We start from the raw sequence: 140,884 nt of genomic DNA, 5'->3' as shown, positions 1-140,884 counted from the left end.
TTAGGGCTTTTGCATTAGCTGTTCCCTCTGACTGGAATGCTCTTTACCCAGATTCTTTGCATGGTTGACTCTTTGTCATTCAGGTCTGCATGTACACAGCACTTCCTTATAGGGACCTTTCTTGACAGCCTACCTAGGTTTCTCCCCCAGCCACCTCCTATCCATCCTGGGTTCTAATTGTCATCATAGCACTTATAATCAACTATCTTCTCATCTATTCTTTTTTTTTTTTCTTTCGAGATGGAGTCTTGCTCTGTCACCCAGGCTGGAGTGCAGTGGTGGGATTTCAGCTCACTGCAACCTCCGCCTCCCGGGTTCAAGCAATTATCCTGCCTCAGCCTGCTGAGTAGCTGGGATTACACACACCAGGCTAATTTTCATATTTTTAGTAGAGATAGGGTTTTACCATGTTGGCCAGGCTGGTCTCGAACTCCTGACCTTGTGATCCACCTGCCTCGGCCTCCCAGAGTGCTGGGATTACAGGCATGAGCCACCATGCCCAACATATTCTTTTTTTTTTTTTTGAGACAGTGTCTCAGTCTGTCACCCAGGCTGGAGTGCAGTGGTGCAATCATGGCTCACTGCAACCTTGCCCTCCTGGGCTCAAGTGATCCTCCTGCCTCAGCCTCCTGAGTAAGCTGGAACCACAAGTGGACAGCACCACGCTTGGCTAATTTTTAAAATTTTTAGTTGAGATGAGGTCTCACTATGTTGACCAGGCTGGTGTCAAACTCCTGAACTCAAGCAATCCTCCTGCCTCAGCCTTCCAAAGCACTGGGATTATAGGCACCTGGCTCATCATTTTTTCAGGTTTTTAAATAATTTTATTTGTAGAGATGGGGTCTCACCATGTTGCCCAGGTTGGTCTCAAACTCTTGGGCTCAAGTGATCCTTGTGCTTCAGCCTCCCAAAGTGTTGGGATTACAGGTGTAAGCTGCCACAACCAGCCTCATCTATTCATTTATTTATTGTTTCCTCCCACTAGAAGGTAAACTTAATGAGACGAGGAACTCTGTCTGCTGAGTTCAATTACTGTATCCTCAGCACCTATTACTAGAAGAGTGCCTAATACACAGCGAGAGAGACAGGGTAAGACTCCATCTCATAAATAAATAAATATTTATGGGATGAATGAATAATAGATCTAAGGGGATGGGGAAGGGATTTTGTATACCCCTGGAGTTAAGCCCATTCCCAAGGGTGGTGGTGGTGGTGGTGGCGGTGGAAATGGAGTTGGCCAGAGCCTATTCCAACCCTGGGACTAGAAGGGGTTGCGAGTCTCTGGAGTGGTGATGGTGGTGGTGGTGGTAGCAGCAGTGATGTTAGGGGTAGTGAAATGGACAAGGCATATTTGCTAGATTGAATGAATGTGATTTTTTTTTTTTTTTCTTTTTGAGACGGAGTCTCACTCTGTCCCCCAGGCTGGAGTGCAGTGGCACAATCTCGGCTCACTGCAACTTCTGCCTCCTGAGTTCAAGCGATTCTCCTGCGTCAGCCTCCCAAGTAGCTGGGACTACAGGTGCGTGTCACTATACCTGGCTAATTTTTGTATTTTTAGGAGAGACGGGGTTTCACCTTGCTGGGCAGGCTGGTCTCAAACTCCTGACTCAGGTGATCTGCCCACCTTGGCCTCCCAAAGTGTTGGGATTACAGGCGTGAGCCACCGCACCCAACCGTGTATTTTTTTTATATGTCTTTCTTACTTTCAGAAAATAAATTGTGCAGAGTTTTGATCTTTAAGACAGAAAAGTTAGGGAATGGTTGTTTGCATTGTAAAAGGAATCTTTGCTTTGTAAAAGGGCGTAGGCGGAGGCTAGTTTAGCTGTAACCCAAACAACCCAAGGAAGGCTCAGGGCACTCAAGCCTATCTATTAGTTACATTGCAGAGTGTTTTCAACACTGCTTATTTATAGAGTGTTGTCCAGATACACTTTTGGCTGTGTGAAACTTGCATTTACATATAATACATTCTGCTTGTAAGAGTTTCCTCTTCCTGAAAATGAGAGATTGAAAATACATCACTCGTGTGACTGTGGTCTGTATTATTAAAAAAAAAAAAAAAAAGGTCATTGAGATCAAGCAAGCTAGACGTGGAGAAATACAGTTCCTGCTGACTGCCTCTCTCTCTTTTTCTTCTCTTTGTTAGAGTTAAAACCTTCCAATTGGCCAGGCGCGGTGGCTCATGCCTGTAATTCCAACACTTTGGGAGGCCACAATAGGTGCGTTTCTTGAGCTCGAGTTCAAGACCAGCCTGGGCAACATGGTGAAACCCTGTCTCTATTAAAAATACAAAAATTAGCTGGGCATGGTGGCACGCACCTGTAGTTTCAGCTACTCGGGAGGCTGACGTAGAATCGCTTGAACTCAGGAGGCAGAGGTTACAGTGAGCTGAGATTGTGCCATTGCACTCCAGCCTGGGTAACAGAGCGAGACCTTGTCTCAAAAAAAAAAAAAAAGTCCTAACATTCTATAGTGCTAGCAATAGGTATTTGATGGTGGCCGTGCCCTCTAGGAACTTAAGACTCTAATATTCATGTCCGGCAGGCGCCTGTAATCCCAGCTACTCAGGAGGCTAAGGCAGGAGAATCACTTGAACCCAGGTGGCAGAAGCTGCAGTAAGCAGAGATTGTGCCACTGCACTCTAGCCTGGGCAACAGAATGAAACTTGGTCTCAAGAAAAAAAAATGATTCTAAGGCTGGGCACGGTGGCTTCACGCCTGTAATTCCAGCACTTTCGGAGGCGGAGGCAGGCAGATCACCTGAGGTCAGGAGTTTGAGACCAGCCTGGCCAACATGGAGAAACCCTGTCTCTACTACAAATACAAAAATTAGCTAGGCGTGGTGGTGGGCGCCTGTAATCCCAGCTGCTACTCGGAAGGCTGCCACAGGAGAATCACTTGAGCCTGGGAGGTGGAGGTTGCAGTGAGCCTGGGCAATAGAGGGAGACCTTGTCTCACAAAAAAAAGAAAAAAGAAAAAGAAAAATCCTAATATTCTATAGTGCTAGAAATAGATATGATGGTGGCCCTGCCCTTTAGGAACTGAAAATGGAATGTAGGAGGCCAGACTAACACACCACTCACACTCTAGGGTAGGGATGGCCAGTGGGATTTACAGTGCCCAGAGAAGGACCCCTAGCATATTTCTCCAGCTTACTTGGATGGTGTCCAGTTTTTTTTCTCATTTTAAAATAAAATGAAGGACAAGGCCTTCCATTCCAAAATATAAATTTCTGTTTTTTTCCGAGACAGAGTCTCGTTCTGTTGACCAGGCTGGAGTGCAGGGGTGTGATCTCTGCTCACTGCAACCTCCGCCTCCCGGGTTCAAGCAATTCTCCTGCCTCAGCCTCCTGAGTAGCTGGGACTACAGGCACCTATCATCACACCCCGCTAATTTTTTTTTTTTTTTTTGAGACAGAGTCCTACTCTGTCACCCAGGCTGGAGTGCAGTGGCACAATCTCAGCTCACTGCAACCTCCACCTCCCAGGTTCAAGCGATTCTCCTGCCTCAGCCTCCTTAGTAACTGGGATTACAGGAGCGTGCCACCACATCCTGCTAATTTTTGTATGTTTAGTAGAGACGGGGTTTCACCATGTTGGTCAGGCTGATCTTGAACTCCTGACCTCGTGATCTGCCCGCCTTGGCCTCCCAAAGTGCTGAGATTACAGGCGTGAGCCACCGCGCCCGGCTAAAATTTCGTTTTTTAACGCTATTTATCTCAATTGTTTTTTGCATTTTCCCCATGGGACTCATGAGCACATTATTATTATTATTAATATTATTATTATTATTATTATTATTATTTTGAGGCGGAGTCTTGCTCTGTCGCCCAGGCTGGAGTGCAGTGTCCCAATCTAGGCTCACTGCAAGAGCCACCTCCCGGGTTCACGCCATTCTCCTGCCTCAGCCTCCCGAGTAGCTGGGACTATAGGCGCTCGCCACTACGCCCGGCTAAGTTTTTGTATTCTTTAGTAGAGACGGGGTTTCACTGTGTTAGCCAGGATGGTCTCCATCTCCTGACCTCGTAATCCGCCCGCCTCAGCCTCCCAAAGTGCTGGGATTACAGGCGTGAGCCACCGCGCCCGGCCATGAGCACATTATTCTAAGCGTAAGTGGTAGATAACCTGATCCAGGTGTTTTGAAGAGGAAATTTTGATACCAAAAACAATTTTTAAGGAAATTTTGAAGTCAGGCAAAAAGGCTCCAAAGATCTAATTACAGGCCAGGCCTGCACAATTGAGAAAATGAGAGAGTATCACTTTCCCATTTTCAAACATTATAACCAACATTTCTCTATCTGATTCTGAAAATCCTATAAGAAAGACAAGGCAGATGGTTTTGCTCCCATTTCAAGAGAGTGATGATTTACCCAAGGTATATAGTTTGCAGGTACACGTGACTGATAAATGTTGGAAACTGGCTTTCCCAACTCTTCTCTTTTCCTCGCCTGAAGCTCTGTCCTGGACTTAGGAATCCCAGTGGTGATTTGGAATAGACAAGCCTTGAGCCGTGAAGGACAAGACTGCAGGGAGGGCTGGTCCTGAGGAGGAAGCATCTTCAGATATCTAGGTCTTGGGATCTTGGGTGGGGAATGGGCTGCCTGGGAAAGTGCTGAATTGGAAGGAGGAGCCAGAGGTCTGACTGAAGGAATGGAGAGGGGGCCTCAAAAAGAAGCCAGGTAGGCTGCCTTCCTCCCAGCTCCAGAATGGCACCCCCTCTAAAGTCAGACTCACCTACGTACATCCTGGGAGTGAACCCCCTTCTCCTTCCTGCTTCCACCATTATTCTAATCCTCAAAGGGTTAACCAGCTTTCACACGATTTTCCCATCTCCCAGGTAACTTGGGCAGCTGCTCCGTGCTGGAAATAAAAGTCCCAATTCCTCAGTTCGTTCACTTAGCAATGCACTCCAGCAGCCCCTCCAACCCCCAGCAGAGAAGCACAGCCCTTTGGGTAAAAGGTGCCTGGAGGCGAGGTTGCAAATTGGCAGGTGCGGGGAGGGGCTCCTAGAGAATGCGGCGGGGGGGTTACGGGGGGCGGCAGGGAGAGTGCCCCTTCCCTGGATCTCTCCACTGGGTCCAGCAGGTTTGCCTCGGGGCCGCTGCCCCAGAGGCTGGGGGAAGAGGAAAGAAGTGGTGTGCGGGCAAGCAGGCCGCACACACCTGGCGCCTTGTGGAATGAGATCTTAATTAATTATTAAACTGAGTTCCCGCGGGAGGGCGCAGGGCCGTGACAGGCAGGGCAGGAATGGCTAGGTGGGGGCTGGGGCTGGGGCTGGGGCTGGGGCTGGGACAGGGGCCGGGGCAGTGAGGAAGTGGGGATGAAGAGTGGGCGCGGGGCGCGGGCCCAACCCCTGCGACCCTTACAGGAAGGAAGGCGACCCTTGGTGGGCGGGGCGGGGGATGTAGCCGCGAGAGGTGGGTTTGCGGGCGCGCTTGGGGACCCCCGGGGTGAGGGCGGGAGAGGAATGAAGGAGGAGGCGGCCGGGGTGAAGGGAAGGGGACCGGACTGCGAGGTCCCCTCCCCCCGGGGTCTTGATCCCAGAACAGTAGCCGCTTGTGTTCTCAGGACTGGGGGAGGAAGCGGCCGGAGGAGAGGAGGGGGCGCGCGGAGGGAGGGGTCCCATTATCTGGCCTCCTGCGCCCCTACCCCGCTGCTAGGAAGGGGAGTGGGCGACTCGGCCCCCGCTTCTGGGGAGGGGGAGGGGGGTGCCCAGACAAAAGGAGCTTGTGCCTTTAAGGCGGGGAGTCCGGGAGCCAGCGGGGAGGGGACTTCTGGATCCGGGGTAGAGGGCGGCTGCGCTGGACAGCTCGGGAGGGGGCGAGGGCCGGGCGGACGGCGGACGGCGGGCGGGACGGCCAGGACGCGCGGGCTCGGAGAAGGACCGCGGGACGGCCGGCCGGCCGGCCGGAGCCCGCGGGGGCGGCGGGGCGGGGGCCCGGGGCAGGCGCGGAGACTGGCCGGCAGGTGAGCGCGCGGAGGGCTAGGGAAGTGACCGCCCGGGCTCCCGGGGCTCCAGGATTGGAACGCTCCCGAGCGGCTCCCAATAGGAGTTTGTGGGTGGGGGCGCCGAAGCCTGGGACGGGTCGTCTCGGCAGTGTTTGGCGGGTTGCCCGAGGGAGTTGGGGTTGGCAAAGGGAAGTCATGGAGGCAGTGGGATCGAGGTCTCATAGGTCCGGCGCTCGCCACCCGCGTCGCCCGCCGCCGGCCTCCCTCCACGGGGCGAGTTCCAGGCTTGCCAGGAGGCCAGGAGGACCTGGCACGTACTGGGGGAGGGGCTGGCCTGAGTTTTTTGCTGCGGGGCTGTGGGGTGAGTCTCTGAGTTTGGGGGAGATTCCATTTAGGGGAGAGGAACCGGCCTGGGCAGAGGGAGGGATGCCCTCTGTCTGCGGGAGCCCCTCTCCTTGCCTCACCCCAAACCTTGGGAATGAAAGGGGTGGGTTCGGCTCCCCACATCCCCCAAGGCCTGCCGCAGGGTGGGCAGGGGAGCTGACTTATTCAAAGCAGACTCTTGGGCTCGACTGAAAGGCTAGAGGTGGAATCAGGCGTGGGAGCCTCTTTGCCCATATCCTCCCCTTACCAGACTACCCCTGTGAGCTGGAGGGACCTGGTGGGGGTTGCACAGTAAGGCTTGATGTGGGAGCCCTCTGTAATCTTTAGGAAGAGCGAGGACTAGGGATGGGAGGAGGCGGCAGCAGGCACTGGACCAACAATACAGGCCCTGGGTAGTCTCCTCTACATCTGGAAAGGCCCAGAATTGAAGAATTGAGGCCCATGTCCCAGTATGGTGGGTGGTGCTGGCACTGCTGGGCCCTGCCTGGGCAGTGCCTCTTGCCATGAACTTTCTGAAGTCGTTTTAAATCCCCTGGAGCCTCCTTTTGCCAAGGAGGGCAGGGGCAGATGGGCCCTGGGGATGGGATAGACAGGAGGTGGCCAGGAAGGCTTGGCAAGGCAGTAGGCAGAGCCATCCTTAGGGCTGGGCCTTGGCCTTGGCGGGTTCCAAACTCTGGTCTCAGCCTGATCAGGGTTTGGGAGGGACTTGAGGTCTGGGACTGAGCCTGGGCCTGCCAGGCTGAATGGGACATGGCTCCGGCTGTGGGAGCCGGTGGTGTGAAGAGCAGCAGATCTGTGAGAGAGCAAATGGACCAACACTCAGGGAAGGAGGAGGTCAGAGGCACAAGGCTTAGGAGCCTGACTCCGGGGAGGAGGGAGGTGGTCTGTGCTCCCAGGGCTCTCATAGTGATGGGTTGCTGGACAAAGTGGGTTGGGGGACCATATAGAGTTTTGTGGCTTGGAACAGTGCTCTCCCCTGTTCCCTGCCATACTAGTCTGGCATGGGGTGCCAGAAATGCTGGGAGGCCGGCAAGTTCTCAGGGATGGGCAGTGCCTGGAGTGGAGCCCAGAGTGGGACGGTTGCAGTTGGTTGGACAATTACACAGCTCTGAAGCTATCCCCTTAGGGAGTCAGAGTGTTCCTGGGAGGGTCATGCATTCTCCTGGATAGTGTCTGCCCCTTTCTCTGTGGGTATGAGCCAGATGCTAGGATGTGTTTCCAGGGGGCTGGGAACCTGGCCAGAAACGAGTCCTTTGGAAAGAGGTCTGGGCCAGTGGTGGGGGTGGGGGGTTGTGTGGGGGGAGATAAGAACAGGGAAGGGGACTGGTGAATGAGGGGAGGCTGAAGCAAAATGTTGTGGGTGCTAGATGGTGGTGGGAAACCTGCTCACTCTGGGCTCTGTCTCCAGCAGCTCTGGGGACTAACAGCCAAGGACACAGGGACTGATAGAACCAGGCATCTGACTGGCTAGAAAGATGTGTGTTCTTGCTCATGATTTTCTCATCTTTCCATCTCTTGACGCTGACAGAGATTTGGGTTTAAAGTGTTGTAGAGTGAGAAGAACTAATATTTTTCAAGTGTGTACTTCATGACAGGCATTATTATATTCTTTCCAGAGGACAATTATTATTTCCATTTTACAGATGAAGGTACTGACACAGAGAAGTTAAATAACTTGCCCAAGGCAGTGCGGCTAGTAAATAATCACGCTAAGGTTTGGAACCTGGTCTCATGCCAAAGATCATGCTTCTAATGAAGTATTTTGAAGAGCCAGGCTTTCTTTGGTGACCTTTTCCAAATGCCAGCCTGACCAAAAGTCTTGTATTCCTGATCTGTCCTTCCAGATGGTGCTATTGGTGATGTTAAGAGGTTGAAGGGGCCAGGCATGGTGACTCATGCCTGTAATCCCAGCACTTTGGGAGGCCAAGGCAGGCGGATCACCTGAGGTTAGGAGTTCGAAACCAGCCTGGCCAACATGGTGAAACCCTATCTCTACTGAAAATACAAAAATTAGCCGGGCGTGGTGGCAGGTACCTGTAATCTCAGCTACTGGGGAGGCTGAGGCAGGAGAATTGCTTGAACCTGGGAGTCAGAGGTTGCAGTGAGCCAAGATTGTGCCACTGTACTCCAGCCTGGGTGGGGCAGGGTGAGACTCCATCTTAAACAAAAAAACAAAAGGAGGTCAAAGGACATACTGCTGTGGGATATAGGAGAAGGGATGCCGACAGAACTTGGCTGAGGGTGACCCAGGGATGGGAGTTCTGGGGTATGCGGAGAATTCCCCAGCCTGCCTTCTGCTTGTGGGTCCCTGGGTGTCTGCTTTGAGTGCTGCGCATCTGGCTTGAGCTCTCATTCTGTGGCCACCTGTGGCAAGTGCTGGGTATTCCTCCATCCTGTCCCCTACTGAGTACAAATGTCAGTGCTGCTAGCTCAGCAGGTTTGAGTACAAGGGACCCCTCAGGATACTGTGTGAGCATAGAGGTATATGGCCCTGGTGGGGACACAGGCATGCATGGATGACAGTGCTTTCAGCCTCATCTTATTCTGACCTGGGCTCAGCCAGGAGTCACACTAAAGGTATCATCATGGAGTCCTCCCACCTCGGTTAATGACATTTCCTCCAGGAAATGTGGGATCTGGGACTGATTTGGTTACCATGATCTCTATAACTTGGGCCAGCCGTATAAAACTGCCATGGACATCAGTTTTTGTTTATATATATTTTTCCTTTCAAATCTGTCTTGTGCCCCAGGGGGCCACAGGACTAGTTTCTCAGGGTTTTGGTGAAGATCAGATGGAATTAGGGATGTGAAAAGATCTTGAACAGTTTAAAGCATGGAGAAAGTGCATGGAATATCATTCATCCATCCATCTAGTCATCCATCTACTCAATGAACATTTAATATTATTTTATTTTTTGAGATGGAGTTTCGCTCTTATTGCCCAAGTTGGAGTGCAATGGCGTGATCTTAGCTCACTGCATCTGCCACCTCCCAGATTCAAGCAATTCTCTCACCTCAGCCTCCCAAGTAGTTGGGATTACAGGCGCCCGCCACCACTCCTGGCTAATTTTGTATTTTTAGTAGAGATGAGTTTTCACCATGTTGGTCAGGCTGGTCTCGAACTCCTGACCTCAGGTGATCCACTCGCCTCAGCCTCCCAAAATGCTAGGATTACAGGTGTGAGCCACCACATCCAGCCTCAATAAACACTTGTTTAGGTCCTTCTAAGGGTTGTGGATATGGCAGTGAGAACAGCAGGTCAAAATCCTTGCCATCATAGAGCTGACATTCCAGTCAGGAGAGACAGAAAATGAACACATAAGAAAAATATATAGAATGGCAGTTGCTGATTAGAGTTATGGAGAAAAAGCATAAAGCTGGGAAAAAGATAGAGAGCTCCAGGCAAGGGGGTTGCTATTTTAATAGGGTGGTCAGAGAGAGCCTCACTGATAAGGGGACATTTGGGATGTGACCTGGAGGAGCTCTTGTTCCAGACAGAGGGAACAGCAGGCACTGAGGTCCCAGGCTGGCCTGTGCGGGGTGTGTTGGGAAACAGCAAAGAGGTTCATATGACTGTGGTGCAATGAGGAAGCTGAAGAGCCTTAGGATTATCACTGTTAGCTGGTTCACGAGGTCAGGAGATCGAGACCATCCTGGCAAACATGGTGAAACCCCGTCTCTACAAAAAATAGAAAAAATTAGCCAGGCGTGGTGACGGGCGCCTGTAGTCCCAGCTACTCAGGAGACTGAGGCAGGAGAATGGTGTGAACCCAGGAGGTGGAGCTTGCAGTGAGCCGAGATCTTGCCACTGCACTCCAGCCTGTACGACAGAGCGAGACTCCGTCTCAAAAAACAAACAAACAAAAAACCAGCGTATTTTTTCTTCTGCTTCTGTTGAGAAAAATCAGATCGGGACCCACTGGCAACAGTCTACAGCTGCTGGGTGATGCTTGCCCAGTGCACAGGGTATGAACTCTTTTCCTCCTAGTTCTGAAGCATAAGCTGCATCACTCATTGACTTGGGCACTTGAGTTTGTGACACCAACAAATCAGTGCCTTTTAGGGAAATTTTCAAGTATACTGGCTTTGGGGTCAGACAAATCTGGTTTAGAATCTTGGTTCTCTCACTTATGTGGCTGCTAGATCTTTGGGCAAGTCTTTCTTCTTTTCTTTTCTTTCCCTCCCTTCCCTCCTTCTTTCCCTCTCTCCCTCCCTCCCTCCTTGTTTCTTTCCTTCCTTCCTTCCTTTTTTTTTTTTTTTTTTCAGACTATGGCTGTTGCCCAGGCTAGAGTTCAGTGGCGCACAATCCTGGCTTACTGCAGCCTCCACTGCCTGGGCCCAAGCAATCCTCCTGCCTTAGCCTCCTGAATGGCCTGGTCTGTAAGTGTACACCACCACACCAGGCTAATTTTTATTTATTTATTCTTTGAGATGGAGTCTCACTCTGTCACCCAGGCTGGAGTGCAGCGGCGCGATCTCAGCTCACTGCAACCTCTGCCACCCGGGTTCAAGCAATTCTCCTGCCTTAGCTCCCGAGTTGCTTGTTTAGGTCCTTCTAAGGGTTGTGGATATGGCAGTGGCGGATATGGCCCGCCACTGCGCCTGGCTAATTTTTGTACTTTTAGTAGAGACGAGGTTTCACCATCTTGGCCAGGCTGGTCTTGAACTCCTGACGTTGAGATCCACCTGCCAGGGCCTCCCAAAGTGCTGGGATTACAGATGTGAGCCACCGTGCCTGGCCCAGGCTAATTTTTTAAAGTTTTAATAGAGGCAAGGTCTTGCTGTATTGCCCAGGTTGCTCTCACATTCCTGGCCTTAAGCCATCCTCCTGTCTCGGCCTCACAAAGTGCTGGGATTACAGGTGTAAGCCACTGTGCCTGGCCTTGGAAAAGTTTCTTTTCCTCACTGTGTCTCGATTTCTCACATGTTGAATGGGGATGAACCCTTGTTGCCTACATCCAAGTAATTGTATGACGATGAAACTCATAGCTTGTCAGTGGAAAGTGCTTAGGTAATGAGCTACTAGTGGTGGCAGTGGCCATGACGGTGGTATTAATACCGCTCCTATTGGATGGTCTCTAATACTATCTCCTTCCTTCCCTACCAGCAACATGTCATGGTTTAGTGGCCTCCTGGTCCCTAAAGTGGATGAACGGAAAACAGCCTGGGGTGAACGCAATGGGCAGAAGCGTTCACGACGCTGTGGCACTCGGGCAGGTGGCTTCTGCACGCCCCGCTATATGAGCTGCCTCCGGGATGCAGAGCCACCCAGCCCCACCCCTGCGGGCCCCCCTCGGTGCCCCTGGCAGGATGACGCCTTCATCCGGAGGGGCGGCCCTGGCAAGGGCAAGGAGCTGGGGCTGCGGGCAGTGGCCCTGGGCTTCGAGGACACCGAGGTGACAACGACAGTGGGCGGGACAGCTGAGGTGGCGCCCGACGCGGTGCCCAGGAGTGGGCGATCCTGCTGGCGCCGTCTGGTGCAGGTGTTCCAGTCGAAACAGTTCCGTTCGGCCAAGCTGGAGCGCCTGTACCAGCGGTACTTCTTCCAGATGAACCAGAGCAGCCTGACGCTGCTGATGGCGGTGCTGGTGCTGCTCACGGCGGTGCTGCTGGCTTTCCACGCGGCGCCCGCCCGCCCTCAGCCTGCCTATGTGGCCCTGCTGGCCTGCGCCGCCGCCCTGTTCCTGGGGCTCATGGTGGTGTGTAACCGGCATAGCTTCCACCAGGACTCCATGTGGGTGGTGAGCTACGTGGTGCTGGGCATCCTGGCGGCAGTGCAGGTCGGGGGCGCCCTCGCAGCAGACCCACGCAGCCCCTCTGCGGGCCTCTGGTGCCCTGTGTTCTTCGTCTATATCGCCTACACGCTCCTCCCCATCCGCATGCGGGCTGCGGTCCTCAGCGGCCTGGGCCTCTCCACCCTGCATTTGATCTTGGCCTGGCGACTTAACCGTGGTGATGCCTTCCTCTGGAAGCAGGTAGGTGGCCAGGGAGGTAAGGATGGAGCGCAGCAAGTGGGGAATTTCTCACCTCATAAGCAGGTGGGGGCTTAGTGAGGAAGGGCGGGTGAGTCATGGGTGGAAGCTGGGTGCAGGGATGTCTGGCTGTATCTGGGAAGAGGAGCAGGAGGTGGGAGGCCACGGTTCAGGGGTCCACCTCCACGTGGGATCTGGGGTAGAAGGCACTGCTGGGGGGAGGGAGGGCCCCAGGACCCAAGCCTGAACTCTGTCACCATGGGCCCCAGTCTCCGGCTCTTTAGCGGTCTGAAATAGTGGTCTGTAGAGACAGAATGTGGGGCTGGAGGCAGGAGTGTGGTATATAGCCCCAGGGCTGTGGTAGGGCTGAAAAGGCAGTGCAGGCTGTGTCCAGGCTTTAGCATCTCTGTTAGCAAGGTGACACCGGAGGATCAGGTGCTGGTGCCATCCATGGAGAGCAGCTCTAGGTGGTGATCTGGAGGTATAGAGCAGGTTTTGGATGTTGTCAGCAAGGGAGGAATCCCCTCTTTTCCTGGACCAAGGCCACTTCTGGGAGGACAGGGAAGGTGAAGAGCTGGGGTCAGTTCTCTCTGGGCTGGATGTAGTTTGAAGGGGGTTGGACTGTTGAAGAGAGGAACATTAAGTCTGATTGTATCCCACCTTCCCCATTCTGGGCACCAGGGGCCTGGCCGCCTTTCCTTGAGGTTCTCAGTCCACGCCTGTTGCTGCCTCCAGGCTCCAAGTGTGTGTGAGGTGGGACTCCATGGCTCCATGTGGAGTGGCTGTAGGCTGACCTGCTTATCCAATGGGCTGTATTCTTCTCTGTGGGATCTTAGACAACTAGCCTCACCTCTCCCAGCCTTAGTTTCCCAGTCTGCAAAGCTGGGATAAAAATAGCATCTAGCTCATGTTGCTGTTGGGGCCCCACCCTTTCCTAGAGTGGAGTAGAACCCGACTGGGCAGTGTTCACACCTGGGGGCAGGGAGGTGTGGGGAGTGCTGGAAGGCATGGTACCCAGTGAAGGGGTTTCTGGGAAGTCTCTTTAAGAGAGATGTTAGTTTGTGGATCTGCCATCTCATGTTACCCCCCACCCAGGGAGCAGAGGCCAGGTCCTTCAGGTGCTGCAGTAGGCACAGCCCCGCCATCAGCACACCACCCGGATCCTCCACTGGACCCTATCTAGAGAGTGCTATCTTACTCAAGGTTTTGAGGGCTTGTGGCCTGTTGCCCACCGTGCCTCACCCACAGAGAGGAAGTTGCCTGGGGAACCCAGGGTGAGAAGCTAGGTTCTCTGGCATGATGCCCTTCTCCACTCAGCCTGTGCTACAGAACAGAACGTACCTGTTTTTTGTGTGTTTTGTTTTTGAGACGGAGTCTTGCTCTGTCATTAGGCTGGAGTGGGGCAGTGGCGCGATCTCAGCTTACTTCAGCCTCCACCTCCCGGGTTCAAGCAATTCTCCTGCCTCAGCCTCCTGAGTAGCGGGGACTACAGGAGCACGCCATCACGCCCAGCTACTTTTTGTATTTTTAGTAGAGACAGGTTTCACCACGTTGGCCAGGATGGTCTCGATCTCTTGACCTCGTGATCCGCCCTCCTTGGCCTCCCAAAGTGCTGGGATTACAGGAGTGAGCCACCTCACATGGCCAGAATGCCAGAACACATGCCAGAATGTACCTTTTTAAAAGTAACCTTATAGCCTGTTTGTTTGTGGAGCACGTGCCCTTAGGGCACCGTCGGACATCTTAAAGGGCCAGGTTCTTCCACCCCAGAGCTTCTCTTCCAGGCTGGCTCTCAACCAGGGCTTTATGGCTGGATTGCCCTCCTGGGGAAGGAGCTTAGAGGTGGTGTCTCCTTTCCCCCTTCCTCTCTGGCCAGGCATGGGCTGGGTGGGCATCTCTTCCCTACTCTCAACTGGCATGGTGCCCAGAGTCAGGCCCAGTGCCTGACTGGGGAGGTGCAGTCCCAGGGAGGCCAGGACTGTGCCCATCTCCCCAGGAGTGTGTGGCTACAGCCTCACCTAGTGGGTCTCGACAGGCACATTCTTGGGGCAGTAGCGAAAGTCACTGCTGTCCCTGTGCCAGTCCTTGGGGTCAGGGCTGCCCTTAAAACTTCCTCTGGGCCGAGAAACATTCCCTGTGCCCGTTTGGGTCTGAGGGTTTCTAGACGGGTGGGGTTTGTGGCCTCCTTCCTCGTCTACTTGGGCAGCCCCTTCCCAGATCCACCCTGCTCACAGTCACAGGAAGGAGGCTGTGTCCCCACCAACCCACTCACTTAAACACATCGAACAGTGTCGCCCAGTGACCCAGGCCCAGCGTGGAGTCTCCTCCGGTCCCCTGGCATCCATTTTTTCTCACAGTCAGATAGGGACGTGTGTGTACAGAGTTATTTCAGTCTCGTCCCCCTTCCCCTTCCCTCCACCGTGACTCACATTTTCCTCTTGGGCTCCTGGGGCCAGGAAGGGAAGTTGCCTGGTTTGCCCCCCTTCCCTTCTCCCCCACTGGGGGCTATTCTTAGAAACCCCCAAGGGAGATAGTGTGCCCCTCTCTTCACCCCTGCTGCTGGGAGGGGGAGCTCAGCCTAGTTGATCCTGGGCCTGTGAGCTGGACTGGGAAGGGAAGCTAGGAGGCCCATCCCAGAGGCTGGCGCTGGGAATGGCTAGGGGTGAGCCAAGCCTCCCCCTCAGTTTTACCCAAGAGGAAACTGAGGTCCTAAAGATTAAGTGACCTGCCCAATTTTGCAGGACTAGTTCTAGTTCAAGGCAGAGCCCAGAACCTCTGGCTTCCAGGAAGTGCTTCTGCTGTTTCCCTCCCTTCTCCTTAAACCAGAGCCCTGCCCCATCCAACTCTGGGGTGGAGCCAAAAGCTCCAGGTTAATTCCTGAGTTTCCAGAAACACTGAGGCCAGCTTCCCTTAGACTTGCTTTGTAGCCAATGCCACTGATGATGATTGGGGACTGAATATTCCTAGGGTGGAGGCCCTAGGCCTAGGGCCTGGCAGGGCCGAGTGTCAGAGGGAGTTAGACCTTGAGGGGTGGCCAGTCATGGTGGACCCCATCTCCAGTTAGAGGACATCCTTTGTATCAGTAGAATTGATGACTCTCAAGCCAGGGCTCTGAGGTTGGGCTTGAGAGCTTGACTCAGTAGAGTGAGTAGGAATCTTGGAAACCTGGAATGTACTACACAGTGTGGAATGCACTAGATAGATAGTAGGATTAGGACACAGAATTTGGAGTCTGATTGTCCTGGGTTCAAGTCTCACACTGGCCACTAACAGCTGTGTGATCTTGGGGAAGTTACTTGGCTTCTCTGTGCCTGAGTCCCTTACCTTTAAAATGGGATATTGTTACCTATTTCATAGAGTTTTAAGAAATGTGTTAGGGGCCAGGCGCGGTCGATGACGCCTGTAATCCACACCCATAAGCACTTTGGGAGGCCGAGGCGGGTGGATCACTTGAGGTCAGGAGTTCAAGACCAGCCTGACCAACATGGTGAAACCCCTTCTCTACTAAAAAAATATACAAAAATTAGCCGGTCATGGTGGCAGTTGGCTGTAATCCCAGCTATTCCTGAGGCAGGAGAATCGCTTGAACTGGGAGGCGGAGGTTGCAGTGAGCTGAGATCAGGCCACTGCACTCCAGTCTGGGTGATAGAGCAAGGCTCTGTCAAAAAAAAAAAAAAAAAAAAAAAAGAAATGTTAGTCAGTATATAGAAGGCACCTACAGAATCCTGGCACATGGTAGGCAGCCAACGAACTAGCTACCATAATAATAATGACAATGGTGATTATTGTTACTAAGTTATGTCAAGTCAGGGAGAGGCTTTAGAGATCTTCTTCTTCTTCCTCTTTGGGTTATAGATGAGCAAACCCAAGAGAGAGGAGGTGACTTGTCCTGGGTCACTCACAGGAGGATGTAGAGCTCAGGTCTCCTGGGTGCTGTCCTTAAGGAGGAGCACCTGCAAAAGGAGCAGCATTTGTCTTTCGTGTGGGGTGTTTGAGGAGCAGGAGATACAGGGTGCTGGAGCTGGGCCCCCTGACTTACCTGGCCCTAGTTGGTCTTCTGCTTCCAGAAGCTTTGAAAAGATCTCATTTCTAGTCATGGAGGATTCAGGCAGTTGGCTGGGATCTGGGGTCCTGTGGGTCATGCGAGAGAGATATTGCAGGGGTGGCAGTAGCTTGGGGACAGAGAGGGTGCAGGACCCTGGCTTCCTTCCTCAGAGAACCTAGCAAGTTGTGTGAATGTGTGTGTGTGTATTTGGGGGGGTAGGCAGAGGAGATGGTCACTATCTGCCTCTACCACCTCCTGCAGCTCGGTGCCAATGTGCTGCTGTTCCTCTGCACCAACGTCATTGGCATCTGCACACACTATCCAGCAGAGGTGTCTCAGCGCCAGGCCTTTCAGGAGACCCGTGGTTACATCCAGGCCCGGCTCCACCTGCAGCATGAGAATCGGCAGCAGGTGGGACTGCTCCCCTGGCCAGGGCCTGCCCCCACCTCACCCCCACATAACTTGCAGATTGGATTTGCTGCCTTGTCCGGTTCCGTGGAGCACAGTGTGATGGTTCCCCTGGGTTGTGTGTCACAGAGGCCCTATGATACTGGGGTTTTGTCCTGTCCAAGGGAAGGAGGGCGTGGACAGGAGCACATCTGGGGGCTTAATGGAGGGTGGTCAGAGGGGGCTCTGACGGGGGAAGGTCAGGCCACAGTCCAGAAGGGAAGGTCTTCAGAGAAGTCTGGGAGGACTCTGGTGATGTGGAGAGACCAGGAGGGGTTGAAATGTGAGGCCAAGAGTATAGTGATGCCTATGGGAACCACTGGGCTAGGAGCGGCTGCTGCTGTCGGTGTTGCCCCAGCATGTTGCCATGGAGATGAAAGAAGACATCAACACAAAAAAAGAAGACATGATGTTCCACAAAATCTACATACAGAAGCATGACAATGTCAGGTAAGGTGAAGGTAGGAAGGTGCCAAGCAGGGCGGGGGGTCTGGAAGTCTTTGAGGGCTATGTGGTCTGTTCATTCTCTGCTGTCATCTACAGCATCCTGTTTGCAGACATTGAGGGCTTCACCAGCCTGGCATCCCAGTGCACTGCACAGGAGCTGGTCATGACCCTGAATGAGCTCTTTGCCCGGTTTGACAAGCTGGCTGCGGTGAGGGTGCTGGGCCTTGGGATTGGGCCTGGGTGTTGACCGTGGTGAGAGCATAGCTTTGCTGGCAGCAGCTGGGGATTTGGGAGCAGATAGAGTGTGCGTCGAGGGTGGTGGGCCATGCAGGCTGGGTGGGCAAGAGAGTAAAGGTTACCCTTCCCTCCAACTCTTTCCGATTCAGGAGAATCACTGCCTGAGGATCAAGATCTTGGGGGACTGTTACTACTGTGTGTCAGGGCTGCCGGAGGCCCGGGCCGACCATGCCCACTGCTGTGTGGAGATGGGGGTAGACATGATTGAGGCCATCTCGTAAGCAGTACCCCATTCCCAGGCTTCCTGGAATTACGGGTTCCCCAGACTGCTCCTACTTTTTGATGAGACCTCAGGAGATTTCCTCAGTTTTGGCTGTTTCTCTGTCTTTGAAGTCTGTCTGTCACTGGGAAGGGGAATCTTTCTCCAACCTGTGCAAAGACCCATGTGGACCCTTAGACTCCCAGCCAGCTGAGATGGGGCGGGGACAGCCTGTGCAGTAGGGGAGTTGGGCTAGAGGGAACGCCATCTGTGCAGGCCAGAGGGGATAACAGTGATTCCTCTTCTCGTAGCTCAGGTCCACAAGATGCTGCTGGGCCCCTGCTGGTGAACACAGCCCTAACATTTGTCCTTGAGCCCCATGCAGCCTTCTGCTCATGTCCAACCAAGGCTGTGCTCCTGTCCCCTGCATCTGGGTCTGTCCTTGCCCACTGGGCCCTGAGGGGAGTGAAGGGCCTGGGCTGTGGGCTGGGGGAGGAGAAGACTGCCAGGAGCTGATCTGGGGCTGCATCCTCCCAGGCTGGTACGTGAGGTGACAGGTGTGAATGTGAACATGCGCGTGGGCATCCACAGCGGGCGCGTGCACTGCGGCGTCCTTGGCTTGCGGAAATGGCAGTTCGATGTGTGGTCCAATGATGTGACCCTGGCCAACCACATGGAGGCAGGAGGCCGGGCTGGGTGAGTAGGGGGGCCCAGGTGGTGGGGGATGGGAGCAAGGTGGGAGAGCCAGGGTCTCACCCTCTTGGCCACGTACAGCCGCATCCACATCACTCGGGCAACACTGCAGTACCTGAATGGGGACTACGAGGTGGAGCCAGGCCGTGGTGGCGAGCGCAACGCATACCTCAAGGAGCAGCACATTGAGACTTTCCTCATCCTGGGCGCCAGCCAGAAACGGGTCAGGGCCAGGGCAGGGCTGGGGGCAGGGGAGCAGGAAGAGGGACAAATGGGGAGGAGCAGGCCAAGGCCTCCTCTGGGCCCCTCTTCTGAGCCTATACCCCTCTTCTGAGCCTGTACCCATGCTGCCCACACAGAAAGAGGAGAAGGCCATGCTGGCCAAGCTGCAGCGGACTCGGGCCAACTCCATGGAAGGGCTGATGCCGCGCTGGGTGCCTGATCGTGCCTTCTCCCGGACCAAGGACTCCAAGGCCTTCCGCCAGATGGTGAGGGGCCCTCAGCACCAGACCTAGGGCCTCTTTTTCATGGCTCCCTCAGTGTCCCTGACCCTGTCCTTTCTTCTTGTGACTGTCATTTCCATGTATGCTTTCTGGTATTGGGGCAGTGGGAAGATTTCATCTCAGGGGTCCCAGTGCCCCCAGAAGATATGGTGGGGACACCCTCAGCACAGTGTTGGGGTGGGAGAAGGGGCTGCAGAGATGAAGGTTGTTGGCCTTTCACCTCACTCCACACTCTGTCCCTTTCTCCAGGGCATTGATGATTCCAGCAAAGACAAGTAAGTCAGGTTATTGAGGGAGAAGGTACCTGCACCCTAGGATGGGGCTGGGGGGAGCCACAATCCTCCTTTTCCCTGACTTTAGATGTGTTGTATGTGAGCAGGAGCCACACCCCAGCTCTCCCTCCCTCCCTTGGGTGCTGCCCATACCTTTCCTGTCATTGTTTCTCACGTGGCCATGCCCATGCATCTGGTGAAGCCATGTCTCCTGCCCTCAGCCGGGGCACCCAAGATGCCCTGAACCCTGAGGATGAGGTGGATGAGTTCCTGAGCCGTGCCATCGATGCCCGCAGCATTGATCAGCTGCGGAAGGACCATGTGCGCCGGTTTCTGCTCACCTTCCAGAGAGAGGATCTTGAGAAGAAGGTTTCAGGGATACAGGGCAGAAGGACAAGGGCTGGGGGAGGGGCAGGTCGCAGCAGGGAAGGCCAAGCACAGGTGAGGGCACAGGTATTTCTGGAGGATGGAGAAGGGACCACAGAGCAGGGTGGGGATTTCATCAGTTGGGCCAACTGCATCTCCTCCCTGTTGAGACGCCTAGTAGTGCCCTGTCCTTGCTGTCCCTGCCTTCCTTAGGGAGGGCCCAGCACCCAGCTCAGCCTCCTCTCCTTCAGTACTCCCGGAAGGTGGATCCCCGCTTCGGAGCCTACGTTGCCTGTGCCCTGTTGGTCTTCTGCTTCATCTGCTTCATCCAGCTTCTCATCTTCCCACAGTGAGAGTCCTGCCCTTCCTCTCTTAGCTTCTCTCTTCTCCACCGCTTCCCAGAAGCTTCCTACATACCCACACGGGCCCACAATTCCTGGAGCCTGCATCCCTGCTTGTTCCAGAGGGTGGGACAAGAATGCCCAGATCTTCCAGAATTAAATGATTTTTCTGGCCCTGTTCTGCCCCAGCTCCATCCTGATGCTTGGGATCTATGCCAGCATCTTCCTGCTGCTGCTGGTCACCGTGCTGATCTGTGCCGTGTACTCCTGTGGTTCTGTACGTAGGGGGACTTCTGAGGCTGTTGGGAGGGCAGACTGGACTCCAGACAGGGAGGAGGTCACATGGGGAGAGGGAGGAGAAGGCCATGCCTGTTCCACTGGGCCCCATCCCTGGTTGGCCTTCCTCCTTGGCTGATGCAACCTTCAACTCTTCATCTCTTGATTCCTCTAGCTGTTCCCTAAGGCCCTGCAACGTCTGTCCCGCAGCATCGTTCGCTCACGGGCACATAGCACCGCAGTTGGCATCTTTTCCGTCCTGCTTGTGTTTACTTCTGCCATTGCCAACATGGTAAGGGTCCAGTAGGAATTCTCCCACCTCCACTCTGTGCCAAGCACTGTCCTGGACACTGGGAGTACAGAGGGGAACAGGACATATTTTCTGCCCTCAGGGAGCCCCCTCCCAGAATAGGGCAAAGTTAACTCCAGTTCTCCCTCCTTGTTCTCCCAACCTCTTGTCATCCCTGAGTGAGTACTAAGGCCCATGGGGTATAAGGTACCTGGGCATAGCCCAGGGCAGGGTACATGGCTTCACCAGGTACCCAGAAACCCTTCCCCTCCTTGGCTATCCTGATATACCCCTCTACTTTTGCAGTTCACCTGTAATCACACCCCTATACGGACCTGTGCAGCCCAGATGCTGAATTTAACACCTGCTGACATCACTGCCTGCCACCTGCAGCAGCTCAATTACTCTCTGGGCCTGGATGCTCCCCTGTGTGAGGGCACCACGCCCACCTGCAGCTTCCCTGAGGTGTTCAAGCAGTGCTCAGGCGGTGGTGGGGGGGCTGTCCTGGCACAGACATTGGCCCTTCTGTGCCAGACCTAGTGATGGGCGCTGGGGACCCAGGAACTCACCAGAGTCTCCCTCACTAGGAGCAACCAGGGGCCCTGGTGTGGTGTAGGGGCTGGACATGGAAGGTGGGGGATATGGGGGCTTGAGGGGTGTGGCAGAAAGGTTAGGTGAGGCAGGAGAGTGCAGGGCTCTCCCTGCCCAAGGGTGCTGTGGCCTCTGCCTTCACCCAGTGCTGCCTCTGCCCCCCGCAGTACTTCATCGGGAGCGTGCTGCTGAGTCTCTTGGCCAGCTCTGTCTTCCTGCACATCAGCAGCATCGGGAAGTTGGCCATGGTCTTTGTCTTGGGGCTCATCTATTTGGTGCTGCTTCTGCTGGGTCCCCCAGCCACCATCTTTGACAACTATGACCTACTGCTTGGCGTCCATGGCTTGTGAGTTTATTCTCAGGTCCTTTAATACCCCAGGAGCTTCCCTGACCTTGCTGGGTCACTGTGAGCCTCTCTGGTGCCCAGGCCCCTTGTGCTCTTGGAATGCCACAACTCCCCTGTGGGGGAAAGGGAGGAGATGGAGGAGTTCCCAGCATGTGACCCCAAATAGTTACTCCAAGGAAACCCTAGTCCTGGGAAATCCTTGTGTCTTTAGGCTAGACATTAAAAAAAAAAAAAATTCCCTCTTGTATTTGCATGGTGCTTTCACATCCACCATCTTAACCACCCATAGGACATACAGCTGCTTGGTGGCAGGGCTCTGGCTAGGAACCAAAGCTTCTGACTCCTGCTTGGGGGCTTTGCCTGGGACATCATACTGGCTTTTCCTCTGCAAAACCCCATTCCTTTGATATGTGGCCGTGGCTTGTTGTAGTAGAAAAAGCCTCTGGTGTCTTCTGGGTTTGAATCCCTGCTCTGCTGCTCATTAGCTGTGTGACCTTAGACAGGTGAGTTAGCTTCTCTGAGCCTCAATTTGCTCATCTGTAAAATGACACGGTCACCTAAATCACAGAGTCATTGTAAAGATTATAGTAACTGACATTTATGGAAGGCTTACTATATGGCAGGAACTGTGCTAAGCCTTTTACATACATTATTTAAATCTGATCCCTGTTGTACTGATGGGGAAGGAGGCGTAGAGAGTTAAGCGACTTGTCTCAGGTCACATAGCTGGTAAGTAGAGGAGTCTCTAAGAGTAGAGGTTTTCTTAACCTCTACTCTTAATGAGTTAATTAATGTAAGTAAAAGCCCTGGCCCAATGCCTGATTTCTAGTATGTGCTTAGTAAATGCAGTCTGTATCTCCCCTTCCATGTGCCCATCCAGCAACCCAGGAAGCACTGATGACTTTGTCTCTTCTCTCCTCTTGCCAGGGCTTCTTCCAATGAGACCTTTGATGGGCTGGACTGGTAAGTGAGGGCTCCGAGGCAGCAAAGGGTAGGGCCATTAGATGTCTCCTTCAGACACCAAGCATGTCTCTGCTTATCCTTAGTCCAGCTGCAGGGAGGGTGGCCCTCAAATATATGACCCCTGTGATTCTGCTGGTGTTTGCGCTGGCGCTGTATCTGCATGCTCAGCAGGTGGAGTCGACTGCCCGCCTAGACTTCCTCTGGAAACTACAGGTGACCGGGTGGGCCTTTGGGGGAAGAGGAGGAACCTAGGGGTGGAGCCTGGGCCAGGCCAGAAACGTATCTCCTGCTAGCTGGCTAAGCCGAAGGCCGCCCCTAGGCCCACCCTGGTTCCATGCCTTCTCTGTGCCCATCCCTTACTCCTTGCCCCATCCTGTACCTGCCCCCTTTACCCCTTTGCCTGTTCTTTAGGCCTCATCTGTCCGTGCCTTTCTTCCTCTATGTGATTCCCTCTGACTCCCACTTCCAAGCCTTGGCCACCACACCCACCCCTTGTGAATGTCAGGCAGTGGGTGATGGGTGTGGTGTCCACAGGCAACAGGGGAGAAGGAGGAGATGGAGGAGCTACAGGCATACAACCGGAGGCTGCTGCATAACATTCTGCCCAAGGACGTGGCCGCCCACTTCCTGGCCCGGGAGCGCCGCAATGATGAACTCTACTATCAGTCGTGTGAGTGTGTGGCTGTTATGTTTGCCTCCATTGCCAACTTCTCTGAGTTCTATGTGGAGCTGGAGGCAAACAATGAGGGTGTCGAGTGCCTGCGGCTGCTCAACGAGATCATCGCTGACTTTGATGAGGTACTTGTCCAGTTGGCTGGTGCTGGCAGAGAATCGGGGGGACTTGGAGACCAGGGATTGGAAGGGGCGAGTGGCACTGGGAAGAGAAAGAGAGATTTGATGGGACTCAGAGGCATCAGGGGTAGGGGTAAGGGCAGGCATAGTGGAGGTAGAGGTAAGAACCCATGAAGGGGCGAGGTGCGGTGGCTCACGCCTGTAATCCCAGCACTTTAGGAGGCCGAGGTGGGCGGATTATGAGGTCAGGAGATCGAGACCATCCTGGCTAACACAGTGAAACCCCAGCTCTACTAAAAATACAAAAAATTAGCTGGGCGTGGTGCGGGCGCCTGTAGTCCCAGCTACTCTGGAGGCTGAGGCGGGAGAATGGCATGAACCTGGGAGGCGGAGCTTGCAGTGAGCCGAGATCGCGCCACTGCACTCCAGCCTGGGCAACAGAGTGAGATTCCGTCTCAAAAAAAAAAAAAAAAAGGAACCCATGAAGGTGTCAAAGGCATCAAGGGGGTCAGCCCTAGTGGGGCAGGGTCATCATTGTTGGGGAGCAGGGGAGGACTTGATCTGTAGGGGGATAAGATGGGTACCAGGTGGATGTCACTGAAGAAGAAGGCAATGGTCTGTGGACAGAACCTCATGAGACCAACCAAGCAAGATGGTCCTCTGAATAGAGAAAATTGAAGCAAAATGTGAGGTAGTGTCCTGAACATCCAGGTCAGGAATGGGCTGTTCACTGTTCTGGAGGGAGGTCACTTGCTCACCCTGGGACTCAGTATCCCAGAAGGTGAGGATTGGAGAAATTGCTTAATATCCCACCTGTGTGTCTGTGTTCTGTGAGTGAGCTACGGGAGAGACCTTCTTAAGCTGTATACCCAAGTCCTGCCTGGAGTCCTAGGGGGCTTGTTTTCCCAGCTTGCCAGTCTTACACTGGTAGCAGCAGCTGGAAGGGGGCTGTTGAGACAGGAAAGTGGGCAAGGGAGGCAAGGCGTGGCAAGAAATGAGTGTTGGGGCAGGGCTGGGTTTGGGGTCTTTGCCTTGACAGCCAGGTCCCCTTGTGTTGTTCAGATCATCAGCGAGGAGCGGTTCCGGCAGCTGGAAAAGATCAAGACAATTGGTAGCACCTACATGGCTGCCTCAGGGCTGAACGCCAGCACCTACGATCAGGTGGGCCGTTCCCACATCACTGCCCTGGCTGACTATGCCATGCGGCTCATGGAGCAGATGAAGCACATCAATGAGCACTCCTTCAACAATTTCCAGATGAAGATTGGTAAGAGGGCTTGGTTGCTTGGCAGGTTTTCCCAGGACTGTTTCTGGCTGAAGCTGGGATTATAGGCTGGGGATGGGATCACAGATTTCCCATCAGGGCTCCTGTGGGGTTTTCTTCCCTCTGACCTCCTATATCAAGTCTGATATTAAGAACAGAGATCATTAGGCACTGTCCTAGAAATTTTTGAGCATACTTTAATACTGATATTATTATCCCCTTTCATTGGATAGATTAAATAACTTGCCCAAGGTCAAATAACTAGTAAGTGGCAGAGCTGGGATTAAAAATCACGTTTATCTAAACTTGAATACTTCTGCCCTTATATGTGACCAGTCCGATAAGAGGTACTTCCTCTCAAATGAACTGGTGGATGGGAGTCAGACTATCTGGTTTGAATTCTGGCTGCTCCATTTACTGGCTTATTTGAGAAGTCTTCTAACTTCTCTAAGCTTCAATTACCTTATCTATAAAATGGGGATAAAAATACCTACCTTTTAGAGGTATTAAAAGGATGGGCCAGGCGCGGTGGCTCAAGCCTGTAATCGCAGCACTTTGGGAGGCTGAGACGGGCGGATCACTAGGTCAGGAGATCGAGACCATCCTGGCTAACACGGTGAAACCCCATCTCTACTAAAAAAATACAGAAAACTAGCCGGGCGAGGTGGCGGGCGCCTGTAGTCCCAGCTACTCAGGAGGCTGAGGCAGGAGAATGGCGTAAACCCAGGAGGCGGAGCTTGCAGTGAGCTGAGATCCGGCCACTGCACTCCAGCCTGGGAGACAGAGCCAGACTCCATCTCAAAAAAAATAAAAATAAAAATAAAAAGATGAAGCCAGGCAGGGCGCGGTGGCTCATGCCTGTAATCCCAGCACTTTGGGAGGCTGAGATGGGCAGATCATGAGGTCAGGAGTTCAAGACTAGCTTGGCCAACATAGTGAAACCCTGTCTCTACTAAAAAAAAAAAATATGGCTGGGCGCGGTGGCTCACACCTGTAATCCCAGCACTTTGGAAGACCGAGGTGGGCGGATCATAAGGTCAGGAGATCAAGACCATCCTGGCTAACATGGTGAAACCCCGTCTCTACTAAAAATACAAAAAATTATCTGGGCATGGTGGCGGGCGCCTGCAGTCCCAGCTACTTGGGAGGCTGAGACAGAAGAATGGCGTGAACCTGGGATGCAGAGCTTGCAGTGAGCGGAGATTGCAGCATTGTACTCTAGCCTGGGCGGCGAGACTCCGTCTCAAAAAACAAACAAACCAAACAAATTAGCTGGGTGTGGTGGTACGTGTCTGTAATCCCAGCTACTCAGGAGGCTGAGGCAGGAGAATCTCTTGATTCTGGGAGACAGAGGTTGCGGTGAGCCGAGATCGTGCCACTGTACTCCATCCTGGGCAACAGAGCAAGACTCCATCTCAAAAAGAAAAAAAAGAAAGGATAAAGCCATGTAAAATGCTTTAGAGTGGTTGACATGGAACAGGCATTCAGGAGATTACTGTTATAGCATGGCTGCCTTGACTCAGGGGAGCTCCTAAACTGAGGTCTCAGGTCTTCAGGTGTTTTTGTTTGTTTTTTGGGTTTTTTTTTTGAGATGGGGATTTCCTCTGTCACCAGGCTAGAGTGCTGTGGCACAATCACAGCTCCCTGCAGCATCAACTCCCAGGCTCAATCAATCAATCTGTTCTCTCACCTCAGCCTCCTCAGTAGCTGGGACTACAGGCGTGTACCACCATGCCCAGCTAATTTTTGTATTTTTTTTTGTAGAGATGGGGTTTCACCATGTTGGCCAGGCTGGTCTTGAACTAGATCGTTCTTTACAACCAGGAGACTTGTCCTTTTTCCATTTTTTTCTCTGGGTCCTTCTACCTGTTCCAGGAGGAGGGATGACTCCCTGGGTTTAGCCTGGAGCATGCACTAGTCTCTTGCTGTTCTCCCCACCTCAGGGCTGAACATGGGCCCAGTCGTGGCAGGTGTCATTGGGGCTCGGAAGCCGCAGTATGACATCTGGGGGAACACAGTGAATGTCTCTAGTCGTATGGACAGCACGGGGGTCCCCGACCGAATCCAGGTAAGGGGAATACGAGCAGGGCCTGGGAGGAAGGTGGGCCCAGAGGGCTTCCACGGTGTGTCTGCAGTCTGCTAGGACAGGGGTAGGGTGGCTAGTGTTCTGTGTATGGTGGGGTGGGGGTTGGGGGAAGGGAGCTAGCCTGACTAGAGAACCCCTGGGCCCCTGCAAATGCAGCAGGAAGGATTCCAGGCTAAGCGGGCTCCCCTCCCACTCCCCCAGGTGACCACGGACCTGTACCAGGTTCTAGCTGCCAAGGGCTACCAGCTGGAGTGTCGAGGGGTGGTCAAGGTGAAGGGCAAGGGGGAGATGACCACCTACTTCCTCAATGGGGGCCCCAGCAGTTAGCAGGACCCAGCCACAAATTCAGCTGAAGGGATCAAGGTGGGCATTGAGTGGACTCTGTGCTCGCTGGGTGGAGCTGTGGCAGGGGGCACTGAGCCTCCAGACCCTGCTAACCACAAAAGGGAACATCCCAGCAGGCTGTGCTTGGATCATGATTGTCTACCCTCAAGCTGGAAAACAAGGGGCTACCTACCAAGAGGGTTATGCAAGTGACTTTCTTTCTTACTTGGGGTAGGGCTGTTCCCTCTCCAATCTTCCAGCTTTTGGGAGCAGGGGAAGGGTCAGTAGCAGAAGCAGAGGGAGGCCTCTTGCCTGAGGGATTAAAATGGCAGCTTGCCATGCCTACCCTTCCCTGTCTGTCTGGGCAGCAGGTTCAGGGCTGGGCCCTTCTTTTCCCTCTTTTTTCCTGGGAATATTTTGTACAATATTTTGTACAAAGACAGGCATGAGGAGTGCCTATTCCATGCTTGCCTTTGCAATACCTGCGTCCCCAGCACTGGTCCTGGGCACTTCCCCACTGCAGCCAGGTGTCCCTCCTAGGCACAGAGCAGAGGAGGGAGATGCTCTGGGGAGCCAGCTTTGGCCATATTTCAGGAGAATGTTTCCATGTGCCAAATTCTAGTCCCACAATCTGTCCCCAAAGGGGAACAAAGGGACCTCTGACAGCTTAGATTTAGCCCCAGTTCCTGCATGCTCCAGGGAACGGGGCATCTGGCCTCACTGGTACTGTGAAAATGCTCAGAGAGCAAGCCTGTGTGTGGGGATATCAGGTCAGGAGCTGGAAGTTCACCTGCAGGTGCCAAAGAGCAGGCAGGCCAGGGCTGGGGCGGTGCCAGACTCTGATCTGAGGACCCTGATGGGGTCCAGATCAGGTCACTCTGCGCCAGTGCTCTCTTGCTGTCTACTGGCAAGGGGGCATGGAGCATCTCTCCCTCTTCTGTTGCCAAATAGAAAAGGGTCAGGGCATGGAGAAAGATGACCCTGATCCCAAACCTGCCCTCCCAAGTCTCTGGCGTTGGGGAGGGCCTGTGTGTTTGTGTAACTGTGTGTGCATGTTGGTCTTTGTGTGCATATCTGTTTTCCAGGTCTGTGTGAGTCCTTGTGCTCCTGCTCCTCAGCTCTCCACCCCAGGTTGCATCTCTCCTGTGGGCCTCTGTCTTCTGGGAATAAAGCAGGGTTTCCTATTTCAGGGGATGTAGAGAGACGCCCAGATTACACAGGAGTGGGATGGGGTGTGGTAGCAAAAGGAGGGAGAGGAGTCCTTTTTGTGCCAAATCCCTAAGTGCCGTTTGGGGGCCATGTGTGCAGCATGACTCTCCCTGTCTGTGGCAGGGACCCAAGCGCTTGCTTGAGCCCCAGTGCTCCATGCTAGCACTTGAACTGTCTGGGGTTTGATGGACAGAGGCTCAGGAATTTCCTGGCTTCCCCAGATAGTGTCCTGGGACATGGTATGCTTTGGGGCTGGGGTAGCATGGAATCCCTCTGAGGACCCGGATACTGGTACTATTGGGTGGGGAAGAGGAACCTTAAACTTGGCTTTCTCCAGCCTTCAGCCTGAGTCTAGCACGTTTCTGGCTCCCCAGCCCCTTGTGAAACCTTGGGGGCTGGCAGAAGGGTTAGGAGGTTGAACTCTAGATTCCCTTCCTATCTTTGCCTTCCTTTTACCCCTTTCCCTGCAACCTCTTTGACTGTGGCCTGAATTTGTTGGTCCCTCAGTTTCTCTGTCTGTACCTATTTAAGCCAAAGGCACTAGCCTGAATTTTGCTTGAAGATCACTTTGTCTTGGAAATGACTAGAGAGGCAGAGGAGAAGGGTTTCCAGAGTTACTGGGTTTGGGAGTGGAAGGGGCAGGCAGTGCACTTGCCCCTCCTCATGCCCCTCTGACACCAGCTCCCTGTGGAGGCCTGGTTTCTGGGTACTGCCTCCCTTGGGCATCTTCATGCATCAACCAAATGGGCCATCAGGTACTTCATTAGTCATGGCAGAAGGAGGGGAAAAGACTTGTTTTTCCAGACAGAAAGTCTACTCCCCTGCCCCCAGCCATAGCCCTGGATAGGAAGGGATAGGAAGAGACTACTTGGTGCCATGGGGTAGGGGTGAGGGTATAAGTAGATCAGAGTGGGAAGACCTCAGCCTTGGGTGGCTTATCTCTGCTTTTTGCCAGGTGGGAGGGCCTGTCCACACCCTGGCTCCCCGTACCACAGTGCCAGCCATGCCCTTCCCCTGGGCAACCATTGCCCCTTTCCTCACCCAGTTGGTGGAGGAGTCAGGAGATGGGAGGCCATGGGCTTTGGTTTTGTAATGTAACCACTGTGGGGGTGAGGGAGGATGGTGTACCATGTATTTCAGTGAAATATTTAATATATTTAAATATCAATAAAATCAAACTCTTTGTAAAATTCCCTGTTCTCTGTAGCTGTTCTGGGCCCTGGGTGGGTCAGAAGTGACAGAGCCTGGTGTAGGGGGCGACCTCCTGCCCCAGGGCTCTGTGGGCCTCTCATCTGTGGTCAGACGACTTCCTGTGGCTTTCTCCCTGCTGAGGAGAAGCTGTAGTATCTTCAGAGAGTGTGACTACTCAAGGCCTTTCAACATCATGAGCTCCAGTGTATGCCTTCCCAGATTTGTGTGTGACCCCTGCCACGCATGAGGCCTGTGGTGCTTTCCAGTACCTTGGCCCCTCACAGACTTCTCACTCTAAGGTCTGGCTCATTCAGGAATCTCCCACACACCAGCTCTCACAACAACCTGGACACTGGAATCACTCCCACCCTGAACCCACAGCTCCCGCCGTGCACACAAGCAACTTTTAGTCCGATCTGTTTACTCTGCTTTCTCCATATCCTCCTCCCATTAGTTAGCCATCGGAACTGGAAAACCTCCTTCTTTCCCCCCCTTTGCACTCTTGCCACAATTCCTCTTGTCTTTCTGCAGCCATATCTTCTTAATACAGACTGAAGGTTCTGTCATTGAGAATAGAGTGATCCATAAACCTGGAAAGAAGAGATTCAGAGAGAGATTCAGCCAGGCCAGGCTGGAGAGCAGGAGATCCTTAAAAATAGCTCCTAAGAGGCTGGGCTCAGTGGCTCACACCACTTTGGGAGGCCCTAGCAGGTGGATCACAAGGTTAGGAGTTCAAGACCAGCCTGGCCAAGATGGTGAAACCTCGTCTCTACTGAAAATACACAAATTAGCTGGTTGCGGTGGTGGGTGCCTATAATCCCAGCTACTCAGGAGCTGATTCAGGAGAATTGCTTGAACCTGGGCGGCAGAGGATGCAGTGAGCTGAGATCGTGCCACTGCACTCCAGCCTGGGTGAGAGCTAGACTCCGTCTCTATCAGTAAATAAATAAATAAATAGCTCCCCAAACTGCCTCAGGGCAGAATGAGTAGGGGTAGTGATGAAAAAGTGGGGCTACTGCCAATGGATGGTGATTTGAGAGGTGGAGAGGTAGCGATGAAAGCAGCATTGGACTGCCACAGGAATACTATGGACACTTGTTTTGCACCAGCTCAGAAGTCACACCCACAAAGAGGAACACAAAGACACAGACAAATCTTTAACTCCTTTTAATGCCATCATGGCCCAAATTCTGGGGCCAGTTTTCTCTGGTAAGACTCAAATCTCTCCTAATTCCCTAACTGACCAGAGATGAAATAGTCTCTAAGACTGAAGTAAAGGGAAGGAGTACTTTCCTTGACCTCCCCACCCTTATGCCCCTCCCAGCCTAACCTGGTCATCGCGCTTTTTATGAGACAGTGGCGTGGGCTCCGGATCCATGGCATGGTTTCCTCTGGACGCACTCCTGGATCATGGGACTGCCAGAAGCTGAAGTTCTGAGCATCAGTCAAGGGGATTCTGAAGACCTGATTGGGAACTGAATGGGTGAGGGGAAGGGCAGGTTATCTAATTCCTTCAAGTTCTTCGGCTCACTTTTCTGCCTCAGGGCAGCAATAGCCCAGCCCAGCCCAGCCCAGCAACTGCTCGGCCTGACCAGGTGCTGAGAGGTCCTGGGAGTGTGGTTACCACACCCTGCTTCACTTCCAGATTCCAGCATCTCACATCCTTCATGGTCAAATGAATCAGTCTTGCTTCTTCCTGCTGCTAGTAAGCCCATCTCCAAGAGAGCTTTTCCCAAGTGCTAAGATGGTAGAAAAACAGGTGGTCAACCCATGTGGGAAATGTGTAAGATGGGGTCCACTGATCTATTATTTTTCTTTTTTCTTGGCTTAATCATCCTCATTCTCTTCCCTCCTCTTGGAAAAAAATGGCTTCCTTTGCTCACTCCAAGTAATTCTCTGAAACCTAACTAATACTACCTCATGTTTAGATGCTGTTAATAGATGTCATTTATCTAGTGCCTATTATGTTCTAGATGTGGTATTAAATATTCTTAAATTTTTGTAATAATATCAGACTCTGATGCTGTTTGAAAAAGTACTTTTGGGCTGGGCGCGGTGGCTCACACCTGTAATCTGAGCACTTTGGGAGGCCGAGGCAGGCAGATTACCTGAGGTCGGGAGTTCGAGACCAACCTGACCAACATGGAGAAACCCCGTCTCTACTTAAAAAAAAAAAAAAAAATAGTCGTGTGTGGTGGTGCATGCCTGTAATCCCAGCTACCCGGGAAGCTGAGGCAGGAGAATCACTTGAACCTAGGAGGCAGAGGTTGTGGTGAGCCAAGATTGCGCCATTGCACTCCAACTGGGGCAATAAGAGCAAAACTCTGTCTCAAAAAAAAAAAAAAAGTACTTTTGGCTGGGTGAGGTGGCTCATGCCTGTAATCCCAGCACTTTTGGAGGCCGTGGCAGGTGGATCACTTGAGGTCAGGAGTTTGAGACCAGCCTGGCCAACATGGTGAAACCCCATCTCTACCAAAAATACAAAAATTAGCAGGGCATCGTGGTGGGTGCCTGTAATCCCAGCTATTTGGCAGGCTGAGGCAGGAGAATTGCTTACACCTGAGAGACGGAGGTTGCAGTGAGCTGAGATTGTGCCACTGCACTCCAGCCAGGGTGACAGAGCGAGACTCTATCTCAAAAAAAAAAAAGAAAAAGGAAAAAAGAAAAAGAAAGAGAAAAAAAGTACTTTTACTATTTATTTGGATAAGTCTAATTCTACCAGTATAAAATTTGTTTATTTTTAAAACTTAGAATTATAGCCTAATATTCTGGATTGCTATACAGTGTTTATAATAATTTTTTTTAAATCCCTAATAATTCATTGAGTAGATGTTACATTTTTTGGCTTATTTTCCTATTAATTAATAATAATCTATTAAGTTTTGCTATTAGAGGCCACGTGCAGTGGCTCACCTGTAATCCCAGTCTTTATTTATTTTTTATTTTTTTATTTTTTTTTAGAGGGAGTCTCGCTCTGTCGCCCAGGCTGGAGTGCAGTGGCGCAATCTCCGCTCACTGCAAGCTCCGCCGCCTCCCGGGTTAACGCCATTCTCCTGCCTCAGCCTCCCGAGTAGCTGGGACTACAGGCGCCTGCTACCACACCCGGCTAATTTTTTTGTATTTTCAGTAGAGACAGGGTTTCACCGTGTTCGCCAGGATAGTCTCCATCTCCTGACCTCGTGATCCGCCCGCCTCGGCCTCCCAAAGTGCTGGGATTATAGGCGTGAGCCACTGCGCCCGGCCATCCCAGCACTTTAAGAGGCAGATGGATCACTCGAGCCCAGGACTTCCAGACCAGACCAGGCAACGTGTTGAAACCCCATTTCTACAAAAAATACAAAAATTCGTCCAGTGGGATGGTGCACGCCTGTAGTACCAGCTACTCAGGAGGCTGAGGTGGGAAGGATCCTTTGAGCCTGGGAGGTTGTTGAGGCTGCAGTGAGCCATGATTGTGCCACTGCATTCCAGCCTGGGCAACAGAGCAAGATTCTGTCTCAAAAAAATAAAAATGGAAAAATATTAAAGTTTTGCCGTTAGAAATAACTTATTACCCCTCTTTCCACATGTGCCTGTTTTGATTTCTGAAAGTATTTTAGGTTTTAAACTTTAATTTTGTTATAATTATAGGTTCACATACAATTGTAATGAATAGTACAGGGAAACCAGGTGCAATGGCTCATGCCTGTAATCCCAGCACTTTGGGAGAATCACTTGAGCCCAGGAGTTCAAGATCAGGCTGGGCAACATAGCAAGACCCTGTCTCTATTTTTTAAAAAAAAACAAAAACAGGGAAATCATGTGTACCCTTTACTCTTCCCCACAATGGTTACAGCTTACAAAACTATAGTACACTACCACAACATGATATTAATATATTGAATACATTGATACAGAATAGTTCCATCACCACCCATCCTGGAGCTGGCATTTTATAGCCACCCTCTCCCACTGTCCCGCTTTGGAAATCAGTGATCTGTTCTTCATTTCTGTAATCTTGTCATTTTAAGAATGTTATAAGAGCCAGATGCGGTGGCTCACGCCTGTAATCCCAGCACTTTGGGAGGCCGAGGCAGGTGGATCACCTGAGGTCAGGAGTTCAAGACCAGCCTGACCAATATTGTGAAACCCCGTCTCTACTAAAAATACAAAAATTAGCTGGGCTTGGTGGCGGGTGCCTGTAATTCCAGCTACTCAGAATACTGAGACAGGAGAATCGCTTGAACCAAGAGGGCAGAGGTTGCAGTGACCCGAGATCGTGCCATTGCACTCCAGCCTGGGTGACAGAGAAAGATTCCATCTCAAAAAAAAAAAGAATGTTATAAGAGTGTTACATAAGAATGTTATAAGAGTGTTACTTAAGAATGTTATATAAGAATGTCATATAAGAATGTTGTAAGGCCTGGTGTGGTGGCTCACACCTGTAATTCCAGCACTTTGTGGGGCTGAGGCGGGAGGACTGCTGTGCCTGGGAGTGCCTGGGAGTTCAAGACCAGCCTGGGCAAAATAGCCAGACCTTGTGTCTTAAAAAAAAAAAAGAAAAAGAAGAAAGCTGGCATAGTGACACACGCCTGTAGTCTCAGCTACTTGGGAGGCTGAGGTGGGAGGATCACTTGAGCCCAGGAGTTTGAGACTGTAGTGAGCTATAATTGCCCCATTGTACTCAGCCTGGGCAACAGAGTGAGACCCTGTCTTAAAAAAAAAAAAAAAAAAAAAGAATGTTATATAAATGGCATCATACACTATGTGATGTTTATTTTTATTTTTATTTTTTATCAACCTACATCATGTTTTGATGTCCTACATGCTTTCTAGTTTTTGGTTTTTTTTTTTTTGAGACAGGGTCTTGCTCTGTCACCCAGGCTGGAGTGCAGTAGCGCTATCACAGCTCATGGCAGCCTTGACCTGCCAGGCTTAAGTGATTCTCCCACCTCAGCCTCCTGAATAGCTGGGACTATAGGCGAGCACCACCACGCCCCGCGAATTTTTTTTTTTTTTTTTGAGACGGAGTCTCACTGTGTCATCCAGGTTGGAGTGCAATGGCACCATCTCGGCTCACTGCAACCTCTGCCTCTTGGGTTCAAGTGATTCTCCTGCCTCAGCCTACCAAGTATCTGGGATTACAGGTGCCTGCCACTATGCCCGGCTAACATTTTTTTGTATTTTTAGTTGAGACGGGGTTTCGCCACGTTGGACAGGCTGGTCTTGAACTTCTGACCTCAAGTGATCCGCCCGCTTCGTCTTCCTAAAGTGCTGGGATTACAGGCATGAGCCACCGTGCCTGGCTGTATGTTTTATCGATGGGATTTCACCATGTTGCCCGGGCTGGCTACATGCTTTTTAAAATGTACATGTTCTCTCTTCACAATAGTGCTAAAAAGTATTATTCCGATTTCCAGATGGTTCAGAGAGATTGTGGTTAAAGGAACTTGCCTAAAGTCACAGAATTCATTTGCAGTTTAAACCTGGTTCAATAAAATGCCAAAGCTGGTGCTTACTATTCCTCAAAGGGATAATGCATGATAATATACAATGGTTTCATTTTTACTTTTTTTCTCCCAACAATTTTGAAAGATTAGTAAAACAATAGATCAGGCATTTTCTCTCCTCAACATCCTGCCTTTAAACCAATGAGGGGCCCGAAGTGGTGGCTCACGCCTGTAATCCCAGTACTTTGGGAGGCCGAGGGAGATGGATCACCTGAGATCAGGAGTTTGAGACCAGCCTGGCCAACATGGTGAAACCCCATCTCTACTAAAAGTGCAAAAATTAGCCAGGCGTGGTGGCACACTCCTGTAGTCCCAGCTACTCGGGAGGCTAAGGCACAAGAATAACTTGAACAAAGGAGGCGGAGTTTGCAGTGAGCCAAGATTGCACCACTGCACTACAGCCTGGACGATAGAGTGAGAATCTGCCTCAAAACAACAACAGCAAAACCGATGAAAGAGTAGGTCAATAAAGGGTAAATGGGCTGGGTGTGGTGGCTCACACCTGTAATCCCAGCACTGTGGGAGGCCAAGGTGGGAGGATCACTTGAGCCTGGGAGTTTGATGCCAGCCTGGACAACATAGCATGACTCCCTCTCTACAAAAATGGTTTTAAAAAATTAGCCAAGCTTGGTGGTGCATGCCTGTAGTCCCAGCTACTCAGGAGGCTGAGGCAAGAAGATCACTTGAGCCTAGGAGTTCGAGGCTGCAGTGAGCTATGATTGTGCCACTGCACTCCAGCCTGGGTGATAGAATGAGATCCTGTTTCCAAGAAAAGAAAAGGTGAGACATCAAAAAAGAGTCAGAACTAGGACTCAAACATGGATCTTCTGCCTCTTTTTTTTTTTTTTTTTGAGACGGAGTCTCGCTCTGTCGCCCAGGCTGGAGTGCAGTGGCCGGATCTCAGCTCACTGCAAGCTCCGCCTCCTGGGTTTACGCCATTCTCCTGCCTCAGCTTCCCGAGTAGCTGGGACTACAGGCGCCCGCCACCTCGCCCGGCTAGTTTTTTGTATTTTTTTAGTAGAGATGGGGTTTCACCGTGTTAGCCAGGATGGTCTTGATCTCCTGACCTCGTGATCCGCCCGTCTCGGCCTCCCAAAGTGCTGGGATTACAGGCTTGAGCCACCGCACCCGGCCGGATCTTCTGCTTCTAAGTCTAATTCAAATTTCATTTTATTGATGGGCATGGTGGTTCACGCCTGTAATCCCGGCACTTTGGGAGGCCCAAGTGGGTGGATCATCTGAGGTCAGGCGTTTGAGACCAACCTGGACAACATGGTGAAACCCCGTCACTACTAAAAATACAAAAATTAGTTGGGTATGGTGGCAGACACCTGTAATCTCACCTACTCAGGAGGCTGAGGCAAGAGAATCACTTGAACCTGGGAAACAGAGGTTGCAGTGAGCTGAGATGGCGCCACTGCACTCCAGCCTGGGTGACAGAGCAAGACTCTGCCTCAAAAAAAAAAAAAAAAGAAAAATTTATTTTATCATGCTTATCCCACCAAGTCTACTTTCTCCCTCTTCCTCTCAGTCTGTCTCCTCTTGGCTCTTTTTTTTTTTCCTGCCAGATAACCATACCCAACCACATCCTAGCCAATCTTTTTTTTTTTTTTTTTTTTTTTTGAGACGAAGTCTCACCACTCTGTTGCCCAAGCTAGAGTGCAGTGGCACGATCTCGGCTCACTGCAACCTCCAATTCCTGGCTTCAAGTGATTCTCCTCCCTCAGCCTCTTGAGTAGCTGAGACTACAGGCATGCACTACCATGCCTGGCTAATTTTTGTATTTTTAGTAGAGATGGGGTTTCACTATGTTGGCCAGGCTGGTCTTGAACTCCTGACCTTGTGATCTGCCCGCCTTGGCCTCCCAAAGTGCTAGGATTACCGACATGAGCCATCAAACCCGGCCTCATCCCAGCCATTCTTTAGGAACTCAGACATATCTTTTTTTCTCCTAGCATGATGCCCACCCCAAGGTACTTACATGTCTTCAACAACACCTTCCGGACAGCTTCGTGGTATCTTGTGTGGCTATTCTGGTGCACGGAATAATTCCCATCTTTTGAGATAATGGGGGGAAGCCTAGTAGGCTCTGATTCCTTCTGGTCTGAAATGAGAGTAGACTTGTTCTGAGTACTTGGCAAATGACTATTTGATTCTCTGATTCCCTGGTCTCCATGCTAACCAGGTGCATGGCAGGCATCTCTCCTAGCCATTCACATCCAGTTCTCAGGAATCCAATTAACATGGCTGTGACAGAGGGGAGGGAGGGAGAATGCAGTGATCACAAGACCTCCCTTACCACTCTCTTGCTTCTGCCTGACTCCTGGGTTTTAAGCGGCCAACTTCTGGAATCAGGATATTGGACACATACTTAGGGTTAGTGCAAGTGAAAAAGGCCCTTATCTGGGTAGACATTCCTTTCCTGGGATTGGCATATTTGCAGAACTTCAAATGGTCTAATAGTGGAAGTTATGTTTGAGCTAAGTCTTGGAGGAAAAGAAGGAGGTGGGTTACAGTAGAATCAGGAAGAGCATTTCAGACAGCAGAATGGCAAGTGTTTAGAAGCATTAGAGAGGCATCAGAGGGCTATTTGGTTTGGAGCCTGGAGTGCTGGGTGAAGAGGAGAAGGACAGGAGATGGGGCTGGTAAGGTAGTGCAGTGTAGTGGCTACCTGGCTTTCGTTGTGTTTGGGAATCACTCCCTATGAAGCAAAACCTGTATCTCACAATAGAGGCTGAATAGACGAGTTCTTCCTTACTCAACCTCTCTTTCAGTAAGGATATGGACAAAGAATTTTGGCTAGGCCAATCAAACACATCTGCTTCAGATTTTGAATCAAAGGTTGCAAGGAAGCAGTGGCCATATAAAGTTATCTGCTAGTGACAGGAGGTGACAGCAATGAAGCTGCATCCTGTTTCCAGCAGCAGTATTCAGGACCCAGCATCCTTGGTGCCAGTGGTGCCCACTACAGCATTGAATGCAGTAGTGTCTGTGCCAGACCAGGTCTATGGCAGGATTCTGAGCATTGTTTCTGATTACCGTCCATCATTCCTACTGCATTCCTACTGCAGCTTTTGTATGCTTCCCAATATTTTCTTATTTTCTTTCTCTTTTTATTTATTTATGTATTTTAAGAGGGTCTCCCTCTGCCGTGCAGGCTGGAGTACAGTGGTGTAATCGTAGCTCACTGAAGCCTTGAACTCCTGGGCTCAAACGTCCCAAAGTTCTGGGACTACAGGTATGAGCCACTGCATCCAGCTCCACATACATATAGCTTTTCTTTTTTTTAGACGGAGTCTCACTCTGTCACCCAGGATGGAGTGCAGTGGCCCGATCTTGGCTCATTGCAACCTCTGCCTCCTGGGTTCAAGCAATTCTCCTGCCTCAGCCTCCCAAGTAACTGGGACTACAGGCGTGTGCCACCACACCTGGCTAATTTTTGTATTTTTAGTAGAGACGGGATTTCACCATATTGGCCAGGCTGGTCTCGAACTCCTGACCTCATGATCCATCTGCCTCCACCTCCCAAAGTGCTGGGATTACAGGTATGAACCACTGTACCCAGCCAAAATTTTTAAAAATCCATTCATATTCTGCTTAAATAGGCTAGATTTGGCTTGCATCTCAGACTCCTGAACAAGGGAGGATGAGTTTGAGAAAAATTTAAGATGCAGAAGAGCAAGACTTGGTGAGGGAGTGAGAAAAGGAGAGCTGTTTGGGTGGCTTCAAGATTTCTGTCTCTTGGCTGTTCCATCCATTCTGTCACGCAAGCCAAAAAGGCGCTAGGCCCCTTTCCCTATCTCCTCCAGCCAGTCTCAAATGCAGAGTAAAATCCAGCTCTTGGCTGGGCACAGTGGCTCATGCCTGTAATCCCAGCACTTTGGGAGGCCAAAGTGGGTGGATCACCTGAGATCAGGAGTTTGAGACCAGCCTGGGCAACATGGTGAAACCCTGCCTCTACGAAAAATACAAAAATTAGCTGGGAGTAGTGGTGCACGCCTGTAGTCCCAGCTACCCCGGTGGCTAAGGGAAGAGAATCGCTTGAATCCAGGAGGTGGAGGTTCCAGTGAGCCAAGATGGTGCCACTACACTCCAGCCTGGGAGACAAGAGTGAAACTCCGTCTCCAAAAAAAAAGGAAAAGAAAAAAAATCCACCTCTGCATCTGACATTTTCAGTGACTCCATTCTGTATTCCTGGAGCAGAAGTCATCCCATTCCTCAAATTTTTATGTTTTGTGATTATGGATGCCTGTCAGGAACTGGATCAATTTACCATTCTCTTTGGAAATTGTCGAGAATTGCTGACTAATCTCTGGTGGAGGGTGGCGATGCCCCTTCTGTTCTAGAGTTCCTCCCCAGTTCCTGCTTTTTTCTTTTCTTCCTGGCTCGGCCTCACTCATTCATCATCTCTGTCCCTCGTCTCTCTCGTTTGCCCTCCAATTAAATCTCCTTTAACATTCGCTATCTGAAATAATGGTACCACTAGAGTGGGGAACAGTTTGAATCCCCTCCCTGTACAGTTGAGGACTTGGAGAAGCAACAGCACTGAAGCCTTGGTTAGCATATAGAGTTCTGGAAGCCTGCACTGAACCACAGGGCTGATTTGTACTTCATTACAGGTTATAGCAATGAGGCCATTTCCTGGAAGCAATATTATTGAGCTTGGTATTTGAATTTGGGCAAGGTAGGGGTGGCAGGATGTCCTTGGACAAATAGAAATAGACTGAGGAGAAAGAACAAGCATATTCCTAGTGGCCAGTGGGAGCTAGACTGAGAATAATTATTGGTCTGAGCTCAGGTGACAGTTAGGAACTCTGTCTGTTCCTGAGGCCTCAGGTTGATTGCCAAGGGTACAGGCAGATGATGTTCTCTATCATCTCAACGTGTCCAAGCAGCAGGGTCTCGGCTTCCCATATGAATGGTCAGTGTGTGCTTGGAGGTGTGCTGGATGGTATTACTCACCTGGATACCTTCCTTTGGAATCAAGCACCAATTGGTATATACCTTGCATCCATTTTTGGCAAGCTGGGAGATATTCTTGGTAACCCATAACTTCCCCAAGCTACCAAGGTTTGGAAGGTACCTGGGGTGAAGGGGGCAGGGCTTGGAAAGAATCATGCCACAGCTACTGGGAAAGGGCATGTTCTGGGTAGAGGGATGCAATGAGCTCTTTATAACCAAACTCCAATGTGGTAAGGTAGATGAATGAATTATTCTGTCGGTAGGTGATACAACAGAGGTCCTTCATCCATCCAGTTAACGCCATGCTCTGCATGGTCTTTGCTGGAAAGTAGATATGAAGTACCCTAAATAGCTTCCTGAACTGGACCACAAATTGGGGGTTGCCATAAAACCACCTTTAATGCTTTGAATAGACTATGAAGGGCATCTAGGGTGATATAATAGTACTTAAGTGGATCTTCCATCCCTCCAAATTAATGGTGCAGATTTCTCAGTATTACAAGCTTCCCTGTGACTCAGGGTGGTCACACAATCTTAGTTATTCACTACTTTGCCCATTGCCTCTGTTTGTTGCAATTGGGGCTGATTGGCCACAATGTTTTCAGACTGAACAATTTTTAGAATGAGTCTACCTTTGTGCCTCCCAGAAATCTACCTTCCAGATTAGGGTATTTGCAGCCAGGCATGGTGGCTAATGCCTATAATCCCAGCACTTTGGGAGACTGAGGTGTGGTGGGATGAGCCTGTGGTCCTAGCTACTCAGGAGGCTGAGGTGGGAAGATCGCTGAAGTTCAGGAGGTTGAGGGTGCAGTGGGCTATAATTGCGCCACTGCACCCCAGCCTGGGTGACAGAGCAAGACCATGTCTCAAAAAACAAAAAACAAAACAAAAAAAACAAACAGAAAAAATGACTCATGACTCCTGTCTAGGAGGTCAAATCAAATGTTAGGCATTAGTCTCTTAAAGGTGGATGGAACATTAAGATGTACTGAAATGGGCTGAAGTGTGTTTGGAAGGCTAATTTGCACTTATCATCTTCCCTGATACAAATAAATTGTCAGTGCTTTGGGAGGAAGTGGACAGAAGCATGAGCCCAGGAAAGCAGACCAATCCTCAAGGCATGTTTTCCATATGGAAGCAGTTCCTTTGGCTCTATGTCCAAAAATATCTTCCTTGAAGTGGTGCACTTGTTCAGAATTCTGAACAGGAGAAGTAGATGGGGCATGAGACAACAGCAGGACTTAGCGCTGGTTGCAGATTGCTGATGTAAAGTGGAGTACACGGAATTTTCTAGAGATAATAACAATAAAAATAGCTAGTGAATGTGCTTGGCACAACTCTATAATGTAGGTGCCATTATTATTTCCCAAAGAGGAAACAAGGGCAGAAAAGTTTAGTAATTTTCCCAAGTTACATAACTAGCATATGGTAGGGACATGAGTTTAACCCAAGTAGTTTGACTCCAGAGCCCATGTTCTTAACCACCATTGTAACATCATCAGGCTTCCCAGGAAAGACAAAGGACTAAGGGGAAACATAGACTGTTCGAACCAACCAGCCTTTGATAGGCTCCAGCCTTTGATAGGGTGTCTGCTTACCTGGAGCAGCCTTGAGTTAGGTGGGTGACATGGTATCATTGCCTTGATCCACAGGCAGAACTCTGCCTCCCTCAGCTCTACTAAAATGTGTAATATCATTTCCTATGGCCAGAATGGGGGAGCAGAGGCCTGGAACTTGGTGGGTAACTGCCAGTGGATTAGATCAGTCCCAGTGGGGAAGACCAGTGCAGAAAGGCTAAACCCTTGTGGAAAAAGTGGCCTGTCTGCTGCGATACAGACACACTCACCCAGCTTAGCGGTGGGCCCACTCCTTAAGCTTAGAGTGTAGCTATGAATACAAATACCTTCCCTTTCTAGTTTCATGTGGATAGGGGATGGAGTTGTGTTTTTATTGAGACAGGATCTCGCTCTGTTGCCCAGGCTAGAGTGCAGTGACACAATCATAGCTCACTACAGCCTGGAACTCCTGGGCTCAGGTGATCCTCCTGCGTCAGCCTCCTGAGTAGTTGAGACTACAGGCATGTGCCACCACGCCTGGCTAATTAAAAAAAAAAAATGTTTTTTTTGTAAAGAAGGGGTCTTACTATGTTGCCCAAGCTAGTCTAGAACTCCTGGGCTCAAATAATCTTCCCGCCTTGGCCTCACACATTGCTTAGATTACAGACATGAGCCATCACATTGTGCCCCAAGGTACATTTCTCTAACTTCAGAAGGTTTATCCATTTGGAAAGCCAGAGGGGCTCAGAGGCTCTGGCCAATTCATTCTTGGCTGAACTGTGCCACTTCTACTCCTGTTTGAAAAGCCAGAATGGGCCGGGGACAGTGGCTCATGCCTCTAATCCCAGCACTTTGGGAGGCTGAGGCGGGTGGATCACTTGAGGTCAGGAGTTCAAGACCAGTCTGGCCAACATGGCAAAACTCTGTCTCTACTAAAAATACAAAAATTAGCCGGGCGTTGTAGCACATGCCTGTAGTTCCAGCTACTCTGGAGGCTGAGGCAGGAGAGTCGCTTGAACCTGGGGGGCAGAGGTTGCAGTGAGCTGAGATTGAGCCACTGCACTCCACCCTAGGTCACAGAGTGAGACTGTCTCCAAAAAAAAAAAAAAAAAAAAGAGAGAAGAAAAAAAAAGCCAGAACAACAGTGCCCTCTGCTGTGGAGTCTAAGAATGGGATCTCCAGCTGTCTCCTAACAGGTGGTTCACCAAAGAGGCAGCTCAGTGAGGCAAGGAGACTAGGAGATTGAGCAGAGGACATTCCAGCCAGGCTTCCTCTAACAGAATCCAGGAAATGAGAATGTAAGTAAGACGAGTTCAGCTTTTACCAAAGACTCGAGGTTGAGCCTTTCTTTAAAGAAATTCATTTGGAATTGGAAATGAAAGCAACTCTGAGGACTCATTAGTGAATTCCTCAGGGAAGGGGAATGATAAGGGCAGCAGTGGAGCAAGCTGGAGTGAGGCCCTTTGGATGTGCACAGCTTGAAGGTTAGTGTGTCTGTGGCTAGAGGGCAGTCACTGGAGAGTCTGGCAAGGAGAAGTCATTTGTCTCAATTGTCTCAAGACAAGAACAGGCATAATCTTTCCCTACTACCCAAATCTCGCAGAGATTTTCTCTGCGACTCTGGTCAATGAACAGTGTTCTGGGTGCCTGGACTTGTGTTATGGTGAGAGCTAGGCTGACACAAGATTTTCATATAACAAGGCAAGGGAGTTGTCTCAAAGAAGGGCCAGATTAGAGGGAATTTTTCTAGAATAAAGAACAAGGCCCTCCTGGACTAAGAGGAGGGTCAGGTATGAAGCTAAGAATAAATAGGATGGCTGTGCACAGCGGCTCACGCCTGTAATCCCTGCACTTTGAGAGGCCAAGGCAGGTGGATCACCTGAGGTTGGTAGTTCGAGACTAGCCTGGCCAACATGATGAAACCCTGTCTCTACTAAAATACAAAAAATTAGCTGGGTGTGGTCACATGTGCCTGTAATCCCAGCTAGTCAGGAGGCTAAGGCAGGAGAATCGCTTGAACCCGGGAGGCAGAGGTTGCAGTGAGCCGAGATCGCCCCACTGCACTCCAGTCTGGGCAACAATAGCAAAACTCTGTCCAAAAAAAAAAAAAAAAAGAATAAATAGGAGAGCAGGGTTCAAAGCTGGTGTTGAGAGAGATTCAGCAAAGAAAAGGACTGATACAGGATTGTGCTTCCCTGGGCAGGACGGAAGGGAAAGCTTGAGCACCCAAGAGCCCAGAGTTAAAGGTGAATGAACCCTGGAAGCTGGGCTGAATCTGCAGGATCAACCAGTATTAGAAAGAGGAAGAGTGAGCCTGGGAGGGACAGGACTCTCCCAACTGGTAGACATAAGAGTTCTGGTCACTGGTCAGGGGTGCTGTTCTAAAGGCAGTGAGTTGACTAGCCTCTTTCAGGGCCTAGATGAAATATCCTTTGAAGCCAGCCAGCGTCTTTTGTACCTCAAGGAATCTTATGGTTAAAAATATTGTTTTCCAGGTATCCTATCCTGGCAAGTATGTCTTGAGTAGTGGATAAAGATATTCTAGTCACAGGAAAGGTGTATGTTCTATATGTAAACAGTAAACTTACATATGACTTATAACTTTTTCTCCATCATCTATTGTAAAGTTTTATGTGCTAGTTCTTAGGTACATTAGATACATTATTTTATTTAATGTCCATAATAAATCTTTTTTTTTTTTTGAGTCAGAGTCTGTTGCCTCAGGCTGGAGTGCAGCTCACTGCAACCTCCGCCTCCCAGGTTCAAGAGATTCTCGTGCCTCGGCCTCCCAAGTAGCTGGGATTATAGGCACCCACTAACACATGCAGCTAATTTTTGTATTTTTAGTAGGAATGAGGTTTCACCATGTTGGCCAGGCTGGTCTTGAACTCCTGACCCCAGTTGATCTGCCTGTCTCGGCCTCCCAAAGTGTTAGGATTACAGGTATGAGTCACTGCACCCGGCCTCTCCACACTAAGTCTATAAGGCAGACATTATCGTCTCCATTTATAGGTGAGGAAACTGAGGCACTATGAATTTGCTTAGTGTGAGTTAGCCTCCTGAATTTGAACATCTTTGGATCCTTGATAAACTGAGTTTCTTTTTGTTTTTGAGTCAGCCTCACTCAGTCACTAGGCTGGAATGCACTGGTGCAATCATGGCTCACTGCAGTGTCAACCTCCTGGGTTCAAGTGATCCTCCCACCTCAGCCTCCCAAGTACCTGGGACTACAGGCATGTGCCAACACACCTGGCTAATTTTTTGTAGAGACAAGGTCCCAGTGTGTTGCCCAGGCTGGTCTCAAACCCCTGGGCTCAAGCGATCCTTTTGCCTCAGACTCCCAAAGTGCTGGGATTACAGGTATGAGCCACTGCACCTGGCTTAAACTGAGTTTCTGAAGTCAAGGATAGACCAAAGTATGTTCCCCACACCCATTTTCCTCTTTGGTTTTTCTATTTTGATTCTTTATCAGGAGGAAAAGGTAGGAAGGAGGCAGGAACTAGCAGAATGTTTGATTACACGTGTTGACTCACCTCTGTGAGTTTTCATTATGACTATAATAAGGAAAGCTTGAGTGGGCCCTTTTGAGTTGAATGTTAATACACTGACACCTACTAGGAGGGAAAAAAAAAGCCTATCGTTCTTCAAGGAAGAATTGTGAATGACTTAAAAATATCATGATAGTAAGAGTGTTAAGAATGAAAAGTGTGAATATTAATAGGTTCATTTTTATAGTTGCTGTTAAAGACCTAGCTAAGGGACCAGGCAAGGAATGTGGCTGATTTGAACTACAGAGTGATTGAAGTGCTAAAACCAGATGGACAGAAAGGTGTCAAGCAGTTTGAGTTAATGTATTAAAAAGGTGAAATCAACCAGAAAGAAACTGGGACCAGGAACCATTCTGGAGACAAATGAGAGTCTTTCAAGACTGTTTAGCTTGTGGAAAAGGGTGAGTAGAGATTCAGGAACTGTGGGTTCCCTGAATTGATGGACATAGAATTTGGGATGAGAAAGACCAGGGTAAGCAAGGTAGATGTGGGCTTGCTAGGAGACGAAGAGAATGCTGTATTTTACCCATAATCTCCCTGCCCCACGTGAATTTCCCAAACCAGTTCTGAGGTAATAGAAAATATGAGGCATGTTCCCCATGGTGGCCCATAAGCTCAAACCCTTCCCAGCTAACCACGTATTTCAAGCAACCTCAGCAGCACCAGGATTCAGAACCATCTGAGCTCTGTTGCACTTTTCTGCCCATATGTTAAATAACGTGAGAACTAAGAGTTTACCATTTAACTTAGCAATATGTGAGTCATTGGTAAATGGATACAGCAGGGTTGTGTTTTGTTTTGTTTTTTTAGAGAGAGAGGGAGTCTCATTCTGTTGCTCACGTTGGAGTGCAGTGGCGTGATTATAGCTCAATGCATCCTCAATCTCCTGGGTTCAAGCAATCTTATCTCCTCAGCATCCCTAATAACTGGGACTAAAGGTGCATGCCACCATCCCCAGCTAATTTTTTTTGACTTTTAGTAGAGATGAGGTCTCACTCTGTTACCCAGGCTGGTCTAAAACTCCTAACTCAAGTGATTCTCCTGCCTCGGCCTCCCAAAATAGTGGGATTACAGGCCTGGGCCACTGCACTCAGCCTGAAGCAGTCTTAATGGTGTGGTGATGGCAAGAGCCTGGGTTGGTGTGGGCTCAAGAGAGAATGGCAGAAGAACCAGAGACAGGCTGGGTACAATGGCTCACGCCTGTAATCCCAGCACTTTGGGAGGCCAAGGCGGGTGGATCATGAGGTCAGGAGATTGAGACCATCCTGGCTAACACGGTGAAACCCCTTCTTTACTAAAAATACAAAAAATTAGCCAGGCATTGTGGCGGGCGCCTGTAGTCCCAGCCACTCGGGAGGCTGAGGCAGGAGAATGCGTGAACCCAGGAGGTGGAGCTTGCAGTGAGCCAAGATCACGCCACTGCACTCCAGGCTGGGCAACAGAGCAAGACTCCGTTGCAAAAATTAAAAAAAAAAAAAAAAATTAAGAAGAACCAGTGACAGAAAAAACAGACAACTCTTTTTTTTTTTTTTTTTTTTTTTTTTTTTTTTTGAGACTGAGTTTTGCTCCTGTTGCCCAGGCTGCCGTGCAATGGCACGATCTTGGCTCACCAAAACCTCTGCCTCCCGGGTTCAAGCGATTCTCCTGCCTCAGCCCCCTGAGTAGCTGGGATTACAGGCATGTGCCACCATGCCTGGCTAATTTTGTATTTTTAGTAGAGCAGAGTTTCCCCATTTTGGTCAGGTTGGTCTTGAACTTCCGACCTCAGGTGATCTGCCCGCCTTGGCCTCCCAAAGTGTTGGGGTTACAGGCATGAGCCACCATGCCTGGCCCAAACAGATAACTCTTATGAGGAATTTTGCTCTACGGGGAGCAGGGAAATAGGAAATGTGGGGTTTTAAGATGGAAGAAGAAATATATTTTTTCTCCGGGGGGGAACTGAGTCTTGCTCTGTCGCCCAGACTGGAGTGCAGTGGCACGATCTCGGTCCACTGCAGCCTCCGCCTCCCAGGTTCAAGTGATTCTCCTGCCTCAGACTCCCAAGTAGCTGGCACTACAGGTGTGCACCACCACGCCTGGCTAATTTTTGTATTTTTAGTAGAGATGGGTTTTCACCATGTTGGTCAGGTTGGTCTTGAACTCCTGGCCTCAAGTGATCCACCTGCCTTGGCCTCCCAAAGTTCTGGGATTACAGGTGTGAGCCACTGGGCTCAGCCAGAAGTGGAAATTATAGATGGACAAATTAATACAAGAGTAAGAAGAATTATTGGAGTGGTGTTTTGGAGAAGGCAAAAAGAAATGGGATCTGGTCAAAAGTGGAGGGGGTTTTTCTTAATAGGTGCGTAGGCCATTCATTCATGATAATAGGAGATATATGGGCACAGATGCAGGTAGATGGATAGATGTGGTTTGTGATAGCTTATGGCAATTATCTACCAATTGCTTCTGTTTTCTCTTTGAAATGGAAGGCAACTCATTATATGGGAATAAGGATAGGGGGAGGAGGTGTTGGAGGTTTGAAGAAACAGGAGAAGGTAGGAAAAGGCCTCCAGGAGATGAGGAGAGTGAATGGAACAAGGAAATGTAGCTTGACTTTTGGGCAGCGATAATCACCACAACAAGACCCACTGAGTTTGGTGATCATGGATTTAAAGCAAGGGCAATTGGCATGCCTTTTTTTTTTTTTTTTTCCCAGACTGCGAGTGTAAACTTCTCTTTCCAGGAATTTTGATATAATTCGGATGGTAGTGGGGAGAGTAGGGTGGAAAAAGAAATGAGGGCAATAGCTTGAGGGGACCACGTGGCCAAGGGAGGTTTCTTCCCTTGCCCTTCCCCTGCCAGATGGAAGAGATTATAGCATATTTGTATACTGATGGGAATGATCTGGGAAGAAGGAGAATCCTGAGGGAGAAGGTGATAGTTTTAGGAGCAAAATCCTAGAGTAGATGAGAAGGGATGGGCTCCAGTACACAAATGGAATCAGTTCATTCATTGAACCAGAGGGAATGGAGTGGAATGTTAGATGTGATGATGGAAAGTCTTTGATTCCTTCTAATTTTCTTAGTGAAATAAGGAGCAAGGAAGTTAGCTCAGAGTGAGGATGGGAGAGGGGCTTTAGATCTCCAAGGAGGGGATGTGAAATAGTTGACTTGAGTATTGGGAGAGTGACTAGGGGAATATGATAGGATTGTCAGGCTTCCCTGAGTTCCCACTTGACATCTGTGGTTATGGTACTCGTCACTCTAGGAAGACTAAACATCCTAGATAAAAGCTAAATAAAGTCACCTTTGTCTCGACAGGTTTCTCTGGAGCACACTTTTCATGGCCTCATAATGAACTCCTAGAGGTCAGCCTATGTGTCTCACAGGTTGGCCATGTGGGCACAGACTTCAACTCTGGGGTAATTCAAATGGCTTCAAGAAAGTATTAAGAATAGAAGAAAATTACTATTGAATGCAATTTTCAGGTGGAAGATTGAATGATATGGTTGAAGCCAAACTTGGCAGAGGGTAGCCAAGTTGCCTGAATGTCATTGTGAAAAGGGACTGTGGCATCAGAAATACTATTCTATGGTTCCTTTTGTTATGAGTCATGGATGATGGGCACAGTGCATAGCTATGTTAGGGTTTGCACTATTAAAAAGGGTGTCAGAACTGGGAGATTAATTTCAGGGCTGGGATGCAATGAAAGCAATCTGATCAAAGTGGGAGGTGAAGGTACCCTGCTACAGTTTTGGCTTTGAATTTTTTCTCGATTTTGAATCTGTTCTTATGAAGATGAAGCCCTAGGCTTAGCTCTATACATGACAAGCTTCTCATTCTTCAGGCTGTAGCTCAAACATTACTTCATTGAATTATCTGTCTAAAGAGGGCCTCTTGTTGGGCATGGGGGCTCATGCCTGTAATCTCAGCATTTCGGGAGGCTGAGGCAGGAGGATCACTTGAGCCCAGTTTAAGACCAGCCCGGGCAACAAAAGGAGACGCTGCCTCTCAAAAAAATGAAATAAAGTAAAAGTTAAAAAAACAAAATAAAATAAAGCTGCCTCTCCAAGTTATTCTTCATTACGGCATCTTCAAACTCAGTTGTCCATAAGGCCCAGGCAGATAATGCTTATGAGTAAAGCAAGCTGGGTAAGAAACCTGTACCATCTGAGGGGGAAGCTGCTACTTTATTCTACCTGTTTGTTGTCATTTACAGCCACAGTTTAGGGCCAGTGTGGCCAAATCTAATTTTTTTTTTTTTTTTTTTGAGACGGAATCTCACTTTGTTGCCCAGGCTAAAGTGCAGGGGCACAATGTCGGCTCACTGCAACCTCTGCCTCCCGGGTTCAAGTGATTCTCCTGCCTCAGTCTCCTGAGTGGCTGGGATTACAGGCATGCGCCACCATGCCCAGCTAATTTTTGTGTTTTTAGTAGAGACAGGTTTCGCCATGTTGGCCAGGCTGGTCTTAAACTCCTGACCTCAGATGATCCACCCACCTTGGCCTCCCAAAGTGCTTGGATTACAGGTGTAAGTCATTGTGCCCGGCCCCCAAATCTAATTTTTAAAGAGAAGTCAGAAATGTTGGTTTTACATGAAATCTCTGGATTTTTAGATGTTGGTCTACATTTTTTTTTACAAAGCACTCTGCAAACTGAGCATGGTATCAGGCTACATCTGGCATCCAGGCCAGCACTTTAGGACTTCTGTTCTATTGCATTGCCCCTTTATTTTCTCCCCAGCACTCGGCACAATTTGTATCTTGTTTATTTATTTACTAGTTTTATTGTCTGTGTTAATCACTGTTATGTTTCTAGTGTCTTACACAGTGGCTGGCACAATCAATTCCCAATAAATAAATATTTGATGTTGGATTAGAGGGGGAGTCTGGCTTGGTGCTTTACTTAGAAGCTTTTTATATATTCTCAATATTATTGCATACATGATTTATACATACAAACATGTAAGTATGTGTGCGTTTATATATGTGTGTATATGTGCATGTAGATATACACCCATCTTTATATAACAAATATTTTCACTCAGTCTCTCTCTTGATTTTAAGTTTATGATGTCTTTTGATACACAATTAAATTATTTTTTAGTAAAAATTGTCAATATTTTCTTTTAGGCTTCTGGGCTTAATGTCTAATAAAGAAAGATTTGCAAAACCCTGCTAAGAATATACAAATAATCTATGTTTTCTTCTAATATTTCCGTAGTTTTATTTATTGAACTCTCTAATTCATCTGAAGTTGATTGATTGATTGAGACAAAGTCTCGCTCTGCCACCCAGGTTGGGAGGTGTGATCTTGGCTCACTGCAATATCTGCCTCCTGGGTTCAAGTGATTCTCCGGCCTCAGCCTCCCAAGTAGCTGGGCTATAGGCAAGCACCACGAAGCCCAGCTAATTTTTTTGTATTTTTAGTAGAGACGGGGTTTCACCATGTTGGTCAGGCTGGTCTCGAACTCCTGACCTTGTCAAATGATCCGCCTGCCTCAGCCTCGGGAATTTATTTTTGTGTATGATGTGAGGCGGGAGGTGTGTATTATGCTGAGAAACATCTTTTTATTTTATTTTATTTATTTTTTTTTGAGATGGAGTCTCGCACCGTCCCCCAGGCTGGAGTGCAGCAGTGGTACAATCTCAGCTCACTGCAAGCTCCGCCTCCTGGGTTCAAGCCATTCTCCTGCTTCAGCACCGCCCCACCCCCCACCGCCAGTAGCTGGGACTACAGGCGCCTGCCACCACGCCCAGCTAATTTTTTTGTATTTTTAGTAGAGATGGGGTTTCACCGTGTTAGCCAGGATGGTATCGATCTCCTGACCTCGCGCTCCGCCCGCCTTGGCCTCCCAAAGTGCTGGGATTACAGGTGTGAGCCACCAGGCCTGGCCCCACCTTTTTATTCTTAATTTACAAAGGATTACAACCTCTGCCTCCAGGGCTCAAGCAATTCTTGTGCCTTAGCCTCCTGAGTAGCTAGGATTACAGGCCTATGCCCCACACCAGGTTAATTTTTGTATTTTTTGTAGAGATGAGGTTCACCATGTTGCCCAGGCTGGCCTCAAATTCCTGGGCTCAAGCAATCCACCAGTCTTGGCCTCTCAAAATGCCACGCCTGACGTGGCAGTGGCTTTTTTTTTTTTTTTTTTTTTTTTGAGACGGAGTCTCGCTCTGCAGCCCAGGCTGGAGTGCAGTGGCCGGATCTCAGCTCACTGCAAGCTCCGCCTCCCGGGTTTACGCCATTCTCCTGCCTCAGCCTCCCGAGTAGCTGGGACTACAGGCGCCCGCCACCTCGCCCGGCTAGTTTTTTGTATTTTTTTTTTTAGTAGAGACGGGGTTTCACCGTGTTAGCCAGGATGGTCTCGATTTCCTGACCTCGTGATCCGCCCATCTCGGCCTCCCAAAGTGCTGGGATTACAGGCTTGAGCCACCGCGCCCGGCCGGCAGTGGCTTTTATAAAAATGAAGCTGAGGCCGGGCATGGTGGCTAACGCCTGTAATCCCAGCACCTTGGGAGGCCGAGGCGGGCAGATCACAAGGTCAGGAGTTCAAGACCAGTCTGACTAACATGGAGAAACCCCACCTCTACTAAAAATACAAAAATTAGCCTGGTGTGGAGGCACAGGCCTGTAATCCTAGCTACTCGGGAGGCTAAGGCACAAGAATTGCTTGAGCCCTGGAGGCAGAGCTTATAATCCTTGGTAAATTAAGAATAAAAAGATGGGGCCAGGCATGGCGGCACAAGTCTGTAATCCCAGCTACTTGGGAGGCTGAGGCAGGAGGATTACTTGAACCCGGGAGGTGGAGGTTGCGTTGAGCGGAGATCGTGCCATTGCACTCCAGCCTGGGCAACAAGAGCGAAACTCCATCTAAAAAAAAATAAAAATAAAATAAATAAAAGTCACAGCCCTTTTTCTCCACATATATTCTCCATCAGTTCAGATATTTGGATAACAGGTGGCAGGTGCCTGTTATCCCAGCTACTTGGGAGGCTGAGGCAGGAGAATCGCTTGAACCCGGGAGACAGAGGTTGCAGTGAGCCGAGATTGTGCCATTGCACTCCAGCCTCGGCAACAGAGCGAGACTCTGTCTCAAAAAACAAAACAAACAAACAAACAAAAAACAGAAAAAAAAAAAGAAAAGGAAAAGGAAGCTGAATGTTTTGGAAAAACTCAAAAAAGGTGGGTCATTTAAAAGCTGGGGGCTAGGTGAGGTGGCTCATGCCTGTAATATGTGCTTCGGGGGGCCCAGGCAGAAGGATTGCTTGAGGCCAGGGTCTTGAGACCAACCTGGGCAACAAGTGAGACCCTGTGTCTACAAAAAAATTTTTTTTAATTGTAGTAAACTTTGAGTTAAAATGGATTGGAGTTAGAAAATCACAATTTTGCAATTATTACAGAAATAACAGATTCACACAAAACCATCAATCGATACTAAAATTAGTGGGTGAAAATTTGATGAAGAATAGGATAGTTGACTAGGTGCAATGGCTCATGCCTGTAATTCCACCACTTAGGGAGGTTGGGGCGGGAGAATCGCTTGAGCTCAGGAATTTGAGAATAGCTTGGGCAACATAGCCCAGGTCTAGTAGACCTTCTACTAGAAATCAAAACAATTGGCTGTGTGTGGTGGTGGGCATCTGTAGTCCCAGCTACTTGGGAGGCTGAGGTTGGAGAATTGCTTGTCTGGGAGGTCAAGGCTGTGGTGAGCTGTGATTGTGCCACTGCACTCAAGCCTGAGCAACAGAGTGACACCTTGTCAAAAAAATTAATAATAATAAAGAATAGGATACTTACATTTTTCCAAAAAATCTTACCATAAATTATTGGTTACAAAAGAAGAATGGTAACCTGACAGTGAAGAAAACCAACAATTACACCTTAAGTGGTCAAAGTTCACATTACCAGTAATGGGACAAAATGACATCATGAGCCTCCCGATATGATGTACTGAGGACATAATGTCACTTATTCCTGCCAAAGATGTTTAAACTCAATCTAATCATGAGAAACATCAGAAAAATCCAAATTATGAAATATTCTACACAATGTCTTGCCTATACTATTACAAAAATGTCAATACTAGCCAGGCGTGGTGATTCATGCCTCTAATCCCAGCACTTTGGGAAGCAGAGGTGGGTGGATCACCTGAGGTTGGGAGTTCGAGACCAGCCTGAGCAACATGGAGAAACCCCATCTCTACTAAAAATGCAAAATTAGTTGGGCCAGGTGGTGCATGCCTGTAATTCCAGCTACTTGGGAGGCTAAGGCAGGAGAATCGCTTGAACCTGGATGGCGGAGATTGCGGTGAGCCTCTGCACTCCAGCCTGGGCAACAAGAGCAAAACTCTGTCTCAAAAAAAAAAAAACAAAAAAACAACAAAAAAAACAAAAAAACGGCAGTATCATGAAACGAAGGTGAAGGAACTATTCCAGATTAAAGGAGACTAAAGAGACATGCTCACTAAATGCAATGGTTGATCCTTAACTGGACCCTGGAAGGAAAAATTTTGCTCCAAAAGACATTAATGGACAGTCTGGGCAACATAGCAAGACCTCATCTCTTTTATTTTTAATTTTTAAGATGGAGTCTCTGTCACCCAGGCTGGAGTGCAATGGCGTGATCTTGGCTCACGGCAACCTCCATCTCCCAGGTTCAAGCAATCCTCCCACCTCATTCTCCTGAGTAGCTAGCATTAGAGGCACCTGCCACCATGCCTAATTTTCGTATTTTTAGCAGAGACTAGGTTTCACCATGTTGGCCAGGCTGGGACCTCCTCTCTTTAAAAAAAAAAAAAAAAAAAAAAAGTTGCCCAGGTGTGATGGCTCATGCCTATAATTCCAGCACTTTGGGAGTCTGAGGTGGGAGAATCACTTGAGCCCAGGAGCTCAAGGCTGCAGTAAACCATGATCACCTCACTGCACTGAAGCCTGGGAGATGGAGTAAGATCCTGTCTAAAAAAAAAAAAACGAAACAGGCGGGGCACAGTGGCTCACGCCTGTAATCGCAGCACTTTGGGAGGCCAAGGTGTGCAGATCACGAGGTCAGGAGATAGAGACCATCCTGGCTAAAACAGTGAAACTCCGTCTGTACTAAAAATACAAAAAATTAGCCGGGCGTGCTGGCGGGCCCCTGTAGTCCCAGCTACTCCGGAGGCTGAGGCAGGAGAATGGCCTGAACCCGGGAGGCAGAGCTTGCGGTGAGCTAAGATCACGCCACTGCACTCCAGCCCCGGCGACAGTGAGACACCATCTCAAAAAAAAAAAAAAAAAAAAAAAAGACATTTATGAAACAGTTGGCAAAACTGAAAATGCACTGTAGGTAATTATGTAACAGCATTGTATCAGTGTTAAGATTTGCTGAATTTGATACCTATACGGTGAGTTGTTGTTGGGAGATACAAGCTTATTTATTTAGAGGGGAAGAGATATAATATGAGCAACTTATTCTCAACTATCTGAGATAAAGTAGATATTATAGTAGAGACAAAGCAAAAAACAGAGTGGCAAAATTAACAATGAGTTAACTTGGGTAAAGGGTGTAGAGAAATTCTTTCTACAAGTCTTACACATTTTCTATAATTTTGAAGTTACATTAGCAAGAAAAGTTTTTTAAAATGGTAGATTGACCTTATTGGCTTTATTTCCTTTTCCTCCCAAATTTGCTAAAATGACATTGTCATCATCATAATCACAATAATATTAATCTTCAAGGGCAAAAACAGTGGGCAAGGATATAAGAGCATATGAGATATTTCAGTAGAAATACCTTTTGGAAAATGCAAAGTGGACAGAAGAGTGGCAATTAACCTAACACAGTAAATAATGTTGTTACCTAACTTTCTGTAGCGGAGAATACATCTAGAATTGAGCTAATCCATCTGAAAGGCCCAAAACTTAGAATGTAATGGGTACCACAGATGGTAGGAGTAGGGAATAGGCTTGAGAACAGGAAGGGAGTCACTGAAACTGTCAGAGCATCTGGCTAAACCAGGCAAACTACCCTGCCCTGGAAACGGAATGTAAGATTTCTCTAGAGGACCTGAATCTAGGAGGCCCTGCACCCCTGGACAGGATTCACTGTGAAGACTGGTAATATGGTTTGGATTTATGTCCCTACCCAAACCTCCTATCGAATTGTAATCTCCAGTGTTGGAGGAGGGACCTGGTGGAAGGTGATTAGATCATGGGGTCGGATTTCCCCCTTGCTGTTCTCGTGATAGTGAGTGAGTTCTCACAAGATCTAGTTGTTTGAAAGTGTATAGCACCAACCACCCACCCCTTCTCTCTTCTCTTTTTCTCCTACTCTAGCCATGTAGAACATGCCTGCTTCCCCTTCGCCTTCCACTATGATTGTAAGTTTCCTGAGGCTTCCCCTGCCATGCTTCTTGTACAGCCTGTAGAACGGAGACAATTAAATCTCTCTCTCTCTCTCTCTCTTTTTTTATAATTACTCAGTCTTGGGTAATTCTTTAAAGCAATATGAGAACCGACTAATATAGCTGGCACAGGTGTAGGACAGAAAATCTGGTGATTAAGTTAAAAAAGTCAGGATCCTCAAAATTAAGACCCTCAATACCTTCTTCTGTCCTAGCCCCAGCATGCTAATAGATAAGCATATAATCAATACCCAGAGAAGGAATAATAAGATTCTTCCCCAGAGAAATTATAGAGAGCCAGAGGAAAGCTCTGGAATGAAGCCCATAATGGACAACTCCCTCCATCAGTTTCTAGTTAGCTTTTTTTTTGTTTGTTTTTTACTCTTAAATCAGAATAGAAAGCCAAGGATCACTAGTTATCTGAGGAGAGTAATCACTGAGAAAAACAAGATACCAAAATAAACTCATAGGAAAAAGGGCTCAGAGGGAAAAAGAGTCGATACAAGGAAGAGAACTTCAAATAAAGTATATATTCATGGACAAAAGAGAAAATATAAAAAAGGAAAATCAGAGGACCAAAAATGGTCCTTGGAAATTAAAATATAATATAATAACCAAGATAAAATGTTCTTATCTACTGCATGAAGAAAAAAAAAGCAGAAAAAAAAAAGTTCTGATATGAAGGTGTGCTGGTTTTCACATATTTCCACAAATCCTTTGATAAACCTCCCCTCAAGAAGTAGAGCTTCCACTTCCCTTGGGTATGGGCTGGATTTAGTAATTCTCTTCTAACAAATAGAAAAGGTAAAGTGACAGTCAATTCTGAGACTAAGTCATAAAAATGCATTTTGGCTCCCTTCCTTCTTTCTGATCACTTGCTCTGAAGAAAGTTGAGTGCCATATAAGAATACTCAAACCGCTTATGGAGAGGCCCATATGGCGAGAAACTGGGGTGTCTTGTCAATACCCACAGAGAAACTGAGGTCACCAGATATCCTGGAAATGGCTCCTTCAGCTCCCACCCAATCTCCAACCATTATATGGCTACAGCCCCTGCTGACATCCTGTCTGCAACCATGTGAGAGATCCTGAGCCAGAATTATCTAGATAAGTTGCTTCTGGATTAACAGAAACTGTAAAATAATACTTGCTGTTATAAGCCTGCATATTTTAGGGTAATATGTTATACAGCAATAGCTAATTAACACGAGGTTGCAAGATAAAATTAAGGAAGCCTTCCAAAGAATAAATAGTAATAATAATAATGATGATAAAGAAAATTAAGCCAGACCTGTAATCCCAGCACTTTGGGAGGCCAAAGTGGGCAGATTGCTTGAGCTTAGGAGTTCCAGATCATCCTGGGCAACACAGGGAGACTCCATTTCTACTAAAAAATACAAAAATTAGCCAGGCATGGTAGCCTGCACCTGTAGTCCCAGCTACTCAGGGAGGCTGAGCTAGGAGCATCGCTTGAGCCTGGGAGGTTGAGGCTGCAGTAAGCCATGATTGTTCTACTGCACTCCAGCCTGGGTGACAGAGCAAGACCCTGTCTCAAAAATAGTAATTAATAATAATAATAATATCAAGATTAATGTTAGAAGATCAATTTGGGAGACTTTATAACTGACAAATGGTAGTTTGAAAAAGAAGAAAGAAAACAATAAATTAAAAATTAAAATAAAATTTCTCAGAAATGGAAAGCATAAATTTCCAGAATGAAAGAGTTCATGGAGTGTTCAAAACAATGAATGAGAAAAGACTTACAATAAATTCCATCATTTTGAAATATCAGAATACTACAGAACAAAAAGAAAATCAAAAGTTTCCAGAGGCCGGGCGAAGTGGCTCACGCCTGTAATCCTAGCACTTTGGGAGGCTGAGGCAAGCGGACTGCTTGATTGCAGGAGTTTGAGACCAGCATGGGCAACATGGCAAGACCCCATCTCTACAAAAAATACAAAAAATTAGCCAGGCATGGTGGTGTGTGCCTGTAGTTCCAGCTACTAAGGAGGCTGAGGTGGGAGGATCGCTTGAGCACAGGAAGCAGAGATTGAGCACAGTGAGCCAAAATTGTGCCATTGCACTTCAGCATGGGTGACCCTATCTCAGAAAAAAAAAAAAAAAAAAAAAAAAAAAACTTCCAGAAAGATAGAAATTAGTTACATACAAAGGAATGTAACTGGAAGCTAGAGGACAATAAAAACAGCTTCAAAATTTTCAGAAAATGATTTTCAGCCTAGAATTTCCTATCTTGAAAAACTGTCAATCAAGTGTGAGGGTAAAGAATAAAGCCATTCTGGACTCATAAATATACCTCCTATGCATTCTTATAAAACTTCTTGGCATATTGCAGGAAAGGGAGGGAGTAAGCCAAGAAAAAAAACATGGGATCCAGGAAACAGTGAATACTACCTTGGAGAGAGGCAAAAGCAAGTCCCAGGACAATAGTTATACAACAGGCTTTGAGAATGAACAGTCTAGGCTACAGTAGGATAGGCAGTTTGGGAAAAAATGGAACTGACAGATTGCTGTGTTTTGAACTAGTCTCGAACTCCTGACCTCAGGTAATCCACCCACCTTGGCCTCCCAAAGTGCTGGGATTACAGGCGTGAGCCACGGTGCCCGGTCTGAGCCTCAGTTTTCTTAATGATAAAAAGGGAACAGTAATACCTACCTCACAGGAATGTTAGAGTATTAAATGAAATTAAGCATGTAGCGTGCTTAGTACAGTGCCTGCTATACTGCATAATAAGTAGTTGTTTATTATAAAGTGCTGGAGCCAACAAAAGCATGGATTAATTAGAAACTGGCAAGTTGAAGTCCATATTTTGAGAGAGTAACTGGAGGGTGTAAAATTGGGGTGGAGGGGAAGTGAGCAGGGAGTAGGGATGACATATTTGATGTTCAATCTTCCCTCTAACCTTACATTCCACGGGTTTGGCCAAGCCTCCTGCCTCTGATTTTCTGCCACCAGAATGATAAAACTTAGATAGCAGATGATATCAGGATACTTCTCTATTATCCCACAGAGGGCTCTGGTTTTTTAAAGTAAAATCTTCCACTTTGTCTAGCCTATAAAGAAATGATGCCCAGGCCTCTTTGGATCAGTATTCAGTCTTGTTCAACAGTGCTTAAGTAGCTAACTGGGTAGGACAACTGGTCGGCTGTATACTCAGTTTTTTCATGGTGAGGGAATTCTATCTAGCAGGAGTAGGTAGGATTGGAGCAGCCAGGAGAGACTTAGTCTTGGTCTGGAAAAGGGGAAATTTGTAGGTTTCCCAAAGAGCTTGTTTTTCTGAAAGAGGGTAGAGAAGAGCTCCCTTTATTTGGAGATAAAAACAGTCCCATGGCATAATGCTGGGACCCAGTTGGGGTCGGAAGGGGAAGAACTGGTATAAGGATATTAAGGAGTTGGCCGGGCGCGGTGGCTCAAGCCTGTAATCCCAGCACTTTGGGAGGCCGAGACGGGTGGATCACAAGGTCAGGAGATCGAGACCATCCTGGCTCACATGGTGAAACCCCGTCTCTACTAAAAAATACAAAAAACTAGCCGGGCGAGGTGGCGGGCGCCTGTAGTCCCAGCTACTCGGGAGGCTGAGGCAGGAGAATGGCATGAACCCGGGAGGCGGAGCTTGCAGTGAGCTGAGATCCGGCCACTGCACTCCAGCCTGGGCGACAAAGTGAGACTCCGTCTCGGGGAAAAAAAAAAAAAAAAAAAAAAAGGATATTAAGGAGTCTCTAAGGTCCATCAGGGGTACCCTTTGTACAAATCTTACCTGGAAGCTGGATAGTAAAACAGAACTTCTTTGATAGAATTGCAGAGGACAGAGAGTGACCAATGGAAGCCTATGTAAGATCGTTCTTTACAATCTTATTTTTTTTTTTTTCATACAGAGTCTTGCTCTGTCAGCCAGGCTGGAGTGCAATGACGCGATCTCGGCTCACAGCAACCTCTGCCTCCCTGGTTCCAGTGATTCTCCTGCCTCAGCCTCCCGAGTAGCTGGGATTACAGGCGCATGCCACTACGCCTGGCTAATTTTTGTATTTTTAGTAGAGACGGGGTTTCACTATGTTGGTTAGGCTGCTCTTGAACTCCTGACCTCATGATCTGCCCGCCTCAGCCTCTCAAAGTGCTGGGATTACAGGCGTCAGCCACCGTGCCAGGCCCACAATCTTAACTTTGTGCTTTTATACTTTCCCAGTCCCTTTTCCCCAACCCCAATACAACTTTTGCTTCAGCACTCACCTAAACTTAATTTCCTTCACATGTGTCCCCCATTCTACCTGGAATACCCTTCTCCTTCATATCTGTGCTTTTAAACAATTCATCTTTTTTTTTTTTTTTTTTTTTTTTTTTTTTGAGATGGAGTCTCGCTCTGTTGCCAGGCTGAAGTGCAGTGGTGCAATTTCGGCTCACTGCAACCTCTGACTCCCGGGTTCAAGCGATTCTCCTGCCTCAGCCTCCCAGGTAGCTGGGATTACAGGTGTGTGCCACCATGCCCAGCTAATTTTTTTTGTATTTTTAGTAGAGATGGGGTTTCATTATGTTGCCCAGGATGGTCTCGATCTCTTGACTTCATGATCTGCCCGCTTCAGCCTCTCAAAGTGCTGGGATTACAGGCGTGAGCTGCTGCGCCCGTCAACAATTCATCTTTTAAGATGAAATCAATTGTTGTATCTCCTGTAAAGCCTCTCCTAGCTTCCTGTTTTATAGTTATTCAAATTTACTTATTCATCCATTCACCCTACAAGTATTTATGAAACCTCTATTATGTGTGAGGCATGGCTAGGCATTTTGAATCTAATATAGATCTGCTCACTGCCTACTAAAAATTCAATGGCTCTCTATAAAGTTAAAATGCTTAGCATGGCTAACAGCATCTTCAATTATCTGGCCCCTTCCTAGTTTTCAATGTCTGCCTCCCAGCACCTCTCCATTTTACCCTTTATCTGTACCCATGAACTTGGAATTCACTTAATATGGTTCTCTCTTAGGTCTCTGCTCCTTTGTCTGTGCTATATCCCCTTCTTTGTAGTGAACTCCAATCTTCCTTTAACACCGGGTTCTGGAAGCATTTCCTGTGTGAAGTCTTCTCTGAAGGATTCCCCCATCCTCCATCCCCTGTTCTTATTCCAAATCCAATAGTATCAGGTACTTCCTTTTAGTGGCTCTAGAACATTCCATATTTAATGTAATCATACAACATATTGCAATTTTTGTTTGCATACTTATCTTTCTCATCAGATAGTCGCTTTACAGCAGAGGTCTTAACCCTAGTCACCAACATAATCCCTGGAACATAAAGCCTGGTGCTTAACAAATGTTGGTTAAATGAGCAAATGAATGACTAAGAATATACTTATTTGGTTGAACAAATTGTGTGTCTTTTTTTTTTTTTGAGATGGTTTCGCTCCGTTGCCCAGGCTGGAGTACAGTGGTGTGATCATGGCTCACTTCATCCTTGACCTCCTGGGCTCAAGTGATTCTCCTACTTCAGCCTCCCAAGTAGCTAGGACCACAGGCATGCACTACCACACCCAGGTAATTTGTGTAACTTTTCATAGAGATATGGTCTCACTATGTTGCCCAAGCTGGTCTCAAACTCCTGGACTCAAGCAATCCTCCTGCCTTAGCCTGCCAAAGTGCTGGGATTGCATGTGAGCCACCACACCTGGCCCAAATTGTGTGTCTTAATAAGGATATTAAATGACAGGAGAGCAAATATGAAAGGACATTGTCCCTATTCCACAATTTTTTTTTTTTTTTTGAGACAGAGTCTCGCTCTGTCACCCAGGTTGGAGGGCAATGGCACAACCTCAGCTCACTGCAACCTCCACCTCCTGGGTTCAAGCGGTTCTCCTGCCTCAGCCTCCTGAGTAGCTGGGATTACAGGCACGCACCACCATGCCCAGCTAATTTTTGTATTTTTAGTAGAGATGGACTTTCACCATGTTGGCCAGGCTGGTCTTGAACTCCTGACCTCAGGTGATCCACCCACCTCGGCCTCCCAAAGTGCTGGGATTACAGGTGTGAGCCACCACGCCCGGCCCTATTCCACAGTTTTAACTAGTGTAACTGTTGGTCTTGGAGGATAAATCTCTAATCCCAGGTAGGAAAATAAATAGCTAGGAAGTGGCCATGAAGCGTCTAGGAAAAGAAGTGGCCCTTCTAACCCTCTACCCTATATTCCCCTTACTTGTTTCTTCAGTTGCGTTCCTTTTCTTGCTCCGAAAGGAATTTTGATATCCCAATAGATACAAGTTGAAGAAGGCCATCTCAGATCCTCCCTGGCCTCTTCTGGAATGTCCAGGTTGGGGCACTGGACTCTGTGTCTGGTAACCATGGTAATGTCCTAAGAATTACCACAACTGACACTCTCTTTGTCTAATGAGGCACAGGATTTATAGGTTCACAGTGGAGCTGGAGTGGGAGTGGGCTAAATAACTTCAGGAAAATGGAGGAATCAATTGTCAGTACACCTTTTTTTTTTTTTTTTGAGACGGAGTCTCACTCTATTGCCCAGGCTGGAGTACAGTGGCACAGTCTTGGCTCACTGCAAGCTCTGCCTCCCAGGTTCATGCCATTCTCCTGCCTTAGCCTCCTGAGTAGCTGGGACTACAAGCGCCTGCCACCATGCCCTGCTAATTTTTTGTATTTTTAGTAGAGACTGGGTTTTACCGTGTTAGCCAGGATGGTCTCGGTCTCCTGACCTCGTGATCCACCCACCTCAGCCTCCCAAAGTGCTGGGATTACAGGAGTGAGCCACCGTGCCTGGCCTGTCAGTATACCTTTTCTTGACCTAGTCTTCCACTGTAAGCTTCAGAAGGCAGTGAGTAGAAAGAGCACTGACCTGGGCTCATATCTTAGTTATGCCATATTCTAGGTGTCTGACTTTGAATAGATTAACTAAGCCTCCATTTTAAATTTTAAATTTAAAAAAAATGGCAATGACAGTATCTGATAGTTATGAGAATCAAATGAGATAATAGATGCATATTTCCTTAGAACAGTGTTCAGCACATAATGGAAACTTAAATCTTTTTTTTTTTTTTTTTTAAGAGTCTCCCTCTGTTGCCTAGACTGGAGTGCAATGGCGTTGTCTCGGCTCACTGCAACCTCTGCCTCCCGGGTTTCAAGAGATTCTCATGCCTCAGCCTTCCAAGTAGCTGGGATTACAGGGGCGTGCCACCACACCTGGCTAATTTTTATATTTTTAGTAGAGACAGAGTTGACCAGTCTGGTCTCGGATTGCTGACCTCAAGTGATCTGCCCTCCTTGGCCTCCCAAAGTGCTGTGACTACAGGTGTGAGTCACCATGCCCTGCCAGTATTTAAATGTTAATAGTTATCCAGTCTTATATTCAGGAAAAAAAAGAAATCTGAATAGGATACTTTCAATGAGTCTTTGTTTCAGCAGTGGTGTGCCAATCCATAGTGAATTTTGAAAGCTTGTTAAATTTTCATTAATTTTGTGAAGTGGTTATTAAACAAGGCATTATTACAAGTTACATTAACTAAACTTACAATTGAATAAGTTATATTAAAAATAAAGGTAGTACACCAGGCGTGGTGTCTCACACCTGTAATCCCACCACTTTGGAAGGCTGAGACAGATGGATCTTTTGAGCTCACAAGTTTGAAATCAGGCTGGGCAAACCCCGTCTCTACAAAAAAATAAAACCTACAGAAATTAGTCGGGTGTGGTACGTGACTGTAGTCCCAGCTACTTGGGAGGCTGAGGTGGGAGGATGGCTTGAGCCTGTGTGGTGGAGGTTGCAGTGAGCTGAGATTGTGCCATTGCACTCCAGACTGGCAATAGAGCCAGATCTTGTCATAAAATAAAATAAAATAAAATAAAATAAAATAAAATAAAATAAAAGTAGTAAATATTAACAACTCATCTCTTCCTGATTATTTTACTCTTATCTGTGCTCATGAATTTACTTCCACTGCATCTGGATATTCCACTCTTTTTTCATTCATTTTTCTCTTTGCTTTTCAGTTTGGGAAGTTTCCTATTGACATATTTTCAAGCTCACTGATTTTTTTCCTTTGTCAGGTTCAGTCTACTGATGAGCCCACCAAAGGCATTCTTCATTTCTGTTACAGTATTTTTTTATTTCTAGCATTTCCTTTTGATTCTTTAGAGTTTTCATCTCTTTGCTTACATTACCCTTTGTTCTTGAATGTTGTCCTCTTTTTCCATTAGTGTCCTTAACATATTAATAGTTATTTAAAAATCTCAGTCTGATAATTCCAAAATTTCTGCCATATGTGAGTCTGGTTCTGATGCTTGATTTGTCTTTTTTGAGATGGAGTCTCACTCTGTCACCCAGGCTGGAGTGTAGGGGTAGGATCTCAGCTCACTGCAACCTCCGCCTCCTGGGTTCAAGCAATTCTTTTGCCTCAGACCCCTGAGTAGCTGGGATTACAGGTGCCCACCACCTTGCCTAGCTAATTTTTGTATTTTTAGTAGAGACGGGGTTTTGCCATGTTGGCCAGACTGGTCTCAAACTCCTGACCTCAGGTGATCCGCCCACCTCAGCCTCCCAAAATACTGGGATTATAGGCGTAAGCCATTGCTCCTGGCTTGCTTTGTCTTTCTAGATTACATATATATATATACACACACACACACACGTGTGTGTGTATATAAATGTGTGTGTGTATATATATATTTTGTTTACATTTTAGCATGCCATATAATTGTTTTAAGTTGGACATTATGTATTGGGTAAGGGTAAGGTTTTGTGTTTATATGGCTAGGAATTAGGTTGTGTTTACTGTTTGCTATAGCTGTAGGTGTTAGATGCTAAAATTTCCTCTGGTGTCCTTGTTTTTGCCTTCCTTGCTCTTCAACTTTCCTTAGAGACTCTTCCTGAAATAGGCTCTGGGCCTTGCAGTTTTTTCCGTTGTAATCCCATTATTAAACAGGAGCCCTATTAAAGTGGATGGGGGAAAGCATTCCATAATTCTATTATTAGGTCTGTCTTTTATTGCACGTGTGACCTTCACAACTGTCTCATTTTTAGAGGAGGCTTCTGTTGGGTATATATCCCTTCTCCCACATTGGTTAGGCTCTGTTCAACAGTTTCCCTTGAAGGCAGGCCTTTGTTAAGGAGCATAGAATGCTCTGGGTGTATTTCAAAATGGCTAACTTCTCTCTCTCCCTGTTGGAAGCAAAACTCACAAAAATGTGGGGGACTCCTTAACACTGGGTCCCTAGGAGTTTCAAAAAAAATCTCAAGCTAGTCCATGTTCAGTCTCCAGCAATTAATCACTTGCCTTATAAGTATTTCTACCAGTTGCTGGTTCCAGTAGTAGTTTTTCCTCCAAGTAAGTCATGATTCTCTATTCCACCTATTTTAAGTCCAAATGTCTCTCCAGATTTTGGGGTGATGGTTTGCCCTGGGACCTCGATTCTCTGAAGGGTCTAAGAAGGGTTGTTAAGTTTCAGTTTGTTTGGCTTTTTCCTTCTTGTGAAAATGGGAGTGATGACTTCCAAGCTCTTTACCTGTCAGACTGAAAACTGGAACGCCCTATCTATTTTATCTGTCTGGAGAAAATACTATGTGACGGTATGTGCCTCTTTTCCCAATTTTATGATCAGTGATGTCATATGGGCATATTGAAATCAAGCATGGTGGGAGGATTTATATCACAAATATTGGCAAATGTTACAAACAAAGCTTGATTTATTCATTTAGTTGATTGTCTGAACTTAAGAAAGTGATAGAGAAAATGTTAATAATTCAGATTAAGTTTTAAAGCCTGTATCATGTCTGGCTGGGCATGGCTGCTTACGCCTGTAATCCCTGCACTTTGGGAGGCCAAGGTGGTTGGATCACCTGAGGCTAGGAATTCAAGACCACCCTGGGCAACATGGTGAAACCCCATCTCTACTAAAAATACAAAAATTGGCCGGGTGTGTTGGTATAGGCCTATAATCCCAGCTACTCAGAAGGCTGAGGCAGGAGAATCGCTTGAGTCTAGGAAGTGAGGTTGCAGGGAACCGAGATTGTGCCACTACACTGCAGCCTGGGTGACAGAGCAAGAGTCTGTCTCAGGGAAAAAAAAAAAAAAAAAAAAGTATATCATGTCTAAAGTCATTACATTGTTACATTGTTGCTAGCACAAAAATTTGACATATTGTTCCACTATTTAAAAGTTATCATCTAGTTGGGCGTGGTGGCATGTACCTGTTGTCCTAGATATTTGGGAGGCTGAGGTTGGAGTACCACTTGAGCCTAGGAGTTTGAATCCAGCCTGGGCAACATAGCAAGCTCCCATCTCTAAAAACAAAAAGAGGGGCACAAATTCTTAGGAACTTCTGAAGCTGTTTCACAGAAAAAATAAAAATTTAAAAATAACAAAAACAAAACCCTGGCCAGGCGTGGTGGCTCACACCTGTAATCCCAGCACTTTGGGAGGCTGAGGCGGGTGGATCACCTAAGGTGGGGAGTTCGAGACCAGCCTGACCAACATGGATAAACCCTGTCTCTACTAAAAATACAAAATTAGCTGAGCATGGTGGCACATGCCTGTAATCCCAGCTACTCAGGAGTCTGAGGCAGGATAATCACTTGAACCCGGGAGGCGGAGGTTGCAGTAAGCCAAGATGGCACCATTGCACTCCAGCCTGGGCAACAAGAGCAAAACTCTGTCCAACAACAACAAAACAAACAAACAAACCTAAAACACAGTGAAATATGGTAGAATCCTATACCTAGAACAAGACTAGTCTCTAGTAAATAGGAGGAGTAGCCCTATAGGTATGGCTTATAAGAAATGGAATAATATTTACATTTTGTAAAAAAGGAAAATTCCTCTAGTTTAAGATTTTGTCAATTGTTCTTTAAGAGTAATGTATGCCCTAAAGAGTGGCATACTTAACCAAGATAGCAAACTCAATATGGAGTCATTAATCCAACAGATTAAGTGGAGAACCAAGCACAGGTCAGAAAATTAGACAAGAGGAATCTGTAAGAAATGATCTTGGTTGTTGATATGGTTTGGTTCTGTGTCCCCACCCAAATCTCATCTTGAATTGTAACTCCCACAATTCCCACATGTCGTGGGAGGAATCTGGTGGAAGGTGATTGAATTATGGGGCAGGTCTTTCTTGCACTGCTATCATGATAGTTAATGAATCTCATGAGATCTGATGGTTTTAAAAAAATGGGAGTTTGCCTGCACAAGCTCTCTCTTTGCCTGCCACCATCCACTTAAGATGTGACTTGCTCCTCCTTGCCTTCTGCCATGGTTGTGAGGCTTCCCAGTCACGTGGAATTGTGAGTTCTCCATTAAACTTCTTTCCTTTGTAAATTGCCCAGCCTCGGGTGTGTCTTATCAGCAGTGTGAAAATGGACTAATACAGTCAATTGGTACCAGGAGTGGGGTGTTGCTGAAAAGATACCACAAAATGTGGAAGCAACTTTGGAACTGGGTAACAGGCAGAAGTTGGAACAGTTTAGAGGGCTCAGAAGAAGACAGGAAAATGTGGGAAACTTTCAAACTTCCTAGAGAATTGCTGAAAGGCTTTGACCAAAAGCCTGATAGTGATATAGGCAATAAGGTCCAGGCTGAGGTGATATCAGATGGATATGAGGAACTTGCTGGGAACTGGAGCAAAGGTGACTCTTGCTATATTTTAGCAAGCAGACTGGCAGCATTTTGCCCATCCTAGAGATTTGTGGAATTTTGAACTTTAGAGAGATGATTTAGGGTATCTGGCAGAAGAAATGTCTAACCAGCAAAGCATTCAAGAGGTGACTTGGGGGCTGTTAAAGGCATTCAGTTTTATAAGGGAAGCAGAACATAAATGTTTGAAAAATTTGAGCCTGATGTGATAGAAAAGAAAAACCCATTTTCTGAGGAAATCTGCATAACTAAAGAGGAGCGGGATGTTAATACCCAAGACAATGGGGAAAATGTCTCCAGGGCATGTCAGAGGACTTCATGGCAGCCCCTCCCATCACAGGCCCAGAGGTCTAGGAGAAAATGGTTTTGTGGGCCAGGCCCAGGTCCCCGTGTGTGCTGCGTGCAGCCTAGGGAGTTGGTGCCCTGCATCCCAGCCATTCCAGCCATGGCTGAAAGGGGCCAACACAGAGCTTGGGCTGTGATTTCAGAGATGCAAGCCCCAAGCCTTGGCAGCTTCCACATGGTGTTGAGCCTGTGAGTGCACAGAAGTCAAGAACTGGGGTTTGGGAACCTCTGCCTAGATTTCAGAGGATGTATGGAAACACCTGGATGTCCAGGCAGAAGTTTGCTGCAGGGGCAGGGCACTCATGGAGAACCTCTGCTAGGGCAGTGTGGAAGGGAAATGTAGGGTTGGAGCCCCCACACAGAATCCCTACTGGGCCACTGCCTCATGGAACTGTGAGAAGAGGGCCATGGTCCTCCAGACCCCAGCACGGTAGCTCCATTAACAGCTTGCACCATTTACCTGGAAAAGCCACAGACAGTCAATACCAGCCTGGAAAGGGAGATGGGAGGGAGGCTGTACCCTGCAAAGCCACAGGGGTGGAGATGCCCAAGACCATGAGAACCCACCTCTTGGATCAGTGTGACCTGGATGTGAGACATGGAGTCAAAGGAGATCATCTTGGAGCTTTAAGATTTGACTGCGCTGCTGGATTTTGGACTTGCATGGGGCCTGTAGCCCCTTCGTTTTGGCCAATTTCTCCCATTTGGAATGGCTGTATTTACCCAATGCCTGTACCGCCATTGTATCTAGGAAGTAACTAACTTGCTTTTGATTTTACAGGCTAATAAGTAGAAGGGACTTGCTTGTCTCGGATGAGACTTTGGACTGTGGACTTCTGAGTTAATGCTGAAATGAGTTGAGACTTTGGGGGACTGTGGAGAAGGCATGACTGTATTTTGAAATGTGAGGACATGAGATTTGGGAGGGGCTGGGGCAGAATGATATGGTTTGGCACTGTGTCGCTACCCAAATCTCATCTTGAATTGTTAACTCCCACAATTTCCACATATGGTAGGAGGAACCCGGTGGGAGGTGAATGAATTATGGGGCAGGTCTTTTCTGCACTGTTATCACGATAGTGAATGAGTCTCCTGAGATCTGACGGTTTTTTAAAAAATGGGAATTTGCCTGCACAAGCTCTCTCTTTGCCTGCCGTCATCCAGGTAAGATGTGACTTGCTCCTTGCCTTTTGCCATGATTGTGAGGCTTCCCCAGCCACATGGAACTGTGAGATCTCCATTAAACTTCTTTCCTTTGTAAATTGCCCAGTCTCGGGTATGTCTTTATCAGCAGCATGAAAATGGACTAACACAGCTGTTTAAAAGAAAACATACATGACTACATAACTGAAAAAGTGCTTATTCTACTAAAAAATCTATTTTATAAGTGCTTATTCTGTTAATAGTAAAGAATCTGAGGGAAGAAGTTTGAAATCCTAAGTTATTTTACCTTATAACCAGAAGCAAGTCATATAAATCTTCCTGAACCTCAATTTCTCCAGGGTAAAATGGAGTTAGTACTAACTACAGGCAGTATATGGCAGAGGTGACCTGAAATGGAAAGAAACACTTCTGAGAATGAATGACAATCAAACATAGTAAGATCACCTATGCCTAGAAATGACAAAACCCAAATTATCATCAAAGCAAGACACAGGATTCTAATATTATCCAAATCTATCTAAAATTACCCAAATTTAATCAAGGTAAACTGAACGTGGTTCCAGAAAAGCAGGAAGTGAATGGGAATTGCGTGAATGGGAAGACCAACGGAATTAGATTTAAGATCTACGCTTATTAGTGGTGTAGTGAGGGCAAACTCCCAGAGCCTCAGTTTCTGTGTTGTAGGTGTTTTGCACATTTATCTGACAAAGATTTAGGGACTATTTACTAGGGCCAGGACTTTACTAGGTAGGTGCCATACAAAAATGAAGGCATTGCTCTTGCCTTCAATTTTAATACAATGTAACAAATATTATAACATTAAGGGCTACTGAATATTCTCTAAGTATTGGGTACTATTATAAATACTTTTTACTCATTAAATCTTTACTCCCTTTCACAATCTAAAACATAGGTATTATCACAGAAAAGAGGCATAGAGAGGTTAGCTATCTTGCCAGCACCAAACAGTTATCAGACGCTGGAGCTGGGATATATCCGTTTTTTTTTTTTTTTTTTTTTTTTGAGAAGGAGTCTTGCACTGTCGCCTAGGCTGGAGTGCAGTGGTGAGATTTAGGCTCACTGCAACCTTCGCCTCCCGGGTTCAAATCATTCTCCTGCCTCAGCCTCCCAAGTAGCTGGGATTACAGGTGTGCGCCACCACACTTGGCTAATTTTTGTATTTTCAGTAGAGACGAGGTTTCACCATGTTGGCCAGGCTGGTCTCCAACTCCGGACTTCAGGTGATCCGCCCGCCTTGGCCTCCCAAACTGCTGGGATTACAGTCGTGAGCCACCGCGCCGGCAAAGGAGCTGGGAAGTATCTTGACAGAGGGGAGGAACTTGCTAATCTCTGCAAGTGAGGGGTAGTGGTGGAGGCTTTTCACACTCAAGGGGCAATTTTAGTTCACCCATTAGCAAACATACTTAAAAATTACCTCTTAAGAGTTCCGCTGAATAAATGAAACAGTATATTTAAGTCAGTATTGTGCATGGGACATGTAAGCTCTTAATGTTATTAATTTCATTTTATTCCTTTAAGTTGGATCACTGCAGCGAAACGTGAGAATGTTTTCATGAATTTGGCTACACATTAAAGCGACCTCTCCAAATGGGTTGTCGTATTTTACATTGCTACCAACAATGTAACAGCCTTCTAGTTGCTTTATGTTCCGATATACGAAAGAGCCCCACCATTTGATTCTGTTTTTCAGTTTCTGACAGCCTCACCTACTTTCTCTTTCAAGTTCATCTGCCCCATTTTTATTTTATTTATTTTTTAGACGGAGTCTCGCTTTGTCACCCAGGCTGGAGGCTGGGGTGCAGTGGCGCGATCTCGGCTCACTGCGACCTCCGTCTCCCGGGTTCAAGCGATTCTCCTGCCTCAGTTTCCCGAGTAGCTGGGACTACAGGCGGACGCCACCACGCCCGGCTAATTTTGTATTTTTAGTAGAGACGGGGTTTCGCCATACTGGCCAGGCTGGTCTCGAACTCCTGACCTCGTGATCCGCCCGCTTCGGGCTCCCAAAGTACTGAGATTACCGACGTGAACCACCGCGCGCGGTCCATCTGCCCCATTTTATATCACCACTGCAGTCACAAACTAAGTTCTCTTAAGAACCAGCAAGCGGCGCGTGGGCGGGCGCCTCATACCACTACAATTGCGACCTCACAACCTAACCCCGGGCGCCAACGCTCAATCCGGTTCTCGCGGGAAGATACATGGTTTTTAAGCGAGAACTTCTAAGCCCACGCCACCTCCCAAGGGTCACGTGACGCGCCTGCGTCCTCGCCTCAAGGTTTTTTCTCGTTGCATATTGGCTGTTAACTCGGCTACGGGGTCTCGCGAGGTGCATTCCGGAAGTAGGTCCTTTGACTTTTGCTTTCTTTACGGAAGAGAGTCACAACCCGGCGGTCGACGCTTAGCGGAAGTTCGTCAAGTCGCAGTTGCCCCCGCACAGCGGATGTGGGTCGCCTCTTAGGTGACGCTGGGAAGTGTTTGCAGCCTCCGCCGCTGCCTTCTGGTTGAAGCACTATGGAGGGAGACAGGAAGAACAACAACAAACGGTGGTATTTCACTCGAGAACAGCTGGAAAATAGCCCATCCCGTCGATTTGGTGTGGACCCAGATAAAGAACTTTCTTACCGCCAGCAGGCGGCCAATCTGCTCCAGGACATGGGGCAGCGTCTTAATGTGTATCCTTGCGGCCTAGGCCTTCGGCCTTTGAGTTGGTCCCGCCATGCTCTGGCGTCTAGGTCTCCGGCTCTGGTGGGGGACGAAAGTGGGGAAGAAGGTGGGCAGAAGCTGGATGTCTAGTTGGGAGAGCCCACGATGGGGCGGGCTGAAACTCAGTTCGCGCTAGGGAAGCGAGGCGGAGTTGATTTCCCGCTCGCTCACCCGTGCCACCAACCTTGCTGGGCATTCGTATCCTTCCCGGCTTCGTGTTTTAACCAGCCCTTCCAACTCTCTCTTCATTGTGTTCTGATCGGCTCTGGTGACGTTAAGTTTCTCATTTTCCGCTGTGCCCTAGGGGTTTGGGTCTGGCAGAGGTTTCTCTGTTGAGGGCTGCTTCCGAAACCTCGTGGGTAAATTTCGAGAAATTCAGTACCTGAAAGTCTTATAAAGGGTGGTCTAGAGTTAATGCCTCAGCCTTGGTCCAAAATCCTTTCCTCATCTGCTAAGTTCCTCAGCTGTTTAAGTGACCTGTCAAATTCTTGGTCGTCTTGTCTATAAAATGGGATGATACCTCTTGTGTTTGATTCTGTGTCCATCACAATGCTTTGCATTCAGATGCTCAATTAGTAGCTGCTGTTTTATAGAATTTCAGAGGAAAGATGTTAGTTTACGTTTGTAGGGGTTACCCACGAATCTAATGTTTTAAATCGTTTACAAAATACTGGGTCCTTAAGTTACTTAGAGTGGTGGTGTGTATTTCATTTTCTTTCTATTTCAAAAATGAGGTAACGGCCAGGTGCGGTGGCTCACACCTGTAATCTCTGCACTTCTGGGAGGCCGAGGCGGGTGGATCACCTGAGGTCAGGAGTTCGAGACCAGCCTGGCCAACATAATTAAACCCCTGTCTCTACTAAAAATACAAAAAATTACCCCGGCTTAGTGGCGGGCAGCTGTAATCCCAGCTAGTCAGGTGGCTGAGGCAGGAGAATCGCTTGAACCCGGGAGGCGGAGGTTGCAGTGAGCCGAGATCGCGCCACTACACTCCAGCTTGGGCAACAATAGTGAAACTCCGTCTCAGAAAAAAAAAAATTTTTTAAAATGAGGTATCCTCTCCCACATATTTTTGTTTGTCAGGAAATACACTTATTTTGTGGTGGAGAAAACTAGTATAGTTTTAAAGTTCTTTCCACTCTGTGTGTGAAAATTTTCTTGGGTGCAGCTTCTATTTAAGTGTGTGGCTGACAGTAATGTTTGTATCTTAAGGGTGTGTGCATCTCAAAATGGGTGTCTTTTATCGCCAGTTTGTTTCCTGCTGATGTCCAGGTGTGTTTCCTAAGCATCCTATCAGTACGGAGTAAATCTTTTTGTTCGAAATTCTATTTCAGTGTATCCTTAAAATGCTTTCCTTTTTGTATGTGTGTTGTCATTATGGTTGTCAGCCAGGCGCGGTGGCTCGCACCTGTAATACCAGCACTTTGGGAGGCCCAGGCGGGTCGATCACTTGAGGCCAGGAGTTCAAGACTAGCCTGGCCAAAATGTTGAAACCTCGTCCCTACTAAAAATACAAAAATTAGCCATGTTTGGTGGCTGGTGCCTATAATCTCAGCTACTGGGGAAGCTGAGGCAGGAGAATCGCTTTAATTTGGGAGGCAGAGGTTTCAGTGAGCCAAAATGGTACCAGTGCACTCCAGCCTGGGCGACAGAGCAAGACTCTGCCCCCTCAAAAAAAGGCTGTTGTAATTTGGGACTGCATCATCTCTCTACCCCATATTGTCTGCTGAAGTTTTTAGAAGTAAGGCATTTACAAGTTTTTTCTTCTTCTTCAGTTAATGAATTATCAGATCATTTCAGATGTTTCCTGTCCCGTGGATCACCACATGAGAAGGCTTGGTTGCCAGAGAGAAGTGGAACTGAAAATAATTTAGGCCGGGTGTGGTGGCTCACGCCTGTAATCCCAGCACTTTGGGAGACTGAGGCGGGCGGATCACTTGAGGTCAGGAGTTCGACACCAGCCTGGCCAACAAGGTGAAACCCCATCTCTACTAAAAATACAAAAATTAGCCAGGCATGGTGGCCCAGCCCGTAGTCCCAGCTACTTGGGAGGCTGAGGCAGGAGAATTGCTTGATCCCAGGAGGTGAAGGTTTCAGTGAGCTGAGGTTGTGCCACTGCACTCAGCCTGGGCGACAGAACGAGACTCTGTCTGAAAAAAAAAAAAGAAAGTAATTTAGTTGATGGAGTTTAGCAAGTGAGAGAGGTAGTGGAGACATACCTATGGGCCAGATCAGGGTGGGCGCTGTAAATCATATTAGATTATAGATATCTGCCACCATGCCTGGCTAATTTTTGTGTTTTTAGTCAAGGAGGGGTTTCGCCATGTTGCCCAAACTGGTCTCAAACTCCTGACCTCGGGTGATCCACCTGCCTCTGCCTCTACTCAAAGTCCTGGGATTACAGGTGTGGACCACCATGCCCAGCCAGGCCTTATAAATTGGTTTTTTTTTTTTTTTTTGGAGATGGAGTTTTGTTCTTGTTGCCCAGGCTGGAGTGCAATGGCGTGATCTTGGCTCTCCACAACCTCCGCCTCCCGGTTCAAGCGATTCTCCTGCCTCAACCTCCCGAGTAGCTGGGATTACAGGCATGCCCCACCACGCCCAGCTAATTTTCTATTTTTAGTAGAGACGGGGTTTCTCCGTGTTGGTCAGGCTGGTCTCGAACTCCTGACCTCAGGTGATCTGCACCCCCTTCGGCTTCCCAAAGTGTTGAGATTACAGGAGTGAGCCACTGCACCCGGCCGCCTTATATAGTTTTTTTAAAACTCTGTCTAGATCCATGCATCCTGATATGTTTGTTTATTCATTCAGTACATTTATATTAAATATTTGTTATGTGTAAGCCATTGTAATAAGTGTCAGTTGGTGATTAGTAATTTGGTGAAATAAAACAGACTTTTTTTTTTTTTTTTTTTTTGAGATGGAGTCTCGCTCTGTCGCCCAGGCTGGAGTACAGTGGCTGGATCTCAGCTCACTGCAAGCTCCGCCTCCCGGGTTCACGCCATTCTCCTGCCTCAGCCTCCGGAGTAGCTGGGACTACAGGCGCCCGCCACCTCGCCCGGCTAGTTTTTTGTATTTTTTTAGTAGAGACGGGGTTTCACTGTGTTAGCCAGGATGGTCTTGATCTCCTGACCTCGTGATCCGCCTGTCTCGGCCTCCCAAAGTGCTGGGATTACAGGCTTGAGCCACCGCGCCCAGCCGAAAACAGACATATTTTTTGATTTGGAGAGGTAAGTATGATTTTCATTTAGTAGCATCTACTTGTTTGGCCATTTCATCCTTTTGGGAGGGAGATAGAGGTTATCTTTTCCAGAATTATACCTGCCTGTTTTTGGATCTTAACTTGAACTCTTCAGCTCACAATTGACTATCAACACTGCTATAGTATACATGCATCGATTCTACATGATTCAGTCGTTCACACAGTTTCCTGGAAATGTAAGTATAATTTTTTTTTTTTTAATTTTTTATTTATTTATTTTTTTATTGTGTAATCCTTTTGTGATTGATTCCAACTACCTATTCCATTTGTGGTTGGTCTTTGCTACTGAACTGTGACTTGAACTTTAGAATTTAGGGTTGATCACTTTCATTATGCGCTGTGTTGCTGTTCTGAATCTAGCTTTTCATTTTTCCTGTTAAGTGTCTGCTTGTCTAGTGGATTTAGTACATCCATGTCGATTCTCTAAAGTAGATTAGGCCGGGTGCAGTGGCTCACAACTGTAATCCCACACTTTGAGAGACGGAGATGGGAGGATCACTTGAGCCCAGGAGTTCAAAACCAGCCTGGGCAACATAATGAGACCTCATTTCTACAAAATATCAAAACAAAAACAAAAACCAAGTAGCTGGATGTGGTGGTATGCATCTGTGGTCTCAGCTGCTCCAGAGGCTGGCAAGAGGATTGCTTGAACTCAGGGAGTTGAGGATGCAGTGAGCCAAGATCGAGTCACTGCACTCCAGCCTGGGCATCAGAGTGAGACCCTGTCCCCCAAAAAACTCCCCAAAAACAGGTTATCAGACATCTAAAGTCAACATTTTGAGATTGGAGAAGTAACATTAAAGGGGAAATCATGTGTAATTTAGGTATAGCTTTATTTTTCTTGCTGGGGCAGGGAGACAGGCAGGGTCTTGCCCTGTTGTCCATGGTGGAGTGCAGTGGTTTGATTACAGTTCATTGCAGCCTTAACCTTCTGGTCTGAAGCAGTCCTCCTGCCTTAGCCTACCAAGTGACTGGGACCACAGGCCTGCCACCATCCCTGGCAATTAAAAAAATTTTTTTTGTGGAGATGGGGTCTCCCTGTGTTGCCCAGCCTGGTCTCAAACTCCAGGGCTCAAGGGATCCTTCCGCCTCCACCTTCTAAAATGTTGGGATTACAGGCATAAGCCGCCATTCCTGGTGTTAATTTTGAAGTAGTTTATAAAATATGGTCACAGCAAAAGAAGTAAATGTAAGTTACTTAGATTTTCCAAAAGCCTTTGATAAAATTCTAGTCAGCAGTTGGAGGGGAAGGTACATTATGTAATAATAACTGGGAAAATGACTTTTAAGAACATGAAAAATAGGTTATGCGTGGTGTCTCATTCTTATGTATAATCACAGCACTTTGGGAGGTCCAAGTGGGAGGATTGATTGAGCCCAGGAGTTTGAGACCAGCCTGGGCAACGTGGTAAGACCCCGTTTTTACAAAAAAAAAAAAAAAAGGTAAAAAATTTTTTTAAAAGAACATGAAGAATAAAATAATACTAATAAAGAAATTGTATTTTTTTGTACGGAATTATAAATAGTGATCTTTTCAGTGTTGCTATTTGAAATGGTCCTATTTAACATTATTATAAATGACTTGGAAGTGAATGCATAGTGATATCCCAGTTTTAGGAAGGACTATATTTACTTAATAGAATGCTAGGGTAATAGGGGTAAACTTGAGTACTTCATATGCATTGATTTTTTTTTTTTTGAGATGGAGTTTCGCTCTTGTTGACCAGGATGGAGTGCAATGGCATGATCTCAGCTCATTGTAACATCCGCCTTGCAGATTCAAGCAGTCCTCTTTCCTCAGCCTCCCAAGTAGCTGGGATTACAGGCATGTGCCACCACACCTGGCTAATTTTTGTATTTTTAATAGAGACAAAGTTTCACCATGTTGGTCAGGCTGGTTTTCAACTCCTGACCTCAGGTGACCTGCCTGCCTCGGCCTCCCAAAGTGTTGGGATTCCAGGTGTGAGCCACCGTACCGGCTATATTATGGCTTACACCTATAATCCCAGAACTTTGGGAGGCCGAGGCGGGCGGATCACCTGAGGTCGGGAGTTTGAGACCAGCCTGAGCAACATGGAGAAACCCCATCTCTGCTAAAACAAAAATTAGCCAGACATGGTGTCTCATGCCTGTAATCCCAGCTACTCAGGAGGCTGAGGCAATCACTTGAACTGGGGAGGCCGAGGTTGTGGTGAGCCGAGATTGCTATTGCACTCCAGCCTAGGCGACAAGAGCAAACCTCTGTCTCAAAAAGAAAAAGGTTATGCCTTTTAGGATGCTTATTTCATATCCTTAGAATGGTGGGTTTTCAGATTTTTTATAATTTTTTTAATGCTGTAGAAAGAGAGTCTATGAAGCTAGACATAGCTCCTGAAATGTAAGAAACTGGCAGAAAAAGTATTGGGAGTAACTGCACAGGAAACTTTTTGGATTTGTGAACTAAGATTTTTGCTAATGATCCACCCTGGCTGGCCTTCTTCTGCCCTTAGCCCCTGTACCTCTAGTTATGCCCTGGAGCCGTGCTCTGGCTTTGATTGCAGGGAGTATACCCTTCTTATTAAAAGAGAGAGAAGCCTGTTAGCATTTAACAAGGCTATCTGATAACACCAGAGTAGAAGGTAGTGAGTAGTTACAAAGTGAAATTTGAAGAGGAAATTCCTAGCTGTTTTGCCAGTTCTGAAAGTTTTCTGTACTTCCCTTTTATTATGATAAAGACTTGAAATCTGGGGTGAAGTAAATATCAAATCAAAAAATGAAAATCTCAAATCATTTTGTCCACTCTTCATGTATAGGTTAATATATATTTTCCCCTGCTTTTATCTTTTATTTATTTATTTATTTATTTATTTATTTATGAGACAGAGTCTCGCTCTGTCACCCAGGCTGGAGTGCAGTGGCGTTATTTCAGCTCACTGCAACCTCCACCTGCCAGGTTCAAGCGATTCTCCTGTCTCAACCTCCTAAGTAACTAGGACTACAGGTACCCGCCACACACCTGGCTAATTTTTGTATTTTTAGTAGAGACGGGGTTTCACTATGTTGGCCAGGCTTGTCTCAAACTGCTGACCTTGTGATCCGCCCGCCTCATCCTCCCAGAGTGCTGGGATTACAGATGTGAGCCACTGTGCCTAGCCTTGTATTTTAAATTTTATCTTTTTTTTTTGAGACCCGGAGTCTTGCTCTTTCCCCCAGGCTGGATTGCAGTGGCATGATCTCGGCTCACTGCAACCTCCGACTCCTGGGTTCAAGCAATTCTCCTGCCTCAGCCTCCCAAGTAGCTGGGATTACAGGCGCCCGCCCCCACACCCGGCTAATTTTTGTATTTTTAGTAGAGATAGGGTTTCACCATCTTGGCCAGCGTGGTCTTGAATTCCTGACCTTATAATCCACCCGCCTCGGCTACCAAGTGCTGGAATTATAGCCATGAGCCACCGTGCCAGGCCGTATCTTTTTATTTCTTTTTTTCTTTTTTTTTTTTTTTGAGATGGGGTCTAGCTCTGTCCCCAGGCTGGAGTGCAGTGGCCTGATCTCGGCTCACTGCAAGCTCCACCTCCTGGGTTCACGTCATTTTCCTGCCTCAGCCTCCCAAATAGCTGGGACTACAGGCGCCTGCTACCACGCCTGGCTAATTTTTTTTGTATTTTTAGTAGAGATGAGGTTTCACTATGTTAGCCAGGATGGTCTTGATCTCCTGACCTTGTGATCCTCCCGCCTCAGCCTCCCAAAGTGCTAGGATTACATGTGTTAAGCTTAACAAGGACAGAAATTCCCTTTTTTGTATATTCTCTAAAGCAACTTCAGTAAACTTATTGAATGAATGGATGATCTGGTAATTATCTAATATAGAGAGATTCTTTCAAACAATTTTTTTTTTTTTTTTTTTTGAGACAGAGTCTCGCTCTGTTGCCCAGGCTGGAGTGCAGTGGCGTGATCTCGGCTCACTGCAAGCTCTGCCCCCTGGGTTCACGCCATTCTCCTGCCTCAGCCTCCTGAGTGGCTGGGACTACAGGTGCCTGCCAATGCACCTGACTCATTTTTTGTATTTTTAGTAAAGACGGGGTTTCACCATATTAGCCAGGATGGTCTCGATCTCCTGACCTCATGATCCTCCCGTCTCAGCCTCCCAAAGTGCTGGGATTATAGGCTGAGCCACCGTCCCTGGCCTCAAACATTTTATATATATTTATTTTTTAGAGACAGGAGATCTCGCTCTGTTGCCCAGTCTGGTCTCAAATTCCTGGCCTCAAGCTGTCCTCCCACCTCAGTCTCCCAAAGTGCTAGGATTGCAGGCATGGGCCACTGCACCTGGCTAGTATAGGGATATTCTTTTGAATGTCATGACCTTTTTCAAAATCCATTGATTAATACGAAGTTGTTGATCCTTTTTAGAGGATTGATTTTAGGCACATTTTGGAATCAACAGATTCTAGATTTAATATCATCTTTTAACATGTTAATTCTAAATTTAGCTGTGATGAATCCAAATTTAAATGTGAGAGGATTTAATACATTAAGTGTGGTCTAATAATAAATGTGGCATTGATATGTTATATATACTGTCAAGTTGTCAGGCATTTGTGTGTGTATGTGTGTGTGTGTTTTTCTTGTTACAAAGGTATAGGCGGAGTGCGGTGACTCAGGCCTGTAATCCTAGCACTTTGGGAGGCCGAGTTGGGTGGATCATTTGAAGTCAGGAGTCGAGACCATCCTGGCCAACATGGTGAAACCCCGTCTCTATTAAAAACGCAAAAATCAGCTGGGCATGGTGGCATACACCTATAGTCCCAGCTACTCACTCGGAAGGCTGAGGCAGGAGAATCGCTTGAACCCGGGAGGTGAAGGTTGCAGTGAGCTGAGATCACATCATTGCACTCCAGCTTGGGCGACACAGTGAGACTCCATCTCAAAAAAAAAAAAAAAAACAAAAACCCCCAAAAGTATTATAATAAATTACCATGGTAAAAATTAAGACAGTACAGAAATATATGTGGAAAGTGAAAACTACTCTGTAATCCCACCCAGAGATAACCATTGATAAAGGTTTTGTATATAGTGGCCCAGATATTTTTCTGTGCACATAAACTAGCATTTATGTATTTCTGTTAAAAAATCACATGTTGCTATGCTACTGTTGCACAGCTTGCCTTTATCATGTAACAGTTTGTATCGGACATCTTTCCATATTTCTCATTATTATTATTTTTTGGATTTCTTACTATTTTAAATTGCCAGATGGTGTCTGTGTAGTTACTGTAGGTTATTTAAGCAGCTCTTTGTTGATAGCTATTTGGGTTGTTCTAGTTTATTATATTGTATGTTATATTTCATGGGATAGTATTGTGTGTATATATATAGTGCACTTATATAAGCATTTTATTTTATTGTATTTTATTTTATTTATTTATTTTTGAGACGGAGTCTTGCTCTGTGCCCCAGGCTGGAGTGCAGTGGCGTGATCTCGGCTCACAGCAAGCTCCGCCCCCCCGGGTTCACGCCATTCTCCTGCCTCAGCCTCCCGAGTAACTGGGACTACAGGCGCCCGCCACCTCGCCCGGCTAATTTTCTTGTATTTTTAGTAGAGATGGGGTTTCACCGTGTTAGCCAGGATGGTCTCGATCTCCTGACCTCGTGATCCGCCCGTCTCGGCCTCCCAAAGTGTTGGGATTACAGGCTTGAGCCACCGCGCCCGGCCAGCATTTTAATGTAAGTTCCTATAGGTGGAATTGCTGTGCCCCAAGTATATATAAAAATTTTTGTAGTGTCAGTTTGCCCTGTGAAAGATTATACATTATACGTTGTTTCCAGCACTATAGGTGAGGGTCCTTTTCTTTCCACCCTAACAAACAACACATATTCATTACTTTAAGAAACATTTATTGAGTTCTTTTTTTTTTCTTTGTCTTTTTTTTTTTGGAGACAGAGTCTCCTCTGTTGCCCAGGAGTGCAGTGGTGCCATAATTGAGTTTAGTTTTATTTTGGTTTTATTAGTTTATGCCTACTAGGAACTTTTAGTTCCTAGTAGACTTAAAACCTTAGTATAGTCTTTGACTTGTCCTTTTCCCCTTTGTTCAGTTAGTTATAGTCCCCCCACCCCAAGATAGGGTTTTACTCTGTCACCTAGGCCAGGCTGGAGTGCAGCGGTGCAATCATATCTCACTGCAGCCTCCATCTGCTGGGCTCAAGTGCTCCTCCTGCCTTACCAGGACTATAGTGCCACCAGGCCCAGTGAATTTTCTTTTTGATTTTTTGTAGAGATGAGGTCTTGCTATGTTGCTTAGGCTTGAGCTCAAGGGATCCTCCTGCCTTGGCCTCCCACAGTGCTAGGATTACAGGCAAGAGTCTGCTCCCAGCCTATAAAGTCTTGCTAATTTTATAATGTTACCATTTTTTTCCTCTCCTTATAAATATATACTTTTGTTTTGTTTTGTTTTGTTTTGTTTGAGATGGAGTCTCGCTCTGTCACCCAGGCTGGAGTGTAGTGGTGTGACCTTGGCTCACTGCAAGCTCTGCTTCCCGGGTTCGTGCCATTCTCCTGCCTCAGCCTCCCAAGTAGCTGGAACTACAGGCACCCGCCACCACGCCCGGCTAATTTTTTGTGTTTTTAGTAGAGACAGAGTTTCACCATGTTAGCAAGGATGGTCTCGATCTCCTGACCTCGTGATCTGCCTGCCTCGGCCTCCTAAAGTGCTGGGATTACAGGTGTGAGCCACTGAGCCCGGCCTAAATATATACTTTTTAAATTATCATAAAATTGGAAGAGGACAGGAAATAAAGAGATAATCCTGTTAACATTTTAGAATATATCCCATTAGAATTTTTTCTTTGTGTGGAAATACATGTACATATATTTAGTGCAGCTCTATTAGTTTTACGAAGTGATGCCTGTGTTTCTTTTTTCCTTTGTTTCTACTGCTAGTGTCTACTCTAAACTTTTTTTTTTTTGAGATAGAGTCTTGCTTTGTGGCCCAGGTTGGAGTGCAATGGCATGATCTTGGCTCACTGCAACCTCTGCCTCCTGGGTTCAAGCTATTCTCCTGCCTTAGCCTCCCAAGTAGCTGGGACCACAGGCGTGCACCACCACTCCTGGCTAATTTTTGTAATTTTAGTAGAGATGGGCATTTACCATGTTGGCCAGCCTGTTCTTGAACTCCTGACCTCAGGTGATCTGCCCAAAGTGCTGGGATTACAGGCATCAGCCACCATGCCTGGCCTACTCTAAACTTTTTAGAATCATTTTTTCTATATTTTAAAATAATTTTTAAAAAACAGAGACAGGGTCTCACTGTGTTGCCCAGGCTGATCTCGAACTTTGAGCTCAAGTGATTCTCCTGCTTTGGCCTCCCAACGTACTCTAAACTTTATGTCCTAATGCCTAAATTATTATTTAAGTTAACTTTCATTTTATTTTTTGAGACAGTATTGCTCTGTTGCCCAGGCTGGTGTACAATGGCATGATATTGGCTCACTTGAACCCTTGCCTCCTGGGTTCGGGCAGTTTTCTCAAGGAAGTGGGACTACCCTACTAGAAGACTCCCTAGTGGTGGTGTGTGTCACCATGCCTGGCTAATTTTTGTGTTTTTAGTAGAGATGGGGTTTCACCATGTTGGCCAGGCTGGTCTTGAATTCCTGACTTCAAGTGATCTGCCTCCAGCCTCCCAAAATGCTGGGATTACAGGCGTGAGCCACGACACGCAGCCTGAATTAACTTTTAATGTATCCCATCCTTTTCTCCTAGTTCTACCTACCACCAGATTACTCCTTCTAAATATTACTTTGTTTTAAAAATTTATTTTTATTAATTATCATATGTACATAATAGTTACATACATTTATCATAAACATTTTTTAAACTGTTTTTCAAAATCTTTAGTGTCACTCTTGTTAAGAATCTTGGCTGGGTGAGGTGACTCACACCTGTAATCTTAGGAGTTTGGGAGGCAGAGACAGGAGAATCACTTGAGCCCAGGAGTTTGAGCAGCCTGGACAATGTAGGGGGACCCCATCTCTATTAAAAATAAAAATAAATTAACTGGGTGTGGTAGTGTGTGCCTGTGATCCCAGCTACTTCAAAGGCTGAGATGGGAATGTCTCAGCCTTCCACAGGTTGAGTGGAACTGTGATTATGACACCACTGCACTGCAGTTGGGTGACAGAGTGAGATGCTGTCTCAAAAAGAAAAAAAAAAAATTAGTGTTCCACATCCGATTATCTAATTTATTTAACTACTCAGTTTAGTGTTGAAAATGTGCTTTATGCCCCGATCAAAATACCTTTGTTCATACCCATTTTTCTCTGATCCTGTTTTGTTTATCCTAAAGTCTGAGGAATATATATGTAGTATGCTTCATATTCATCTGAAACAAATGTGAAGGAAATGAATCACTATGTTTACTTAAAACAATTTTTTTTCATGTGTGTATGGAGATGGAGTCTCTCACTGTGTTGCCCAGGCTGGTCTCGGACTTCTGGGCTCAAGTGATCCCCCACCTCTGCTTCCCAAAGTGCTGAGACTTTGAACCACTGTGCCTGGCCTAAAAAAATTTTGTTTTAAATTATTTTTGTTTCCTATGGTCTTGTCTGAAATGATTACTATGAGTTGAATTTGTGGAGAAAAAGTTATTCTAGAAAAGTGTGGCATAAATGACATCAGAGTTACAAATAAGTATTAGAATATCAGTTCTAGTCAGTAAAATGAAATATATATTTAAATTCTGTACAATTATTTATGTATTTCTTTGACTCCTGGTGAATTATAGCTCTTAACATTACCATCTTTGATTCATTGAAATATTCTTAATATTCAAGAAAAGTTCTACTTCCTAAAGTTTCCAAGATCACCAGGCTACATTTATGTCATATTGCTCTAATCTTTTATAAAGTTTGTTATCTACTTGTGTATTAACTTCAATTTTTCCCTCTTACTGCTTTTTATAAATAATGCCTTGCGTATAATGCCATGCTTTGTGTTTTGGAAAAATTTGATATGTATAAGTAATTGAGATGCAATTCACATACAATTAAATTCATTTGTTTAAATTATATAGTTCACTGGTTTTTAGTATATGCACAAAATTGTGCAACTATCAACACAATCTAATTCCAGAACATTTACATCACCCCTCACCTATTAGCAGTTATTCCTATACTCCCCTCCCCCCAGCTCCTGGCAACCACTAAACTTTTTCTCTATGGATTTGTATATTCTGGATATTTCAATTTACTCCTTAAAAGATGTCTTGAGTGATTTGATACAAACTTAATAAAGAATCTCATTTTAAATAGAAAACTGTCTGTTTACATCTAGTAGCTTCTCCCATAGATAGCTTTTAATGAGAGTTTGTCAAATAATTGGTGTTTAGAAGTGACATGGATTAATGGGTAGGAGAGGGGAAGATGCTAGAAGCTGGGGGGAAAGGGTAAAGAGGTGACAAAGTCGAGGCAAGTAAATAACTTGATTTGAGACTTAGCTCCTCTTTGGATCTATCTTGATCTATAAATGAATAAATTGGTAATAAATATGATTTATTTTCTCTCCATTCAGTCTGTGGCTCCAGCAGCCTTGTTTCTAGCTGCTAAAGTGGAGGAGCAGCCCAAAAAATTGGAACATGTCATCAAGGTAGCACATACTTGTCTCCATCCTCAGGAATCCCTTCCTGATACTAGAAGTGAGGTAGGAGATTAATTACACATCTGTTTTTCTTAATCTTTTTCTTTCTTTTTTTTACCGTACTCCCAGGCATGCCAGGATCTTTATATATTTCGATGCAACTTAATTTTATAACTTTGATTTATTGAAGTTTGGATTGGGGTTATTAAAAGAACCTTTTAGTGTTTGTGTTTTCCTTAACAATAAAAATTCAGACTGGGTGTGGTGGTGGCTCACACCTGTAATCCTAGCACTTTGGGAGGGTAAGGTGGGAGAATCACTTTAGGCCAGAAGTTCAAGACCAGCCTGGACAACATAGCAAGACCCTGTCTCTATGGGAAAAAAAAAAAAAAAGCCAGAGGTAGTGGCTCATGCCTGTAATCCCAACACTTTGGGAGGCTGAGGCAGGACAATTGCTTGAGTCCAGTTCAAGACCAGCTCTGGCAACAAAGTGAAACACCCTTTTTACAAAAAAAGAAAAAAAAAAAACTGGACATGCTGGCTCACATCTTTAGTCCCAGCTACTTGGGAGACTTAGGTGGGACGGTTGCTTGAGCATGGGATGTTGAGGCTGCAGTGAGCCATGATCATACCACTGCAGGCAACAGTGCCAGGACCCTGTCTGAAAAACAAAACACAACATAAATTTTATGGCAAAAGTTGTGTATTTGTTGCAGTAAAATTTGAAAATACAGAAAAATGAAGAAAATATCTCTCAGATAAATTCTAGACCAATGGTCCCAGACGTTTTTTGGCACCCGGGACTGGTTTCATGGGAGACAGTTTTTACATGGACAGAGGGTGGGGTTGGAGATGGTTTTGGGATGATTCAAGCACATTACATTTATTGTTTATTTTATTTGTTATTATTATATTGTTATACATAATGAAATAATTATATAACTCACCATAATGTAGAATCAGTGGGAGCCCTGAGCGTCTCTCTCTCTTTTTTTGTTTTGAGACGGAGTCTCGCTTTTGTCACCAGGCTGGAGTGTAGTGGCGCCATCTCGGCTCACTGCAACGTCCGCCTCCCGGGTTCAAGTGATTCTGCTGCCTCAGCCTCCCGAGTAGGTGGGACTACAGGTGCACGCCACCACACCCAGCTAATTTTTGTATTTTTAGTAGAGACAGGGTTTCACCATGTTGGCAGGATGGTCTTGATCTCTTGACCTTGTGATCTGCCTGCCTCAGCCTCCCAAAGTGCTGGAATTACAGGCGTGAGCCACTGCCCCCGGCCACCCTGAGCTTCTTTTCCTGCAACTAGATGGTCCCATCTGGGGGTGATGGGAGACAGTGACAGATCATCAGGCATTAGATTCTCATAAAAAGCAGCAAATTAGATCCTTTGCATGGGCAGTTCACCACAGGGTTCAAGCACTCCTATAAGAATCTAATGCCACGGCTGATCAGACAAGAGGCGGAGCTCAGGTTGGGCAATGTGAATGATGGGGAGCGGCTGTAAATACAGATGAAGCTTCACTCACTCATCTGCCGCTCAACTCCTGCTGTGCGGCTTAGTTCATAACAGGCCATGGACCCTCTGTTAGAGAGACAACTGAAGCACAGGTATACTAATGAACCACTGTTATTTGTGGTTTCTTTTGTATAAATAGCTATGTGTGCATGTATTTTGTCTCTGGTTTTGTTTTTGTTTGCTTCCTATATCCCAAATTTTTTCCCATCTGATGGATTCTCTACTTTTTAAAAATGTCTGGCTAGTATTTGATGACATATATGTGAATGTATGTAGTTTTAACCATTCTCCATTAAGAAGTCTAGACAATTTTAGCTTTTCATCACTATAAATGTTATGAAAAACATTCTTTTTTTTTTTTTTTTTTTTTTTTTTTCGTGAGACAAGGTCTCGCTCTGTTGCCCTGGCTGGAGTCCAGTAGTGTGATCATGGCTTATTGTGGCCTCGACCTCCCGGGCTCAGTGATTCCCCCGACCTCAGCTTCCTGAGTGGCTGGGACTAGGTGTGTGCCACCATGCCCAGCTAGTTTTTGTAGAGATGGGGTTTCACTATGTTGCCCAGGCTGTTCTCGACGTCCTGAGCTCAAGTAATCCACCCCGTTGGCCTCCCAAGTGCTGGGATTACAGGTGTGAGCCACTGCACCTGGCTGAAAAGTATTGTTATAAATTTTTGTTATGGATCCTTAAATTAGTAGTGTTACTAGTTATTTTTTTAACTTTTTTTTTTTTTTTTTTCCGAGTTGGGAGTTTCGCTCTTGTTGCCCAGGCTGGAGTGCAGTGGCGTGATCTTGGCTCACCACAACCTCTTCTTTGCAGATTCAAGTGATTCTCCTGCCTCAGCCTCCCTAGTAGCTGGGATTACAGGCATGTGCCACCACGCCTGGCTAATTTTGTATTTTTAGTAGAGATGGGGTTTCTCCATGTTGGTCAGACTGGTCTTGAACTCCCGACCTCAGGTGATTCGCCCGCCCTGGCCTCCCAAAGTGCTGGGATTACAGGGGTGAGCCACTGCCCCTGGTCTATTTTTTTAACTTTTAAAGAAAATTATAAAAATTACTTATGCTTATGATAGAAGAATTCAAACACTTAAGAAACATTTAAAGTTAAAGTTGGCCTTTTCTCCTAGGAAGATAGTGCCAATTACTGTTTGATATGTATTCTTCCAGATCTTTATCCTGCACATGTACACAGGACTTTTTTTGTTTTCTTCCATCCTTTTTTGACTTTGTTAAAGAAGGAAAAGGCTGGACATGGTGGCTCATGCCTGTAATCCCAGTGCATTGGGAGGCTGAGATGGGAGGATTGCTTGAGCCCAGGAGTTCAAGACCAGCTTGGGCAACATGGTAAACCCCTTCTCTACCAAAAATACAGAAATTAACTGGGCATGGTGGTGCATGACTGTAGTCCCAGTTACTTGGGAGGCTGAGGTGGGAGGATTGCTTGAGCCTGGGAGGCAGTGGTTGCAGTAAGCTGAGATGGCACCATTACACTCTAGCCTTGGTGACAGAGCCAAACTCTATCTCAAAAATAAAATAAGATGTAAATAAAATATATAAAATAAAATAGAAGGAAAACTCTCTCCTGCTTTTAGAAGTCAGTGATTGGGGAGTGATGATAAATTGAGAAGTCTGACACTTGTAAGCGATTGGAGAAAAATAATGTATTTGTGGTGAGACTAGATTATTTAAGTCTCTTACAATGAATGTACAGCTTGTCCTTTATGAAATAAATAAATGGAATTGTGTGTTTTCTTCTGATCATGTTGTAGAAAGATTTTTTGGGTGGCAGGGGAGATTTTTGTTTGTTTTTAGTAATAGTCCTTCCTAATAATGTTTGCATAGCAGTGTCTTCATTCGTTTTTCTGTTTAAGCCATAGCAGTAGCTCTTGTGGAAAGAGTGATTGCTCTGGACTTTGTTTAGGTTTGAGACTAGTAAATGCCATTGGTCTATAGAATTGAGTTAACAAAATTAAACAAAAATAAAATAATCCACACTATTTTCTTCTCGAAAGTGTATTTATGTAACTTCTCACCTGAGTCTGCAGTTCTTGTGAGTTGGTTAGGGAGATGTTTTCTCCTCTGTATGGAAAGGAGAAACTAGTATAGTTTTAAGTCCTTATTGACATATTCAAATCATAAAGTTATGAAAAAGGGGATCTTGATCCAGACCCCAAGAGAAGGTTCTTGGATTTCACGCAGGAAGGAGTTCCAGTTGCGTCACAGAGTGCAGTGAGAAGATAGTCGATTGAAAGCTATGCGGTTACAGAGTAGGGAGTCCTCAGAAAGCAGGAGAAGGAATCTTTCATCTTTGTTTTAAGCATTTCTTTTTTTTTTTTTAATTAAATTTTAGTTTTTGAGACAAAATCATACTCTTGTCGATCAGGCTGGAGTACAGTGGCACGATCGTGGCTCACTGTATCCTTGACCTGCCTGGGCTCAGTTGCTCATCACACTTCAGCATGCCAAATAGTTGGGACTAAAGGCACACACCACCATACCCCGCTAATTTTTCTATTTTTTTGTAGAGACAAGATTTTGCCATGTTGCCCAGACTGGTCTCTACTCATGGGTTCAAGCTACCAGCCTGCCTCAGCCTCTCAAAGTGCTGAGATTACAGGTGTGAGCCACTGTGCCCACCCTCTTAAGCATTTCTTATATAGGCGTCTTCTCTGTGTAAAAGCTAAGCTATGTCTACATGCAGGTGGGTTGACATTGTGACAAAATGTATTATTTTGTTGATTTAAAGAAAACGATCTTTGGCATTTTAGTGTGTAAGCACATCAAAGCATAACTATATTTAAAAAGTATATGTTTTGTGCTTTCAAGATATCTGGACATTTTGTTGTTGTTGTAGTTTGTTCTTGCAGGCATTATTAAGCTACTTCCTTAGCTGCAAATGTCTTATGACCATGGGTCATGACTTGCAAGGAATGTGCCTTGGTAGTTGTAAGATGAAGGTGATTTTTAAAATGATGTTACCATGGCTATCCTAGGTTCCTGTTTCCCTAAGAGAAAGCGAACTGTAATTTAGGTCTTTTAACTACTCACCCAGGTCTTATTTTCTTAGAGCTCTAGACCAGTACTGTCCAATAGAAATATAGTAGGAGCCACATATTTAATTTAAAATTTTTAACTTTTCATTAAATTTAATTAAAATTCTAGTTTTTAAAAAGAAAACTATATATATAATATATAATAAAATGATTATATATAAAGTATATATTTAACATATAAATGTATAATGCAATAGATATTTAACATAAATACGTATATTTAACCCAGTATGTCTAATACATGGGCATTTTAGCATATAATCAATGTTAAAAAGTTATTAATGGGTTATTTTATTTTATTTATTTATTTTTTTGAGAGACTCGTTGTGTTGTGCAGGCTGGAGTGTAGTGGTGTGATCTCGGCTTATGGCATCCTTGGCCTCCCAGGTTCAAGTGATACTCGTGCCTCAGCTCCCAAAGTAGTTAGGACTATAGGTGTGCACCACCATGCCCAGCTAATTTTTTTTTTTTTTAAGATGGAGTCTTGCTTTGTCACCCAGGCTGGAGTGCAGTGGCGCAATCTTGGCTCACTGCAACCTCCACCTTCTGGGTTCAAGTGATTCTTCTCCCTCAGTCTCCTGAGTAGCTGGGACTACAGGCATCTACCACCATGCCCGGCTAATTTTTTTTGTATTTTTAGTAGAGACGGGGTTTCACCATGTTGGTCAAGCTGGTCTTGAACTCCTGACCTCGTGATCTGCCCACCTTGGCCTCCCAAAGTGCTTGGATTACAGGTGTGAGCCACCGCGCCTGGCCTAATTTTTGTATTTTAGAGACAGGGTCTCGCTATGTTGCCCAGACTGGTCTTGATCTCCTGGACTCAAGTGATCTGCCAACTTCAGCCTCCCAAAGGCTGGGATTATAGGCATGAGCCACCCTGCCCAGCTCTACTTTTTAAAATTTTTTAGACAGAGTTTCTCTCTTGTTGCCTAGGCTGGAGTGCAATGGCGCAATTTTGGCTTACCACAACCTCCCCTTCCCGGGTTCAAGCGATTCGCCTGCCTCAGCCTCCCGAATAGCTGGGATTACAGGCATGCGCCACAACGCCTGGCTAATTTTTTGTATTTTTAGTTGAGACGGAGTCTCTCCATGTGGGTCAGGCTGGTCTTGAACTCCTGACCTCGGCCTCCCAAAGGTTGGGATTATAGGCGTGAGCCACTGCGTCCAGCCAGCTCTGTTTTTTTTGAGACAGAATCTCATTTTGTTGCCCAGGATAGAGTGCAGTGGCAAGATTATAGCCTCCTGCAGCCTCATACACCTGGGCTTAGGTGATCATTTCACCTCAGCCTTCCAAGTAGCTAGGACTATAGCTGCATGCGACCACTCCCAGCTAATTTTTATTTTTTTGTAGAGATGGGGGTCTTACCATGTTGCCTGGGCTGGTCTTGAACTGTTGACGTTCAAAGAATCCTCCCACACTGGCCTCCCTAAGTGTTAGAATTCCAGATGTGAGCAACCATGCCTCGCTACTTTTTTTCTTTTTTCTTTTTTTGAGATAGAGTCTCGCTCTGTCACCCAGGCTGGAGTGCAGTGGCATGATCTCAGCTCACTGTAACCTCTACCTCCCGGGTTTAAGCAGTTCTCTGCCTCAGCCTCCTGAATAGCTGGGATTACTACCTGCATTCACTCTATGGAACAGGCCAAGGTTCACACCCACCATCACGCCCAGCTAGTTTTTTTTTAATTTTTATTTTTATTTTTAGTAGAGACGGGGTTTCACCATATTGGCCGGGCTGGTCTTGAACTCCTAACCTCATGATATAGCCGCTTCAGCCTCCCTAAGTTCTGGGATTAGAGGCATGAGCCACCGCACCTGGCCCATTTTTTATTTTTTAACTGTCTAAAAAATCCACTTTATTTTATGGTTATAGCACGTTTCAATTTAGACTAGCTACATTTCAAGTGATGAATGGCTACATGGGGCTAGTGGCTGTAGCTTTGTCTGGCAGAAATCTGAGCGAATTTTCTTATTACCTTTTCCTTTGAACTCTTCTGCTACTTTTTAGAAACCTAGCATGGACCCAAAGGGGAAGGTCTAATAGGAGTCAAATGTTTGATATCAATTAAATGCTTACAGTATTATAGGAAGGTTCTGCAAATGTATTTTGGTGATGTTGAAAAATATATACTTTATGGCCAGGCGCGGTGGCTCACGCCTGTAATCCTAGCACTTTGGAAGGCTGAGGCGGGCAGATCACCTGAGGTCAGGGGTTCAAGACCAGCTTTGCCAATATGGTGAAACCCTGTCTCTACTAAGTATACAAAAATTAGCCGGGTGTGGTGGTGGGCGCCTGTAATCCCACCTACTCGGGAGACTGAGGCAGGAGAATTGCTTGAACCCGGGAGGCAGAGTTTGCAGTGAGCCGAGGTCATGCCACTGCACTCCAGCCTGAGCGGCAGAGTGAGACTTCCTCTCAAAAAAAAGGCTGGGTTCAGTGGCTCACGCCTGTAATCCCAGCACTTTGGGAGGCCAAAGTGGGCGGATCACCTGAGGTTGGGAGTTTGAGACCAGCCTGACCCACATGGAGAAACCCTGTCTCTACTAAAAATACAAAATTAGCCGGGCGTGGTGGTGCATGCCTGTAATCCCAGCTACTCAGGAGGCTGAGGCAGGAGAATTGCTTGAACCCGGGAGGTGGAGGTTGCAGTGAGCCAAGATTGTCCCATTGCACTCCAGCCTGGGCAACAAGAGCGAAACTCCAACTCCAATATTGTCCCATTGCACTCCAACCTGGGCAACAAGAGCGAAACTACAACTCCAAAAAAAAAAAAAGAAAAGAAAAGAAAAAAAATACATATTTTAAATTTTCTTATGTCTAAATCACAGAAACCATAAAACCTTAAATATTAGCCTGAAAATAAACCAAATATATGGTGCTTTTTCTGTAGCCATATCTAAAGTGTTATCTCTCAGCATACTACTTACTTATTTATTTTTTAAAGAAAATCTGTACTGAATGGGCATAAGGGATAAAAATTGTGTTTCACAAAAAAATTAGCCGGGCGTAGTGGTGTGCTCCTGGAATCCCAGCTACTTGGGAGGCTGAGGCAGGGGAATTGCTTGACCCAGGGAGGTGGAGGTTGCAGTGAGCCAAGATCACGCCACTGCACTCTCTAGCCTGGGTGACAGAGGGAGACTGTCTCAATAAATAAATAAATAAATAAATAAATAAATAAATAAATAAAAGATTGTACTTCAGTTCTTAACTCTACCTCCTAACTCCACCCATGCCTTTTATTGTTTTGGTTTCCCTGGAAGGGATTGTTAGAATTGTTTATACTTTATGTATTGTGCCTTTGTAGGGGATAATTTCTGTCTTCTCACTTTTAGGCTTATTTGCAACAAGTTCAAGATCTGGTCATTTTAGAAAGCATAATTTTGCAGACTTTAGGTAAGCTTATTTTGAAACATTTTTTTAAATTATGCAATAAAATGATTTGATTTTAAATATTTGCTCAATAGAAGAATATTTATTGGGAAAGTTTTCGTAGTGTCCCTCTGTTTCCAGATTATAGAGGTTGTAGAGCTGAGTTTAACTTTGGCCTGTTCCATAGAGTGAATGCAGGTTATTAATACAGCTGACCTTTGAAACAGCAGTCAGTGGGTTATTATTTTTTTCATTCTAGGGTTCATTATTTGCTTTTTAAGTTTTGGTGACTTTTACCCTCAAAAATTACGAAAACTATCTAAAGGATGTTTTTCCTTCCATGGATCGTTATGGGCTGTAACAACATTTGTTTTTAAAATGGTAACTAGTGTTTAGAACAGCAGAATGAAAGTGGGGGGACTTAAGCTTTAGTGGTTGCATGGGCAACTCTGATGCTACTGTGTTATCTGTTATTTTCATCACATAGGCTGCCTTTAAAAGTTTAGAAAATATGAAAATACAGATTTTGTTTTTCCTTGTTCTTTTGGGCTATCATTTTTCTCTTAGGTAGGGTAAGGTTTCATGAGTTGTATGTCAAAGTTATTGGTGTAGGTACAGTTTTTTTTTCACATATATATACATGATGAGTTCTTCAAAGTTTATTTCTCAAGTTAATTCTAGTTAACTTTTTTCTTAAAATACCTTCAAGTTATATTTCATGGGACAATGATATTTTTCTGGTGGAATAAATTTCTATTAATATTTTAATGTGGAAACCAGTAAGGTATAATTCACAATCAGTTATCCTTGTAGAATAATTTATAAAATGTAAACTTCTTAATAGTTTTTTAACCAATTACTTTTTCTTTTAAGGCTTTGAACTAACAATTGATCACCCACATACTCATGTAGTAAAGTGCACTCAACTTGTTCGAGGTAAGGAATCCCAACTTACGAAGACTATCTCAAATTGTTTTCTCATTTAGAGGTTGTGGTTTGTGGCAGACAATACATAACAGTTCTGCTTTGGCCAAATTTAAAGGCCTACTTGGCTTAAATCACAATGAGTTGTTCTGATTTGATGTTTTTCTGTTAGGTTCTTACAAGTAATGTTTTTAGATGGTCTCTAGTTAAAGAGAGCTAACCTCTTGAGAATGTTTGTCAAAGTTGGGCAGGTTTTGAAGAGTTATTTAACAGCAATTTTAAGAAAGTCATGAGGAGTGGGTGATCTTATTTTAATTCTGGGTTTGATTAAAGGCCTCCTAGAGGATCATATAGAATTTATTTGGACTTTCTATGATTTACAATCCCTTGGAGAACTTTTCTTTTTAATTCTGATTTAACAATATTAGGTATAATTGAAAGAAACTCTCTTATTTAGTTTAAGTAGTATCAAGAATATCTGAGCACTATTGTGCCTTTAAGTCCTTTTATGATTTTGTAGGCCAAACTGATAATTGGTCTTTACATTTTACTAATATGTGTTTCATGTGAAAATCCCCAAATTTTCCCGAGTTCTTTATATTTGAAAGTATTAAAATGTTATATTGAACAAGGATAAGATTAGAGATGGATGTATGTTAATATTGAGAAGACTGTGTCCTAAGGAAGATAAAAATTTGCTTTGTCACCCAGAACGGTTTGTTTTGGAAGAAGTTAAATTTTTTCATTGTAATATATTACATTATTTGATGATTTGGGGATTAAATGACAGGCTACTTAATTAAAAACTTTTTTTTTTGAGAGGGAGTTTTGCTCTTGTTGCCCACGCTGGAGTGCAGTGGGACAATCTCGGCTCACCTCAACCTCTGCCTCCCGGGTTCAAGCGATTCTCCTGCCTCAGCCTCCTGAGTAACTGGGATTACAGGCATGTGCCACCACACCCGGCTAATTTTGTATTTTTAGTAGAGACGGGGTTTCTCCATGTTGGTCAGGCTGGTCGTGAACTCCCAACCTCAGGTGATCCACCCGCCTCGGCCTCTCAAAGTGCTGGGATTCCAGGTGTGAGCCACCATGCCTGGCCTTAATTAAAAACTTTCTTAACAGCAAAAGTCACTTTTCTGAAATATGTCAGTCTTCTAGATTCTGATCTTCTTTCTAGATCATCTTAGTTCATCCTGTAGTTTAGTGTTTCTCAGTGAATCCTTACATCAGAATCTCTGGGTTACTTGTTAAAAAAATGCTTGCACCCTTCTCCAAACATTTAATGAAATTTTAGGGAGCATGTCCAAGAATTGCATTTTAAACAAGTACCTCAGGTATGTGGTGTGCAGAATAAAGCTTGAGTACCTAGATCTGGAAACAGCATAATTATTAATGTTAAAATAAAAAAATCACTGATCTGTCTACTTTGGCAGAATGTAAACATCAGGTTTACAGGGACCATGTCTGCTGTCTCATTTGCTATTATATTCACAGTACCTTGCAAATACTAAATGCTTACTAAATATTTGTTGAGAATGAATGGAACTAATAAGTTTTTTCCTCCCCCACCCCTGACCTTTTTTTTTTTTCTTTAGCAAGCAAGGACTTAGCACAGACTTCTTACTTCATGGCAACCAACAGGTTTATATTTTAATTTTTTTTCTCTTCTATTTTTGGTATAGGACTTTACTTGGGTTTGATACAGTGTGCTATAGACAATTCTCTGGTGAATATTGATTTTTCTGCACAGTTTTCATGTTGTACTTTAAATTTCCATGTTACTTTTTAATTTTCTAAGGTTATGTAATTATTTAGTACTGATTTTTTTGATAACCTACTCAATTCTGCATGATAGTGACTGAAAATCTAATTTGGAGGATTCTGCAATAATAATAATAATTTATATATATATATATTTCTTTTTATTTTTTGAGACGGAGTCTTGCTCAGGCTGGAGTGCAGTGCTGGGATCTCAGCTCACTGCAAGCTCCACCTCCCAGGTTCATGACATTCTCCTGCCTCAGTCTCCCGAGTAGCTGGGACTACAGGCGCCCGCCACCATGCCCGGCTAATTTTTGTGTTTTTAGTAGAGATGGGGTTTTACTGTGTTAGCCAGGATGGTCTCGATTTCCTGACCTCGTGATCTGCCCGCCTCAGCCTCCCAAAGTGCTGGGATTACAGGCGTGAGCCACTGCGCCCAGCCTATATATATATGTGTGTGTGTCTGTGTGTGTGTATATATATATATTTTTTATTTTATTTTATTTTATTTTATTTTAAAGACAGAGTCTTACTCTGTCTGCCAGGCTGGACTGCAGTGGTTTGATTTTGGCTCACTGCAACCTCTGTCTCCCGGGTTCAAGTGATTCTCCGACCTCAGCCTCTTGAGTAAGCTGGAATTACAGGCTGGCACCACTATGCCTGGCTAATTTTTTTGTATTTTTAGTAGAGATGGGGTTTGGCTGTGTTGGCTAGGCTGGTTTCAAACTCCTGGCCTCAAGTGATCTTGCCTGTCTTGACTTTCCAGAGTGCTGGGATTACAGGGGTAAGCCACTGCACCTGGTCAGTAATTATATTTAAAAATATTTCTTTTTCTTCCCCCTCTGTCAATCAATGGGCACTTACGGATGTAAAGCGTTTCAGTCCTTTTCCTTCTTCCCTTTTAAAGAAAAGTAAAAGGGTGCAGTGGCTCACACCTGTAATCCTAGCACATTGGGAGGCCAAAGCTGGTGAATCACTTGAGTCTAGGAGTTCGAGACCAGCCTGGCCAACATGGTGAAACCACATCTTTACTAAAAAGTACAAAAATTAGCAGGGCGTGGTGGCACATGCATGTAGTACCAGCTACTTGGGAGGCTGAGGCACTAGAATTGCTTGAATCCAGGAGGCAGAGGTTGCTGTGAGCTGAGATTGCCCCACTGCACTGCAGCCTGGGTGACAGAGAGAGAGACTCTGTCTAAAAAAAAGTAACTGATTAGTACATAACTTGTATTACCAAATGACTTGCCCAACATTGTTAGTTAATGGAAAGCAAAGATATCCCTGATAACTGTCAGGGCTAAGAAGTTCATTTTTATAGCCTGTTATGAGAAAGTTTTGAAATAAACCAACGTATTTATACTTGAGAGAGTAGTTGTCTATTCATTTTTTTAAATAGACCAGAACTATGATTGGTGAGAAACAAATTATTTTTAAGATATTTTCTTAAGTATTTGATTTATGGATTACACAGACCAAAAAGCTTACAATTTTCCTTAGGATCTGAGCTTAGTCTCAGGATAATAGGTAATAAATATTGACTTCTAGGCTTGAATACTGGCCCAGAAGTCAATGTTTTAAAGAACTTGAATTCCCAGCCTTTTTACTTTTTTCATTTTTTTTAGCTCTGGTCAATGTGTAGATTAAGTGATGTGTATTCAAGAGGTGAAAAATGTTACCTGAACAGGTGGGTTAATAGGAAATTATATTGAGTGCTAGATCAGAGCATTGCAGATTTCTTACCCTTCTTACTCTCCTGTGTATTTTTAAGCCTTTTTTTTTTTTTTTTTTTTTTTTTTTTAGTAATGGAGAGTTTTAGCTTTGGGTTGAGAATTGAGAGCTCACGACACTCTCTGTTTTCTTCCCTCTGATGTCAGCCTGCATTTGACCACATTTAGCCTGCAGTACACACCTCCTGTGGTGGCCTGTGTCTGCATTCATCTGGCTTGCAAGTGGTCCAATTGGGAGATCCCAGTCTCAACTGACGGGAAGCACTGGTGGGAGTATGTTGACGCCACTGTGACCTTGGAACTTTTAGATGGTAAGTTTTAGAGTAAGGGACCTTGAAAAGCACTTGCTGTTGATCTGTCACATAGCTGGCCAAAGGTGACTTGATTCAGATGAAAATAGTTAGTTAGTAGTTGAGGTTATTCTTGTTTCGTTACTTCTGTTTCTCTCAGTCTTTCTTGAATGTTCTGTTTTATTTGTAGAACTGACACATGAGTTTCTACAGATTTTGGAGAAAACTCCTAACAGGCTCAAACGCATTTGGAATTGGAGGGTAAGAATCATTACTGTCAGCTTGTGGACAAAATCAATTTCTTTTGACTGCAACAGTGAATATACCAGTATTGAATGTTTACCTTAGGTTTAGAATTTCCCTTTTTATAGTTACACAGTAATCATGACTTCCACTTCATACCTTGGATACTGTTGTAGAAGTCAGTGTCTCTATGGGATAGCAGGATTTGCTTTTCATTGTGTAACTCCTGTGATACGATCATTTGGGCAGTAACACTGGTTGAGTATTTTCTGTGTGGGAGCTGGTAGGGAAAAAACATGGCTTCTCTGAGTCATGGCTTCTCTGAGTATTGGCTTCTGGTAGAGGCAAGATAGAGAATTACAAGGTTAGAGCTGGTATCATAATACCTACTTATAAAATGGATTTTAGAATTTTGTTTTTATATAGGTTGTAGTCTAAAGTTGTATTTCAAATATTTGTCAAAGTCTTAGGAATAATAGAATCATTCCTTTTTTTGTTCAGATATAAAGCTTGTTTTCAGATGTTTCCATTATTTTCTCATAAATCCAGACAGATAAAGTTAATTTCATTCTCCTGAGTTGAGTGAGTGGCAGAAAGTGAGTTTGCCTCTTAGAAGCCTGAGATTAGAAGTAGGCTTGAGAGGCCGGGCATGGTGGCTCATGCCTATAGTCCCAGCACTTTGGTAGGCCAAGGCAGGCGGATCAACTGAGGTCAGGAGTTCGAGACCAGCCTGGCCAACATGGTGAAACCTCGTCTCTATTAAAAATACAAAAATTAGCCAGGCATGGTGATGCATGCCTGTAGTTCCAGCTACTCGGAAGGCTGAGACAGGAGAATTGCTTGAACTCGGGATGTTGAGGTTGCAGTGAGCCGAGATTGTGCCACTGCACTCCAGCCTGGGTGACAGAGTAAGACTCTGTCTCAAACAAACAAACAAAAAACAACAGCAACAACAAAAAAGAAGTAGGCTTGAGAGCACATAGCTCATCTTTTACTTTAGCATAAAACCTCACCAAAATTTCTAGAATTCAGTTATGGACTAACTATAATCATAAGCAGAAGGCATGGATGTTTATGTATGAATTTTAGATAAGCATAGATTCTTTGTTGCTATTACTTTGTAACATTTGGATAGATTGCTGTGATTCTTAATTGAAGGTTTTAAAATCTTCTCTTGATGGTAATATTTATTGGATTTCATGTTAGGATAGCCTCCTGCCTGTGGCCTATCCAGAACTTCCAGTGTTGCTGCAAGTACAATCTACTCATCTCAATGTTTTTTTATTTAGTAAATTACCTAAGTAAAGAGATGCTATTTGCTTCATTCCAGGCATGTGAGGCTGCCAAGAAAACAAAAGCAGATGACCGAGGAACAGATGAAAAGACTTCAGAGCAGACAATCCTCAATATGATTTCTCAGAGCTCTTCAGACACAACCATTGCAGGTTTAATGAGCATGTCAACCTCTTCTACCACAAGTGCAGTGCCTTCCCTCCCGGTCTCCGAAGAGTCATCCAGCAACTTAACCAGTGTGGAGATGTTGCCGGGCAAGCGTTGGCTGTCCTCCCAACCTTCTTTCAAACTAGAACCTACTCAGGGTCATCGGACTAGTGAGAATTTAGCACTTACAGGAGTTGATCATTCCTTACCACAGGATGGTTCAAATACATTTATTTCCCAGAAGCAGAGTAGTAAGAGTGTGCCGTCAGCTAAAGTGTCACTGAAAGAATACCGTGCAAAGCATGCAGAAGAGTTGGCTGCCCAGAAGAGGCAACTGGAGAACATGGAAGCCAATGTGAAGTCACAATATGCATATGCTGCCCAGAATCTCCTTTCTCATCATGATAGCCATTCTTCAGTCATTCTAAAAATGCCCATAGAGGGTTCAGAAAACCCTGAGCGGTCTTTTCTGGAAAAGGCTGACAAAACAGCTTTCAAAATGAGAATCCCAGTGGCAGGTGGAGATAAAGCTGCCTCTTCAAAACCAGAGGAGATAAAAATGCGCATAAAAGTCCATGCTGCAGCTGATAAGCACAATTCTGTAGAGGACAGTGTTACAAAGAGCCGAGAGTACAAAGAAAAGCACAAGACTCACCCATCTAATCATCATCATCATCATAATCACCACTCACACAAGCACTCTCATTCCCAACTTCCAGTTGGTACTGGGAACAAACGTCCAGGTGATCCAAAACATAGTAGCCAGACAAGCAACTTAGCACATAAAACCTATAGCTTGTCTAGTTCTTTTTCCTCTTCCAGTTCTACTCGTAAAAGGGGACCCTCTGAAGAGACTGGAGGGGCCGTGTTTGATCATCCAGCCAAGATTGCCAAGAGTACTAAATCCTCTTCCCTAAATTTCTCCTTCCCTTCACTTCCTACAATGGCTCAGATGCCTGGGCATAGCTCAGACACAAGTGGGCTTTCCTTTTCACAGCCCAGCTGTAAAACTCGAGTCCCTCATTCGAAACTGGATAAAGGCCCCACTGGGGCCAATGGTCACAACACGACCCAGACCATAGACTATCAAGATACTGTGAATATGCTTCACTCCCTGCTCAGTGCCCAGGGTGTTCAGCCCACTCAGCCCACTGCATTTGAATTTGTTCGTCCTTATAGTGAATATCTGAATCCTCGGGCGGGTGGAATCTCCTCAAGATCCGGCAATACAGACAAACCCCGGCCACCACCACCTCTGCCATCAGAACCTCCACCACCACTTCCACCTCTTCCTAAGTGAAAAAAGAAAAAGAAGAGGAGAAAAAAACTTCTTTAAAAAACCACGTACTTTTTCTTTTTTTTTTGAACTAAGAAAATTACTTATGAAATATGTCATCCTTCTTGGACTAGGGAATAAATTGATATTGAGACACAGGAGGGTGGTAGAAGGCGTTGGCTATTATATCTGCTGTCTCATGCATTTAACTATTTTCTTACAGTTTTTACTGGTATTAGGTGTTGAAGCTGTGAAGGATTAAGGACACTTTCTGAATTCTTGGCCTCTCCACCATTTAATTAGGTTGATTGGAGTTGATATCTTCCCTCTTCTTGCCTGAGCCGAAAAATGGAGGGTTTGTTGTATCAGACAATTGTGGATCCTTTTGGTGTTTAATATATCAGAAGAGAGGAAGTATTTAAACGTCAAAATCTTTTAATAGACTTAAAAAAATAATTTAAAGAAAGTAAGTTATCTGTTTAGTTTTTTTATATGATCGGGAAGGGCATAGGGATTTTGCTGTGTGTATGTGATACATAGCAGTGACTCCTGGTGGGTGGGATTGGAGGGTGGGAATGTGTGAGGGTGGGTGGGAGGGTAGGTTTTTGGCTAGGAGTTCTGAAAGGCTCAGGCCACTCCAAGTGTTCAGACTTTTCAGTGTGTATGTAAGTGTGGATATGTGTGTTTTTAAGTGTGTGTGTTTAAAAATCATGTTTTATCTTTCCCTCCCTGTTCCTTACAATTTTCATTTTCCAACAGTCTACTAGAGAAAAACATGGTTGGCCTTGAGAACATAAAGGAAGAGGCATGTATTTGACATGGTTTTTTTCCCTTTATAATTGAGTAGTAGCCCTCTAATTTATAGTTTGGGCAAGTACAGCCAATAACCTGACTTTTAACTTCATTATGAGAACTTCCTTTTTACCTGCTTTTTTGTTTTTGTGCAAAACAGAGATGGGGTTGAGGAAGGAGGGTTGGTGAGCAAGGCCAGCTTCTGCCCTACAGAATTGGGTGTGTCTTTTTTTCAAGTGAGGCTTTGGGAAAGTGTTCAAATGAGAGCAGTCTTAAGGTCTGTAAGAGATGGGGAATGTACTGTGTATATCCTGCCTGTGAAAGCCCAAACCATATGGGAGAAGCTAGAGGATACTAAAAACAATGAAATTGTGATTTGGAAGTTTTAGAACATTGTTTTAAAATTACATTATAAATGTAAGACATGCTTTTATCTGTATATCTGAAGGGAAACAGCTGCATCCTCAAGTTTTTGCAGCCTATATGACTTGAGTTTGGAGCTTGTGAATTTAACAGTACTGGTGCCATGAGAATGAGCAAAGCCTAGCCAATGGATACTATTATATTTAGATTGTTCATCTTTGGTAGCTTTAGATTCTTGATAGAGGTTCTTAAGATTTCTGAGTCCTTTATAAAAATAGGTCAAGAGTCCTGTTGTTATGGAGGCTTGATTATCCCAGATATTAGGAGTGAACATTTTTGATAAAGAAATCTTTCAGAAAATCTTGGCTAGAAAGAATTCTAAGTTAGCTGTCTAAGTACTAAAAACTACCTAGCCAGAGATCATTTAATGAGATATTCTTTGATCTTCATTGCATTTTTTTGCTCTGGAAAGGATGGTGCAATTTGAGTTTTTCTTTGTGATTTGATTGCAGCTTCCTTCATGCCAAGTATTTTTTAGGGAGAGGTTGAATTATTTTTCAGTTGGAAGTCATAGGGAGACAGGAGTTGTACTTGTGCTGCTACTTGCCAGGAACAGGTTGGGAAGAAAATTGTGGCTGTTGGAATTGATGATGTACTGGCCTAATATAGAAAGGAATTTGTAGGCAGGAGTAAACATTAACTGGTGGTGGGTTAGTGCCCTGCATCTTGCATATTTGAACTGTCTAGAGTTCCTGCCATTGCTGGGTATAAAATGAGGAGTTCTCTGTCGACCTGTAAATCATTAATATTTCTTGACTTGGAGTGTCACTTTACTTTATAGATGACATTTTCCTCTTTCCCCTTGATATTTTCTGTGTTGTGTTAGATAATTGGTAGATACATAGTTGTGGTTTAGTACATTTAGGGCTTCTATTTATTTAGATTTTGTTTGGTGGAGTCTGTTTCCAAAAGGTAATGTGCTGTTTAGTCTGCATCTGTATCTTTGTGGAATTGATGATCACTGGTTTGATTTTGAAAAATGTCTTTTCCAGCTTTTAGTTACTCTCATCAAATGTCACATATTTTCCAATCACATGCACTCCTTTACTACAGAGGCACATACTCATTTGGCCTCATAGCAGTTCTCCATGGCCATACTGTAGTAAAGTTCCTTAGAACTTTGTCAGGAGTGAACTAGAAAAAAGTGCTTACTAGGGCCTAAGAGTTGCTTTGTGCTGTGTAGTCTGGCCTTTGCACTAGTAGATCATTGCTGACATAGGTCAGTTTAGAGACCTTTCTGTGTTAATGCCTCCTGGTACTGTCTTAAGATACTTACAATGTCTGTTTTTAGACCTATGCATATGTCATGAAGCTCCTTGTGGGCTCTGCATGAAGCTGCTGCTTTGTTTTTGGGTTAACAGATGTGCCTGTCAACTAGCATGTGTATTGTCCAAATTCCATAAACTTAAGTTTTTTAAGGGCTGTGTGGTTTCTGAGCTCTATGTGTCTTTCCTATCCTTGTACCTTCAAAGGGTGAGAAATGAGATTTATACATCCAAAGTTAGTCTGGTAAACATGGCTTTTCGTTTCTTCATTTAACCTAGACTGTCAAAAATAAGTGATGGTGATAAGTAGGCCTGGAGCCTCAGCTTCTGTAAATCTCATTTCTAAAATTTTGCTAGACTCGTGTTGGCAAAAACAAATACCTGTGGATTGTCCTTAAGGCTTTTAATCAGATACCTGTGTTGCTGTTAGCTGAACTGTAGTGAAGCATCGGTCCAAATTGGTCTTCTGAAGTATCAGTTATGCTTTTGAGTTTAGAAAATGCTTAGATGTTAGTCTAGTCTTGCCATTCATGAATCAGTGTGTGTCCATATCAGACAGCCTCAACTTCTTTTTTCTTCCTTTTAAAAAATGATTTTAGTGTTTTGATTTAGTGTATATTACATTGTTCAGTATTACTGGCTTTACCAGTGTTGACAGAACAATTTTAAATCTCCAGTTGCAAACAGCAATGGATTAGGATATGGAAATAAAATCATGGTGACATCACTGCTGAGTTATCTTAAACCTCTGCTACTTAATTCTCCATATTGAAATGCATACTCCTCCACATACATGGCTTCTAGGTAAAGGCAATTGTAGAGGGGCCCCGTCTATCCCAGTATGGTTGGATTTTAAACATATCTGTGTTTCCGTTATTTTGGGAACTGATGAATATTTACAATTTTTTTTGTTTATGAGTTATTTTGATACTAATACTAGTAAAAGAGAGAATCTAGAACATCTTGAAGTTGGAATACAAATTTTATTCTTTTGGTCTTGGGAGAATTTAAGCAGTCTATGCAACTCATCAAATGATGAGAAATAGCCCTCCGAGGTTCCAGTAAGCTTTCAGTGACTTTGATACCTCCCCAAGTTTCTTGAGTTGCTGCTTGTTAACACCCAGCTTTTAACTGAGTGTTTGCTCCTGATGGTTTAGGAGATTTTCATATTGTATCACACTGTCAGGTTTTATTTTGTCTTTTTATCCCTCCATGGATGTGAGTTTCAAACAAGCATAGTACAGTAATCCTGCCTGATCAAGAGTAGTCTGGAATGAGACTTATTTTTTGAGTGGGAGAGTTCTCCATTTTAATGTTTCTAAAGTTTTTCATATGAACTTGGCATTGGAAACGGGAGGTAAAGAAAAAGGACATTTACTAAAAGCAGTGTCTACTCTTCCCCTTTATGAGTGTGTATTCATGGCTAATGAAAAAAAGAGGAGGACTCTCGGGTTTTGTGTTGCCATGGTAAGCATGGAGAGGGATGCTTGACAGCATGCTAATTGAAGCCAGAGCAAGTATGCCCTTCATCAGGTAATCAGGAACTCTTCAGCTGAAGCTGAGGAACTGATTAGTTGTTGATTGATCATAATGTAATTGGTTACAAAGTAGAAGTGCTGGCTGGCTTAAGTACCCAAAGAAAAGAATGCAGCAGCCTAACTTAGTGTTACCATGTGTTACTGAATTTGAAACTGACCTTTTTTCCCACCCTACTTCACACACCTAAAACTGTTTTCTTGTCAGACCAAAGAGCAAAAAGAAAAAAAAAAAGTAAAACACTTTACCAATCTATGTCACTCAGGTACAATTTTGTGGTGAGATTTTTGTCTGTTTTCTTTGTATTGCTCTTAAGAGTCCTTCCTCAGCATATTATTCTGCTATTGCCTCTGTCTTCCTTGGGGCACCTCAGCTCTGGATGCTACCCCTGGGATATCTACTGCTGTTATGTGAATGATAGGATGTAAGTGACCATTATAGTAAGGGCTCTTTGTAAAAAATTCAAAAAATTTAAAAAGGATGTATACATTTTATAGTCTGGCTATCAGTTTGATATCTTGCTGTCAAGTATGTTTCTCAATCTGTATTTATCCATCCCCTCAATAAATGTTAATGGTAAAACACTCATTTGATTGTTTATGTGTACTGTCCTCAAATTAGTCCTTAGTCTTTTTGTTTGTTTGTTTTTGAGACGGAGTCTAGCTCTGTCACCCAGGCTGGAGAGTACAGTGGCGTGATCTTGGCTCACTGCAACCTCTGCTTCCCGAGTTCAAGCGATTCTCCTGCCTCAGCCTCCTGAGTTGCTGGAATTACAGGCGCCTACCACTACGCCCAGCTAATTTTTGTATTTTTAGTAGAGACGGGGTTTCACTGTGTTGGCCAGGCTGGTCTTGAACTCTTGACCTCAGGTGATCTGCCCACCTCGGCCTCCCAAAGTGCTGGGATTACAGGCGTGAGCCACCGTGCCCAGCCTAGTCCTTAGTTTATAACTGTAATTTTATTGATATGTTTACCATTTTGTTTCAGTTTTTATATTAGTATGTTTTCTTATTGTGCAAGATCCTGTGGGAATTGAGTCCATTGGAAAGACCCAAGATTTGTCGATCAGTAAACCCAGTAGTATGAAGTATGTTGTAGTCAAAGGGAAGAAAAAAACCCTCACTCTATATTGTTACATGAATACCTGGAAGAGTAACTTGTACACAAAAAAATTATAGCACTAACAGATGATGGCAGCATGTACGCATGTACTGCTTATCTTGCAAGCATTATCAACATGATTCATAATCGTATACATGGTTCTTTGAAAAGCCTGACATGTTAGTACAGACATAGCATTGTATCTGGAAGAAAAACTTTGACATAGCATTGTATCTGGAAGAAAAACTTTGAAGAAAAAACCATTCTTGGTAGTGCCTGGAAAAATTGATAGTGAATACTCATCCTGAGACATAATAAGATCACATTTACAAGATAACTCTTGTAAATTACACACTGAAAATAAAAAACTTTTATGCTAAAGTACTCCATACTTACTACACAAAGTTAGTAATAGATACAGTTTGAAAGCTTTAAAAGGAAAAAAATAAATAATGATACTTCTGAAAAGTCACTTGAGTCGTTTCTTCTCCAATTTTCTAAAATAAAGTAGCTAATTTTACAAACAGTATGTATACCTCTCCTGAAAAAACTATGAAATCGGAAATCTTTGCAGAATTTGCTGACAGTTTAGGAAGATGCCAACAGTTTAGGAATTCTGGTGTGGTTTGAAGCACTCCCCTGCTTTTCATTCATTCCTGTAGAAAATACTACCTACTTCCCAGCACTTTGGAGGCTGAGGTGGGAGGATTGCTTGAGGCCAGGAGTTCAAGACCAACCTGAGCAACAAAGTGAGACCTCATCTCTGCACACACAAATTAGCCAGGCACAGTAGTGTATAGTCCCAGCTACTAGGGAGGCTGAGGAGGGAGGATTGTTTGAGCCCAGCAGTTGAAGGCTGCAGTGTTTGAGCCCAGCAGTTGAAGGCTGCAGTGAGCCATGATTGCACCATTGCACTCCTGTGGGGCTATAGATCCATACCCAGTCTCGGAAAAAAAAAAACAACTTCCTACTAACTGCTGTGGACTGTTTACTAATGGGAATATGGCAGTAAGCAGACATTCTGCCGTCAAAGAATTTACAAATAAGTAAAACAGTATGTCAGGTGGTGATAAGCACTTAAAATTTTTTTTTCTTTTTGAAACAGTCTCACTGTCTACCAGGCCAGAGTGCAGTGGCAAGATAACGGCTCACTGCATCCTTGACCTCCCTAGGCTCAAGTGATCCTCCCATCTCAGCCTCCTGAGTAACTAAGACTACAGGTGTGCACCACCACATCTGGCTATTTTTTTTAGAGATGGGGTCATCCAATGTTGCCCAGGCTGGTCTTGAACTCCTGAGCTTAAGCGATCTGCCCACCTGGGCCTCCTTCACTCTTGTTGGGATTTTAGGTGTGAGCCACTGCACCTGGCCATAATAAGCACTTTGGGACTAAAGCAGAAAATAGGACCTAGGGATGTGTGTGTGCATGTGTGTGTGTAGGTAAGTAGGGCTGTTGGAATTGGGAAAAAGGTGGCTAGGGAAGGCTTCATGACCAGAAGCCTCATGACCTTTAGAGAAGACCTGAAGGAGGTGACAGCAAGTCATGGGAATAGGATAAGATCATTCCAAGAAATGTGAGGCATCAAAGGTTCTGAGGTGAGAATATGCTGATACGTTTGAGAAATAGCAAGGAAGCCAGTGTAGCTGGTATAGGAATGAGTGGGGAGGGGGTATTGGAGAGGGGAGAGTAGCAGGATATGAGGTTAGAGAGGCAATGGAAAGCCAAATACAACAGGACCTTGTATGAAGACTGAGTGAATGGAACAGACACTATTGGAAAGTTTTGAGAAGGGAAGTGACATCCAACTTAGGTTTTAAAATGTTCATTTGGGCTGCTGTGTTGAAAATAGATTATAGGAGTCAAGGGCAAGGAGCTCTCACAACAATTTAAGAGATGAGGGTGGCTTGGACAGGTTAGAAGTACCCAAGGTAATGAGAAGTGACACATCTTTTTTTTTTTTCTTTGAGATTTTGAGATGAAGTTTTGCTCTTGTTGCCCAGGCTGGAATGGAATGGCATGATCTTGGCTTACTGCAACCTCTGCCTCCCAGATTCAAGCGATTCTCCTGCCTCAGCCTCCCAAGTAGCTGGGATTACAGGCACACACCACCACACCCAGCTAATTTTGTATTTTTAGTAGACACAGGGTTTCACCATGTTGGCCAGGCTGATCCTGAGCTCCTGACCTCAGGTGATCCACTCGCCTCAGCCTCCCAAAGTACTGGGATTACAGGTGTGAGCCACCTCGCTCGGCCGAGAAGTGATTTATCTTGGAAGATGGAGCTAATAGGATTTGCTATTAGATAGAAGAGAAAGAAGTCAAGGATAACTCCCAGTGTTTGTCCTGACCAACGGGAAGGTTGGGGTTGTCATATACTGAGGTAGAGATGACTACAGGAGTAGCGGGAGGTTGGCTTTAACATTAAATTTGAAATGCCAATTAGACATCCAAGTGGAGATGCCTACTGGACAGATGACTAGAGAGTCAAGTTCAAAGGAGGGGTCCAGGCTGGATATACACATTTGGGAGATATCCGCTTATGAATAGCATGAAACAGAGTGAGATAAGTAAGGGAGTAGTAGTAGAAAATAGAAATGTTCAGTGTTTAGAATTGGGGAAATGAGAGAAACGAGACAGAGAGTGGGTGACTATGATGTAGATGGGAAACTAGGAAGAGTATGGAGATCTAGAAAGAGTATGGAGTTCTAAGGAGGAGGAGTTGCCAAGTGTGTTAAATATTGCAAAGTGGTCTAATAAGATGAGGCCTGAAAACTTCATTAGAATTAGCAAGGAGAAGGTCTTTGATAACTTTTTTTTTTTTTTTTGAGACAGTCTTGCTCTGTCACCTAGACTGGAGTGCGGTGGCACAATCTTGGCTCACTGCACCCTCTGCCTCCTGGGTTCAAGCGATTCTCCTGCTCAGCCTCCCAAGTAGCTGGGATTAAGGCACGTGCCACCACACCTGGCTAGTTTTTGTACTTTTAGCAGAGATGGGGTTTCACCATGTTGGCCAGGCTGGTCTTGAACTCCTGGCCTCAGGTGATCCACCCGCCTCGGACTCTCAAAGTGCTGTGATTATAGGCGTGAGCCACCGTGCCCAGCCGCTTTCATCTTTTTTTTTTTTTTCTTACTTTTCTCTAGGATTAGCCCCCCAAACTCGTTTCCTAATCCCTATTTATAAATAGCTTCTGGTCTACTTTAACCTCTTCAATAGCTACAAAGTGTTCAGTGAATTAAAAATAACCATCTACCTCCAGCCTGGGCCACAGAGGAAACTCCATCTCAAAAAGAAGAAGAAAAAAAGCCATCTACTTCATTAAACAGAACAAAGAATTTGCTGACATCTTGAGTTTTTAATATCTGCTCCCTTCTTTCACTTAGAAGTGGTTCTAGGCCGGGCGTGGTGGCTCATGCCTGTAATCCCAGCACTTTGGGAGCCCGAGGTGGGCAGATCACAAGGTCAGGAGTTCGAGACCAGCCTGGCCAATATGGTGAAACCCCGTCTCTACTAAAAATATAAAAAAATTAGCCGAGCGCGGTGGCGCACACCTGTTGTCCCAGTTACTCGGGGGTGGCTGAGGAAGAAGAATCACTTGAACCCGGGAGGCGGAGGTTGCAGTGAGCGGAGATTATGCCACTGCACCCCAGCCTGGGCGACAGAGCAAGACTCCGTCACAAGAAAAAAAGAAAAAAAAAAAAACAAAAAAGGAAGTGGTTCTAAATAGTAATATTTTGTCTGTCTTGGACTTACAAGAAGGATTCTTTTTTCAACTAAGACCTTCAGTAAATTCATTAAAAGAAAGTCTTTGTTTCTTCCCCATCTATTCCTGTGTCTCTTCATATTGTTCACTACGGTAGTTTTAATGTTGCTTTTTGATATTACTACATTTGGTTGCAGATTCGGATTCCCAAGTTTTCTGTGACATGACTGCCTCTGGCTATTTTTTAATTATAGGGTGTTTGTAACAAAACATCTTTTTTTGTACTCCTGAGGGTTGGTCTGTTTGCTTATGTATATAAATCATTGTTATTAATATTATGTTTGTATTGCATCCATAATCCCAAACTATCCTAGAATGTTCACTCCAAGAGAGCAGGGTTATCTTCCTTGTTCTCTCCTGGCACTTAGGTGCTCAATAAATATTTGTTGAATGAATGAATTTCAGGCCTTCTTCTAGGGCTGCTCTGGTCTCTGGAAACAGCACAACTCCCAAGCTTTTTTTTTTTTTTTTTTTTTTAAGATCCTCCCTCCCTCCCTTCCTCCCTTCCTCCCTTCCTCCCTTCCTCCCTTCCTCCCTTCCTCCCTTCCTTCCTTCCCCATATTGCCCAGGCTGAGATCGAACTCCTGAGCTCAGGCGATCTTCCCACCTCAGCTTCTCGAAGTGCTGGGATTACAGGGGTGAACCACGACGCTCAGCCTGAGTGTTTTTCTTGAGGGCTGTAGAATCTTTATGCTCACTTCCACTGTGACTTATGCTCACTTGCTTATTAGGCATGGATAAAACATCTTTCTTAAACTGACAGCAGATAAGGGATGCTGGAAGGCAAAAAATGTCTAGAAAGGTTATGGGAAGAAAGCGAGGAATCATTTCTACAAGTGGCAGAGATGACAGAAAGATGCTTTGAAACTAAAAATCCTTAAAGGATGGTATGATTGGTATTGTGTCTGTCGTTATGATACCTGAATTATTTAGCATGGAATTTTAAAGACAGGGTACACAGTTATGAGAAGCAGCCCTAAACTAGAACAAATATTTCCTTATTCTCAGTCCAATGCTCTTTACTATATAAGCGGCAATAAGGGATGAAGGATGTTGAGTTCAAATTCGTCTTCTTTTCCCATTTACTAGCTATGTCCCATTCTGTTCCTCAGTCCTCTTATCTGTAAAATTGACATAATACTAACCTCTACCTCTTAGGGTTGCTTTGAAAAATTCAATGAATTTATGTATGTAATTCCCAGAATCAGTAAACACCCAAAAAATGTTTCTCAGGGTTCTCGACACCAAATGTTCAGTACATGTATTGAACTGTTCACAAAAGAAAACTAAAGACGTTTTATGTGCAAACAGTGATCCTGGCCGGCCGCGGTGGCTCGCGCCTGTAATTCCAGCACTTTGGGAGGCCAAGGCGGGCGGATCACCTGAGGTCGGGAGTTCGAGACCAGCCTGACCAACATGGAGAAACCCCGTCTCTACTAAAAAATACAAAATTAGCCGGGCGTGGTGGCACATGCCTATAATCCCAGGTACTAGGAGGCTGAGGCAGGAGAATCGCTTGAACCTGGGAGGCGGAGGTTGCAGTGAGCCGAGATTGTGCCATTGCACTCCAGCCTGGGCAAAAAGAGTGAAACTCCATCTCAAAAACAAAACAAAAAACAAAAACAGTGATCCTCCAGCCTCTGTCTATGTCTGCTTTTTTAAAAAAATTTTTATTTTTTTCGAGACGGAGTCCCGAACTCCGGTGATCCGCTCGCCTCAGCCTCCCAAAGTGCTGGGATTACAGGCGTGAGCCACCGCGCCCGGCTTGTCTGATTTTATGCTAGCTGTGTACAGTGGTGAGGGAACAGCAGCCTAGGACCACAGACTGAGGGTTCAAAAGTAGCCAGAAAACGAGCCACGCTGCAAGTTGGAAAAATATCACTAGCTGGCAACCCGCCCCGCAGCCCGCTCTCCGCCTCCTTCCCCAGCTCACTCTCCTCGGGGCGGAGTTGCTCACAGTCGTAGCCACCCCAACCGCGCATTTTCTCAGCGCTCCGCCCTTCCAGACACGATAGGTAGTGGGCCTCGGCCAATGGCGACACCCCGTCATAGGAGCGGTAGCCAGTCAGTAGCCGGGAGTCCGGAAAGGAGCGAGGCCAATCTAGGAGCCGCGGCCGCCACCAGAGTAGGGCTAGCGGCGCGGCAGAGCGCGGCGCAGCGAGGCGCAGCGCCTGAGGTAAGATGGCGGCGTTCCTTGCTCTAAGCTCTTGCAGTTGGGCTGCTATTTCGCCCTTTTTGTCAACTCAGAGCTGCTACTTCGCCTCAAAGCAGTGTCAGAGTCAGTCTTCTTCCTACAGGCTTCCAGGAGCCAGGATCTCCGGTGACCGGAGTAGGACAAAATGGCGCTCGCATGGACTTCCGAGGCCGGGCCCAGTCGTGTGCTCTGAGGCAGGCCGGGACAAAGGCGGCGTGCAGGGAGGCGGCGTGGCCGTCGCGTGGGCCTGGCGTTGTCGCTTCCCTTCATGCTGCAGCTGTGCGAGTCCTGAAGATACATTCAGCGTGGTGGGGTTCGGGGTGGGGCCGGGCCTGGAGGGACAAGCTAAACAGAGGGAGAGCCACAAATGCCTGTGGAGACCTGGGGAGGGCGGCAGGCAGTTACGGAGCGTATCTCACGGGGCCGACTTCTGCCTCTCTTTTGGAAACTGCCCGCGCAATCTGTCCAGATACGGTGGAGCAGGAATTTTCGGGAAGGGTAAAGGCTTTCTGATTTTTATTTTGACCCCGCAGGTTTTGGTTATGAACAGGATTCGGATTCACGTCCTGCCAACCAATCGGGGGAGGATCACTCCAGTGCCCAGGTCTCAGGAACCTCTGTCTTGTGCATTCACTCATCGTCCATGCTCTCAGCCTCGTCTGGAGGGGCAGGAGTTTTGCATTAAGCATATCCTTGAAGACAAGAATGCACCCTTCAAGCAGTGTAGTTATATATCGACGAAGAATGGAAAAAGATGTCCCAATGCTGCCCCAAAGCCAGAGAAGAAAGATGGGTATGTATGTATAGATATATATGTCGTTTGTCTTAAAGCGAGGGGGTGTGTGATATGTGGGCTTCAGCATAGCTGCCGCGTTTGAGATCACCTCCTTGTAAATTTGGGGTTATGGTTGTATCCTTGGAAAATTGAAAAAACGGTGAAGACTGGAAGGACCCTTGAATTGGATTACTTAGTTCACCTCTTTGGTTCTTTTCCCTTATCTGTAGTAAAATAAAGGCATATTCTAAATTACTTTTTTTTTTTTTTTTTTTTTTTTAAGAGAGATGGAGTCTTGCTATTTTAACCAGGCTGGTCTCAAACTCCTGGCCTCAAGGTGTCCTCCCATCTCGGTCTCCCAGAGTGCTGGGATTACAGGCGTGAACCACCGCGCCCGACCCTAAAATTAATCTTTTTTTCTTTTTTTTTTTTTTTTTTTTTTTTGAGACAGAGTCTCCCTTTATTTCCCAGGCTGGAGTGCAGTGGTGATCTCGGCTCACTGCAACCTCCGCCTCCCAGGTTCAAGCGATTCTCCTGCCTCCCAAGTAGCTGGGACTTAAGGCGTGCACCACCACGCCCGGCTAATTTTTGTACTTTTTAGTAGAGACGGGTTTTCACCATGTTGGCCAGGCTGATTTTGAACTCCTGACCTCAGGTGATCCATCCGCTTCGGCCTTCCAGAGTGTTGGGATTACTGGCGTGAGTCACCGCACCCAGCCCCTAAAATTATTCTTAATGGAGGGGTGTGTGGCTCTATTTGGCTGTCCATGAATTTTGTTAAATAACATGCAAAGTTGTATATGTGTGAATTCTTCTGTAAGAGGGTTCATAGTTTTCGTCATGTATGCAAAGACATAACCTGACTAGATAATTTTGTACATATCTTGTAGTTTTAAAATTGTGTCCCTGGCTGGCTGCAGTGGCTCATGCCTGTAATCCCAGTACTTTGGGAGGCCACAGCAGGAGGATCACTTGAGGCCAGGAGTTGGAGACCAACCCGAGCAATATAGTGAGACCACGTCTCTACAAAAGATTAAAAAATTCGCTGGGCATAGTGTCTTGGGCATGTAGTCCCAGCTTCTTGGGAGTATCAAGAGATGGGAGGATCACTTGAGCCTGGGAGTTCCAGACCAGACTTGGCAACATAGACTTTGTTTCTACAAAAAACTAAAAAAAATTTGCCGGCACAGTGGTGCATGCCTATAGTTCTAGCTATTTTGAAGCTGAGGCAGGAGGATCACTTGAACCAAGCAGTTTGCTACAGTGAGCTATGATTGCATGACTGCACTTTAGTCTGGGCAACAGAGCAAGACCCAATCCCTTGCCTCAGCCTCCTAAAGTGCTGGGATTACAGGGGTGAACCACTTCATCCGGCCTGTTATTTTCCTTTAATAAAAAGTCAATGAGTTGACCTTGGGCCAGTTAAATTCCTCTGACTTGCATTTTTAGAAATGAATGTAATAGTCATTTTAATTCCCTGAAAATGATTTAAAGATTAGGAACTATGAAAATTATTGAATGCTTTCAAGAAGGGACTTAAAAAATATTAATGTTTTGTCTCTTTAGGGTGTCCTTCTGTGCTGAACATGTCCGTAGGAATGCCCTGGCACTTCATGCTCAAATGAAGAAGACCAACCCAGGGCCTATGGGTGAAACACTCCTGTGCCAGCTCAGCTCATATGCTAAGACAGAGCTGGGGTCTCAGACTCCAGAAAGTAGTCGCAGTGAAGCCAGCCGAATACTAGGTAAGGATCTTCTCTCCTGGAATGAAAAAGGAGGAAGAAAGTTAAGGGGGAACTGTTTTGGGTTAGCACAATGCCTTGAACTATTTGGCAATATTGTTAATTCATCAGGAATTTGTTGAGAATTCTGGGATTGCTTTGTTGTTTACCAATTCTTTTGAATTTGAAGTAGTGTTTGCCTAGGTTTACTCTCCTGAGTTGGTGACCATTTCTTTCATTGCTTTTTTAATGCTCAGCAGCTTTGTTAGGTAATTTCAGGAAACAATAATTTTAAGTTGATTTTTCTGTTTAAGAGGGCATGGTTTACTCATTTATGTTGTAAGTAATCTTACTGGGTTGTATTTTGTTAAAGTGTTTTTATTTGCCAGTACTTTTGTACAAAGTTTTTTTTTTTTTTTTTTTTTTTTAATTTCAAGGTTTGGGTTGATAAGTAATCTAGTTTTGTGTGGTGGAGTTACAGAGGTGGGAAGTCTTAATGGCTGCTCTCCCTTCCTTGCCTCAGATGAAGACAGCTGGAGTGATGGGGAGCAGGAACCCATTACTGTGGATCAGACATGGAGAGGTGACCCTGACAGTGAAGCTGATAGCATAGACAGTGATCAAGAAGATCCCTTAAAGTAAGTTGTAACTCCACATAAGGCATTTGAAATGTAGTTAGTATGTGGAATGTGGCGCTGCATGCTGGTAATAAATTAATAACCTAGGAGGGTTGAAGACAGCCATTTGTCAGCAGTAAGAGATTCTATATATAAAAGTGGCATGGTTCGTTGTCATCTTGCTTCAAGGCAGGATGATTCTTTTTTAGAAGTCTTGTAATTTAGAAAAAGTTTGAACACCACATTCTACATATGAGAAAGTATAGGGGAGAAAACAGGAAATTTAGACATGGGAGTGTGGGAGGTGGATTGAGAAATGGTCACACCAGTTCAGAGAAGAGAAAATGGTTGTGAATGGGTACTTGGCCTAAACCTCAGAAATAATGTGATTGTAGTTGAATACTTCTGCAAAATGTCATATTTATGGATTTACAAGTTTTTAAAAGTTTTATATTGTTTTAAATTGACAATTTTACATATTTATGGGGTACAGTGTGATGTTTGGATACTTGTAAACCTTGTGTCACGATCAAATCTGGGTAGTTAGCATATTCATCACCTCAAACATTTAGTGTTTTTAGTGTGGATTTTTTTTAAAAAGAAGGAAAAGGTATTCAAGAGTTTGGTTTTGTGCCTAAGAAAGAGAAACCGATTTAGAAACCCACAAGTGATTATGTCTTAGTCAGTTTTATATCTTAGTAAGCTTCTGCTTTTCTCTTAACCCATCATCACCATAGGAGTTGTAGAAGCATAAAAACATTACCACTCTGAAGTCTCTTATTTCTGTGTCTCAAAGTCTGGGTTTAGTGTTTTAAAATTTTTGCCTGCTGACTTCTGTGTCTTAACACTTAGTACTGATAGTTTATGTAGAGGGACTGTAAATAGTGGAAGGGGTAATTTCTAGGTTGACTATTGGGCTTTTGTTCTTGGAATAGTATTTTCTTCCTTACTTTAGATTCTTTGGTTTATAAGAAGTCATTTAGGGTTACATTTTCTCCTGTCCAACTACTAACCAGGCCTGACCCTGCTTAGCTTTTGATATCAGGAGGTTGGGCATATTCAGGATAGTATGGGCATATGTTAAGTTTTCTGAGTAGAATAATTTCATCCATTTCTATTGAGTAATCTCACTGTGGTCAACTATTCAGGAAGTACTAGTTTAGAAAGCCCATCTAAGTAGTTTGAAAGGGAATGTCTGTTCTCTTGCAGGATTCTCTCACAAATAGTAACTTAAACCAACATATTCAATTTTTTTTTTTTTTTTTTTTTTTTTTTGAGATGGAGTCTTGCACTGTCACCCAGGCTGGAGTGCAGTGGCACGATCTCAGCTCACTACAACTTCTGCCTTCCAGGTTCAAGTGATTCTCCTACCTCAGCCTCCCAAGTAGCTGGGATTATAGGCACCCACCACCACACCCAGCTCATTTTTTGTAATTTTAGTAGAGATGGGGTTTCACCATGTTGGCCAGGCTGGTCTTGAACCCCTGACCTCGTGATTCACCTGCCTCAGCCTCCCAAAGTGCTGGGATTACAGGCATGAGCCATCAGGCCCAACTTCATTCCTTTTTTTTCCATTGTGGTTCTAGATGATCAAACTTACTGCTTTGAAGAGATGTATGCTCTCTAGGATTACAAAGGGAGTGTCATTTGGTGTGGTAAACACTCAGCTTAAGGTCGATAAACTTGATTTTGTTAGTAATAATGTAGAGTGGATCAGTCTCTAGGAGGTACATCCATGCTGATTTAACTTGCAAGAGACTGCTGTATAAACCAAAATACCAGGTAATTTTATGAGAAATATAAATGTGGAAAGGACTATGCAGTTGATGTCACTCTCTCCTAGAAGAAACATGTTCAGAAGAGAAAATAAAGCCCCAAATATGGCCAACTATTAGGCAGTTAAGTATAAGGCTTTTGTTAATTTTCCCAATGATATTATTTTTTAAAAATAATTTAGGCCCACTAAATTTATGCATTTTTAGGCGTGTAGAGATGTTCAATGTTTCCTTATAATATGATTACATATTACTATCTTGTTATATTTAATAATATAGTAATTTAGTAGTATGTCCACTGAGTGAAATGCTTTTCATTAAGAATTTTCATCTTAGGGCACCGGTGTCTTTGTCATTCATAGTATCACTTTTTGAATCATCTAATAGTTTAACCACATTTATCTTGAATTGCTTGTTACAGAAAGGACACCTTTTGTATTGTTTATGATATTGCTAGAGACTTTATTCTAACTAGAATATTCTTGGCATAGATTTTTTAAACTTCCTGTTAGTATATATGTGATTTCTCTCAAAAGTAACCACTTACTTAATTGTTTTGTTAAAAGTAATCTTTAAAAGCTTGTTTATGGCCAGGCACAGTGACTTACGCATGTAATCCTGGCACTTTTTTTTTTTTTTTTTGATATAAGAGTTTCACTCTTGTCGCCCAGGCTGGAGTGCAATGGTGCGTTCTCAGCTCACTGCAACCTCTGCCTCCCGGGTTCAAATTATTTTCCTGCCTCAGCCTCCTGAGTAGCTGGGATTTCAGGTGCCTGCCACTATGCCCAGCTGATTTTTGTGTTTTTTAGTAGAGACAGGGTTTCTCCATCTTGGCAGGCTGGTCTCGAACTCCTGACCTGAGGTGATCCGCCCACTTCGGCCTCCCAAAGTGCTGGGATTACAGAGACGAACCACCGTGCCCAGTGATCCTAGCACTTTGGGAGGTCGAGGTGGTAGGATTGCCTGAGCCCAGGAGTTCGAGATCAGCCTCGACAACGTAGGCAGACCCCGTCTCTATAAAATATTTAAAAATTAGCCATACATGGTAGTGCATGTGGTCTGTAGTCTTAGCTACTCGAGAGGCTCAGGTGGGAGGATCACTTGAGCCTGGGAGGTCGAGGCTCTGTGATCGTGCCACTGCATTCCAGCCTGGGCAGCAGAGGGAGACCCTATCTCACGCACACAGAAAAAATAAATGAAAGCTTGTCTACAACATCTAATACTTAATGAAGTTTTATCCTAAAAGTAATTGTTAAGTCTTCATTTCCCTTTTTAAATATATAATTTTTTAATAATAATAATTTTTAATAATAATTGCATCATATGACCTCTATAAACATCCAAAACTTGTTTAGCTGAAGGTTATTTCACATTATTGAATCTTCATCATTGTTTTCCAAATAAAGAAATTCGGAAAATACCCTTTATAAGAGAGACTGTTTGATAGAATATAAGGTGAGACCCTGTTTTTTGAAGATGAATTTTAATAATAAAACCTTGACTTTCGTTTGTACATAACAGAGCAAGGGGAATTAGTACATAATTTTAATGTCCAGCTCTGAAAGTCTGGCGCATTCATCTTTAAGTAAATGAGCCATCTGTTACATGAACCAGCAGGCATTCATTTAGTAGGTTGCTTACTGCCCCCACCAAATGATTTCTAATAGTAATGACTTCAGATTAATACATTTCAGTCGCAGGCTATTGGTTAAATTCTCTTCTGACAGGGTGCAGTGAAATTAATTTTTTAAAACAATTTTTATTTTTCTCATTTTCAGTATTCAAAAAGTGAATTTCATTTTAACAAACTCTACATTAAGTTAAGGCCTCAGTATTTTAGGTTAGAGACAGGTTAATGCAGGCATAACCCATTTTTCTGAACATATAACTTAGTCACCTTGTGAAACTGTTATGTATTTATTTTTGAGACGGATTCTTGCTCTGTTGCCAGACTGGAGCACAGTGGCACGATCTCGGCTCACTGCAACCTCTGCCTCCTGGGTTCAAGCAATTCTTCTGCCTCAGCCTCCCTAGTAGCTGGGACTACAGGCACATGCCGCCACGCCTGGCTGATTTTTTTTTTTTGTATTTTAGTAGAGACGGGGTTTCACCATGTTTCCCAGGCTGGTCTCAAACTCCTGAGCTCAGGCAGTATGCCCGCCTCGGTCTCCCAAAGTGCTAGAATTACAGGCTTGAGCCACCACACCCAGCCAACTGTTATGTATTTTTAAAGCCTTTTCACATTTTCTGATAGTCTGTTAGCTTTTGTCATTTCTGTTATTTGCTGGTTTAATTTAATTTATCTTTTATTTTATTTAATTTTATTTAATTTTTAATTTTTAATGTATTATTTTTATTTATTTAATTTGTTTACTTATTTTATTTATTTAATTTTTTAATTTTGGAGACAGAGTCTTGTTCTGTTGCCCAGGCTGAAGTGCAGCGATCTCAGCTCACTGTAATCTCTGCCTTCCAGGTTTAAGTGATTCTCATGCCTCAGCCTCCTGAGTAGCTAGGATTATAGGCGCTTGCCACCATACCTGATTAATTTTTGTATTTTTAGTAGGGAGGGGGTTTCGCCCTCTTGGCCAGGCTGGTCTCGAACTCCTGACCTCAAGTGATCCACCCACCTTGGCCTCGTAAAGTGCTGGGATTACAGGCATGAGCTTCCACGCCCGGCGCTTTGCTGGTTTTATTAACCATGTTTTGATTTTTCTTAATTTCTGTTCACTTTTACTTCAGAATATAGTTAAGTACCTCTTACACACAGGTAATATTGGCTCTTGTTTATATTTAGAAGAAATTTTGGCAGAAATTACTTGCTTTCAGTCCTAAGGTTAATTTTATATATTTATTCTATGTTTTTCAGTGACTTAACAAGCTAGTTTTTAAAAATAAAGGATAGGCTGGTCACAGTGGCTCACACCTGTAATCCTAGCACTTTGGGAGGCCTTGTCAGGTAGATTTCCTGAACTCAGGAGGAGTTTGAGACCAGCCTGCGCAACATGGTGAAACCCCATCTCTACTAAAAATACAAAAAATAAAAAAATTAGCCGAGCGTGGCAGCACACGCCTGCAATCCCAACCAACTACTGTGGAGGCTGAGGCACGAGAGTTGCTTGAACCTGGGAGGTGGAGGTTGCAGTGAGCCAACATTGTGCCACTTCAGTGAAGCCTGGGAAACAGAGCAAGACTCTTTCTTAAAAAAAAAAAATAAATAAAAGTAATAAAGTATAATTTTTGACTTAAAATTAGTGTATGTGTTTTGCCTTTTCAATAAAATTTTTACTCAAAGTATGAAACTTAAGGTATGTAGCTTGTTCTTTGTATTTATGTAATGATCAGACAAGATGAATGAAACAAAATTTTTAAAATTCAAAGTTATTCTCTTATTTACGTATTTATTTTTTGAGACATCGTCTTGCTCTGTCGCCCAGGTTGGAGTGCAGTGTCGCGATTTCAGCTTACTGCAGCCTCCCACTCCCAAGCTCAAATGATCCTTTCACCTCAGCCTCCTGAGTATCTGGGATTACAGCTATACACCACGGTGCCAAGCTAACTTTTGTATTTTTTGTATTGTCAGGGTTTTACCATATTACAGCCCAGGCTGGTCTTGAACCCCCAGGCTCAAGCAATCTGCCTGCCTCAGCCTCCCAAAGTGCTATGTTTACAGGCGTGAGCTACCACACCTGGCCTTATTTCTTAATTTTGGTTGCATAAATCAGAGCCAGGGAACAGTGTTCCACACATTAATTACTAGCATAATTTTTAGAAGTTTTTTTTCTGTTTTTGTTTTTTCCTTTTTTTGAGATGGAGTCTCACTGTCACCCAGGCTGGAATGCAGTGGCGCGATCCGAAAGTTCTTTTAGTTTATAATTGACAGCAAAGCTTAATCAAGTTGACATGGATATGTGCCAGATCTTTGGCAATTAAGGGTTAACCTAGGGTACTGAATTTTGAGAGTATTGTCAAGAAAATTAGCTGAAGACAGCGTGTAGCCCATTTTGACTAGTTATTTGAGGGTCCATATGAGCTCCAATATAGGACTATATTTTTAAAAAAATCACAAGTTTTGGCTGGGCGCAGTGGCTCATGCCTGTAATCCCAGCGCTTTGGAAGGCTGAGGCTGGAAGATCGATCTGAGGTCAGGAGTTAAGACCAGCCTGACCAACATGGAGAAACCCTGTCTCTACTTAAAATACAAAAATTAGCTGGGTGTGGTGGTAGGTGCCTGTAATGCCAGCTACTTGGGTGGCTGAGACAGGAGAATTGCTTGAACCTGGGAAGCGGAGATTGCAGCCAAGGTTGTTGTGCCACTGCACTGCAGCCTGGGAGACACAGCAAGACTCTGTCTCAAAAAAAAAAAAAAATTATTTGATGTTGGTATCTTTAGTGTTTTAATTAAAATATATTGCCAGATGCAGTAGCTTATGCCTTTAATTCCAGCACTTCGTGAGGCTGAGGCGGGAGGTTCGCTTAAACCCAGGGGTTCAAGCCTGGACAACATGGTGTAATCCCATCTCTATAGAAAATACAAAAATTAGCCAAGTGGGGTGGTGCACACCTGTAATCCCAGCTACTTGGCAGGCTGACATGGGAGGATCGCTTGAGCCCAGCAAGCAGAGGTTGTAGTGAGCTGTGATCGATTGTACCACTGCACTCCATCCTTGATGACAAGAGTGAGACCCTATCTCAAAAAAAACAAAAACAAAAACAATATATATGAATATGTATATGTGAGAGATACACGTTAATGAATTTAACACTTTAAAGCTGTCCTGAGTGGTTAAGTGATTTCATATCAAAACATTAAGAATGTAGATGAATAAAAGTTTAAAGTGTTCCACATGTTCACTTTCTTTTCAATGTAATGCAAATAGCTGGAAAAAAATAAGACATTTCTCCTTCCCCCATTTTGGGAAATCACAGATTAGTATTCTTTCTTGGAGATTTTCTCTCTTGTTTTATTTAGGAATAACTTGAATGGTACGATGTTTTGTGAAAACATTACTCTTAAGGTGATTATCTCACCACTTGTTAAATAACAAACTTAGTCTGACATCTCTACTACTCTTTTAAACTTGGGTTTTATTATTACTGTTTTCTTATGCTTTGCTGAATTCTGTTTTATTCCAGACATGCTGGTGTCTACACGGCAGAAGAAGTGGCCCTGATTATGCGTGAGAAGCTAATTCGTTTGCAGTCTTTGTATATTGATCAGTTTAAACGACTTCAGCATCTGCTCAAGGAGAAGAAGCGCCGGTACTTACATAATCGCAAAGTGGAACATGAAGCTCTAGGCAAGTTTTATGCCAGTTCCAATAAGCTGTTGTGGGTTTAACTTGTGAATTTGGTAGTACAGTCATGTGTCGCTTAATGATGGGGATACACACGTTGTTAGGCAATTTTTGTCATTCAGACTTCATAGGGTAACGCTAACACAGGTGGTATAGCCTACAATGTACCTAGGCTGCAAACCTGTACAAGCATGTTACTGTACTGAATACTGTAAGCAGTTGTAATAGTGGTATTTGTGTACCTAAACACATCTAAACATAGAAAAGGTACAGTTAAATTATGGCATAAAAGATTTTAAAAATGGGAACTTAGCATGAATGGAGCTTGTGGGACCGGAAGTTATTTTGGGCGAGTGAGTGGTGAGTCGTGAGTCAACGGGAAGGCCTAGCACATTATTATTTACTACTGTAGACGTTATAAGTCCTGTGCACTTAAGCTGTACTAAATTTATAAAAAAAATTTTTTTCTTCAATAATAAATTAACCTTAGCTTATTGTAACTTTTTTAGTTTATAAACTCTTTTTTTTTTTTTTTTTTTTAATTGAGACAGACGCAGAGTCTTACTCTGTTGCCCAGCCTGGAGTGCAAGTAGCGTGATCTCAGCTCACTGCAACCTCTGCCTCCTAGGTTCAAGCAATTCTCCCACCTCAGCCTCCCGAGTAGCTGGGGTTACAGGCACATTCCACCATGCCCGGCTAATTTTTTTATTTTTAGTAGAGATTGGGTTTTGCCATGTTGGCCAGGCTGGTCTCAGAACTCCTGACCTCAAGTGATCCGCCTACCTTGGCCTCCCAAGGTGCTAGGATTACAGGCATGAGCCACCACGCCTGGCCTATAAGCTTTTTTTTTTAGAAAGAGACAGAGTCTTGCTGTGTCGCTCAGGCTGGAGTGCAGTAGCATAGTCCTTACTTACTACAGCCTTCAACTCCTGGACTCAAGCTATCCTGCCTCAGCCTCCTGAGTAGCTAGGACTACAGATGCACCAGCACGCTCAGCTAATTTTTAAATTTTTCTAGAGACAGGGTCTCGCTATGTTGCCCAGGTTAGTCTTGAACTCCTGGGCTCAAGTGATCTTCCTATCTCGGCTTTCCAAAGTGCTGGGATTGATTACAGGCATGAACCACTGCACCTGGCCTTTATAAACTTAAAAATTTTTTTTAGAAAAACTTCTGGACTCTGTAGTAACACTTAGCTTAAAACACAAACACACTGTATAGCTGTATGAAAATATTTTTTTATATCCCTATAAGCTTTTCTAGTTTAATTAAAAAAAAAAAAAACCTTTTAAACTTTTGTTAAAAACTAAGATGCAAACAGGTACATTAGCCTAGGCCTACACGGGCCTAGTGTCACTGTCTTTTGCTTCCACATCTTGTCCCAGCGGAAGGTCTTCAGGAACAGTCTCATGCAGCGAGCTGTCATCTCATGATAACAGTGTCTTCTGCAATACTTTCTGAGAGACCTGCCTGAGGCTGTTTTACATTTAACTTTTTTTAAAAAAGATTTAAATAGAGTGGAGTACATTCTAAGGATAAATACAGTAAATACATAAACCAGTAACATAGTTGTTTATTATCAAGTATTATGTACTGTGCATAATTGTATGTGCTAGATTTTTTTTTTTTTTGTGATGTAGTCTCATGTGTTGCGGGGCTGGAATGCAGTGGTGTGATCTCAGCTCACTGCAACCTCCACTTCCTGGGTTCAAGCAATTCTCCTACCTCAGCCTTCCGAGTAACTGGGACTACAGGCTCATGCCACCATGCCCAGCTAATTTTAGTGTCTTTAGTAGAGATGGGGTTTCACCATGTTGGCTAGGATGGTCTCAATCTCCTCATCTGGTGATCCCACCCGCCTTGGGCTCCCAAAGTGCTGGGATTACAGGTGTGAGCCACCGTGTCCAAACTGTGCTAGACTTTTATACAACTGGCAGTGCAGTAGGTTTGGCCACCAGCATCGCCACAAATGTGTGGGTTGAACTATGATGTCACTAGGCAATAAGATTTTTTCAGTTTTGATATAATCTTATGGGACTACTGTAGTATATATAGTCCATGATTGATTAAAAAGTGGTTTATGTAGTACATGACTATGATTAGATTTATTTCTGTCTTGGTACCTGGAGTGGGGGCTAATTTGCTTTTGAAACTGCCTATCTTATGCCCAAAGATTTTCCTGTTTACTTGGAGAAGTAAATTTGATGGATTGCTTGGCAAATAACATCTTGACTCTTGTAACTCTAGGCAGTAGTCTCCTGACTGGCCCAGAGGGACTTTTGGCCAAAGAACGAGAGAACTTAAAGCGATTAAAATGTCTGCGTCGATACCGCCAGCGCTATGGAGTGGAAGCCTTACTGCATAGGCAGTTGAAGGAACGGAGAATGCTGGCCACAGATGGTGCCGCCCAACAGGTAATTTGTGTGTATACCTTTAAGGTATATATGTTCACTTTATATTTATTGTTTTTATGTTTTTGAGACGGAGTCTCGCACTGTCACCTGAACTGGAGTGCAGTGGTGCAATCTCGGCTCACCGCAACATCTACCTCCCAGTTTCAAGTGATTCTCCTGCCTCAGCCTCCCGAGCAGCTGGGATTACAGGTGCCTGCCACCACATGCCTGGCTAATTTTTTGTATTTTTAGTAGAGACAGGGTTTCACTATGTTGGCCAGGCTGGTCTCCTAATCTTTGATCTCGTGATCTACCTACCTTGGCCTCCCAAAGTGTTGGGATTGCAGACATGAGCCACTGTGCCTGGCTACGTTCGCTTTATTTACAAAGTTAGCGTAATTGTCAAAACATTATGTCCAGTTTTTTTTTTTTTTTTTTGGAGACGAAGTTTCACTCTTGTTGCCCAGGCTGGAGTGCAGTGGCGAGATCTTGGCTCACCGCAGCATCCACCTCCCGGGTTCAAGCGATTTTGCTGCCTCAGCCTCCCAAGTAGCTGGGATTACAGGCAGGCGCCACCATGTCTGGCAATTTTGTATTTTTGGTAGATACGAGGTTTCTCCATGTTTGTCAGGCTGGTCTCGAATTCCCTATGTCTAGTCCTGGATCTGAAATCTGACTTTTTGCACTTGGGTTGTAGTGAAAGCACTTAGCTTGAAGTCAGGAGACATGGATTCTAGTCTGAGTCCCCACTGACCAGCTCTGTGTCTGCACAGTTAACTTTTATGGGCCTCGGTATTCTCATCTGCATATTGAGTAGTTGGGAAAAGTTTCTAAGTCCTTTGGTTCAGATATTCTTCAGTTCAGAAATAAGCACAGGTTAAGCCTAAATTGCTTGGGAATCTTGTTTTAAAAGGTGGGAAGGTAGAGTAGGAGCAATTGAATGTAGGAAGTAAGGTTAATAGGAAGAAGGGTTAAGTGATCATTCTTAAATTTGTTTTTCAAACCCTTGGCCTCCGTTTCAGTAAGAGTAATTTTATTTGTTTCATTTGTTGAGATTCCACTTAAGGCTACAATTTCAAAGAGTTCTGTTGGTAAAAGACAAAATTTATCTTAATTAGGCTGTATCACACTTTTAGAATATGGAGAGGTGTATTTGGTATTAAGGTTGACTCATTCTTTATACACTAGGTTTTAAAGTTTTTTGTCTTTTGCATAATATTGGTAAATCTGTTTTTGTTAAATGTTGAATTTTCTAGCCTTCAGGATGCGCTTTTCTTATATAACTATTTTCATCATAGTTTTATGTTCTTTCGTGGGTGTATTTTATCTGTCTTTTTCCATTTTAGGCCCATACCACTCGTTCCAGTCAGAGGTGCTTGGCCTTTGTGGATGATGTTCGTTGTTCCAATCAGTCTCTTCCAATGACCAGACACTGCCTTACCCGTATCTTTTTACTCTGCCTGTTAAGGCTGTGATTTGCTAGTTTGAAGACTAGTGGGAATCTCTGCTACTTTGCTTAATTGAAGGATTTTGTTTTCCTTTGGCCCTGAATCAAGGCCAGCAGTTTGCTGAAGCTGTTGGTTTCAAGCAGGAGCCTAAAGAATTGTCTTTCTGTGGTCTGTTGGCCATTTCATAACTTCGGAAATGTAATGGTCAATTCATTAGAAAGAAACATGAGTCATTTTTCATAGATGTGGGCTAATATTTATTTATAGTCTTAATACTTGGGTTCCAAAATATCTGTAAAATACTTATAATTATCTCAAGGTTTCTGATTTAACTTGCTTATTAGAATTGTATTACTGTTAAATCTAATTATAAACTTAAAAAATTTGTGTGGGTTTTCCACCCCAATTGAAAGGATGATTTTGCACTGTGAACTTCTAGTATTATCCTTTTGTGTGGTTAGGGCCCTCACTTCTATATTTTATTTTATTTTTTATTTTTTGGAGATGGAGTTTTGCTCTTGTCTCCCAGGCTGGAGTACAATGGCGTGATCTCGGCTCACTGCAACCTCCGCCTCACTGCAACTTCTGCCTCCCAAGTTCAAGCGATTCTCCTGCCTCAGTGTCCCGAGTAGCTGGGATTACAGGCACGTGCCACCGCAACCAGCTGATTTTTGTATTATTAGTAGAGTTGGGGTTTCACCATGTTGGCCAGGCTGGTTTCGAACTCCTGACCTCAGTCAATCCACCAGCCTTGGCTTCCCAAAATGCTGGGATTACAGCAGTGAGCCACCATGTCCAGCTTTTATCTTTTTATTTTTGTTTTTTTGAGACAAGATTTTGCACTCTTATCCAGATTGGAGTGCAGTGGCTCAGTCCTAGCTCACTGCAGCCTTGAACTCCTGGGTCAAGCAATTCTCCCACCCCAGCCTTCTGAATAGCTAGGACTATGTATGTGTGCCACCATGCCTGGCTAATTACTTATTTTATTTTATTACTAATTATATTTTTTTGAGACAGAGTCTCGCTCTGTTGCCCAGGCTGTAGTGCAGTGGTGTGATCTCGGCTCGCTGCAACCTCCGCCTCCCAGGTTCAAGCAATTCTTGTGCGTCAGCCTCCTGAGTAGCTGGGATTACAGGTGTGTGCCACCGTGCCCAGCTGATTTTTGTATTTTTAGTAGAGATGGGGTTTCACCATGTTGGCCAGGTTGATCTCAAATTCTTGACCTCAAGTGATCTGCCTTCTTTGGCCTCCCAAAGTGTTGGGATTACAGGCATGAGCCACTGCACCTGGCCTATTTTTTAAAAAAATTTTTTGTAGAGACAATTTTATGTTGCCCAGGCTGGGCTTAAGCAATCCTCCAGTCTTGTCCTCCCCAAATGCTGGGCTTACAGGCATAAGCCACTGTTCCTGGCCTTTATAAACTTAAAAAAAAATACCTGACTCTTTAAAAAATTAAAAAAAAAAATTTTTTTTGGGGCAGATTCTCAGTCTGTTTCCCTGGTTGGGGTGCAGTGGCATGATGATGGCTCACTGCCATTATCTGCTGGACTTAAGCTATCTTCCCGCGAACTCAGTCACCAGAGTAGCTGGGATTACGGGCATGTGCTACTATGTCGAGCTAATTTTGTTTAATTTTTGTAGAGGGGATGTGTCACTATGTTGCCCAGGCGGGTCTCGAACTTCTGAGCTCATGTGATCTTCCCGCCTCAGCCTCCCAAAGTGCTAGGATTACAAGTGTGAGCCACCATGCCCAGTCTCTTGACTCTTTTGTAATAACACTTAGTCACGGTGCCTGGCCTCTAACTTGCATACTTCAAATTGGAAGTTTACAATTTCCAAAAATAAGGTGCTTTTTTTTCTTTTTTCAATTAATTTGCCTTTGAACCATCGTAAATGTCTCTTGATTCTGTTAAAGGACTACATTTGGCTTTGGGCCTTCAAACCTTTTTGAGTTGTTGATTGATTTGTGAAAGTGCTTGTTATTGACATTGAGAAAAATTTCACAGTAAAAGCACTTGTTAATTAAATAGGATTGCTGGATTTCATTTGCTTGGCAAGAAATGCCAAATATTTGGAAATTAAAACTTATTTTGTTTAATAGGAAGAGGAGAAGGAGAACCTCCTCTTAGTCTTTTGACAGGAAGCTGAGTTTTTATTGCTTATTAAATATTTTACTAATTTATTAATTACAACAGATGTCTGATAAGATATTATTGTTCTTAATATATAAAATGCTTGTGCAAAGTAATGAAAAACTCTAAAGATAAATGCTTACATCCTGGACAACACAGTGAGACCTCATCTTTAAAGATAAAAAGGAAGAAAGAAAAATTATCTGGGCATGATGGCATGTATCTGTAGTTCTGGCTACTTGGGAGGATTTTTTGAGCCTAGGAGTTTGAAGCTGCAGTGAGTTAGGATCATGCCACTGCATTCTACCCTGGGTGACAGAGCAAGACCCTGTCTCTTAAAGAAAGGAAAAAAAAGGCTGGGTGAGGTGGCTCACGCCTGTAATTCCAGCACTTTGGGAGGCTGAGACGGGTGGATCACCGATGTCAGGAGTTCAAGACCAGCCTGGCCAAGATGGTGAAACCCCATCTCTACTAAAAATACAAAACAAAATTAGCCGGGCATGGTGACAGGTGCCTGTAATCCCAGCTACTTGGGAGGCTGAGGCAGAGAATTGCTTGAACCCAGGAGGCGGAGGTTGCAGTGAGCGGAGATCGCGCCACTGCACTCGTCTGGGTGACAGAGTGAGACTCTGTCTCAAAAAAAAAAAAAAAAAAAAAAAAAAAAAAAAAAAAAAAGGCTGGGTACAGTGGCTCACGTCTGTAATCCCAGCACTTTGGGAGGCTGAGGTGGGCAGATCATGAGGTCAGGAGGTTGAGACCATCCTGGCTAACATGGTGAAACCCCGCCTCTACGGAAAATACAAAAATTAGCCGGATGTGGTGGCAGGCGCCTGTAGTCCCAGCTACTCAGGAGGCTGAGGCAGGAGAATGACATGAACCCGGGAGGTAGAGCTTGCAGTGAGCTGAGATTTTGTGCCACTGCACTCCAGCCTGGGCGACAGAGTGAGACTGTGTTTCAAAAAAAAATTTGCCTAAAACATAATTGGGCAAACGCAATGGACAGATTTAAAAGAAGATAGAAAAGGCTAATAGGGCCAGGCAAAGTGGCTCTCACCTGTAATCCCAGCACTTTGGGAGGCTGAGGCGGGTGGATCACCTGAGGTCAGGGGTTTGAGACCAGCTTTGCCAATATGGTGAAACCCTGTCTACTAAATATACAAAAATTAGCTAGGCGTGGTGATGGGCGCCTGTAATTCCAGCTACTCGGGAGGCTGAGGCAGGGGAATCCCTTGAACCCAGGAGGCAGAGGTTGTGGTGAGCCGAGTTTGCGCCATTGCACTCCAGCCTGGGCGACAGAGAGACTGTCTCACACACAAAAAACCAAAAACAAAAACAAAAAAACAAAAACACTAATAGTTGAAAAGTGTGTATCTTCACTATAAATACAGTTGGCCTTTGAACAATTCAGAGGGTTGGGGTGCTGACCCCCTACACAGTTGAAAATTTGTGTATAATTTTTGATTCCTCCAAAATTTAACTGCTGGTAGCCTTATGGCTTACTGTTGATCAGAAGCCTTAACAACATAGCTGCCTAAGACATATTTTATATGTCTTATATATTGTATTCTTAAAATAATCTAGGAAAAAGTGTTACTAAGAAAATCATAAGAAAGAGAAAATATATTTACTGTTTATTAAATGGAAGTGGATTATCATAGAGGTCCTTATTCTCATGGTCTTTTTGTTAAATGGAGGGGGAAGTGTTATTGTCTGTGGGATGGCAGAGGCAGAAGAAAATGCACGTGTTAGTGGACCCGTGCAATTCAAACTTGTGTTGTTCAAAGGTTAACTCTAAATAGGAAATAAAACAAGGAAAATTTAAAATCTATAAAATTGTTATTTGTACATATATTTGTTTTAAAATTAAAAATATGCAGTTTTTCAAAAATGAGTCGGTGAATTTCAAAAGTAGGTGAGAGTATGGTGAAATGGACAGACCCTTCTAAATATTGCTAGTGGGAATATAAATTGATACAAGCTTTTTGGAAAGCAATTTGACAATAATTCATATTTCCTCATATGGTGATTTTTACTTTTGGGAATTTATTTTAAGGAGATAATCAAATGCAGACCAATATTTTTACATGAAATATTCTTCCAACTTGAGACAGCCTTAAAATTTTTAGAGCTGGAGAATAGGGAGATAAATTATGGCACAACATAGTGTGGAATATTTTCAGGCATTAAATACATTTAACAAAATTTGTGAATGACAGCAAAATGATAGTGACATTCCAGGATACAGAATTCTGTACTGTGTCTAAATTGCATGAAACGGAATACTGGGAGGGAACAATACAGAAATGTGATAGTTTGTGCATGGTGTGGTTATGAATGCCCTTTTTTCACTGTTCTTTTATTTTTTGGTTTTTTAAAGCGAGCTTGAATTACTTTTATAAGGGAAAAAACTCAGTTTACAGATACTAAGGACTATTTTAGATATTTCTTATAATACTGTACTCAAATAGCTTATTAAAATATAAATATAAAGCAAAATTGAAAATGTGTTTGAAAAGAGAAGGGAAGTATTTTCTTTTCCTTTTATGCTCTTTCCTTTCCACTCCATAGTTGCCTAAGTCACTTACCCTTCCTTAAGTCCTTATCCCAGAGAAAGATGCGACTGCCATTGGTGACCTGTTAACTCTTTACTGTGGTCTAATGGAGACAGCACTCGACTGAAAGTGAAGGACCCAGACTCTAGTTGTAGGTTAACCATTCCCTTCTTTTTACCTCTTTTGCCCCATGTGAAAGGAAAGCGGGTGGAGGATGACGGGGGGAGTCCTTTTTAAGGATATTGTGGTATTAAATACATAAGAGACTTGTGAAAGTCCTTTGAATTCAAATGAAAAAAAGTTCTTGGCTGGGCATGGTAGCTTACGCGTGTAATCCTAGCACTTTGGGAGGCTGAGGCAGGCGGATCACCTGAGGTCAGGAGTTCGAGACGAGCCTGGCCAACATGGCAAAACCCTGTCTCTACTAGAAGTATAAAAATTAGCTGGGTTCCTGTAATCCCAGCTACTTGGGAGTCTGCGGCAGGAGAATCTCGAACCCAGGAGGCAGAGGTTGCAGTGAGCCAAGATCGCGTCACTGCATTCTAGCCTGGGTGACAGAGCGAGACTTCTAAAAAAAAGTTTGGTTGAAATATTTAATGGTAACATTTTAAATATTAATAATTTATATATGAGTGGGCTTCTTAAGCACATTAGATATTGCTTAGATTTTCTTAAGCGCATAGTGCAGATCTGATGATTCCCATTAGATTCATGTGTTTATTCATTTGATCATTCAATAAATACTCGTTTGCCTTGTACTATCTTCTGTTTCTTTAGAGTAGTGGTTTTCAGCTGGGGGCCATTTTGTTTTCCAGTTGGCAATGTGTGGAGAAATTTTTGGTTGTTATAATTCAGAGATGGAGGTGCTGCTGACAGCTAGTGGTTAGAGGCCAGGAATGCTGCTATACATCCTCGTCCAACAAAGATGTACCTGGCCCACAATGTTGGTAGTGCCACAGTTGTCACACCCTGCTTGAGAGTTTAGTTATTTCCAAGTATGCATTGAAAGAAATAGCTTTATTCAAGGAAGTTTATATGGTTTAAAAAATTACAAAGTATGTTAGATTTTTTTAATTTAAAAAATTACCATAAAAGTTTTGAGTTGAAAATTATAATTCCATAATTTAGGTACTATCAGTTTATAGAAAAATTGTGTTTTCTGGTTAAAAATAAGTCAAAATTTAAAATAACATTTATTAATCTAGGAAAATAACCAGGTAGTTAAGATTTCAAGAAATGGTAGCACTTGCATAAAATGTGTTTTGTAGAGTAACTTGAATTTTATTGTATCTAATCATCTCAATTTTGATTCATTCTACAGTGCTTGTTTGCTAACTTGGAAATATAGCCCTTCTACCTTTAACAAAAGTTGTTAATAGAGTCCTTGGAGTGTTTCTGGAATACTTTTTTTTGTTTTTTTCAGTGGGCCTTCATAAGCAACATTTTCTTCTTTAGGATCATAAAAGGATTCTTCTGTACTACCACACTCCCCTAAAAAAAAAAAAAAAAGCGTGGATATTTAATTTCTTGTCAGAACATATTCTGATACCTAGTGACTTTTACTAGAGCTCTGTTTCCCCCTATTCCAGTGGTGCTTTAAATGAATTTATCATGTAATCATCTTTGGAAACAAGATCCAAGAAATTGTTGCAAACTTTGCCAGTCTGCTAAGGGAGCAGACACATTGTATCTCTTGGAAGGGCTGTTTAGGGGCATTTTCAAGGCTATTTGCATTTGCCACTACATGTTTCTTCTGAATAGGTATGTGTTCCTAGGAGTGTTACTGCTACTTACTTAAGGGAGAATGGGATTAGTGTCTAGTTTAAATGACCAGGATCCTGAAAAGGAGGTTGGGGACAAGTTTTAAATTACTGGTAGAGCTAGAATTTGATGCTAGTAAATGACATTTATTTTGAGAAGTAACTTTAAAAATTGCTAACTGCATTTGATATTCTGTATCAAATGTAGTTGTAATTTATCTTGTATAGTCCAGACCTTGAGTTTTATGTGGCAGACAATGTTATTTGTATTTTATGCTTTCGATAGATTGTGTTTTATTTCCCTTGACCATTTTTCTACAGATATTTGTCAGGATACGAATCAGGTTCTCTTCAAGTGCTGCCAGGGATCTGAAGAGGTACCCTGCAACAAACCTGTTCCTGTAAGCCTCTCTGAGGATCCCTGCTGCCCACTGCATTTCCAGTTGCCTCCTCAGATGTATAAGCCCGAGCAGGTACTGTCTGTGCCAGACGATCTGGAAGCCGGCCCCATGGATCTGTACTTGAGTGCTGCTGAGCTTCAGCCCACTGAGAGTTTACCTCTGGAGTTCAGTGATGTAAGTTAGAGAAGCTCTGCTCTGGGTCAGGCCCTTGAGACAAAGCCTTATTTATTAATGGTGAGAATAGGTTAGTCTTTGTGGTTAGGAAAATCGACAAAGTGATATATATGTATAGTTGTGTTTGTATGTTAGCATATTCATTTGGAGAAGTCTACCCTACCTAATTTTTTTTCCAGACTCTTTTCCCATACCTTTTTAGGGATACAATTTACATACTATAAATTGCACTCTTTGAAAGTGTATAATTGAGTGATTTTTAGCATATTCACAAAGTTAATGCAATTATCACCACTATCTAATTTCAGAAGGTTTTCACTGTCTCCAAAAGAAACTCAGTACCTATTATGACACTTTTCATTTTCTTCTCCCCCCAGCCCCTGGCCACCACGAATCTACTTTTTGTCTCTAAATTTGCTTATTTGGGACATTTCATATCAATGTAATAGTATATGTATCCTTTTGTGTCTGGCTTGTTTCACTTAGCGTAATGTTTTCTAATGTTTTCAAGGTTTACCCATACTATAGTATGTATCAATACTTCATTCCTTTTTGTGACTGAATTAATATTCCATTGTTTGGAAATACCATCCTTTGAAAATCTATCAGTTGATGGATTTATTTGTGCAGTTTCTACTTTCTGGCTGTTACGGAATATACTGTTAAGAACTTTTGAGACAGGGTTTCTGTCGGCATGAACCACCATGCCCAGCTTAGGTATCATTTTTGTAATTTTTTTTTTTTTTTTTTTAATTGGGGTCTTGCTCTGTTGCTCAGGCTGGAGTGCAGTGGCATGATCATGGCTCACTGCAGGCTCGAACTCCTGGGCTTAAGTGATCCTCCTGCCTCAGCCTCCCAAGTAGCTGGGACTATAGGTTTATGCCACCATGCCCAGCCAGTTTTTTATTTTTTGCATAGATGAGGTCTCCCTGTTGCCTAGAGACTGGTTTTCAACTCCTGGGCTCAAGTGATCCTCTTACCTTGGCCTCCCAAAGTGCTGGGATTACAAGCGTGAATCACTGTGCCCGGCCACTATAACTTGGCTTTTTTTTTTTTTAGACTGAATCTTGTTCTGTTGTTCAAGCTGGAGTGCAGTGGTGTGATCTCAGCTCACTGCAACCTCTGCCACCAGGGTTCAAGTGATTCTTGTGCTTCACCCTCTCGAGTAGCTGGGACTACGGGTGTGTGCCAGCAGGACTTGCTAATTTTTGTATTTTTTGTAGAGACAGGGTTTCGCCATGTTGGCCAGGCTGGTCTCTTAACTCCTGGCCTCAAGTGATCCGCCCACCTTGGCCTCCCAAAGTGCTGGGATTATAGGCATGATTCACCATTCCTGGCCTATAACTGTTAATGATAACTTTGGTGGTTTTACTTGTGGGAAGACCGGGCGTGAGATACTAATATGAGTAAAACCACAGCTGTTCATTCTGGATATTTGCTTGCTTTCTGTGCTTTGATGCAAGGGTGGTTGGCAAGTGGTAACTTAACACCTTAATCTTACTACTTTTGAGTTCCTTCTCTCTCATTCTCTATTGGTGGTTTTGGAGATAGTAACAAAACGTGGATTCTCTTATCTTTATTGATTTATGTGTTTTTTGAGATGGAATCTTGGTCTGTCTCCTAGACTGGAGTGCAGTGGCACGATCTTGGCTCACTGCAACCTTCACCTCCTGGGTTCAAGCAATTCTCCTGTTCCTGCCTCCCTAGTAGCTGGGATTACAGGTGTGTGCCACCATGTCTGCCTTATTTTTTTATTTTTCAGTAGAGATGGGATTTTGCCATGTTGGCCAGGCTGGTCTCGATCTCCTGACCTCAGGTGGTCCACTCGCCTCAGCCTCCCCAAAGTGCTGGGATTACAGACATGAGACGCCGTGCCCGGCCGAAAACATGGATTCTCTTTATATCCTGATAAACTTCAGTTTTTAAAACACTCCTGTTTTAATAGGCATTTTTGCTGATTTTCTTATTTTAGGTTCCTTTTCCCAATTTATAATCTTATGAAAGACAACACTTTGTATATATGAGAAAAGTTTTTTCTGAAAACGTATCCATTCCATTATTATCTTGAGACTTGGATGTCTTTTGCTTCAGTATTTAAATAATTCCAAGCTAATTATTATTATTATTTTTGACAGAGTCTGTCTCTGTTACCCAGGCTGGAGTGCAGTGGCGTGATCTTGGCTCACTGCAACCTCTGCCTCCTGGGTTCAAGTGATTCTCCGGTCTAAGCCTTCCAAGTAGTTGGGATTACAAGCGCGCACCACCATGCCTGGCTAAATTTTGTATTTTTAGTAGAGACAGGGTTTTGCCATGTTGGCCAGGCTGGTCTCAAACTCCGGGCCTCAAGTGATTCTCCCACCTTGGCCTCCTAAAGTGCTAGGATTATAGGCATGAGCCACCACACCCATTCCAAGCTAATTATTTATGTAAGAATTGCACGTGGGCCAGGCGTGGTGACTCACGCTTGTAATACCAGCACTTTGGGAGTCCGAGGCAGGTGGATCACCTGAGGTCAGGAGTTTGAGACTAGCCTGGCAAACATGGTGAAACTCCCTCTACAAAAAATACAAAAATTAGCTGGATGTGGTGGCACACACCTGTAATCCCAGCTACTGGGGAGGCTGAGGCAGGAGAATTGCTTGAACCCAGGAGGTGGAGGTTGCAGTGAGCCAAGATCTTGCCATTGCACTCCAGCCTGGGTAACAAGAGCGAAACTCTGTCTCACCACACGCATATACACACAAAAATTGCACATGGTAAAAGAATGGGAGAAAACAGATTATCTTAGTCTTCATGGTGTGAGAACACTGGTTTCTGTGGGTACTACAGAAGTTTCCAACTCACCTGAAATGGATGGTAGGTTAGTGTATCCTATGCCCTATGTTTCTGCTTAAATTGAGCAGCTTTATTTTATTATTATTTGTTGAGACAGTCTTGCTCTGTCGCCCAGGCTGGAGTGCAGCGGCGCAGTCTCGGCTCACTGCAACCTCTGCCTCCTGGGTTTAAGCAATTCTCCTGCCTTAGCCTGCTGAGTAGCTGAAACTACAGGTGCGTGCCATGACGCCTGGCTAATTTTTGTATTTTTAGTAGAGATGGGGTTTCACCATGTTGGCCAGGCTGGTAATTTTTTGTATTTTATTGGAGACAGGGTTTCACCATATTAGCCAGGATGGTTTCTTGACCTTGTGATCCTCCCGCCTTGGCCTCCCAAAGTGTTGGGATTACAGGCCTGAGCCACCGTGCCCGACCTGAGCAACTTTAAGTAGATTTTTAAATTACATAAATTCTTTAATGTGAAGATGTGATTCTCATTTTTGGTGATTAGCACACCAAAAAATGAGAAAGGATTGCAAATTCTTAGATTTATTTAAAAGCGTAGAACTAAGCTTCTCGTGAAGCTGGATGAATAGAAACATAGAGCGTCTATAAACTGGATTAGGTATAGAGGGGTACAAACCTCCTGGATATTTTTAACTCTTAGGAAAGAGGAGTTTAGCACCAGACTCTTGAAAAGCAGTGGCATGAAAGTTAGATATATTGTTTGAGCCTTTGTAATGCCTTAGGCCCTGAATCAAGACCAATGGTTTGCTGTAGCTGTTGGTTTCAAACAGGAGCTAAGAGTGATGTCTTCCTTGTGGTCTGTTGGCTATTCAGTATTCCAGTGCGAAGTGCCAATTCAGTTGGAAGAAACATAGTCTAGAATGTAATGTCATTTTTTTTTAACAAAGCAAAACTGTGTTAGTCTTAAGAACCAGGGAGTTGGCTGGGCGTGGTGGCTCATGCCTATAATCCCAGCACTTTGGGAGGCTGAGGCAGGTGGATCACTGGATCAGGAGATTGAAGGCCATCCTGGCTAACACGGTGAAACCCCGTCTCTACTAAAAATACAAAAAATTATCTGGGCATGGTGGCACATGCCAGTAGTCCCAGCTACTCGGGAGGGCTGAGGCAGGAGAATCGCTTGAACCCAGGAGGTGGAGGTTGCAGTGAGCCGAGATCACGTTGCTGCACTCCAGCCTGGGTGACAGAGCGAGACTCTGTCTCAAAAAACAAAAAAACAAGAAAAAAAACCAGGTTGTTACTCTGTGGGGATAGGGACTTAACCAAAATAATATTTCCTAGCCATTGAGAGGAACTGTGAGTTTTCTGTTATCCTTCCTTTCTTCCTACCTTCTCCCTTTCCCCTGTTGGGGCTTGTTTGCTTGTTTCGTGGCTGTTAGGATGTTAATCAGGCAATCTTGTATTGTCCAGCGGTATTTAATTTTAATATAGCATTGTTCATTTTTAAATTAATCACTGGTGAACTTGCATGTTGATTACAGGTAGCCTCAGAGAGAATATGCTTTTTTAAAAAATATTTTTTTAATTGTAGTAAAACATACATAACAAAATTTTACTCTTTTAACCTATGTATGTATGTGTGTATGTAGGTGGGTAAGTAGAGATGGGGTCTTGCTGTATCACCCAGGCTGGTCTTGAATTCCTGGCCTCAAGTGATCCTCCCACTTCGGCTTCCCAAGGTGTTGGGATCACAGGCATGAGCCACTGTACCTGGCCATTTTTAAGCGTACAAGTCAGTGGTGTTACGAACATTTACCATGTTATACAGCTATCAATGTTTTTTGTTTCAGAACTTTTTCATCAATCCAAACAGAAACTTTGTATTTTTTAAACAGTAACTCTCTCCTTTCCCTTTCCCCTGTTCCCTACTATTCTCCGTTCCTACTTTGTGTTTCTATGAATTTTCCTGGACATTTTTTTTTTTTTGAGACAGGGTCTGACTCTGCCACCCAGGTTGGAGTGCAGAGGCTCAATCTCGGCTCACTGCAGCCACTGCGTCCCGGGCTCAAGGGATCTTCCCACCTCAGCAGCCTCTGGAGTAGCTGGGACTACAGGTGTGTGCTGCTGCGCCTGGCTGATTTTTGCAGTTTTTGTAGAGACAGGATTTCACCATGTTGCCCAGGCTGGTCTTAAACCCCTGGGCTGAAGCGATCTGCCTACCTCGGCCTCCCAAAGTGCTAGGATTACAGGTGTGGTGGCCAGAATTGTGTTTTTTAATCCACTATATTGGTCTATGTTTTACACTTGGCAGCAAAAGCTCTCAGTGCTCTTGGATCTTGTTTCATTTGTTGGACGTTCTGGTAAAATTTTTTTTTGATCAAAGGTAGGCTAGGGTTGAGGGAGACAGCAGAGTATTGCTTTAAAGTTTGCTGAAAAACATAGCACCTTTATTATTGTTTCCCTTGGTATTGCTGATGGGCTTTTCTCTTTTGTTTTCTAGGACTTGGATGTTGTGGGTGATGGTATGCAGTGTCCTCCTTCACCTTTGCTTTTTGATCCATCACTAACCCTTGAAGATCATTTAGTCAAAGAAATTGCTGAAGACCCAGTGGATATTTTGGCAAGTGAAGAACAGTCCCACCTGTTTCCCGCATGTAGAGACCTGGCCAGGCAGAGGGTTCCCTGCTGGATAGCATGTACTCCTGGAGGGGAGTAGGGTGTCATCACTAGTATAAAGATGCTCCACATGTCTCTCGCTTATTGAATACCATATAAGCAAAGCACTTTTAAAAATGCCCTACTTTGCTCCTGTATACCCTTGTTGCTGTAGTTCTCCAGATAGACTCTTAGAACACCTAATGGCCCCTGATCCTCATATCCCAGAGTAGGACATAAATTTATTTAAATAAAAGCTTGAGATAAGGAATCTAGGTAAACTGTACCTTCTGAGGGAGAGTTCAGCACTGAAATTGTTCTCATTATAGAATGACCAGTAAAGTAATGTGATTTTAGTTCTGTCTGTGAGCCTTGGGTAGAATTCCAGTGGCCCTGACTGAAAACCAGCAGTTGTACTGTAGCTGTTGGTTTCAAGCAGAGGCCTAAAGGACTGTCTTCCTATGGTCTGTTGGCTGTTCTGGGACCTCAGCAGGGAATGGCTGTTTCATTTGGAAGAAACAACCTACAGCTCTCCAACCCATTGGAAGAGGCTCAGGAGTAGGCTCTTCCAAGGGACAGGGATAGCTAATATAGGGAGGAGCATCTGTCCAGAATTAATTAATTTCTCTTGTATTGTTCTTATTGCTAGTATAAATGGCCACTGATAAGTCAGATTCATACTTCAGACCACAGTGAATGAATTTCTAACTGAAGTGCCTTTATTTCTTTTAACAGGGCCAGATGCAGATGGCTGGAGATGGGTGCAGATCCCAGGGATCTCGAAATTCTGAGAAAGCCTCTGCACCATTGTCTCAGAGTGGATTGGCTACTGCAAATGGGAAGCCAGAACCCACTTCTATTAGTTGATAGTTTGTTTGGGGAACCATTTTACTTTGGTGGATTTAAATTTCTCATTCTTCAAAGAAGTATTTCTGATCATCTCTCGCAAAACACAGGCAACCCAGACTATCTTGTTTTTCTTCTGGATTGAGTATTATAGTCAAAAGTAAAGCCAAATTTTGAGGACATGGACCAATACTTCTTAAAAGTTGTGGGTTTCTTCCCACTCAGGGCAAGGAAGAGAGATAATCCCTATCAAAGCGTCTGGGATTATTTGGTACTATACCTAAAAGGAAAGTGACATCTTTGTAATGGGATTTCCAAAGTCATGGATAGAAATCCACTTAAGTAGCTAGGTGGGAGCTGTCTTTGTGAGTAGTGTCTTTTAGATACTGATGGCCCTAATATCTGGTTATCTCTATCTAAAGACCTGCAGTTTAACTTTTCTTCACCTCTACTTAATTGGGCAATCTTTAACCCCTTTCCGTAGTGAACTCTGGCTTTTATCCTCTGAGAAAACAGCCCACAGGACTGGGTCCTCCTTATCCATCTTGCTTTTAACCTATGTAAATTTCTGTGGTTGCTATCTTATGTAAAATATAGTACAAATTTATTGTATATAGTTTCTATTAAATGTTAAAGAAAATGTTATGAAAATATCAAACAGTCACCTGAATTGAATGCATGTTTTGTTTGAGAATATAGTCTCTCTTTCGCGGTTTTAGGGACCTGTCTCTGATGGGAAAGGGAAGTTGGGGCAGATAATACTTCCATCCCAGGAAAAAATAAATCTTCAGTAGTTCATTTTGGTTTTGCTTTTAAGGAAGAAGTAAATGAAAAGGGGCAGGACTTATTAAAGCCAATCAGTTCCAAGTATCTTCTTTCTACCCTCCACTTTGTGTCCCCTACTCCCACTCCCATTTCTCACGATTAATGCCAGTGTCATCTCTGCTAGGTGTGGTGGCTTACACCTGTAATCCCAGCACTTTGAGAGGCTGAGATAGGTGGATCACTTGAGCTCAGTACTTCAAGACCAGTCTGGGCAACATGGTGAGACCCTGTGTCTGTATTTTCAAATTTTAAATAATTATTTAAAAAAAATAATGCTCATGCCATCTCAAAATTCTCTAATGGTAGGAATATACTTAAAACATAAGAGAAATTGGGCCTGATGCTGGATCACTAAGATAGTAAGGTATTGTCAAGATCATTTTGACACTGAATCTTAGAGCAGGGTTAAAATAGAAGTTCAGTTGGGCTTGAGGTACCTACACTAGAAATTGTCTATTTCTGTACTGCATTATGACAAGGAGGGGAAAAGATTACTTTCTCTAAGAACTGAAATGGGCACAGAATGGCTTACAGTTACACCATCATCTTAACTTTAATCATTTACATTCAGAGAATGGTCAAAAGTAACTCATAAAAGGTCCATCAGATGAACCCCTAGGAAGATTGCCTTTACTAGGTCTTCCAGTGATACTGTTTTTAAGTTTGTAGTTCCCACTGCTTTTTTGATTCCCTAGTTTAGTACTTTTTTTTTTTTTTTTGAGACGGAGTCTGGCTCTGTTGCCTAGGCTGGAGTGCAGTGGCTCAATCTTGGCTCACTGCAAACTCCATCTCCTAGGTTCAAATGATCCTCCTGCCTCAGCCTCCTGAGTGGCTGGGATTACAGGCATGCGCCACTGTGCCTGGTTAAGTTTTGTGTTTTTAGTAGAGATGGGGTTTTGCTATGTTGGCTGGGCTGGTCTCGAACTCCTCACCTCAGGTGATCTGCCTGCCTCAGCCTCCCAAAGTGCTAGGATTATAGGTGTGAGCCACCATGCCCAGCATAGTGTAGTGCATTTTATACTTTATCCACAAAGACAAACATTTTATTTATGTGTTTGTTTATATTTGAGATGGGATCCTCACTATGTCACCTGACCTGGAGAACAGTGTCATGATTATAGTTCACTACAGTCTTGAACTGGGCTCAAGCCATTCCCCTGCCTCTCAGCCTCTTAAATCTGGGACTTGTGTGCCATCATGCCTAGCTAAGACAAACGTTACTTACACAGCTATGAGCTTGAACATGACTGCTCAGATATCCTCCTCCTGGTTAAAAAAATGTAATTTACAGACCACTAGCATATATATCACCCAGCATGATTGCTAAAAAGTAAATTAATAGGCCCATCAACACTTTCTGGGGAATGAGGGCTGAGGAATCTACTCTTAGAACCTCAGAAATTCTGATAGCTACGCATGCTTGCAGACTCAGCTGTGGTAAGTTTTGGGAAGGCTATGTTTGGCTACCATTCTCCAAGGTTCTGGCTCTCATTAGGTGCAAAGAAAACAGGAAGATGGGGTAGGAGGGGCCTCAGGCTGCACCATATTACTGAGAAAGTTTTGGCCTTGGTAATAGAGTCTCTAAACAAAGGTGTGTTAGAAGAAATGGCTTAATACCCTTGGCTGTGCTCAGTCAGTAGCAGCAACCTGAGGGAAGTGTGATATCTTGGTCTCCAAAGGTGAGGATGCTGGAGGCTCTCAGTTAACTGCACTCTTGAAATCTGGGCGGCATACCTCCATGGCTACAGCCTTTTGTCAGATCCACTTCTCCCGTGCATGTTCATGATTCCTGGGGGCCTTTTAAAGGAGAAACTTAGGGGTACAAATTAGAACCCTCATAGCTACAGTTTGTCTTGGGGCTGCAACTGGTAATCATCTCCCCTCTCTACTATATATTCTAAATTCCCTCAGTTATTATGATGGTAGGTCTTGGTTTGCCTGGTGGTATGAACCTACTTTCTTTCCTGGAAAGTCTTGAGCCTTTGGTAATCATACCCTTCTCAGGCCAGGGTTGCTGCACGTGTTAATTTAGTTACAGTTGTTTGAGGGAGTACCAACTGTATAGGCAGAATAATAATCCCAAAGATGTCCACATCCTAATCCCTGGGATCTGTGAATATGCTATTGTAAAATGGCAAAAAGAACTTCAGATGTGGTCAAGGTTAAG

General features: G+C 44.8%; 4 protein-coding genes and 3 non-coding genes across 17 annotated transcripts; 6 read left to right on the top strand and 1 right to left on the bottom strand.

Annotated features, from left to right (window-relative positions):
• The first annotated feature begins 4,876 nt into the window (after positions 1–4,876).
• ADCY6 (adenylate cyclase 6) lies at positions 4,877–29,245 on the top strand. 6 transcript variants are annotated; one of them, XM_037997194.2, is made up of 23 exons: positions 4,887–4,988; positions 11,441–12,308; positions 16,612–16,761; positions 17,126–17,247; positions 17,341–17,452; positions 17,631–17,758; positions 18,052–18,174; positions 18,278–18,436; positions 18,515–18,656; positions 18,793–18,921; positions 19,186–19,211; positions 19,430–19,577; positions 19,826–19,923; positions 20,105–20,192; positions 20,367–20,483; positions 20,787–20,945; positions 21,239–21,417; positions 22,345–22,380; positions 22,464–22,593; positions 22,915–23,178; positions 24,235–24,439; positions 26,380–26,504; positions 26,724–29,245. In XM_037997194.2, the coding sequence occupies exons 2-23, from the start codon at positions 11,445–11,447 to the stop codon at positions 26,847–26,849; spliced, it is 3,630 nt and encodes a 1,209-aa protein (XP_037853122.2). In that variant the 5' UTR covers positions 4,887–4,988; positions 11,441–11,444; the 3' UTR covers positions 26,850–29,245. The 6 variants fall into 6 exon arrangements, with proteins under 6 accessions (XP_072876783.1, XP_037853122.2, XP_072876784.1 ...); XM_008003073.3 differs by lacking the exon at positions 4,887–4,988 and adding an exon at positions 5,851–5,965; XM_008003075.3 differs by lacking the exon at positions 4,887–4,988 and adding an exon at positions 7,652–10,299.
• Positions 29,246–29,423: 178 nt separating this feature from the next.
• SPMIP11 (sperm microtubule inner protein 11) lies at positions 29,424–61,433 on the bottom strand. The gene is made up of 4 exons (XM_073020684.1): positions 61,355–61,433; positions 36,714–36,836; positions 30,577–30,721; positions 29,424–29,836 (listed from the first exon to the last, which is right to left on the bottom strand). The coding sequence occupies exons 1-4, from the start codon at positions 61,431–61,433 to the stop codon at positions 29,788–29,790; spliced, it is 396 nt and encodes a 131-aa protein (XP_072876785.1). The 3' UTR covers positions 29,424–29,787.
• Positions 61,434–70,740: 9,307 nt separating this feature from the next.
• Positions 70,741–104,099, top strand: CCNT1 (cyclin T1). 2 transcript variants are annotated; one of them, XM_008003070.3, is made up of 9 exons: positions 70,742–70,999; positions 74,387–74,468; positions 83,834–83,962; positions 91,798–91,858; positions 92,708–92,770; positions 94,354–94,399; positions 96,394–96,557; positions 96,727–96,797; positions 98,110–104,099. In XM_008003070.3, exons 1-9 carry the CDS (start codon positions 70,839–70,841, stop codon positions 99,517–99,519), a joined length of 2,187 nt encoding a protein of 728 aa, XP_008001261.1. In that variant the 5' UTR covers positions 70,742–70,838; the 3' UTR covers positions 99,520–104,099. The 2 variants fall into 2 exon arrangements, 1 of the variants encoding a protein (XP_008001261.1); XR_499150.3 differs by lacking the exon at positions 96,394–96,557 and having other exon boundaries at positions 70,741–70,999; positions 98,110–98,218.
• A 6,324-nt stretch (positions 104,100–110,423) lies between these two features.
• KANSL2 (KAT8 regulatory NSL complex subunit 2) lies at positions 110,424–138,556 on the top strand. Of its 5 annotated transcripts, none has more exons than XR_012094489.1 (11): positions 110,424–110,550; positions 111,102–111,361; positions 112,910–113,088; positions 113,588–113,702; positions 120,593–120,760; positions 123,002–123,164; positions 124,490–124,586; positions 131,357–131,610; positions 133,235–133,332; positions 136,892–137,011; positions 137,782–137,986. XR_012094489.1 is itself a non-coding variant. In XM_073020679.1 (11 exons), exons 2-11 carry the CDS (start codon positions 110,725–110,727, stop codon positions 137,911–137,913), a joined length of 1,611 nt encoding a protein of 536 aa, XP_072876780.1. In that variant the 5' UTR covers positions 110,487–110,550; positions 110,672–110,724; the 3' UTR covers positions 137,914–138,556. The 5 variants fall into 5 exon arrangements, 4 of the variants coding, with proteins under 4 accessions (XP_072876782.1, XP_072876781.1, XP_072876779.1 ...); XM_073020679.1 differs by lacking the exon at positions 133,235–133,332 and adding an exon at positions 110,672–110,847 and having other exon boundaries at positions 110,487–110,550; positions 137,782–138,556; XM_073020681.1 differs by lacking the exons at positions 133,235–133,332; positions 137,782–137,986 and adding an exon at positions 136,385–136,505 and having other exon boundaries at positions 136,892–137,008.
• On the top strand, positions 124,684–124,820 carry LOC119624050 (small nucleolar RNA SNORA2/SNORA34 family). Its single transcript, XR_005240139.1, has one exon. It is a non-coding gene; the product is annotated as a small nucleolar RNA SNORA2/SNORA34 family (small nucleolar RNA).
• On the top strand, positions 135,171–135,305 carry LOC119624051 (small nucleolar RNA SNORA2/SNORA34 family). The gene has a single exon (XR_005240140.1). It is a non-coding gene; the product is annotated as a small nucleolar RNA SNORA2/SNORA34 family (small nucleolar RNA).
• LOC119624052 (small nucleolar RNA SNORA2/SNORA34 family) lies at positions 137,434–137,570 on the top strand. Its single transcript, XR_005240141.1, has one exon. It is a non-coding gene; the product is annotated as a small nucleolar RNA SNORA2/SNORA34 family (small nucleolar RNA).
• Positions 138,557–140,884: the final 2,328 nt, after the last annotated feature.

The sequence above is a fragment of the Chlorocebus sabaeus genome, chromosome 11 (assembly GCF_047675955.1).
Source record: "Chlorocebus sabaeus isolate Y175 chromosome 11, mChlSab1.0.hap1, whole genome shotgun sequence".
Lineage (NCBI taxonomy): Eukaryota > Metazoa > Chordata > Mammalia > Primates > Cercopithecidae > Chlorocebus > Chlorocebus sabaeus.
The sequence above is the reverse complement of the archived record's forward strand: the minus strand, read 5'-3'. Positions and strand labels throughout refer to the sequence as shown.

Bases quoted from the DNA above. Each gene is read 5' to 3' on its own strand.
- ADCY6 (XM_008003075.3), top strand. From the start codon at position 10,280: ATGCTTGCCCAGTGCACAGG. The intron at 19,578-19,825 runs GTTTCAGGGATA...CCTCTCCTTCAG, and splicing joins GAGAGGATCTTGAGAAGAAG to TACTCCCGGAAGGTGGATCC. The intron at 19,924-20,104 runs GTGAGAGTCCTG...GTTCTGCCCCAG, and splicing joins CAGCTTCTCATCTTCCCACA to CTCCATCCTGATGCTTGGGA.
- SPMIP11 (XM_073020684.1), bottom strand. From the start codon at position 61,433: ATGGCCTTCTTCAACTTGTATCTATTGGGATATCAAAATTCCTTTCGG. The intron at 30,722-36,713 runs GTAAGTACCTTG...TCACCCATTCAG, and splicing joins GAAGGTGTTGTTGAAGACAT to TTCCCAATCAGGTCTTCAGA. The intron at 29,837-30,576 runs GTTAGGCTGGGA...TCTTCTTTCCAG, and splicing joins ATAAAAAGCGCGATGACCAG to GTTTATGGATCACTCTATTC.
- CCNT1 (XM_008003070.3), top strand. From the start codon at position 70,839: ATGGAGGGAGACAGGAAGAACAACAACAAACGGTGGTATTTCACTCGA. The intron at 71,000-74,386 runs GTATCCTTGCGG...TGAACTCTTCAG, and splicing joins ATGGGGCAGCGTCTTAATGT to CTCACAATTGACTATCAACA. The intron at 92,771-94,353 runs GTAAGGAATCCC...TTTTTTCTTTAG, and splicing joins GTGCACTCAACTTGTTCGAG to CAAGCAAGGACTTAGCACAG.
- KANSL2 (XM_073020679.1), top strand. From the start codon at position 110,725: ATGGACTTCCGAGGCCGGGCCCAGTCGTGTGCTCTGAGGCAGGCCGGG. The intron at 110,848-111,101 runs GTGCGAGTCCTG...TTGACCCCGCAG, and splicing joins CTTCCCTTCATGCTGCAGCT to GTTTTGGTTATGAACAGGAT. The intron at 120,761-123,001 runs GTTTTATGCCAG...AACTCTAGGCAG, and splicing joins GAACATGAAGCTCTAGGCAA to TAGTCTCCTGACTGGCCCAG.